The sequence below is a fragment of the Oncorhynchus clarkii genome, chromosome 16 (assembly GCF_045791955.1).
Source record: "Oncorhynchus clarkii lewisi isolate Uvic-CL-2024 chromosome 16, UVic_Ocla_1.0, whole genome shotgun sequence".
Classification (NCBI taxonomy): domain Eukaryota; kingdom Metazoa; phylum Chordata; class Actinopteri; order Salmoniformes; family Salmonidae; genus Oncorhynchus; species Oncorhynchus clarkii.
The window spans coordinates 40,826,013-40,931,023 of NC_092162.1; the positions used below are offsets into that span (position 1 = coordinate 40,826,013).

A 105,011-nucleotide genomic window follows, 5' to 3' on the forward strand; every position below is an offset into this window, starting at 1 on the left:
TAACCTTTATTTAACTGAGCAAGTCAGTTAAGAACACATTCTTGTTTTACAATGACGTCCTACTCCGACCAAACCCGGAAGATGCTGGGCCAATTGTGTGCCGCCCAATGGGACTCCCGATCACTGCCGGTTGTGATACAGCCTGGGATCGAACCAGGGTCTGTAGTGAGATGCAATGCCTTAGACCGCTGTGCCACTCGGGGAAAAAACAGTTGCAGTTGCATATTTTTTTGTATAATGCCTATTCTTTGACACAGATTATTTATGTTCTAAAAATCAAGTGAAACAGTGTGGCGTTAGGGTAACCCACTAACAGGTTGTTGAAATTCACAACACTATTAGGATGTAGCACCCCCCTGTGGTTGTAATCTGAAGGTATGCATAAGTGGGAGAACTTGCACAATTGGTGGCTGACTAAATACTTTTTTGCCCCACTGTTCAGGTAGCCTACTGTATCACATGTTGTCAACATGAACTGATCATCATAGGCTTCATATTCACAGTACATGTTTAACCAGTGTTGTGTGTGATAAATCAAAGTGGCAGTTGTATATGTCTCATGTTGTTTTTGTTCTACACAAAACAGAGATTTGTTTTGTGTTCAAGTTGATTGAGTCTGGTCATGTGTGTGATAGTGGTTGTAAATGTGGACAAATCGTACGATTTTTTAAAACCGTTTTTTTTACCCACAATAAAAAATCTAAAATAAACTTTAAAGAAGTGAACTGTCCCTTTAAATGAAAAATGTCACACTTTACAACATGTACACATGTTCTCCTCCCTGGAGTGAGGGCTGAGACAAGAAAGAGCCAACACCGCAAATAATCGGGATATTTAAGTATTATGGTTGTTGATACTAGTTCTGACAATGGTTTTGCCAAATCAAATTGAACAATTTTATGACAAAAGAACTCAAAACATGGCAAGAGACAAGGAACGTCACCTGACCTGGAATTATACTGGGTACTATATTAACTCGAAAGCATTGGCTGGCTGTGTTATAGCCTGTTCAGAGTAATAAAACCTTCATAACACAGTGATGCGGCCCTCATTGAATGTGTATCCTCATTGAGTTCAAATTCACAGTGAATGATTGACAATGCCATTCAAATTGTAAGTTACAAGTTGTATTCAATGCCAGTTTGTGTCATTCTGGGGCCCTCAGCAACGAAAAGAGGTGTGATCCATCACACACGTTCCCGAGCTGAGCTTCTCTCACAGCAACTTTGTTGGCTTAAACATTCCCATAACATTCCATGTGCATTGTGTCACACAATATGTCATGCATTTTCACAGCAGCCCACTACCGTTCACACCTGTCATCACATATTCATTCATTTTAGCAGTGGTTTGCATTGTAATAAAGGCTAAATCTCAGTTGAATTCTCAGTGGTTTCAGTGTGTTAGATGTCTTCAGTATGCTGTATGCAGTACAGTACATCTCCACCACTGTAGTAAAGGGCACAGTCTCAGCTAAAAAATATTGACACAGCTCACCACATGTTAGGAAGTGGTCTCACAGATGAATTTGGTCCTTGGACCGTATTTATTTGTTCTCCAGTTATTTGTAGTAACTGCGGCTAGAAATGGATCTGTTGTTGGTTTAGGTGTGTCTGAATGCATTGCACATGGCTATTTCTACAGTATGTTACCTTTCCATAAACAGATGTAATTATCTTTCCATAAACAGATACCTTTGTGTACTGAAGGTTATTTGCGTAACCCCGGTTCTCTGATATTATGAGTGAGATATCTCACAGTGGGATTCACCGAATCTCTAAGCAGCTTGAAGAATCAATCATACATGTCTGTCAGAGACAGACAAGTCAAGTGGCGAATCAGGGAGCCCCTCACCTCATACTAAAGAGCCACTCTTGTGAGTAGGGGAATGTGGTGGGGATATCTCACTCATAATATCATAATATTCTCTTTCAATTATTTGTTTCAATATCTCACATATGGGATATATGGCCAACTCCCGTGTCGCACATGCTTTCTGAAGCCAGGTATTCTCAAGGTTTCAATCCTCAAAGGACACTGAGGACACTGCACCAAAGACTGTGTAGTGATGTCTAGCCGGTAGAACCTCAGAAAAGTATGAGGGGATGCCCAACAATCCGCATCGCAAATCTCCTGCAAGGAAATGCCCTTAAACAGGCGAGGCAATGGCAATTGTAATTGCTGCTGACCTTAGGCATAAATGCAGGTACCAACCGTGAGGTGAGCTGACAGTGCGTGTTGCTCACACACTCACATTGTGGATGGAAGGGCAACCAGTAAAGCAGTCTTAAAGAATAGATATGTAAGCAAAGCTCTCCCTTCACGTAATGACATAACAAGGGGTGTTTACCCACAGTCTTATTGTCGAAGTCGATATGACAGGCCGTGATAGCGACTATGTAGACTTTAACAGTGGAGAACACCCTCCATCTGTACAAAATGTCCTGCAGAAAGCATATAACCTCAGACACAAAGCATTGGAAAGGAATTATCTGTTTTTGGTCACACCGCTTCTCAAAAATGCACCAACTTTTTCCATACAGTGAGCTTGGCGAAGTAACCCTTAGCACTCTGGAAAGTCTACATGACAGAGAGACAGGCCTGTCGCATCCAGCATTAAAATCCCCCCCAGAGCTTGCTGTATCATTGTGGGGCTACCAAGATGAGGGATGAGCATTCGTCCCTCACTCTGGCTACAGTGGGGAGTGTGAGGCAGAGGGGAGGAAAAGCGTAAAGCAATACCCTCAGGCAAGGGTGTGCCAGTGCATCCACCCCCAGAGGTGTGTCTCTTGCTAGCGCGAATAACAACGGGAAGTGCACGTTTTCTTTGCAATGTGAAGAGATCTATTGATTCTTGTCCATATCTCTCCCAGATTTGTTTCACCACTTGAGGATGGAATCTCCATTCCCCTTGTTGGAGATTCCCTGTGGACAATAAGTCCACTCCTACGTTAAGTATGCCTGGGACATGAGTCGCGCAGTTTAGTGACAGTAGGTGTGCTTTTCTCAGCAGAATAATTCTGATTGATGGTCTGTGTAAGCGCAGGGAAAGAGTGCCACCCTGGCAATTAATGTATGCCACCACAGTGGTATTGTCTGTTTTGATCAAGGCTTAATAATTCCGAAGGGAGGGTCGAAAGTGTCTCAGAGTAGGAAACACTGTCAGCAATTCAAGGTAGTTTATATGAGAAATTCAGCATTGTGGGATCCACAGTCCGTTTATTGCATTCCCCGTCGCCACTACCCCTAGGGGAGTGCCCAAAACAAAGACCAAGGGGCTCTTCCAGTGACAGAGAGCTGAAAGACAAGCAGAGGTCACCTCTATCTGACGGTTGAGGTGATGCTGTGTACACAGATGCTGTGCAGCACTGGAAGTCTCTCATCCTCAGTAGGTCAAGGGGTACTACTGAGATGGAGGACACCGTCAACCCCAGCACTCAGACGCACGTACTGAATGTGACCCGAGCTCCCCCTGTGGAACAGGGAGAGGAAACGCCGGGACGACCCGATGCGGTCGCCAGAGGGTGTTGCCTGATTAGAGAGAGAATCCAGCATCACGCCTAGGTCTTCTATTCCCTGTTTTGGCACAAAACACTTATTTTTCAGATTGATATTGAACACTGGCTCGGAGACGTGGGATAGTCGTGTCTCGTAACACTTGCTCCCGGGATGGGGAGCAAAGCAGGTGATTGTCTATGTAGACGGAGACTCCCAGCCCCTTGTTTCTCAGTGGTGTGAGAGCTGCCTCTATACACTTGATGAACATTCGGGGAGCTAGCGCCAGCCCGAATTGGACAGCGAGGTATTTGTTGGCTGTGCCTTGAAAAGCAAACCTTAAAAATCTCATGTGTGCTGGCAGGATGCTTATGTGAATTGTCCCACAGGTCAACTGAGAGGAAACAGTTGCTTTGACAAATAGAGAGAGACAGCACGTTAAACGTAAGCATAATGGTGAGAACCCCTCCTCCCTTTTTGGGAACCAGGAAGTACCGGGAGTAGAAGCCGAGGTGGCTCTCGGCGGCTGGTATCACCCTGATAGCCCCTTTGTGTAATAAAGAGGAGCCATCCTGCTCTAGTATGCGTGTCAAGTCGCCAGTTGCTACTGAAAGCGGGTGGACTCAGAGCAAACTGCTGTCTACCCCTTCATAACCGTGGACCAGATCCAGGGCTCGACTGCACATGAGCGCCAGTTCCCAGCTCTGGTGGTGAGTAGCCCACAGGTCGACAGACTCTCGCTCACTAGTGGTGCCGCAGCACCCTCTGTATTTTTGCTCGGTGTCCTTGGCAATACGCTTGAATACAACAGAGGTGTACGCCAGGTAGCCATGATTCCCGGGTCTACAGGGCAGCCAGAAGTTGAAGGGGTCAACCTCCTTCTTTCGAAGTTTGCACTTCTGACGCAATGGCGGCGACAGCTGGCCCAAACAGTTCCTTTGGCTCGACAGGAGCGTCAAGGAAGTCTGCTTTCTCCTTGTCAGACAGGCTGGACAAGTGGAGCCACAAGGTTCTCTCCCCTGACACCGCAAGGCTCATGGCACGGCCAAAGCCTTGAATGGCACCACTGGAGGCTCTGAGGTTGAGATCTGATCTGACACAGATCTCATCCCAAATGTCTGGGTTAGGCTTGCCGACAACTAGGAGATTGTGAAGGACCCGCGTCCTTCTACCAAAAAGTCAACATTTCTGCTGCACGTTCTGTACGGCTGTCGAATGTTACATCCCTGCTGCTGGCTTACCAGGCTGATTTAATGCTAGAGATTCACAATCTCCTAGTTGTCGGCAAGCCTAACCCAGACATTTGGGATGAGATCTGTGTCATCACACCAATTTCCTGATAAGCGATCCGTCTTATCAGGGCGAGAATTGCCTGTCGGTGACAAGGCACTAGGGTTGAGGTGGCTGACCAGTGACAGCTCGACCACCGTTGGCTTGCCGTGGCCCAGCTCCTCCATGTCTTTGACATTCATGCTGTCAAAAAGTCCGGTTTGGATCTTGCCAGTTAAGGGTTTGTCCCAATTAGGTTTGGCACAATCTGGAATAGCTGAGAGGAGTTGTTTGCCTGGGAGGGTGCCAGAGGGGAGTTACCTCCCATCATACCAGTCCCTCTCTGCACTGCCACCCCCCATGGGTTCAGGTCACTCGACGCTGTCTGGCGGCTGTTCGTTTGCAGACATCGATAAGTGAATATCTGTCATCTGCCAAAGGTGCCCCGCTAAGGGCAGAAGAGGGTATAGAGGTAATGGCTTGCGCCTCCTCGTCATCTTCCTCCTCCGCTGCCTGGAGGGAGTCTTTCATGCCATCGTCATCGTTGAGGTCCCCTTCCCCTTTGACACCTGAGCTAATAGCCTAGCTAGTTAGCACAGTGCTAGCCAGAGAAGCTAGCACCATGTGGGTCTTGTGATGAACCAAAGTGTGGCTCTCGACTGATAAGCAGACGGTCAGTCTATTCAATGCGAAAAGTCAGTGGGTTGACCTAAATGAGAGAGCGCTAGTAATTCTACCCTTCCAGGTAGAATTTTTAGTTGTTGTAGAATAGCTATCCTTGTAGCTTAGCTAGCCAAGTCTCACGATAGCCACCACAGGAGACAAAAGGAAAAAAGAGCAGAAAAGCTGATTAACCAAATCGAAAAGGTTCCTTTCTGTGAATTCACCCAACACAAAAGACGAAAGCTGAAAAACCTTTGCTCGTCGGCGTAGCCTTCCAGTTGAACAGGAAAACAGATCATGTCGTGCTGAGGAGAGCTAGAGTAGAACTTTTCTGTGAGGAAGGGGGTGAAAATGACCAGAGGGCAAGCGATTGGCACTTTATTATGAGGGGGGGGGGGGGGCTCCCTCATTTGACACTCGACTCAACAGACTTGTGTGATTGGTTCTTCGAGCTGCTTAGAGATTCTGTGAATCCCACTGTAAGATGTTAAAATGAATAATTGAGAACCCTGGCTGGCCAAAATGACTAGTTTGTTGGTTGGCGTCCAAGTCATTTGTCCTGGTTTTGTTCTAACCATCCTGTTTCTATATACTCCCTATATATTACAGGACAAATCATAGTTTATATAGATTGTCATTCACAGGCCTGGACAAAAATATTTCCATCCATGTTGCTGCTCAGACCATGCCAGATGAGACACAGTGTTGCCTTGCTACCTTCCTAGCTAATAAACCTGCCACTGCGGCTATCAAGGTGGGTGGGCGGGTGCTTCCCGGTAGTCGACAGGAGTTTCCTAGCAGACAAACTAGGACTGCGTCCCAAATGTCAACCTATTTCCTATGTAATGGGCTACTTTTGACAGGGGCCTGTAGTAGTGCACTAAATAGGGAATAGGGTGCCATTTGGGACAACACCTGGGAGAGAGTGTAGTGCCCCACCCTACTGACGTCACCAGGTGACCTCCTGGTCAGGACACTGTCCTTATCAGTATGTTTAGCTGTTCCGGAGTGTCTGTGACAGGCCTATGTGATTTTCACACATTGAACTGGAATGCCTGGAATCTAGGTGTCATTTCCTTCAATAGCAAAACATCTTGGCTGCCCGGAGACTATCCCTCCGTGTTGGAGAGTTGGAGAGCTCTCTGTGTCTACATAGCTGAACTGTCTAAGCACATCTGGACCACAGCTGGGATTAAAGATTGACAAAATGTGGCTTTATTAAACCTGTTTTTATACTGTATCATTGCTTGTTTTGTTTTCCCTCTTCTTAGTTAATTGTCAGTTACCAGAAAAGTATTTATTTGGGTTTTCTGACAGTACTGTGCAAATTTCAGACAATATACAGACAATATAGCATGATGTAACAAATATGCAACTGTAGCATTTCCTATAGATTTCAAGAGGTCAGCAAGCAATCTTCACGCAGGAACACATATCCAAGGCCACACTTGTAGTATAGTACACCCCGAACTTAAAATAGTATTTCTCTCCAGCTGATGTGCATTACTTTATGCTAATGTTAGAGCACTTTCTGGCCTGCCAAACTTTGCACCTGCTTATCCTCCTCCTTGCAAGATTCCTAACCAGGCTGTTCAAGTCCATGTGTAGACTGAGACCTCCACCTTTCCTGCTGATGCTCTGTTTGGTGCACCTTTTAGCTCGGTGGAAAGACATAAAGAGAGGCTTCATGCATTGCAGTAATCATGTATACTACAAACTCTTGGTCGACAGTGATTTAGGCATAGTCATTTGGTAACATTTCAGAGCTTAAACAGTTAAGAAAGAACACATTGTTTCAATGTTGAAGTTGGATGAATTTACAGTAAACCTTGGGAGGAAAACACATCTTTCACATCGTTCATTGGGCTTTATTCTTCCAGACTGAGTGAGGAATGTGGAAGAGCTAAGGCTTATGTTCAATGAATCAGGAATACTCGGCCTGTGAGTTTCTCTTTAGTTTAGAAGTTTAGAAGTTGGCAGTAAGAGCACGATGTCGGGCATCATCTCTGCCATGAGCTTTACTGGAATAATGAGTCAATGTACAGTACCAGTCAAAAGTTACTCATTCAAGGGTTTTTCTTTATTTTTGACTATTTTCTACATTGTAGCATAATAGTGAAGACATCAAAACGATGAAATAACATATATGGAATCATGTAGTAACCAAAAATTGTTAAACAAATCTAAATATATTTTATATTTTATATTACCCAGAGTAGCCACCCTTTGCCTTGATGACAGCTTTGCACACGCTTAGCATTCTCTAACGTGAAGCTGGACCACTTTTGCTATTTCTGAACTAACATTACCACACACACACACACACACACACACACACACACACACACACACACACACACACACACACACACACACACACACACACACACACACACACACACACACACACACACACAGGCAATGCGTCTTCCGAATCTTGAAGATACAAGCATATCTGCCAGTCTTGTAAGCTTAAACATGGCGCTGCTCGGAAGCCTGAGGCTGTTGTTTCAGAGATGCACCTGTGCCAAAACTTTAGACACCAACTTCAGAGTGCACTTGGCACTGTGTGTGTGTGTGTTTGTGTGCGTGTGTGTCAGATACTGCCCTGGGGGAGAGGTGAGATGTATTATTTGTGACTGTTGCTGGCCACAGCTTATTGACTTTCATTCACATTCAGATCCCTCAGAGCACACCAACTAAGTGCCACCCAAACCCACTAACCATAAAGCTGGCAGACCTCAACTCGCTTGGTTAGCTGATGAGAGAAATATGAGAGGTGAGAACATTTGATTTACGGTGGAATAAATGGATGCAATTATGGCTTCCGCAACTCTCTTTTTCGTCTACTTTGTATGTCTACTTTGTATGTCTACTTTGTATATTACAGTGTTTTTATGTTTGACCATTATTGAATATTCAATGCCGTTTTTAGATATTTACTGAACGTTGGATGAACCTTTTCCTTGAACATATGTGGGCCACTGAATGGGGTCATTGTATTGAGCCCTGAGGGACTCAGTCACAGTAATACTTTATTATCCTTTAGCTTTCCAACCAAACCCTGTGGGTTTTGGAAAGATTGATTGATTGTAGGGCTTACTTGGCTTTCACAATCCTTTGGTATTTGTAGATATACATTTTACTTAAGTATATCATTGATGATTTGATGCTCACGATGGCATTGTTTTGCTCCTTTGATTGTATTTTTGTTTTAAAGCAAGTATTTTTTGTCATCACTTTAATTCATCCTTTTATTACCGCATACATTAAGACAAATAATGACATTTCCAATCAACTTAAATGTAAACTTGAACATTGTAATATCTTTGCTACACCTGTATGTTTGAACAAGCATTGTTTGAAATATACATACTTTATTACAAAACAAAACAATATTCAGGGTTGGGTAGGTTACTTTCTGAATGTAGTCCGTTACAGTTACTAGCTACCTGTCCAAAATTGGAATCAATAACGTAACTTTTGGATTACCCAAACTCAGTAATGTAATACGATTAAGTAATTGGACTACTTTACATGTAATCAGTTACTCCCCAACCCTGACACTATTGCCACAAGTTGAATACTGTAGGCCCTTTGTTTTCTGCCCCTGAAGCAAGATCTCCTCCAAATGTCCAATGTGCGCTGTGTGTTACAACAGGGCTTTTGCCTTGCCTATATGCTTGGGGGCGTTCCAAATCCTGTATTTCTTGGACAGTATGAAAAGTAAATAAAAATGTGGGGAGAACAAAGTTTAGAGCAAACTGGCGATCAGTTCACGTCTGGTCTGCTTTAACTGGCTAACCACCTGGCTCCCACCTGTATTGGACATGCATACTTTCATCTGTCTCATTCTATTTTTAAACCATCTCTTTTCCTTTCTTTTCATTCCCTAGTCCCTTCTTTCTCCATGTGAACTGTTATAATGAATTCTCATGATTGAGAATGGACCAAGGAATTAATCCTGAATACTCATGCCCAAGTAGTACTCAATATATTATCAGATCTATTTCTTTACCAAAAATGTTTCAATGGTATACCGTGTTGTGGAAGCTACTCTGAAATCATAGTTGACCAAAGTACCAATTACTTCACACTGGAAGAAGCTTCACTAAAGCTACCCTTAAGAAAAACATAGTTTATTTAACTGAAGTTACTTTGGAAAAGTAGTTACATCCAAGCTTCTTCGTAAACAAATGATCATATCTAAATCTGAAATGTCATAGATAGATCACTCTGGTATCAGATGTTAACAGAATGTGTATTAAACACAAATTGTATTTAATTTATGCAAAAAATAAGTGTGTAGTTCCAGTAATTAGCTACACTGCTACATGGCAAAAAATAAATTAACTACTGAAAATACCAATATTTGAATGTAGTTCAACTACCACCAAGCTACTGGAAAACGTAGTTGAATAACTACATGTAGTTCACTACTCCCCAACGCTAATGGTAAGTAATGGTAGGCCTATTTCATTGATAAAAGAAGCAAATAATCTAGACTTTTACAGAAATAATTTTCACCCGCCCCAAGTATTCTCTCCAGTCATAATAACAGCCTCTAATTTAGGCTAGATGTTAGTGTTTTCTGCTTCTTTGTGCTTCTTTGCTGTGGTTGCTGGGCAATTCTACTTAGCATGTGTCCTCAGGTGCTTCCCGAAATGGCACCCTATTCCCTATATAGTACTCTACTTTTAAGTAGTGCACTCTATAGTGAATTAGGGTGTCATTTCAGAAGCACATTTTGTGTCCTCATGGTCTCTGAGGATGGAACTCTCGGACAGTGTTTACTTTCACTTTACTTTACTCTAGTGTTTCTGTTTTGAGTTCCTCTCTTTCACAATGGGACTGGTCACATCGACTCAAGTTCAGCCTCACATCAGACATGCTGCTGCAGCACCATGGCAACCAGAGGACGACGAGGTTGGAATTATAAGAGGCTCATTATTACAACTGCAGGTTGACTTAGAACATGTCATTGAATTCAGTTGCATCTGATACGGTTTTGAAATGAGGAAATAACGAACAAACTCCCTGTTTCAATCTATAACAGCTAGAGGGGGAGAGAGATGGGAGGGAGGTAGGAGGAGAAAAAGGTCTGGAAGTAGAAATGGGCAACAGGGAGTAGGAATGTGAAGCATTTCTGCTCCTGCTACAGTGACTGTTTACACGGCGGTCAGCCTGTGACATCACAGCAGAGACTCGATAAATGTCAGCCATGCAGAAGAATGAGCAGTCAGCAAACAGCAAGCAGCACTGGTAGCTAGCTAGCACCACTACCATCACACTTAAGAGGTTAGACAGACAGACAAACAGAGCAGTTCAATCAACCTACAGACGTTCCAATGGAAATTTCAAGACAACTCAGTGACAATGTGATAGCCTTGGCTTTGCTGCTCTGTATGGGTTCACTGCAGGTGAGGCCAAACTACTATTCTGCTCTTTTATTTGTGTACCTGGAGGTGAACTGCACCTGTAGCTTACACCTGTTGCTCAGGATGTGAACTGTCTGTGGAAATCAACGAAACTGCATTCCATTGATCGATTCCATTGATTCCACGGAAAGATCTATCAGAAGCTTTCAGGTGGCTGTGGTTGAAGATTGTTTTGATAGAACTGATTTTGTTTTTATGTTATTGCTGTTGTTTTTTATTTGTAACTTACTCTATAGTCAATTTACCATATTTGTAACTTACTGCATAGCCAATATGTAATATATGTACAAGTAGCTAGCTATTCATGGCATGATGTAACATAACAGTATTGTACACTGCTAAGTACTTTATTATTTTGTGTTTTATCATTTAGAAATGGGCTTTAAAAAATATATATATTTTTACACTTTATACAGATCATCATGAATATTAATGATACATGTTTAGAAATATTGATGAATGAGGAATATTGTGAATGTTTGATGTTGCATTGCATAGTTGCGGTAGAGTCGACAAATGATGTTTTTGAGTCCATGGGGGCATGACATTGCTCCACCAGTGAATAATTGAGGCCAGTATGTCCATAGGCTGCCTGCTGTGGCTTGGCTCCATTAACTGTATGTAATTGAAGACAGGACTATTTTGACCAGACAGTGTTGGACATAGTGTTCCCCAAACAAAGTACTTCTACCAAATATTAATGTGCTTACGATTGGTCAAGGAAAGGCTGTTTTATTTCAGAACATAACGGCAGCATTTTTCAACTGTGGTGATGAGGATGATTATGATGACGATGACGATAATAGTCGTAATGATGAAGACTATGATGACAATGACAACAACAACAACCAATTGACCTCCTACTCCTCTTGCTCTAACCTCAGCCTGCTTTATCCTCTAACCTCTGCTCCCTGTGTTACTCTAGGTGTGGTGTCAGCTGTGCCCGGGACCATGCCAGTGCCCCAACCCCGTGCCCCAGTGCCCAGCAGGAGTCCCTCTGGTCCTGGACGGCTGCCAGTGCTGCCAGGTGTGTGCCCGGCAGCAGGGCGAGGCCTGCAGCGACCTGTATGTGTGTGACAGCCAGAGAGGACTGCAGTGTGACTACAGCGCCAGCTTCCCCGGTGACCCTGGAGAGTGTGTCAGTGAGTGCCAACCTTTTCCTCCTATTTTTTTAGGCTTTATTACTGACGGTAATGTAAACAGAAGGGGGGGGGGGGTAGATGAGAATGATAAACAGTGGGAAGGGTGTACACAGGGATTGAATCCTGCCTGGTCTCCAGGGTCATAACACATGTGCTTGTGCCGGAAGTGTTGCCACTGGACCACAGGCTCTGCACAGTGATCACCCTTTTCTAAACAACCAGGCTAGCAGACAAAAAACACAGAAAGGGATGGCACATGGAACTGAAGTCTATGTCTGACTGTTTGTATGAGAGGGACAAACAGACAATCTGTTCAGGGCATATACTGATCCAGACAGCCGCAGAGCGCAGGGGCTTGAGTTTGACTGTACTCCAAAACATCTGAACCTCTATTTTCAGTGGTGGTGTTGGCACATTTCCTCTGATGACTGCCCATCGAGAATGATACATTGCCGAGACAACACACACGGATTGGAAAACAGACTCCTCAGTCTCCTCAGGACTGGGGTGCATCCCAAATGGCGCTCTATTCCCTGCATAGTGCACTACTTTTGACCAGAAGTAGTGCACTAAATAGGGGAAAGGGTTCCATTTGGGAACGCATGGTTTCCCATAACATCACATAACAACCCAGAGGCTTGGCAGTAGACATTATCCTCTTGTGTCCTTACCTCACTCTTACACAAGCTATGTCACTCTCTCTCTCTCTCTCTCTCTCTCTCTCTCTCTCTCTCTCTCAATCTCTCTCTCTCTCTCTCTCTCTCTCTCTCTCTCTCTCTCTCTCTCTCTCTCTCTCTCTCTCTCTCTCTCTCTCTCTCTCTCTCTCTCTCTCTCTCTCTCTCTCTCTCTCTCTCTCTCTCTCTCCCTCTCTCTCTCTCTCTCTTTCCCTCTTTCTCTCTTTCTGTGAGTAATTGTATTTTTTTCCAGAGTCCAGAACAGAGCAGGGTCCATGGTGCAGGGTATGTGTATGGGTTAGGGTTAAGGATAGGGTGGGGCTGCCAGTCCAGGGTAAAGAGCCTCTAAGAGGGTCTCTCTGTCCTGTTCCCAGACCTGGGTTCAAATAATAGTTTAAATCATTTCAAATATCTGTGCTTGATTGAGTTTGCATGGTTTGATGAAGTAATCCAATAGTCCCAAAATGCAAACCCTACCCATCTGGCACTCCAGGCAGGCAAATCGTTTTTGAAACCAGGTCTGTTCTGTTTCCACCCTTCCAGGTCAGGAGGAGTTGGGCTGTGAGCTGAACGGGGTCTCCTATCAGGATGGCCAGGTATTCCAGCCCTCCTGTGCCACTCAGTGCCGCTGCCTGGGGGGAGGGTTGACTTGCGTGCCCCTGTGCCCTGAGGACGTCAATCTTCCCAACCCAGAATGCCCACACCCCCAAAGGGTACAGCTGCCTGGGAGGTGCTGCAAGGAGTGGGTCTGTGAGAACATGGACAACACAGTCGTTCAGGATGCCATCACAGGTAACTGAGACATCAGTCTAGTTTAACAGTCATATTCTAGCCTGGTTCCAGATATGTTTGTGCTCTATAGCCAACTCCCTATGGTGGTTGGCATTAGCTACTATATGCAGATCTGGTACCAGGCTAGTCATCCTCTGTTCTGACACAGGTTTCTGCTACGTATTTCGATTGGACCATCTTGAGAGGGAACCAATAAAATGCTTCCCTGTGGATCCTAAACCATTATTTTTGGTGTTAGCTTGACATTCATGAAGAATATGGTGTTTGTCCAGCTTAGATGTTAGCTAACTATACATAGCACTTTTACATACAATTGAATATAAGAATGACAAATGTTGTTCCGTCGATCAAGCTGTAGGGCAATATTTAGCTCCCCACGTTTACATGAGCTCTGCCACTGACGCTCATAGTCTGAGGTCTTTTATTGAGGGATCTTTTGCATTTTATTGTGGTGAGTCTGGCCAAATGAAAAGGCACAATGTCCAAATATAACCCCCGCATTTCATTGGAAAAGTCTGGCCAGATGAAAATGCACATTATTGTCAAAATAACAAGCCCGGTTCCAACACCGACCCTGTTTCCAAAGCTGCGTCCCAGATGGTCCCCTATTCCATATGTAGTGCACTACTTTTGACCAAGTAGTGAATTAAATAGGGAATATGGTGCCATTTTGGGACCAATGCCTAGTTTCATAACAAGACCCATGGCTAGGCGACGCAACAATTAAACACAATAAGCCCAAGGAGTATGAAATAGTCCCAAACACGGGTTAGGAAAATAAAACCGCTAAGGAAAAAAAGAACATCTGGAATTTCTGACACTGTCACACAGTCAAGCTATGTCAATAGCAATGGAACATTTTGTTCAAAGTGTTCTTGAATTCAAAGCCTAGACATTTTTTTTTTTTCGTGCTGTGTTACAGAAACAATGCCAAAGAAACTGCTGATTATTATGACTCAGATCCGACCGGAGATGCTATCTTAGGGATTGATCTCCATCCAGATAGCACTGCTTTTCTGTGCTACGAAAAGACAGGAAGTTCCTGTACAAGTTTAGGCCAATTGAGTCATTAAGAGACATTATGACATCTGAGACACTCTGATAAAAACCTATTAACCAGGGAAGTCATGGCAGATGAGTTAGCTTGGCTCTGATTGAGTTGTTAACAGCTGGATCTCGTGACAAGTCACTCATTCCTCATTGTCCCATTAGTGTGTTTGCTCGAAGCACACTACTGTTATTCCCCGTACTTATTATTCTTATTTTAGACAGTTGAAGGAAGTACTCAAGTTTTCTTCAGGAAATTCACCATTCGGTCTCATTTTTATCCTGGCCTCCTCTCTCCAGCCTCCAGTTTGTGGCCAGGCCTGTCGGGTCCCTCTAACTGTATAGACCAGAGTACAGAGTGGAGTGCATGTTCTCAAACCTGTGGCGCTGGGGTCTCCACGCGGGTCTCCAACAAGAACCCAGCCTGTCGGCTCGAGATGCAGAGCCGTCTTTGTAAGGTCCGGCCCTGTCAGGCACTCCAGCCACACAGGAACACCATGGTGAGTTAATATCTTCCCAGACTCTCTGCCCCACGTCTTTACCCCCCTGCCCTAACTCCACGTCTACCCCACCCTTAAGTGTAATTTGGGGTTAATAGGTTATGTTAACAGGAGCCATACGTAAGCCTCATGTATGTGTTAAAATGTGTGTTCCTGTCACCTAGACTCTACTATATTGGTGTAAAGTGCCCATTGCTCAGTCTGTGAAATGGTCATACTGGAAAATGCTTGAGGTGGAAAAAATATCTCTCACAGATATAAGAATGTGTACAGTAGATGTATTAGGGTAAATGTGTTTTTCTTCAATAGTACATTTGAGTTCATTCCCAGTCTAATAATACATACATTAACCTCTATTCTCAGCAACCATGAGCTCATCTAGCAGCCTAACGTTGATGATCTGTTTTCCCAGTGGGCCCGGCATTGTGAGCCCAGCTACAGGTCAGTGGTGCCAGTGAGACTGGTGCACCAGGGCTGCTACAGCACACGGGTCTACCGGCCCCGGTACTGCGGCCAGTGCACCGACGCCCGCTGCTGTACCCCCTACCAGATCAGCACGGCCATGGTGGCCTTCCGTTGCCCCACCGGCAGGCGTCTTCACCGGGCAGTCATGATGATCCAGTCCTGTGTTTGTCACTACAACTGCCCCTACTCCGCTACAGGACCCTATGCAGCTGCACCCTACTCAGGCTCCGCACGCTCTCACCGGAGCCCTGCCGTGTGGGGCTAGACTTGACGTTCGAGTCAATCCTCTGGGCCCTGTGCCTCCTTGAGAACCTGGAGCGTCCACCATGGCTCTCCACCTCCTATCCTACCCCTCTCCATGTACTGACACGCTCATACTGAGACCTGTCCAGACAGGACCTGCAAGCAACACCTTTGCTGTGTTACAATGTCCATACAAGTGCACTCCTTCTAAGTGGTATACCAGTATGATTATTTGAACGGAGCCTCTGTCTATCATGGCTTGATCCAGCAGGTGTAGACCACTTCATAGGATAGATAGGGGAAGTGAAAAGATCTTCCAGGTGATAAACTGTGACTGAGTCGGGGGAAGATAGCCCTGATATGAATGGACAAGCTCCGTCTGCACTAAGACCTCCCACTCTATTCCACTCTTATCACATCTCATAAGGTGACCTCATGGGGAAAAGAATAGGTCAGGGAACCCTAGTTAGCTACCCTGACCACAGATATTAGCCTGGTTTCTCTCCACAACAGAGTCATTGTTAAGCCAAACATTAGGCATGGCAATTCCACAAGGAGTTGGCAAGAGTGCAGAAAAGTAGCCTCTATCTAGCATATGTAAGCTACTAGCCTCTATCTAGCATATGTAAGTTAAATACTGTAACACAACAAATGCATTTATGACTAATTGACCAACTGTAGTCTTATGCTGTATGTAGAAGACCAGATGACAGTCATTTGTTGTCTTTCTTGACTCCTTTTAGGCCCCAGATTTTCTCCTGACCACTTGACCTGACTCAGTTGAGTGGATAAGACTCAAGTGTTGTTACTTTGATTTGAGTGCATTTATTTTGCAGAGTGACACCAACCTTTGAGTTGATAGATACTGCATCTTGACATGCAAATGCCATCTGTTATATCAGTTTGTTTGTTTGTTTGTTTATAAATGTGTCTACTTTGTGTTCTTAGTCAGATGAAATTGCACTTATTTCCAATGTTGCTGTAAATATAAACTATTCGAATGCTTTTTGAAATATTGTACAATTGTATCACTGATTTTATACTTTGTCCAAACTGTTTTCCATTCACAATGCCTTTTTATGTAAAGCTTGAGCTCCTTTGTATATTGCATATTATTCATTAATGATATTACTACATTGAGATTCGATTGTTGTAATTTGTGATGTAACTTTCCCTTAAAACTCCTTATGACTTATTAGTGATTTGGGTGCTGATATTTGATAGCTTTCAACATCCACAATATACGCCGTAGCTTTCAGAAAGCCATGTACAGTATCTTCTTATTTGCAGTATCTAATGACTTCCATTGGACTCACAGTATCAGTGCAAATATAGTTACAATGAGATATGAGTTTAAAAAAAAAACAATCTATGACTTTGGTGGCTGTAGTCTTTGACAATTTGCATGGTATAGAGGTCCTGGATGGCAGGGAGCTCGGCCCCAGTGATGTACTGGGTTGTATGCACTACCCTCTGTCGCGCCTTGCGGTCAGATGCCAAGCGGTTGCCATACCAGGCGGTGATGCAGCCAGTCAAGATGCTCTCAAGGGTGCAGCTGTAGAACTCTTTGAGGATCTGAGGGCCCATGCCAAATATTTTCAGCCTCCTGAGGGGAAAGAGGCGTTGTCGTGCCCTCTTCACAACTGTGTTGGTGTGTGTTGGACCATGATAGAGCCTTAGTGATGTGGACACCGAGGAACTTGAAGCTCTCGACCCTCTCCACTACAGCCCTGTCGATGTGAATGGGGGCGTGCTCGGCCCTCCGTTTCCTGCAGTCCACGATCAGCTCCTGTGTCTTGCTGACGTTGAGGGAGAGGTTGTTGTCCTGGCAGCACACTGCCAGGTCTCTGACCTCCCTATAGGCTGTCTTATCATTGTGTGTGTGTGTGTGTGTGCGTGCGTGCGTGCGTGCGTGTGTGTAGACGTACATGGGTTTCCTGTGTGTAGTTGGGTGTGTCTGCTCTTCTGCATGCCTACCGAGAAACAGGAAAGCAACCCCTATTGATCTCATAATTCTAATGCATGAGTCAGTGATACAGTTTGTCACATAGACCACAAGGAAATGTCAAACAAGTTTAAATAGAAAACACTGAGGCGGAGCACCGAGAAGAACTGAGGAGTACTAGAAAACCGAGAATCTGACTTCATTCAACTTGACCTTTATTTATACAGGTTATACTCATCCAGATATAATATCTTTGGCAAGACCGACCTGTTTATAATCAAATGTTTTGTTGCGGAAAGAAAATGAAGACAAACATTTCTTGTTTCATCATTAACATGAACTTTACTCACACGTTCTTACCTACAGTGTATATGTCCGTGTTTATTGTCGGCCTTGTTGGTAACTGCTGGGGACTAAAATCCTTGTTTGCGAACTGGAAGAAATTCGGAAATATCAACATTTTTGTTCTGAACCTTGGAGTTGCAGATATTCTGTATTTGCTCACTCTTCCATTTCTGTTTGCGTACTACTCAGCAGGCAGTCACTGGGCCTTTGGACAAGTCTTCTGCAAGATGACAAGATTCTGCTTCAATTTGAACTTGTATGGCAGTATTGGTTTCCTCACATGTATTAGTGTATACAGGTACCTGAGCATCGTCCACCCACTGAGAGTGATGGGCAGGATAACAAGGGGCCACTCTGTAGTCATCACAGCTGTAGTTTGGGGTTTAGTCTGCATTGAGATTATTCCTGATCTGTTCTTTGACAAAACATTACTCAACTCTTCTTCGGGGAAAGTCAAATGCGTTGACACCACCTTCAACTTCTCTACCAAGGAATACCTGGACTACAGTATTGCGTGGACAGTATCTGGATTTTTTATCCCTCTGCTCATCATATTGGGTTGCTATGGACACGTGGCTGTGGTCCTCTTTAACAACCCCAACATTGACCAAGTGATGAAGCAGAGATGCCTAAAACTGGTGATCATTGTGACTTTACTCTTCTCAGTTTGCTACATACCGTATCACATATTCAGAAATCTAAACCTGAAGACTAGGATTTTGAAAAGCAAAGGCACGTGTGAGGATTGGTTTGCTGGCATCTACATTGCTCACCAAGTCAGCCGATCACTCGTGTGTCTAAACAGTGCCATCAACCCATTGGTTTACATCCACAGTAATGAAAACCTGCTCGTACATATCACCAGGCTTTGGGAACGAGCTCGTCGGTCTGTGCCTCTGCTATTCAACCATCGCATCCAGACACAAACCCCACCGTTATGAACTCACATTGAAATAGCAGTGTAGCTTTGTTTGCTTTCTTGAGAGTCGTTCTGCTTTTCTTTCAGCAATTTCTAATGTGTTTATTACTGTGCATATTATTGTTTGAATAGGGAAGTTGTAAGGGATTTCCTCCTCTTCTTCCGAAGAGGAGAGGCGAAAAGGATCAGAGGACCAATATGCGGCGTGGTAAGTGTCCATGGTTCTTTTAATAAGTAAATGTACACATGAACAACTGAATACAAAAACAAGAAACGTGAAAACCCCAAACAGTCCTATCTGGTGCAAACACAGAGACAGGAACAATCACCCACAAACACACAGTGAAACCCAGGCTACCTAAGTATGATTCTCAATCAGAGACAACAGAGACACCTGCCTCTGATTGAGAACCATACTAGGCCGAAACATAGAAATACCCAAATCATAGAAAAACAAACATAGACTGCCCACCCAACTCACGCCCTGACCATACTAAATAAATACAAAACAAAGGAAATAAAGGTCAGAACGTGACAGAAGTTCAAAGTACAGTTCCCAGATTTCTATAGGTCTCTTGTGTGTTTGCTGTGTTTACTGAGCTGTACTATAAATATGCTGATATGGAAAGTACATTGTATTCCTTGCATGGTCATCTGCATGAATGTACATTCCTGGTTATTCATTGTATCTAAGAGATGTAAATATATTGTAAATATACAGTATATTCAACAGATAGATGTAAAGATGTTGTAAATGTATAATATTTGCCAGACAGTTGCAACTAAGCACACAATAGGCTGTATTGGTTTATGATGCCTTGTATTAAGGATACGATAAGAGCCATGTGAAAACACAAAGTGCTGTGAATGCATTTGCAGAAGAACAGGAAATGTTGTTTTCACAAAAGGTGTAAATCTGCTTTCAAGATGTAGAGTTATCACCACGTGAGGATTTCCTGTGTGGTGATCTGATGCATACCTGACCATAAGGTTTTAAAAAGTGGCCTGTGAAGTATTGACGTGAAAATGCAACGTTATCAAGAATACTTTTGCTGTTTATTCCGCATCATTTGAACGTATTCTCATTTTATTAAAAACCAAAAATTGTCACCATTTACACTGTATATTATAAAATTGATAACATGAGTAAAAATACATGGCAAATGTAGGATTGCATCATAATAACCCAATAAAACCTTGATTCAAAAAGTGCATGTAATAAATATTTACAACCTACATCTTTGATATATTAGGAAGGTTCTCTACATTAAATACCAGAGACAGACACACTTTGGAAATCCCATTATAACAACCTTCAGTTTTTTTGCAATTGCTTTCCCCATATCTATCTACTGTATGCTTGGATTGTAAGCTGTGTAATAACTAAGTAAGTAGGCCATAAGTAACATAATCACTCCAACTTGGACTTTATCCTCTTTCGTAATCCTCTTACCAAGCACATACAGGAAACCACAAGCAACACCAAAACAAGCAGAGCAGAGCCCAGCAGCAGTGCTAGAACATCCACATTATGATAGACATACCATGGCATCTTATAGGACTCTGTACGTAGGTGAGCTGCCCCCTTGTGTCTCATAACAAACTCCAGCCAGAAGATGGCGCTGTCCAAAGGTTCTATAGGCCGGTCGTGGTGCAACCGTGATAGTCTTCTCATATTCTCTCTATAGGGCTTCTCTTCATCCAGAATGCCCATCAGAGTCTGTGTTAAGGATTCCACCTCTAACGTTGTAACCTCTATAACCTCCGCCACTCCTCTGGCCTTCATGCGCACCATGTTATCAAACTGGTCAAAGATGAGAGGGATACCCAACAATGGGACTCCGTGATAGATGGCCTCGTAGATCCCGTTGGTGCCCCCGTGTGTGACGAACACTTTGGTTTTGGGGTGACCCAGGAGGTCGTTCTGAGGCAGCCATTTCACTAGCAGGGTGTTGTTGCCTAGAGACAAAGGCCTCTCTCCCAGGTGTCTCCACACCACCTTCTGGGGCAGCCGGGCGAAGGCTGAGGCTATGACCTCTGTCATCTCTGGATCCAGTCCACCCAACAGAGTCCCCAGTGACATCACCACCACCCCGTGTTCTCCAGAACTCTGGACAAACTCCTCTAAAGCTGCAGGTAAAGGCTTGGAGGGTTTGCACTGGAACCCACCAGTGTAGACCACGTTCGGCATGGTGGGTCTAGGGAACTCAAAGACGAAGTCCACCCTCATCAGCCACAGATCAGCTCCCTGGATAAGGGATAAGACGTCCACCTCATCAGGGGCAAAGTAGCGGTCGCACACGGCCTGGTAAGGCGGGTTGGAGACGTAACGATACATGTAGTAGCTGAGACAGTGGTAGAATATGTTACTCAGCCTCTGTGCAAAGTTCATCAGGTCAGAGTTGCGGGAGAATATTTGAGGGACGTAGGATAGTGGCGAGGGAGCGATGGCAAAGTGTCCCTCCCCGCTGAGGTGCCAGCGCACATTGAGAACCAGGGGGAGCTGGAGGTAGTGGGCCACCAGGACCCCGGCAGGGAACACTGGGTCAGTCAGGACCAGGTCATACTCAGCCTCTTTCAGATCTGTCATCAGAGTCTGGTTCTCAAACATGGTGACGACCAGCTCAGCCACCATCTCCTGGTTCTGCCTCAGCATGCTGAACAGATTAGATCGATCAAAGTAAACAGACAAAAACACAATTTAAACATCAGGCATGTATCAGCATTAAACAATGAACTAGCTTGTGCAAAAATGCAAATTGACATCAATTCCATTGCTTTGGGGAGGAATGTGGTTTTGGCTCTGTTAGTCCTGCCTTTGGGCAGGGTGTGTCCTCGGATGGGGCCACAGTGTCTCCTGACCCCTCCTGTCTCAGCCTCCAGTATTTATGCTGCAGTACTTTATGTGTCGGGGGGCTAGGGTCAGTTTGTTATATCTGGAGTACTTCTCCTGTCCTATTTGGTGTCCTGTGTGAATCTAAGTGTGCGTTCTCTAATTCTCTCCTTCTCTCTTTCTTTCTCTCTCTCTCGGAGGACCTGAGCCCTAGGACCATGCCCCAGGACTACCTGACAGGATGACTCCTTTCTGTCCCCAGTCCACCTGGCCGTGCTGCTGCTCCAGTTTCAACTGTTCTGCCTTATTATTATTTGACTATGCTGGTCATTTATGAACATTTGAACATCTTGGCCATGTTCTGTTATAATCTCCACCCGGCACAGCCAGAAGGGGACTGGCCACCCCACATATGCTCTCTCTAATTCTCTCTTTCTTTCTCTCTCTCGGAGGACCTGAGCCCTAGGACCATGCCCCAGTACAACCTGACATGATGACTCCTTGCTGTCCCCAGTCCACCTGACCGTGCTGCTGCTCCAGTTTCAACTGTTCTGCCTTATTATTATTCGACCATGCTGGTCATTTCTGAACATTTGAACATCTTGGCCATGCTCTTTTATAATCTCCACCCGGCACAGCCAGAAGAAGACTGGCCACCCCACATAGTCTGGTTCCTCTCTAGGTTTCTTCCTAGGTTTTGGCCTTTCTAGGGAGTTTTTCCTAGCCACCGTGCTTCTACACCCGCATTGCTTACTGTTTGGTGTTTTAGGCTGGGTTTTTGTACAGCACTTTGAGATATCAGCTGATGTACGAAGGGCTATATAAATAAATTTGATTTGATTTTGATTTGGCTATATTTGTACCTGAAGAGGTTCCCACAGAACTGCAGGAAGGCCCAGGGTGAGCCCCTGCCCCGCTGGATCTCCAGCGACCTCTTCAGGAAGTGGGCCATGAACTCCTGACTCTCGATGTTCTGGGGCTGAGCCTGGGGCACAGTGATGGAGGTGTAGTGGGGGGAGTGTTCAGCCACGTACCAGCTGGTGGAGGAGCGCAGAATGGTCACCTGTAAGGGAAAGACAGTACACTCAGCTCTTGGTTCGGTACATTCCTCTGTATTTGTATTTTTATTTGAACAACATTTCAAAGGTTTCTCAATGATGGCAAATCATAAATCCTAATATTAATTCAACTGTATTCTTTATGGGCAGTCATGTGATAAATAGTATTGCAGTACATTTAAAAAAAAAGTCCAATGTACATATTGTTTTGTTCTCATATCATGAGATTGTCTCATGCTTAATGACCTGGTGACCCTGAGTGTGAAGCGCCTCCACCAGTATCCTCATGTTGAGCCAGTGGCTGCCGTCGACAGGGTACACCAGGACCCTTCCAGCCTCACTGGTGTGCTGCAGGGAGGACAGGAGCAGAAGGACAGGCACCAAGGCCACACAGGACCCCATCACTGTGGAGAGAGACAGTGGGGTAAGTAGACTGACATACACTGAGATACACTAAAATACTGTACATTGTAAAGACACTGAAATACACTTAACTGGGACACAACAGTAAAAATGAGTAAATTGACATCCATAAACTAAGAATTTACTTTAAACACCATAGTTATTTTTCACATTTTGCTTACAATAGTCAGTGAGTCTTAGATCAGGGCATGCTCTGGCAAAAGCGACATAAACTGTTTTTTTTATTTTAAAAATATAGACATATTAGGAATTCAGTCGGAGTCTCAACTTACTGTTGAGTGTTAGAGTCGTAGAAAACACAAGGTGCAATTTCGAAATTTGGTAGCGCGTCAGCAGTTTTTCTCTTGTAATGTCTTGCCCATGTCAGCTCACACTTTTTAAATTGGTAAGTTAGTCTTGCTAGCTAAATACACCTTGCAGTATTCTTGGCAGAATTACTGATCAGGCACGCAGTGCATGTTCCCAGGGGCCCTGACCTTCAGGGTGCCCCCATTGATTTTGTTAGTCACTCTGACTCAGATATCTATGACCAAGGAATAAGTCATGGCAAAATGTGTAGAATTGCTTAAAACTGCATATTTTTTTCCCCGCCTCAAGGAAAAAATGAGTAGAATTGCATGAAAAATGTTCTAAAAACTGCTAAGTTCTATCCACCCCATGGAAAATGTTTTAGAATTGTAGAAAATTTGCTTTAAAACTGAAACGGTTTCTGCCTGTTGCATGGCAAAATGTGTAGAATTGCAGAAAATGTGCTTTAAAACTTCAATTTCGTCTCTCTGACCTCAAGAGGGGGACCATTCAAAATGTTTTATCCGTGAGGTGGGTGGCCCCCAAGCAAAACTTTGCTTAGGGCCCCCCAAAAAACTAAGACCAGCCCAGCCTTAGATCAAATATTAAATTAATTTGATGTGACACAGTTGTTCTGCCAAGAAGAGTTTTGTAAGTCCTCAGTAAGTACTATGTAAAGTACACCCCACTCTATTCCTTACCAGTCATTCAGCAGCAGATAGGAGCATGACCTCTTTATGCTGCAGGATGTGTCCTTACCCCAAACTATTTCTAATGACTCACAGTATTACTGTACAGGACACTATGATTTAGTTTAAACACAAACCTCCTGATTTAGAGAGAGATGTGCAGGATCAGATACAAGCAACATTTTAGTAAAATGATTGACATTTTAAACAAATGATTGGCTCTAATACATTTCAAAATGTAATGTAATGTACAAAGAACTTTGATCTCGCCTTCCGAGAGGCGCATCGGTCTACGGCACTGCGTCGCAGTGCTAAAGGTGTTACTACAGACCCGGGTTCAATCCCAGGCTGTGCCACAGCCTGCCGCGAACCAGGTAGACCTATGAGGCGGCGTACAATTGGCCCAGCGTCGTCAGGATTAGGGGAGGGTTTTGCCGGTCGGGCACATGCACGCTGACTTGTGTCGCCAGTTGTACGGTGTGTCCTCCCTCCAACACATTGGTGTGGCCTCCGGGTTAAGCGAGCAGGGTCAGGAAGCAGTGCGGCTTGGCAGGGTCGTGTTTCGGATGACGCATTGCTCCACACAGGAGTTACAGTGGTGGGACAAGACTGTAACTACCGATTGGATATCACAAAAAAAGATCTCGCTAAAATATTACATGACCCAAACTACATGGTCAACAGGACTTACCATCAGTCATTCAAGCATTATCAGCCATTCAAGTATTTGGATGAATATTATTTGGCCTTGGAAATAATGGAATTCCAATGGAAACGCTCATTTACAAATACAGAACAGCAAAGTAAATCCTTACCTCTAAAATCCGTCTTTTTGTTTCTTCTCCACCATACAGCTATCCTGTCTGAGCCTCACTCACAGTGAATGAGTAACTACACTGAAAGGGAATATGTAATCTATGAATTCCCCTAAGAATACTTTAACTGTATCATTGCACTTCGTTCAGGCCAGTCAAGTCCGTCACTGATGAGGGTACTCCCAGTCAGTAGATCCGACGGTCAGAGAGCACATAGCAGCCCATCAGTTGTTCTCTCCCTTTCCCTTCTCCTCTGCCTTTCTTTCTGTCTTGTACTCTCATTTCCTCTCTTGGATGGATGTTGTTTTGAAAAGGTTTCACTCTAATCTTCAGACTTCAACATTTCCAAACCCAGGCCTCTTCTCAGTTTCTCTGTTGATATATATTTCAGACCCCAGGAAGACTCGCGGTCGCCAATGTGTCTGCTAATGGGGATCCAAACAAAGAATAAAGAATATCTTTCCATCGCCTCAAACCCTCGCCAAATGGAATTGAATCAAATCTAATGTCAATACTTGTGTGGTGGCCCAAGGGATCATTACAGTACAGTAACACATTGTGCAGCCAGCAAGTCATTACAACATAATACACCTAACTGTCTTATTGAGATTAGGGAGGCAAATTCCTGAGTGAGTACTGAGTGTAACTGGGATTAAAATCAAACAAATTATGTTCTGTTACATAGCTGCATGTCTGATCAACAGAAAGTTTTCTTGGAAAACCAGAGGAGCTATGATGATACGCTTTAGTTTTCCTGGCTACCATCCAAGGCTGTGTGGGAGGTGAGGATGTTGGTAGATGTGATGTTGACAAACGAAGACAGACATGTTTAGTGAAGAAAAAGGTCTGTTCTTAATCCAAAAGGCTAACATAACGCAAAGCCAATACTTTACTAAACTATTTACAATAGGAGCAGCATATTTGGGTCTTGGTTATAAAGCTAGGCACGGCTCGATGTTTTGCTTTCCTGCAAAACTAAACCACCGTACCTTGCTCTCTGCATTACCACTGCATATCGGTAAGATTTCACTGGATTATTTTGGGGCCTCACATCAAGAATATAGCTTGTGCATAATACTTGCTGCAGAAATATCATGCTTTTGTGGAAGACGTTACACATGCAGCTAATGGTAGCCTATGCATTTCAATGTGCATGCAGTAATATGCTGTATAACGCAGTAATATGCTGTATAACGCAGTAATATGCTGTATAACGCAGTAATATGCTGTATAACACAGTATGACATACACTGATTTCACAACACATCAAGGACACCTGCTCTCTCTATGACATAGACTGACTAGGTGAATCCAAGTAATTGATGTCACTTGGTAAATCCACTTCAATCAGTTTAGATAAAGGGGAGGAGACAGGTTAACCCCTAGAGTCGATTGATGCAGCAGTGCGGTCAATCTAAGTTACATAAGAAAGAAATCCCCATCAAAATCCATCAGTTTAAACTAGAGAAATCTTCTTTTTTTGCATTGGATGCGTCTGAATCCACCAGTGTCACATTTCTGTGGTGAAATGTGGCAGAGCTAGAGCTGAGTTTGTCAGACCATAAGACATCCCGAAAATCGGTCTTCTCACGTAAAGGTCTGTAGCATCCGAACAGTTTGACCTACAAATTATTACCACTCTATGGAAAGGGGAGACTCTCACGAAAAACAATGGTGTTCTCCGTTTTGCTCTACGAGCCCCACAAGTGTTGTCTTCTGGTAACGGGTACCGTTTTTTGGAAGTATGAAGGTAGTTTTGTGCCTACCAAAAAAAGGGGTTAAATATGTATAAAAAATGATATACAGTGCATTCAGAAAGTTTTCATTGTTTTTTCCCCTCCCCACAAAGCAAAAACAGTTTTTTTTTATTCTCAAAATTAAAAACAGCATTGACATAATTATTTGGACACTTTACTCAGTACTTTGTTGAAGCATGTTACGAATCTCTTTTGACCCGACAGTCTAGGGGGGGGGATGGTAATGAGACCCATAACATAACTCATGCAAATTATAGTGAAAAAGTAAGAGTGAGAACGGAATAACCACAGACAATTAAATTACCGTCAAACACTCATGGTTTATTTGATAACACACGGTAATGAGGGGAGCAGGAAAAGGGGCTGAGCTGGACCCAAGGAAAGAAACAAATATCCCAAAATACCCCTAAGCTAGACTAGCCTACTTCACCAACAGCTAACTAACCAAAAATACAGTGGGTGGTCCGCCCAGTTCTACCTAGTGTTCTTAGACAAAGTAGTCCTACGGGTAGTGTATCCCCATGGGCAACTTGTGTTCTTGGGGAGCTTCAATGCTGCAGAAATGTTTTGTTACACTTCCCCAGATCTGTGCCTCGACACAATCCTGTCTTGGAGCTCTACGGGCAATTCCTTCAACCTCGTAGCTTGGTTTTTGCTCTGACATGCACTGTCAACTCTGGGACCTTATATAGACAGGTGTTTGCCTTTCCAAATCATGTCCAATCAACTGAATTTACCACAGGTGGACTCCAATCAAGTTGTAGAAACATTTCAAAGATGATCGATGGAAACAGAATGTACCTGAGCTCAATTTCAAGTCTCATAGCAAAGGGTCTGAATGCTTATGTACTGTAAATAAGATACACAGGTATATTTTGTTTACATTTAGATTTGAATTTTTTTCTAAAAACCTGTTTTCACTTTTGTCCTTATGTGGTATTATGTGTAGATTGATGAGGACATGTTTTTATTTAATTTGTTTTAGAATAATGCTGTAATGTAACAAAATGTGGAAAAAGGGAAGGGGTCTGAATCATTTCCGAATGCACTATATATATATTTTCCTGAGTACATTTTTTAAACCTAAATAGCTAAATGATCCATAGTATGACCATCTTAAAACAATTCCATATGTCAGCTAGCTGGGCTTGATTGAGCTTGCCTGGTGCAATGGAACCAAAAGAATAGTCACGGAACTGTAAACCCATCCCACTGTCACGCCCTGATCTTAGAGAGCTTTTTAGGACTCTATTTTGGTTTGGTCAGGGTGTGATTTGGGTGGGCATTCTATGTTATTTTTTCTATGTTTTTCAATTTCTTTGTTTTGGCCGGTATGGTTCTCAATCAGAGACAGCTGTCTATCGTCGTCTCTGATTGGGAACCATACTTAAGTAGCTTTTTCCCCACATGGTTTTTGTGGGTAGTTATTTTCTGTTTAGTGTTTTCTGCACCTGACAGGACTGTTTCGGTTTCGGCTATTCCCTTTGTTATTTTGTTATAGTGGTCAGTTTCAATAAAAAGCATAAACACTTACCATGCTGCGCTTTGGTACGATTATTCCTCTTCAGACGACGACACACGTTACACCCACCTGGCACTACAGGCAGGCTGAAGCAAACGCTAATAGTATTTAAAAGATCTAAACTATTATTTCAACTCAGGTCAGAATGATAAATGGAGCGACAGAGTTGAAAAGGTTAAAACCCCCTTGGTGACCTTTGCCCCTGTTATGAGCTCACTCCCCTGGCTGTGTGTATGTGTCTGTATTTGTAGGTTGTATTTGTAGCCCAGTGCCACTATCATATGTCCATGTGTCGTAGAAAGAGGGAGGAGGGGGTGAAGGGGGAGAATAGGCTTTGGCAGAGAGGTTTGGTTACATTGAGAAGAGCATCTGGCAGCAGCTCCATAACCACCCGCTAGTCTTCTTCAGACCGTGCACTCTGCTCTTAGACACACTGAGAATATTGTCAGGGATGGAACTGCCCAATATGGAATACATGATGAGGCGCCGCTGTGACAGTGCAGGTGAGACCGATCATTGAAAAACAAGCAATATCTCTTTTGAGAGAGAGAGGAGTAGTAAAAGCTCTGAGATAGTATAGTAAAGTCCAACTTTACTCTGCTGGTTTAGTGCTTTCTATGCACATGTTATGAGCACATGTTGTTCAGGGGATTGAGTCCATCAGCACAGAAGTGCATGCGAGTAAAATTAGACTTGGTGCAACCTGTGATGCAGACAGGACAACGTGTTCTCTGGGTTTCAAGTTGAGCCGCCTGAATTTAAAAAGAATGGACACACAGACCAAATGGGAAAGGACTTGGGATGGTCTATCCCTCTGGTAACTCTTATCTTCTGTTGTTTCCCCAAGGGTTGTTCCACCAATTCGGTGCCGTTTGAGAAGTGTAACTTGATTCCACCTGACTTTAACATTCTGCCATTTAACATTAAGAGCACATGTTTAACTTCATAAAAAAACACGTTTTCCCATCTCAAGAGGTTACATTTTTTTTAAATTCAACCACGGGTTACTGTCATCATTGTAACCAATTGTCAACATAAACAAACCTATAAAATATGTTTAATTTTCACCTTTGAAACAACGTCAGAGCTTCAACGTTATATCCACTGTATAAAAACAGCCCTGCTTAGCTTTTATATTTGTCACTGACTACTATCAATGCCCTATTGTGAGAATCATTATTGACAGATCTCTTAATAACTAAACATATTCACTGTTGCTATCGAAGTCATTCCAAAGTGTAGGTTTAACAGAGCAAATGAAATGCAACCATACTTTATAAGTAATCATCAGTAATACTATTTAGGCCTATATAGCATTTGTAAAGTCATCAACAGGTATTGTTTCAGTTCAACCCAGGCTTCAACTAAAAATAGACAATAAAGGCCTAGGTTTTCAAGCTTTGGTTAATTTCAAATGTAATCTTCAAGTTAATCATTAATATGTTGGATTCACATCTTCATTTCAACCAAAAATGTAAGTTAAAGAATAGTACTAAACTAAATCAAATCAAACTTTATTTAAAGTTCATTTAAAGTTGGAATAGATTTAGTCCTATTCTTTAACTTACATTTTTTGGTTGAGATGGAGATGTGAATCCAACATATTGATTATTAATTTGTAGGCAAACTGGATATTGAATTGTGTTTGGTTGTCAACGCAACCAAATATCAACATTTGAAGGAGATCTTCTGCTTGGATTATTCCATATGTGTCTCTGACTTAGTCTGGCTTTAATTCCCATTTGCCTACAAATTAATAATTGATATGTTGGATACACTTCTCCATTGCAACCATTTGTTTTTGCTAAAGAATAGGACTAAATTAAATCAAACTTTGAACGGACTTTAAATAAAGTTTGGTTTGATTTACTCACATTCTTTAACTTAGATTTTTGGTTGTGATGGAGAAGTGAATCCAACATAAATGATTTATTAGGCTAAGTCACATTGAGGTTAGCCCACTGTAACTACTTATATAATCATAGAAAGCGTGCATGTTCAAGATAGCATGCAAAGGTCGCAGGTCTTCGGAGATCTTCACAATTGCTATGATAATCTGCCAGAAGCTTGAACAGCATTGGTCACTTGCATCATGCATTTTTTATGTTATCTCAACTGCATTCCATGTCACTTGGTTCTGCTATTAGACACTAACACAGTAAGTTGTTAAATACAGTAAATACAAAATATCTGACGTTGTATTCACATTTGAACTTTGTTGTGCTTTTAAATGGTTGAAAGCGCTGTGATAACACATTTGGGAATTCAACAAATTTCTGTCTGTATTTTGAGTGGGTGAATAAAAGTTGAAATCTCATTGATCAACGTCTCAACCAAATTTTACCCAAATTTCCACATTGAAATGACTTGGTGTGCCCAGTGGGTACTAAGTGCCAAATAAAGTAACAAGGTTGACCGTAACAGGGTTGACGATTTCATCTTATATAAGCCATGAATCCCATTTTGACAGGGGGAATGGAAGTTTGTTGTGTGCAACAGGGAGTGGCAATTAAATGCAAGCTTCACACAAAAAAATATGTAATTGTTAAAATATTTCTAGCCTGTGTACGTACAGTATGGGTTAACAGGGTTGACGTGTTATGCCCGACCCGCTCAGTTTTCCACCACAACACAAAATGGCCAAAAAGAGTAGAACCAGCTCACCTGCTTTTACACTATGACCTGACTATGTCACAGAGGGTTGTTGAATTTTGGCATTTTAACGAGTCAAGACTCATATTAAAAAGCTGATTGATTAAATTCTCCATGTGGTCAATATTAAAGGGAACTTCATTCAATGTAACAGGCTTTTAAAATGCAATATTGGTGCACAACTTCTACTCAAAATATCAAAGGGATGCAAAATGCACTAATTTCATTGAACTACCCAGTAGTATTAGTTTTGGTCCTGTGCTCTGTTGACATACAGTATGCTTAACATGGTCCGGGACCGGTATAGTATGCTAGTCTGTGAATGAATGGAGCTAGTCAGCAGCACTTGGTCGGTTGCCCAACCAGGACCCTTCAAGCTCACTGGAGACATGTTTATGCTTCCCCGTATGGAACCTGATCAGATCATTGGGGCCTGTCCTGGGACGGTCTGTCTTGCTCAACCAACTGCAAAATGTCATGAACCCTCTTGCCATCCTTATACCTCGTGCCATCATATGGAATGGAACCTCAACCACCTTAAGTACATTATGTTCCAAGTAAACATTTTGTAGAGAAAGAGAGAGAGAGAGAGAGAGAGATCAGCCCCACACCAAGCAGCTCAGCCTGCAGTCTGTCATAGGCAACACATGCGAGAAGGGAGAGCAACACAGCAGCAGAATATCTTTCAGGACTGAATAGATGTGAAATTCATGTCGGAACCCCTTCTAGCAATATCCAAAGGTTATGATGACAACTCAGTATGGGACACAGAAATGTGAGACGCAAGATGGGAACAGAACGTTGTGACCCCATGTTGCCTCAGCAGGCAGCTGCCCCAATGAGACTTTTCCGCTGTGGGTACCAGCTCTGAATCCAGAGCATAAGGCAGGCTGCCTCTGGGCTAGGGAGGGGGGGGGGACGGGGACGGGGGGGGGCGGGCGTGGTGAATGGTCAGGTCTGGACGCCACAGAGGAGATATTGACACCTGCCTGTCTCCTCTTTAGAGACCTGGGATGAACACGTGTCTGTGCACACAAACACACACACGCACACACTTTGCACACAGAGACAGACACACACACAGATTTGCAAATATTAGAGCAAATACACCAGAGACGTATGTAAAGTCATATCCCAGCAAGCTGGCTGTAATGTCATTACAACCAGAAACCAGGTTGCTTTGATGTCATTGCGACCAGTTTTTCTCACTGGGAAAGAGATATGAACATGCAACATTATACAGACATACTTTTCCTCTATCCACATGGACCAGTGTGTTGCTACACTTTTCTCTGTGCCACAGTGTCTGTCCAACGTGTGGAAATGATGGTTCCTCTCTATGGCTCTAATCTTGGGTTCTCTTTTTTTTTTAGCTAGGTAAGCCAGTTAAGAACAAAATCTTATTTACAATGGTGGCCTACTGGGGAACAGTGGGTTAACTGCCTTGTTCAGGGGCAGAACTACAGATTGTTTTATACCTTGTCAGCTCGGGGATTCAATCCAGCAACATTTCGGTTACTGGCCCAACGCTCTAACCACTAGGCTTCCTGCCACCCCAGGCTAGGATTGTTTCTGTCAGCCTCTGAAACTCCAGCACTGGCAAAATGTGAGAGTTTATCCACAGGATTTAGTGAAGTCAGCTCTGGTAAATATCAAAGAGTTGAAGTGCATTAAAACATCATGATGGATACTTAAGCATTCTTTCTCAATCTCACCCTTATGGCTCCATCCTCCTCTCTCCCCTCTCTCTCTCCACTCGAAGATACACTTTTCAATGGTGGTCCTTCAGAACAGTGTGTTGTGAAAGGCTTTCTAAGACAGCAGAGAGAGAGAGAGAGAGAGAGGTCCCAGTGTTTCCAGGAACACACTTGCACTTAGCTTTGGTTTACAGCTGCTGCCCAATCATAGCTCAGCTGCTACAGTAATGTCTATCCCTGTCACTCTATTTGGAGCAGGGAGGCCAGACTAAATTCCTAATAGGCCAAACTCTCAGCCGGCAAGGATAGCATGTTCCTCTCTCTCCTGGGCTCTACTAACAAAAACAGATCTAGACACTGTGATCATTACTGAAAGGCATAAACACTGTCTGTAGGCTACTGCAGAATATTACGTTTGCTACATACCCTTTTTTAACATGCCAACTGACAATAGGCATACAATTCTATTTGCCCAGAATGTAGCCGACTAGGAAAATCGGTAACAGTTGGTATGAGGTCTGACACTAAAGATACAAGAATGTCCAGCTGTGTTACGGGCACTGATTCCAGAGGCTGACCCAAAACAACATTGCTGCAGAAGAGGTAGACAGAGCGGCCTTCTGGTCAGACTTCGGAGGCGAGCACACACCACCCACCGATCCCGAGTATATTACCCGCTGATTTCCTGTCTCTAGATAACAAGGTAGACGAAATTAGGGCCAGGGTTGCTTTCCAGAGAGACATTAGGGATTGCAACATACTCTGTTTCACAGAAACATGGCTCTCTCGGGATATGCTGCCGGAGTCAGGACAGCCACCGGGATTCTTTGTGCGTCACGATGACAGAAATGAACATCTCTCTGGGAAGAAGAAGGGCTGGGGTGTATGTTTCATGATTAACGACTCATGGTGTAATTGTAACAACATACAGGAACTCAAGTCCTTTTGTTCACCTGACCTAGAATTCCTAAAAATCAAATGCTGACCATAATATCTCCCAAGAGAATTCTCGTTATTGTTGTCACAACCGTGTATATCCCCCCTCAAGCAGATACCACGACGACCCTCAAGGAACTTCACTGGACTTTATGCAAACTGGAAACCATATATCCCGAGGCTGCATTTATTGTAGCTGAGGATTTTAACAAAGCAAATTTGAGAACAAGGCTACCTAAATTCTATCAGTATATTGATTGCAGCACTCACGCTGCTACTCTAACTTCCGCGATGCATACAAGACCCTCCTCCGCCCCCCCTCGGCAAATCTGACCACCACTCCATTTTGCTCCTCCCTTCCTATAGGCAGAAACTCAAACAGGATGTACCTGTGACAAGAACTATTCAACACTGGTCTGACCAATCGGAATCCTCGCTTCAAGACTGTTTTGATCACGCGGACTAGGACATGTTCCGGGTAGCTTCAGAGAATAATATTGATGTATACGCTGTTTCGGGGGGTGAGTTTATAAGGAAGTGGATAGGAGATGTTGTACCCACTGTGACTATTAAACCCTACCAAAACGAGAAACCGTGGATAGATGGCGGCATTTGCGCAAAACTGAAAGCGCAAACACTACATTTAACCATGGAAAGTTGACTGGGAATATGGCCGAATACAAACAGTGTAGTTATTCCCTCCACAAGGAAATCAAATAAGCGAAATGTCAGTATAGAGACAAAGTGGAGTCGCAATTCAATGGCTCAGAAACTAGACGTATATGGCAGGGTCTACAGACAATCACAGACTACTAAAAGAAAACCAGCCACGTCACGGATACCGACGTCTTGCTTCCACAATAACTAAACACCTTCTTTGCCCACTTTGAGGATAATACAGTGCAACCAACGCGGCCTGCTACCAAAGACTGTGGGCTCTCCTTCGCCGTGGATGACTCTCGCCCAGACGACATCCCTAGCCGCGTCCTCAGAGCATGCGCAGACCAGCTGTCGTGTTTACGGACATATTCAATCTCTCCCTATCCCAGTCTGCTGTCCCCAAATGCTTCAAGGTGGCCACCATTGTTCCTGTATCCAAGAAGGCTTATATAACTGAACTAAATAACTGTTACCCCGTAGCACTCACTTCTGTCATCTGGAAGTGCTTTGAGAGACTAGTCAAGGATCATATCACCTCCAACTTACCTTTCACACTAGACCCACTTCAATTTGCGTACCGCCCCAATAGGTCCACAGACCATGTAGGGCCGCCCCTAGGTGGTGAAGATAGGAAACAACATCTCCACTTCGCTGATCCTCAACACTGGGGCCCCACTAGGGTGCGTACTCAGCCCCTTCCTGTATTCCCTGTTCACCCATGACTACGTGGCCTATTCAATCATCAAATTTGCAGACGACACAACAGTAGTAGGCTTGATTACCAACAACGACGAGACAGCCTACAGGGAGGAGGTGAAGCACGCGGAGTGTGGTGTCAGGAAAACAACCTCTCACTCAACGCCAAAACAAAAAAGATGATCGTGGACTTCAGGAAACACCAGAGGGAGCACCACACTATCCACATCAATTGGACCGCAGTGGAGAAGGTGGAAAGTTTTAAGTTCCTCGGCATACACATCACGGACAAACTGAAATGGTCCACCCACACAGACAGTGTGGTGAAGAAGGTGCAACAGCGCCTCTTCAACCTCAGGAGGCTGAAGAAATTTGGCTTTTCACCTAAAACACTCAAACTTTTACAGATGCACAATTGAGAGCATCCTATCAGGAATCATCACCGCCTGGTACGGAAACTACTCCCTCCAGGACACCTACAGTACCTGATGTCGCAGGAAGGCCAAAAAGATCATCAAGGACAACAACCACCCGAGCCACTGCCTGTTAACCCCGTTAACATCCAGAAGGCGAGGTCAGTACAGGTGCATCAAAGCTGGGACCGAGAGACTGAAAAATAGCTTCTATCTCAAGGCCATCAGACTGTTAAAACAGCCATCACTAACACAGTGAGGCTGCTGCCTACATACAGACTTGAAATCATTGGGCACTTCAATAAATTGATCACTAGTCACTTTAGTAATGCCACTTTAATAATGTCTTATCACATATGTATATAATGTATTTTATACCATATTTTGCGTCTTGCCTATGCAGCTCGGTCATTGCTCATCCATATATTTATAGGTGTGAATTAGGTAGTTGTTGTGGTATTGTTAGATTACATGTTAGATATTGCTGCAATGTCAGAACTAGAGGCACAAGCATTTCACTACACCAGCAATAACATCTGCTAACCATGTGCATGTGACCAATAAAATTTTATTTGATTTGGCATTACCTGTTTGGGAGTACTGGCACAGGCCAAGATGTTGTCAGACTAATTTACAAACTAATTGTCTGTCTGTCTCTGTTAGAATTTGACCACAACATTTTATTGAAAAGTATCCTGTTGTTATGCCCATTTCAGCCTTGATAAGTTGTAAGTAACAATCGTTACAGCAAACCCCACAGTGGAAATGATCCAAATAATGTTGCCACTGAATGTAAGACTACAAAACTGTCAGGTGTAAGATACTGTATATATAAGCAGCCAGAGGATATAGGCAAAGCTGGTTGAAAATGTCAGTTTACAACTGGTTGTAATCTTGTTGTCATGAAGTCATTTCAGTTTTCCCTGCCTGTTGGCAGGATATATGATCTATTTATCACATGATCTAATCCATAATCCTTCTTCCCTTTAAAAGTCCACTGGATGAAATTAAATCAAGTGTTATTGGTTGCATACACTTCTTTAGCAGATGTTATTGCGGGTGTAGCGTAGCAAAATGCTTGTAAATTAGTAATTGAGTCGTAATGAGATCAGATCAGGGACTGCACATGTCTCATATAAGGCTGTCAGCTGTCTAATTCTTTAATCTGGGAAGTACCTTATTCAGGCAGGTCACCCATGATACTGGCAGGGCATTGTGGACGGGCATGGTGGATGGGCGCAAGCATCTGGCTCTGGTTCAAAAGGTTGCATGTTTGAATCTAGCGATAGAAAGTTGTTTTTGATATTTTTGTTTTAAGCCTATCCCAAACCTTAACCCTTACCTTAACCATTCGGAGTTAATGCCTAAACTTAATCTTAAACACTTTGAAATTTGACACTTGGAACTTCGAAGTGTGTCATTTGAGAAACATGGGTGAACGTCAAATTCTAACGTGAGACTGTGCGAGCGTGTTGCCTTATTACCTTAGCAACTTGTTGAACTACTGTCAACAAATCCAGATATTGTCTGAATGAGAATGACTGCACCAGAGCTGAAAGACAGCAGCAAACATATTGTCTGTTTCTTTTGCTGCTGCAGACTACAGACAAGTGAGAGTCAGTAACCATAGAGCCAGTTTATCTTTGAACTCAGACTTTCACCTGCCACCTTGTGGCATAATTAATGAACACCACACTGTTTCGAAATGTAATTATGAACTGGGTGGTTCGAGCCCTGAATGCTGATTGGCTGACATCCGTGGTATATCAGAGTTTTTACTGCACTAATTACGTGGGTAACCAGTTTGTAATAGCAATAAGGCACCTCCGGGATTTGTAATATATGGCCAATATACCCTGGCTAAGGGCTGTGTCCCAGCACTCTGTGTTGCGTGACGCCTAAGAACAGCCCTTAGCCGTGTATATTGGCCATATACCACACTGCCTCATTGCTTAAATATACCAGTGCACTACTTTTGACCATGGCCCATAGGGCTCTCAGGTAGTGCACTGTTTAGAGAATATGTTGCCATTCGGGTTGTACACTAGCTCTGTACCTTAGCCACGCTGTTTCACTGCTCCTCAGCAGTTAGTGAGGAACAGGGCCAGAGGGCACTACTTTAGAGGAAACTACAAACTCCAGCCAATAGAGAGGAGGAATCACACATCTGGTGACATGGCACTATCAGGAACCGAGCCAGTTGATCATTCCTCTACTTTAGATCAACGTTTCCAAGGGGAGCTGTGAACTCTGACTTCCAACTGCCACCTTGTGGCATAATTGAGTAACACCGCACTGTCTCTAAACGCAAGTGATATATAGCATGTTGTCAAGTGAAATAGATCAACCATAGCATCACGACATAAATTGTTCTGATCAGTTCATTATACAGTGAGAGTTAACTTTGGTTAAACTGTTCATTTTTCATGAGCTTGTTCTCAAAAGGGCTGATATATTTAATGCTTTAGTGCCATGTCACCACCACAACACAGATGTGTGTGACTGTGTGATTCCTCCTCCCTCCCTACTGGCTGGAGATTTGAGTTTCCTCTGGCCATGTACCTCACTAACAGCTGAGTAGCAGTGAAACAGCAAGGCTAAGCTACAGAGCTATATATCATGTCCCAACATCCACCATGTTCCCTACATAGTGCACTACTTCAGGGAACCTTTGTCATGGCAAAAAACGGTGCACTATTGAGAATCGGGTGCCATTTGGGGCGTTATCCTAGAGGTCCTCCCCTTCCCACTTCCCCTCGTTCTCCTTGGCAACAGTCAGGTGACCGTGCAAGAATTCATTGAAACAAGCTTCTGTCCTGCTCCTCTTGTCTCTCTCGCTCACACTCGCTCCGCTGCACAGGGCCGGGAGGACTGTGCTGTGTTGCATGACTCTGTCTGTGCTTTGCCGAATGCCTACATGACCACAGACCAGGAGAAGAATGAGCTCACGCAGACTCCGCTGCTCAAGATCTGGGTGCCATGGTTGGGGATGGGAGGCTGCAAGCTAAATCGCGGGAGAGGCTGTAAGTGAGAAGAACCACTCAGCCTGGCTTTCTGTCAAGTTCTCTCTTTCTCTCATTCTCTGTTTCTCTCTCTCTCGGTCTCTCTCTCGATTTCCCTCTCTCTTCTGTCTGTTTTCTCTCGCTTCTTTCCTCTCAACTTCTTAATTCATTCATTAGTACGAGTCATGGGAAAGTTATCTGAAACAACAGGTGGATGAGTGTTTAAGTGTTGCTCTTGTTGCCAAGTTAAGACTGATTGTTTTATATTGTGACACTCATAGATCTATTCTATGGCTTCCTTCTCTCCTCCCCATGCGTGAGAATAAACTTCATCACGCCGATGGCAGGCATCTGTCTCTCAATGGAATAAGTGGGCCTTGGGATTACAGTGCTGCTCTCTGCTGTCCTACTTTAACACTGTCCCGTGACTTGCATGGATGGCACCATTGGCATGGATACTGTCAGTGGTGGGAAAAGTACTAAAATTGTCAAAATAAAGATACCTTAATAGAAAATGACTCGAGTGAAAGTCACACAGTAAAATACTACTCGAGTAAAAGTCTAAAAGTATTTGGTTTTAAATATACTTAAGTATCAAAAGTAAACGGATTTGCTCAAATATACTTAAGTGTCAAGAGTAAAAATAGGAATCATTTCAAATTCCTTATATTATGCAAACCAGACAGCACACATTTTATTCAAATTTTATTTACAGATAGCCAGAGGCATACTCCAACACTCAAGACATTAATTTACAAATGAAGCATTTGTGTTTAGGTAGTCCGCCAGATCAGAGGCAGTAGGGATGACCAGGAATGTTCTCTTGATAAGTGCACGACTGGGACAATATTTACTTGGGTGTCAGGGGAAATGTATGTAAAAAGTAGAAAGTACATTATTTTCTTCTTTAGTGAGGTACATTTTCTTTAAATTACAGATACCCTCCAAAAAACAACTTAAGTTTAAAGTATTTTTTACTTAAGTACTTTACACCACTGGATACTTTATGCCGACGCTGCAGTCAGTCACCATTCATACAGAGTACACAGGGAGGACCTGGATCTTCCTTCTATCCTGGTTCTCCTACTGTAAATCATCCCGCTTAGGGGCCGATTGTGACCCAGGTGAAGCGTATGTCAATGGTCCCAAATGTTCTCATTATGCGTATTCTGACCTTGAATTTAAGCATGAGAATAGCATGCTATTCACCCGCTTATTCGTTCGGGGTGGAGATCTAAGAAATGAAGGCGTGGCAGAGATGTGTATTCTGACCTTGAATTAATTCCCTAAGAATTCCACCACCTTTCTGCGAGAGGAAATAATGAATGTTTTTTTTTATTTCTTTTTATAGAAATTACACCATTCTCCATGCAATGTCTTTTACAACTTGATAAGAGCTTGGTTAATGAGTAAGCCGTTTGGATAGGGAATTGTAGACATAGACGACACTTGTTTTAGATCTCTTTAACCTTCTAATCGCTAGAGACAAATGTGAAATCAGTCCTATGGCAGCAAACTAAAGCATATCATATCAACTTTCCCACAGTAAAGTTTATGAAATGCTGTGACATTATAGAGAATTTAAATTGTACGGCCCTTTTAACTTGCAGGAATGGGCACTCTCGGATGTTATTTATTCTAGGCTATCAGACTTTCTCTGTTTCCTATTTCTATCATGTTAAATATTAGCCACTATTAGTATCGACCGTCAGTAGGCTAGAGTAAGTGGAGCTGCTTACATTTCTGAAATGAGAAATTATATCTGGAGTTTATGGATATATGCAGTTTGAGCTTGACTTTATTGACTGGTCTATTACAATCCCGTGGAACGCTTCTGTTTCAGTTTTTGTGTTTCTATGATGAAATCGCATGCTGAACAAGATGCTGGTACTGTACTGTCCTCAGGGTGGTGTTGTCACCCATGTGACTGGCTGCATGGGATACTCTGTGGTGCTCAGGGTATAGTGAGGTAGGCCTACACTCTCAAAGGAGTTGACTAATTACTTGGGCCATGATTATTATGCAGAACACATTTGTATACCTCTGGTAAGACACAGCATGGTAACAATGATGACTCAATCAATTCCATTGGGAGATCTTGTATTTGTATTATTATTTAGTTAACCTTTATTTAACTAGGCAAGTCAGTTAAGAACAAATTCTTATTTACAATGACAGCCAAACCCTAACCCGGACGACGCTGGACCGATTGTGCACTGCCCTATATGACTCCCAATCACGGCCAGTTGTGATACAGCCTGGAATCGAACCAGGGTCTGTAGTGACGCCTCTAGCACTGAGATGCAGTGCCTTAGACCGCACCTCCACTCAGGAGCAGATCTGATAGGTGTGCCCTGGTTAGCTGATATTTTAGCTATCTCTCCCCTGGTGCCCTCTCTTGATGAGATGGTGAGCATTATGTTTGCGCACACACACACACTTGAATGTAGTGTTTACTCCCACCATTGAGTTGTGCCGTTGTCAAAGTGTTCATAGATAACCCTTCTATTTACCCACCAGGCATGTACAATAGATTCCTATGGTGTTTGTCTTGTTTATCCCCAGCCTCCGTGCCCCAGTTCACCAACTCCCCCACTCTGATTGTGATGGTTGGACTGCCTGCCAGGGGGAAGACATACATATCCAAGAAGCTCACCCGCTACCTCAACTGGATAGGGGTTCCCACAAAAGGTCAGTTTACACACACTAGCCAAGTTCAATGATCTGAGGGGTGCTTGAATGCCCATGCACGTCACTGAGGACTGGAGTTGATGGTCTTTCGCTCTCCGGACCCTATTGTCTATCATCTATCGTCTAGTCTTCAACTTGGGCCAGTATCGCAGGGAAGTCCAGAGCTACAAGAGCTTTGAGTTCTTCAGACCGGACAATGAGGAGGCCATGCAGATTCGCAAGTACGTGATGCTGCAGGTTTGACGGGTTGCTCTATCTATGTTATGAAGCTATGGTTGCGTCTGAACTAGCACCCTATTTCCCTATACTGCTAGACTTTTCCACTACCTTTTGTGCGTGGTCAAAGTAGCAGTGCACAACAGCATATAGGGAAAAGGGTTCACAGCAAATTTGCAAGTGTTCAAATCTCGGTGTTGAGGTAAATATTTTTGAGTGCTATATCTGAGTGTTGATTCTAGTGGGGTTAACACCAGGGGGATTGAAATTGACACCACATGCGGTGAATATATGAAGTGTTTTTTCAATCGCAGTGGAATCAACATTGCATGGTGTTATTACTCGACTCTGTTAAGTTCATTTCCGTTAACTAGCCTAGTGGTTAGAGTGTTGGAGCGCCAGTAACCGAAAGGCTAGTGGATCGAATCCCCGAGCTGGCAAGGTCAAAATCTGTCGTTCTGCCCCTGAACAAGGCAGTTAACCCACTGTTTCTAGGCTGTCATTGTAAATACAAATTTGTTCTTAACTGACTTACCTAGTTAAATAAAAAATAAAATAAAAACTCTTAGTGAAAAACACATGGGAGGGTCTTCATTATCATATTTCCCAGCATGCTTTGTTGCAGGTTGACTCTTATAATAATTAGTTTTAATATCTGTGCTTCCTCATGCACATTGATTTATTAATTGATATTAAACAATACAATTTGTAGGGGTTGGACTTGTTACCGAGATGGTTGTTCCAGTTTAGATGGGTTGGGTAATCTTGTTTGTCAAGTCCTTCACCATAGCAGCCATTTTGAATGCAGGTTGTGGGTGATAAAATATTCCAATTGTTGAATATCCTCCCTCTACCTGGATTTCAATAGGAATCACTAATCACTTCACAAACCAGTATATTGTGACTTGCATGTCTGATGTGGCCCGTAAGCCAGGATTTTCAGACCACGATGTTGAGGATAACTAGGCCATAACTAAAGGCCGTATGAAATGTATAATATATGGTCACATTCACATTCACTAGCAAAAAAATCTCATAACACTGAGAACGTCTAACAGCATCAACCCTAAAAGTGTTAATTGAACTTGTTAGGGAACCAACACCAGGGGTGTGTAAAGGAGACGGACGCTGTTAAGATGGTGCCGAAGAGGATGGCTGACGTTTTACATGCTCCTAACCATTAGTGCTATTTTTTATATTTTTTATATTGTTTGTAACTTATTTTTGTACATAATGTTTCTGCTACCGAAAATAACTTCTGGACATCAGAACAGTGATTACTCACCACAAAGTGGAAGAAGCTTTTTCCTTTAACGAGCTCTCCCGGGAACAGGCCCAAATCCTCGTCATTTGCGCAAAGAAAATACGGAGGAAAAGAGGATGCAGGTCGGGCTGCCTTCTGAGAATCTGGCGAGCGAGTAAACTCCCACTGCCATCCATTCTACTTGCGAACATGAAATCATTGGAAAATTTAAATTGATGACTTACGATTATCCTACCAATGGGACATTAAGAACTGTAATATCTTATGTTTCACCAAGTCGTGGCTGAATGACGACACGGATAATATAGAGCTGGTGGGATTTTCCATGCACCGGCAGAACAGAGAAGCTACGTCTGGTAAGACAAGGGGTGGGGGTGTGTGTCTTTTTGTCAATAACAGCTGGTGAGCGATGTCTAATATTAAAGAAGTCTCAAGGTATTGCTTCGCTGAGGTAGAGTACCTTTTGATAAGCTGTAGACCACACTATCTACCAAGAGAGTTCTCATCTATATTATTCGCAGCTGTCTATTTACCACCACACACCGATGCTGGCACTAAGACCACACTCAACCAATTCTATAAGGCCATAAGCAAACAAGAAAATGCTCACCCAGAAGTGATGCTCCTAGTGGCCGGGGACTTTAATGCATGGAAACTTAAATCAGTTTTACCACATTTTTACCAGTAGGCACATGTGCAACCAGAAAAAGAGAAAAAAAACTTGAGACCACCTTCACTCCACACACAGAGATGCATACAAAGCTAACTGCCTGTTCAGGGGCAGAACGACAGATTTGTACCTTGTCAGCTCAGGGATATGAACTTGCAACTTTTCGGTTACTAGTCCAACGCTCTAACCACTAGGCTACCCTGCCGCCCTGTGGCAGGGCTTAAACTATTACGGACTACAAAGGGAAACCCAGACGCGAGCTGCCCAGTGACGCTGGCCTACCCAGTGACGCTGGCCTACCCGACAAGCTAAATGCCTTTTATGCTCGTTTTGAGACAAGCAACACTGAAGCATGCACGAGAGCACCAGCTGTTCTGTATGACTGTGTGATAATGCTCTCGGAAGCCGATGTGAGCAAGACCTTTATACAGGTCAACATTCACAAAGCCGCGGGGCCAGGTGGATTACCAGGACGTGTACTCAAAGCATTCGCGGACCAACTGGCAGTGTCTTCACTGACATTTTCAACCTCTGACTGAGTCTGTAATATCTACATGTTTCAAGCAGACCACCATAGTCCTTGGGCCCAAGGAAGCGAAGGTAGCATGCCTAAATGATTACGGTCCTGTAGCACTCACGTCTGGAGCCATGAAGTGCTGTAAAAGGCTGGTCATGGCTCACATCAACAGCATCCTCTCGGATACCCTAGACCCACTCCAATTCGCATACCGGCCCAACAGATCCATAGATGACGCAATCTCAATCACACTCCACACTGCTCTTTCCCACCTGGACAAAAGGAACACCTATGTGAGAATGCTGTGCATTGACTACAGCTCAGCGTTCAACACCATAGTGCCCACAAAGCTCATCACTAAGCTACCCTGGGACTAAACACCTCCCTCTGCAACTGGATCCTGGACTTCCTGACGGGCCGCCCCCAGGTGGTAAGGGAAGGCAACAGCACGTCTGCCACACTGATCCTCAACACTGGGGCCTCTCAGGGGTGTGTACTTAGTCTCCTCCTGTACTCCCTGTTCACCCACGACTGCGTGGCCAGACACGACTCCAATACCATCATTAAGTTTGCGGACAACACAACTGTGGTAGGCCTGATCACCAACAACGATGAGACAGCCTATAGGGAGGAGGTCAGAGAACTGTCAGTGTGGTGCCAGGACAACAACCTCTCCCTCAATGTGAGCAAGACAAAGGAAGTGATTGTGGACTACAGGAAAAGGCCCCCATTGACATCAACGGGGCTGTAGTGGAGCAGGTCGAGACAACAAACTATCATGGTCCAAACACACCAAGACAGTCGTGAAGAAGGAACAAAAAAAAATTCCCCCCTCAGGAGACTGAAAAGATTTGGCATGGGTCACCAGATCCTCAGAAGAAAGTGCTTTGTTTCTAGCCAATTTGAGCCTGTAATTGAACCCATAAAATGCTGATGCTCCAGATACTCAACTAGTCTAAAGAAGGCCAGTTTTATTGCTTCTTTAATTAGCACAACAGTTTTCAGCTGTGCTAACAATTCCAAAAGGGTTTTCTAATTATCAATTAGCCTTTTAAAATGATCAACTTGGATTAGCTAACACAACGTGCCATTGGAACACAGGAGGGATGTTTGCTGATAATGGGCCTCTGCAAACCTATGTAGATATTCCATAAAAAAATCAGCCGTTTCCAGCTACAACAGTCATTTACAACATTAACAATGTCTACACTGTATTTCTGATCAATTTGATGTTATTTTAATGGACAAACAATGTGCTTTTCTTTCAAAAACAAGGACATTTCTAAGTGACCCCAAACTTTCAAACGGTAGTGTGTCTGCTCCTCTGTGTTGTTCCCTGTAGTTGCATTGTTTTGTCGTGTTTCTGTCCAGACGCTGTTCTTGTTCCGTTGCATGTCCGTCTGTTAAATGGTTCACTCCCTGTACCTGCTTCTCATCTCCCGCATTGGGCGTTACACTATTAGAGAGACGGTGAAAGAGACAGTTCCTCAGTTTAGGGTTCTGTAATGTTGATTGGAGATGAACAATGTTCGCAATTCTGTGCCATGTCACTCAGCTGTGATTATCCAATTAAATGTAAATGTATCCATACAAGATGTGGTTTGAAAATAATAAACATGAATACAATGGCATCAATACTAAGATGACACATTCATTTAGCAATAACAAACAAGATACAACTCATCTGTTATAATAATCCAATGACTGAAACTAAAATACAAGTAGCTAGCAACATTAGACTAACCAGCTAACAATTACAGGAGAAAATAAAGCTAGCATAAAAACGAGACACATAATGCTGTAATAATGATGAACATATTCTTAAACTATTGACAACTATCATCAATAAAACAGGGGGGAAACGTATACCTTTACTTACAGTTTTGGTACTCGCGCACAGTGATGAATAAATTGGTCAGAAAGGAAATAATGTCCAAAACTGAAATTTGTGTTCACAGCAGTAGGTGGCGAGCTGCACTTGGTAATGCACGAAACACTCTTGACAGCCTGTGATAGCTGGGACGTCATCATTGAGTGCTTAAAGAAACAGGCTTTCTTACACTGTGGTTGTTAAAATTCTGATCTCAAATTTGTGCTGTGACAATTCGTACACAGTCTATAGCAGCGTTCTCCTACTGCACCGGCCAATGTTTGCGTGCCACGTCATCAGCTGTGTCATCGACTGACAAATTGCTATGACATATGATGTGGTTAGCTGATACATAAAATACCTGTCCAGGTATTGTAAGATCTGGCATGCATCAGCAACGCCTGGGCAGAGGACTGTGGTGGTTTGTGTGTAGTATTATGTAACAATTGATTTGCTATGTCCTTTTGTGTTGTACGATTGACCTTTTCTGTGGTTTGTTAATCCAATGATTTCGCCCTGTATTTTCTTTCTCAGGGCCTGTGCTTCAAATGCCCTTAAAGATGTAGTTATCTACTTCTCGAAGGAACATGGACAAGTAGCTGTGAGTAAGAGGACAACTTAAAACTGTCCCTCTGAGCTGACAGTCGATAGACACACACCATACCTCATATATGAGTGAAAATGACAGTACTCAGTGCATTGAACTTCACGCATACTGTACAGACACACTGGACATCAAATACTGTACACTCCCAAGGTCCTCCTGGGTAAAAAGGGATTATGACCACTATGGGAGTTACAGAGTAAATAATGGTTGAATAAATATACACTGTGCCCACTGTTCCTCCTAGCATCAGAGTTCCTCCTAGCATCAGAGTCCACAAAGTTCTGCAACAGTGAGTGGAATGTCCTCTTCCCTCCAGGTGTTTGATGCCACCAACACAACACGGGAGAGGAGGGTCTCCATTGTGAGCTTTGCCAAGGAAAAAGGCTATAAGGCAGGTTCAGGTGCAGGCAGTCCTGTAACTGCTACTATATATCATTAATAAACAACTGTTCTACAACTGCACCAGCTAGATACATATTCAGATGGTGATATACATTAAACCTCAATTTTGAACTCTAGAAAAAAAAACTTTTGGAATAATGAACACTGCTCACTTTCTCTGAACAACTGAATTTTCCTCACAGGTATTTTTTGTGGAGTCCATTTGTGATGATCCAGACATCATTGCACAGAATATCGCGGTGAGAAAGTCTCCTCTCAAACTTCACTCTCAAATACCAGAGGGTTCTCTGTTTCTAAGGTGTTAAACTCTACAATATGTTAAACTCTACACTGTGACACTGACCTTTGTCCCAGGATGTGAAGGTGAGCAGCCCAGACTATCTGAACTGTGACAAGGAGGAGGCACTGGCAGACTTCCTGAAACGTATCGAGTGCTACAAGCAAACCTACGTGCCATTGGACGATGAGAAAGACAGGTAGAGTTCTGTCCTTGATGCTTCACAGATTATGCCAACCAGCCTGGTCCCTGATCTGTTTGTGCTGTCTGGCCAACTCCTGTATGGTCATTGCCACAAATAAATCTGGTACCAAGCTTTACGCTAACAGCTGTTCTCCATGAATTAGAGAAAGAGTAAGAACTAAACTGAAAAAAAACTTGCTTAACAAAAAATCCATCTCTTCTTCTGTCTCCTTATATTTCCCCTACATGTAATCGTGTCATGCACCTGTCTGAGAGAATAATTGTCTCCCTATGTGGCTCTCTCTATATTTCCCCTACCAAGGCGCCTCTCTTACATCAAAATCTTCAACGTGGGCTCTAGGTACCTGGTGAACTGTGTGCAGGACCATATCCAGAGCCGGATAGTCTACTACCTCATGAACATCCACGTCACGCCGCGCTCCATCTACCTGAGCCGCCACGGGGAGAGCAATATGAACCTGCTGGGTCGCATTGGGGGAGACTCCGGACTCTCTCCCAGGGGTCATAAGGTCAGTAGGCCACACAGGTTCTATCTTTAGGACATTCATCTCGCCCCCCAGAACCTAGTCAGCGAACATTCTAATGTTAAGGCTGTCACCAGAGACTAATATGACATTATTGTTTTAATCCAGATATACAGTCCATTCGGAAAGTATTCAGACCCCTTCCCTTTTTCCAAATTTTTCTACGTTACAGCCTTATTCTAAAATTGATTAAACGTTTTTTCCCCCCTCATCAATATACACACAATACCCAATAATGATAAAGCAAAAACAGTTTGGTGCAAAAAATAAATACATAAATTAAATATTTCATTTACATAAGTGTTCAGACCCTTTTACTCAGTACTTTGGCAGCGATTACAGCCTCGAGTCTTCTTGGGTATGATGCTACAAGCTTGGCACACCTGTATTTGGGGAGTTTCTCCCATTTTTCTTTGCAGATCCTCTCAAGCTCTGTGAAGTAGATTGGGGAGCATCACTGTACAGCTATTTTCAGGTCTCTCCAGAAATGTTATATCGGGTTCAAGTCCGGGCACTGGCTGGGCCACTCAAGGACATTCAGAGACTTGTCCCGAAGCCACACCTGCATTGCCTTGGCTGTGTGCTTAGGGTTGTTGTCCTGTTGGAAGTTGAACCTTCGCCCCAGTCTGAGGTCCTGATCGCTCTGGAGCAGGTTTTAATCAAGGATCTCTCTGTACTTTGCTCCATTCATCTTTCCCTCGATCCTGACTAGTCACCCAGTCCCTGCCACTGAAAAACATCCCCACAGCATGATGCTGCCACCACCATGCTTCACCGTAGAGATGGTGCCAGGTTTCCTCCAGACATGATGTTTGGCATTCAGGCCAAACAGTTCAATCTTGGTTTCATCAGACCAGAGAATCTTGTTTCTCATGGTCTGAGAGTCCTTTAGGTGCCTTTTGGCAAACTCCAAGGGGGTTGTCATATGCCTTTTACTGAGGAGTGGCTTCTGTCTGGCCACTCTACCATAAAGGCCTGATTTGTGTAGTGCTGCAGAGATGTCCTTCTGGAAGTTTCTCCCATCTCCACGAGGAAGTCTGGAGCTCTGTCAGAGTGACCATCGGGTTCTTGGTCACCTCCCTGACCAAGGCCCTTCTCCCCCGATATCTCAGTTTGGCAGTGCGGACAGCTCTAGGAAGAGTCTTGGTGGTTCCAAACTTCTTCCATTTAAGAATGATGGAGGCCACTGTGTTCTTGGGGACCTTCAATGCTGCAGACATTTTTTGGTACCCTTCCCCAGATCTGTGCCTCAGCAAAAATTCCTTCAACTTCATGGCTTGGTTTTTGCTCTGATATTGCACTGTAAACTGTGGGACCTTATATAGACAGATGTGTGCCTTTCCAAATCATATTCAATCAATTGAATTTACCACAGGTGGACTCCAATCAAGTTGTAGAAACATCTCATGCACCTGAGCTCAATTTCAAGTCTCATAGCAAAGGGTCTGAATACTTATGTAAATAAGGTATTTCTGTTTTTTATTTAGCAAAAATGTGTCAAAACCTATTTTCACTTTGTCATTATGGGTATTGTGTGTAGATTGAGGAACATTTGTTATTTAATCCATTTTAGAATAAGTCTGTACCGTAACAATGTGGAAAAAGTCAAGGGGTCTGAATACTTTCCAAATTCACTGTAATTATATTGTTCCACCCAATGCCTTAATGTATTGGTCCCACCCTTGAGTAGACAACAGAAAGCCATAAAGCATGGTGCATGTGACATTTACAATATGTCTAAGAGAGTTGGGTTGAAAGAACAAAGATACAGTTTTATTATCCGCAAAGAAAATGGACAGTAAAGCAAAATATTATGTAAACAATCACCCCCACTCCCTGTGAACATGGTCTGCCCCTGTAGTATGCCACTGCCCTGGGAACCTTCATCAAGAGCCAGCATATAAAGGATCTGAAGGTGTGGACCAGTCATATGAAGAGGACCATCCAGACTGCAGAGCATCTGGGGATCCCCTATGAGCAGTGGAAGGCTCTCAACGAGATTGATGCAGTAAGTCAATGTTTACTTCTGAGATTAAGCATACATTTTATGTGAGTGTGCACCGCACGTGTATATACAGTTTACAGTGAATGCGTGACCAATTGGGTCACCTGTACACCACAAGACTGTATGTAGTAGCCTACTGAGCTAAAGATAAGGCATTACCCCGATGAGCTAACGGAAGTTTTCGGGTCTCAGGATAGGTTACTCATCATAGTGCGTGCCTGTACCACTCATTGACCACTTCCTTGCACCGTCCGTTCCTCGTCAGGGTGTGTGTGAGGAGATGACGTATGAGGAGATCCAGGACAACCACCCAGAGGAGTTTGCACTGAGAGACCAGGACAAGTACCGCTACCGTTACCCCAAGGGTGAGGTAGGACCCGTCTTAATTCACCACACATTGCATTGCTCACCAAATACACATAAAACATACATACATTGTACATTACTCTCAGACATACTGTAGCGACCTTGGTACTGTACAGACCCTAGAGGTCTTACTCCAACACCTAGCGATCTTAGTACAACACCTAGCTACTACCTTGTCAAGAGATTTGAATCTGCAGGTGAAACAGCTAAGGTGTTGGACTGACAGTTGCAGGAACACACTGGGTTCAAGTCCCGGTCGTCATTCCAATTTGCAACAATATTGTAACGAAATATTTCAGGTGGATGGTGGATCTGAGTGACTGGGGAAGATAATTCATAACATACCCATATTATCTGTCTCTGGGTTGATTCACAATGCTGAGCCAAGCCGAGCTGGAAAGGCAAGAAAGAAGATGTAGTGCATGGTATGGTTCAGGTTGGTGCAATAGTGGGAAAAATGTATATATATATTTTTTTCCTCTCTCTACTACAGTCATATGAAGACCTGGTCCACCGTCTGGAGCCAGTGATTATGGAGCTGGAGAGACAGGAGAATGTGCTGGTTGTGTGTCACCAAGCTGTCATGCGTTGTCTGCTGGCCTACTTACTAGACAAAACCTCAGGTACAGTTGGACAACAGTTCAACAATACATGGGTTTATTTGGTATTGTCTTAAGATAATGACGCTTGCCAGGTCAAAGATGATCTCAGCGCCCAGAACCAAATATTGCATGTGCGCTGGCTGCAAGGCTGTCAGGAGAGACTAGGTCTTAAGACGTACATCCTTTTCTCTCCCCAGATGAGTTGCCATACCTAAAATGTCCTCTTCATACGGCGCTCAAACTTACACCGGTGGCCTATGGTAAGTTGTTGTCAAATGAATAATTTCAGAATTTCAATTTCACTCATGGCTCTTTCGCTCCTGATACAGGATGTAAAGTGGAGCATGTTTTCCTAAATATTGAGGCAGTCAACACGCACAGAGAGAGACCTGGGGTGAGCTTTACAAAACATGTACATTTATTGCAAGCACAATATAAAATAATAAAATGTATAATAGATTCCGCAAATCTAACACTGACTCCATTTGTGTTATTGTTGTTGTAGAATGTGGACGTATCTAGAGACCCAGAAGAGGCCTTGAAGACTATTCCTGACCACTTTTGAATATGATTTAGAGCAGGGGAGGCCAATTCCAGTCCTCGAGGGCCTGATTGGTGTCACAGCTTTGCCCCAGCTCACACACCTGACTCCAATAATCACCTAATCATGATCTTCAGTTTAGAATGAAATTTGATTAATCGGCTGTGTTTCCTAGGGATGGAGAAAAAGTGTGACACCAATCAGGCCCTCGAGGACTGGAGTTGGCCACCCCTGATTTAGAGGATATGGACTCTAGGACCATAATGATGCTTTTAACTTTATTTTCAATCAATTATGACTGCGTACCTTTTCAGATTAAACCTTGTCAAAGGCAGCAAGGGGCAAAGGATGGGAAAAAGACAAGGGAGAAGACTGGATGAATACAAGATCAAATATGACAAACCCCACTGCATATGGAAACACTGAGGGGGAAAATTGACTGATTTCTTCCTCCTCCGTGGCAACATAGGCTAAAGCCAAGTACTGAATGAGCATGTGTTGTTTATTGACCTATAATGTACAAGCAATATGCCTCGGTCTGCTCACTCTGACCCTGGTGTCTCATACCAGACATTTAGTGAAGCGCATTCAGACAGGTGGCGTCAGATGTAGTTTGGCATAGTGTGAAAGTGGCTCAACATGTTGTCAATCAAACATTTTCTCAGGCAATTCTTACATTAGGCTGCAGGATAAATGATCATACTTAAGTGAAAGTAAAGGTCAAAAGGTCATCCATTCTAGTGAAGTGTTATAGGTCCAATGCAGCTGTTTCTATTTTTTATGTACCTTACTGTGATTGTTTAAAAAAACATTTTTAAGAAACAAAAATAGATTCTTAGCTAAGACCGGTTTCTCAAGCAAGAATGATGATAGGACTGTCTGTGAGTGGTCTGACTGGGGAAGGGAAAACTGAAAACTAGCTGTTATTGGCAGAGAGGTTTGGAACTGACTTTGTTATTGGTCTGTTAATTAATTTGCCACCTGGAGACGTCACCAGGCAGGACAAAATCCATCCCACCAAAACAGGCTGAAATTTCAGGCAGTCTTTTCAAACAGTTCTTACACTGAAAGGGGATTATCATCTAGCAGATGCTCTTCTCCAGAGCAATTAGGTTTAAGTGCCTTGCTCAAGGGCACATTGACAGATCTTTCACCTAGTCACCTCAGGAATTTGAACCAGTGACCTTTCAGTTACTGGTCCAACGCTCCTAACCGCTAGACTACCTACCGCCTCGTTTCCACAATCTCACAGTATTATTCCAACCTCATAATGTGGAAATATATAAAACACAGGGAAATCACATTTGACTGTACTGGGCCTTTAAATGAATAAACAAATATTATATTTGGAGACATTTTGTGATTATTGATGATACTTATGTGGTAGCTAGGTGTCAGAACTGTTTTGCAGATAATTGAAGCTATAATTTATAGGGTCACAATTGAGATGTTATATTCTGACTATTCAAGAACGAGTGGGGTAGCCTATGTTGGAATATCATTTAGTCAAATGGTAAAGAGTTGTTTTTCTCATATGTCTCATTTGTATGTCAGGGGTGGGATATCCTATATATTATACGGTCCCATTTTGGAAATGAGAAAGGGGCGACAGCAAAGAGAGATTGGAATGTTTTTCTTTCAAATTGTCGACATTCATTGGTGAATAATTCGTCATTTCTCTTCATGCTCACTAACCGATGGCAACAGTCCGCGAAATGTCCAGTATGTACACGTAAGGAGGGCTACCCTATTGAACTCACAGGGACTCAACTCCTGCGCGCACTGATATTCTTTAAAATGTTCATCTGATTATCTGTCTGTCTGAAATCTGTCTGATATAAATTATAATTCTACGATTTATTTTCTGTTATTATATACGAGGTTTCAAATGTATTAAAATAAAGGGGAGGGAGATGAACGAGTCGACTGCCTCTTGAAAAAGAACTAGTAAAATGTGAGGTTTGTCCTACCTCGTCCTGCGTACCTGCACTGGATCTCTCTGACTGGCAACTTGAGACCACTGGCAACAACGTTTTTCATCTCGGGAGACTAAAAAGTATAATGAACATGGGGAAAGTGGATTTAAAAATCCTGTGTGTTTTATTTTTCTTCGTAATCTCAGTGCAGAGGGGATTTTCAGAGGAATACGGAGCACGCCTGGGAGCAAAAGAAATACCAATACAGGTGCGAATGATTTTATCTTCCTATTGGGACGAGTAATATCGGAAACTCTTTGAAAAATATAACATACTCATGACAGCTTCACAAAATCATGTTTAATTAAAAAAAATGTTTTTATCCCTGTTCAACGAAAAATGTATTCCTCATACAAGGCTACATTCAATTTTGCACGCAATATGTATTTGTTGCACTCAAGTGAGGGGTAAACTATATAGAACATGTACAGGACTGCACGTTACTATAGGATGGATGTCAGATGTGAATACAATTACGCATTGGAAACAAACACATGATATAGCCTACACTATACAGTAAAGTCTACATTTAAATGAATTAAAAATAAAGTTTAAATGACCAAAAAAATGTAGAAAAAAATGTTCACTTCAGAATGAACCCCTGCACATTGAAAGGTGTTCCTCTCTTTAATAAAGATCAACTGTCGCTTCGAACCAACTTCTCTGGTTTTAATCGATTTATGTGGCATCGATATGAGTCAGAAAGATTAATAGCCTAGCGTCAAAATTCACTACAAAGTGTAAATAGCATACTTTTGATCATCCAAAACGGAATTTTGTAAATTCCTTATGATTTACTGGAGGGTTGGGTATAGATTACGACTTTACATGGGGAAACTCAATTTGAATCGTATTTACTCCCATTACACGTTACCCATGTTAAGGGTTTACCATGAATTTGACTGTAATTTACAGGCAGCTCGGTGGCAAGTAAAATAATGTATTTAATATTACAGTATACATTCTGTATAATACAGTATATGGTATCAAAGCATGTAGTGTGTACTGACATACAGTACAATATCGTAGAATTGACTGTATTATACTGATAAAAAGTCAATGCTACCATAGTTCGAAGGAATGGATGATATTAATTCAGGGTAGAGTTTGTATTTCACAGTGTGTTACTGTAATTACAAGAGATTGGTGCAAGCAGGTTGGCTGCTAGGTAAAGTGTTTACACATTACAGTATTAATTCATATTTAGGGTTTTATATCACTGTCACTTCTAGAGGCCTTAACAAAGGCTTCCAAACTGGCAGCAACTACAGGAAAAACAGACCAAAAGGACATGGCAAAATGCTGAACCATTTCAGTTTTAAGACTAGCTGCCTCCGGGCTCCCGAGTGGCGCAGTGATTTAAGGCACTGCATCACAGTGCTAGCTGTGCCACTAGAGATTCTCGGTTCAAGTCCAGGCTTTCACTTACTGGTGCAACAAATATAGCCTCTTACAAGACACGCCTCAAAATATGTTAATGATCCAGAAACAACAATGCCATGCACCCACTAATGATGAAAAGGTTTTTGGCGCTCCCAAGATACGGTATGGTACTACAACCTGTGGGGTCGAATTACAGTACCATTCGAAATACAGCAATTTTCCCACAATGACCATAATTTACAGTATGCTGCAGTAAAACGTTTCAGAGTTTTTTTTACTGTTGATGACACTTACAATTACCGTATACATTACAGTTTTCCATTACAGTGTCGTCAATAGGCCGTGCAGTGCATTCTGGGCGATTCTGGGTCAAGGAGATCACTCCTTCAAGGAGTGAATGTGAGTCAAAAGGGGGTGAAATGTAACCGAGGTCCACGCTTTTTTGATGAGTAACCTTGCTGGAGACTTGAAGACTTGTGTTAGCTTCCTGAACTCATCCCTATTGACTTGAGCTAAGTAGACTAATAGTCTTGTGACAATGCAGGAGATCCGGGTTCAAACCCAGTCAGTCACAAGAGCAAGATTAAATAGGAAGTGGAAAAGCTATCCTTAGAAGGGCTATGACAGGGCTATAAAACTATATTCTTATGGGGGCCAAATAAAACATTTTGTCACACTCCCTTTTAACATGTCCTGCACTTCATAGAGGAAAACAGAAGGAAGAATATTGAATTCAAATGCAGTTTTTGTGGGCACTGAAATTTCTCCCTTTGTGAGATGAAATCTACACCTTTGATTAGGATGTTATAAATCCTTATTGTTTAGTTGAATGATTTTTCAATTTTAAAGTAATTATTTCTATACAGCTTACACTTTCTCACTCTGAACTAACTCGAGTGGGGCTGGTGTGGCTTTGTGACAGTTATTGCTAGAGCAGCCAGACTTTGCTCACTCAACTGTACGCAGTGCACTGACTAGTTTTTCATGCACATTTTTTAACTTGAGGAATACTGCACAAAATACCTTAGCTAGAGTAGATGTGAAAGTGTCAAAAACATCAAAAATGAATGACACATTTTTTAATTCTGGCTATTTTAAGGAAGTGACTATTTTGAGGAAGTAGCTATGTTGTTGCTACGGTGACTCAGGAGGGACAAACAAGAGTACCTGCCAGTGTACGACATGCGAACATAACACAAACACATCCAACCACAGCCCCGAGATAACTCTCATTTTGGCTTCAGTCATGGCCGCTTGCATTTCTTAACGGGCAATCTTCAAAATGAGGCCAAATCAAGAAGTGCAGTCGCCCTCTAATGTTATTTGTTTGCGTTGTATCTCCAGGATATGTGATAATGGATTGACACAGCAGTGATTTGTGAGCAAAAGGAACATTTGAACCTGAGCCTGTGCACTGTGCACTGTGCACCTCACTATCCCTCTGTGTACAGTGACAGCATTTATTTCCAGTCCCCCCTTCATTCATGAATAGCTTTGATCCAGCCTATTTTGACACAGAAATATTGACCCAACCCCACACACAGATCCTGGAGATTCATTTCAAAGGAGGGGATTTTGTAAACTAACTACAGTACTTGGTAGTATTTTGTTACTTTTCCAAGACAAGTTGCCCGCTTAAATACAATTTCTTATATTAGATAATCGACCAAAATGTACTACATTTTAAATCATATTCTTTCCAGAATACAGTAGTACAAATGTGGGTACACAGAATTGGGTGGAAGGTTAAATGACATAATAATGGTGTGGTGTGTTGAAAGTCTTTGAATGAACAATATACCCTAAATCTACTTTAACGCAATACTTTTCAACCCTCTACTATGGCGTTGGGGCAACTGTATTATCTTAAATCACTGCTATAAAGCTGTTATAAATCTATTAAAGGCCCAGTGCAGTAATCAACGTCAATTACCTGTGTTTTATATATATTTCCACACTATGAGGTTGGAATAATACTGTTCAATTGTAAAAAATGATGATGCCATTGTGTAAGAGCTGTTTGAAAAGACCGCCTAAAATTTCAGCCTGTTTTGGTGGGATAGAGTTTTAGCCTGCCTGGTGACATCACCAGGTGGTAAATTAGTTAATAAACCTATAAGAAAGAGAGTTCCAAACCTCTCTGCCAATAACAGCTAGTTTTCAGTTTTTCCCTCCATACTCAGACCACTCCCAGGTAGTCCTAGCAAAATTCTTGCTTGAGAAATTACTCTTTGCTAAGATGCTATTTTTGTTAATTTTTGACCATTTTAATTTAAAACAATCACAGTAAGGTACCTAATTGTTACTCAGAAATGATTTGATATTGAGATAAAAACAGCTGCATTGGACCTGAAAGCTTTTAAGCTTTGCACAATGTTCAAAAGGCCTCAACTTGTTTTAATTAAATGTTTCCAAACTACAGGAGTCCAGCAATATTTTACTGTCAGGGCCCTGGTGTGTACATAACAAACTACAACCTTGTATTCTGCTCTGCTGCGCTCAAACCCTATAGCTCTGCTGCGCTCAAACCCTATAGCTATGCTGCGCACAAACCCTATAGCTATGCTGCGCTCAAACCCTATAGATCTGCTGCTCTCAAACCCTATAGCTATGCTGCGCTCAAACCCTATAGCTCTGCTGCACTTAAACTCCGTAACTCTGCTACGCTCAAAACCTATAGCTCTGCTGCGCTCAAACCCTATAGCTCTGCTGCGCTCAAATCCCATAGCTCTGCTGCGCTCAAACCCTATAGCTCTGCTGCGCTCAAACCCTTTAGCTCTGCTACGCTCAAACCCTATAGCTCTGCTGTGCTCAAACGCTATAGCTCTGCTGCGCTCAAACGCTATAGCTCTGCTGCGCTCAAACCCCGTAACTCTGCTGCGCTCAAACCCTACAGCTCTGCTGCGCTCAAACCCTATAGCTCTGCTGTGCTCAAACCCCGTAACTCTGCTGCGCTCAAACCCTATAGCTCTGCTGTGCTCAACCCTATAGTTAGGATTCATTACACTTTTATTAACTTTCTCTGTATTGTTTTTCTCCCCAGAGAGTGAGACGCCAGAGCAAACCAGCAAAACCGTTGGTGAGTATGAGCTTCATGGAATGTCCCAGTGGAATGTATCATTACCGAAACCAGTAAGATATCTTACTGGTACGGCTTCTCACGCGCAACAGCTGCCTGTGTAGACGGGCTGTGATAATATTGGATAGCATTCACTGAACATTGATCCCCTTCTAAATCATATCAATATGTGTGGTGGTGACTATTCCGCAGCAGACGGAGGCTGGCACTAAGACATAATTGAATGAGCTGTATTCCGCCATAAGCAAACAAGAAAATGCCCAACCAGAGGCGGCGCTCCGAGTACCCGGGGACTTTAATGCAGGGAAACATAAATTAGTTTTACCAAATTTCTATCAGCATTTTAAATGTGCAACCATAGGAAAAAAAACTCTGGACCACCTTTACTCCACACACAGAGACGCATACAAAGCTCTCCCTCGCCCTCCATTTGGTAAATCTGACCAGAATTCTATCCTGCTGATTCCTCCTTACAAGCAAAAATTAAAGCAGGAAGCACCAGTGACTAGATCAATAAAAAAGTGGTCAGATGAAACAGATCCTAAGCTACAGGACTGTTTTGCTAGCACAGACTGGAATATGTTCTGGGATTCCTCTGATGGCATTGAGGAGTACACCATATCAGTCATTGACTTCATCAATAAGTGCATCGATGACGTCGTCCCCACAGAGACCGTATGTACATACCCCAACCAGAAGCCATGGATTACAGGCAACATCTGCACTAAGCTAAAGGCTAGAGCTGCCACTTTCAAGGAGCGGGACTCTAACCCGGAAGCTTACAAGAAATCCCGCTATGCCCTCCGACGAACCATCATACAGGCAAAGCGTCAATACAGGACTAAGATCGAATTGTACTACACCGGATCTGACGCTCGTCGATGTGGCAGGGCTTGCAAACCATTACAGACTACAAAGGGAAGCACAGCAGAGAGTTGCCCAGCCTACCAGATGAGCTAAACTACAGTTGAAGACGGACGTTTACATACACCTTAGCCAAATACATTTAAACTCAGTTTTTCACAATTCCTAGTAAAAATTCCTGTCTTAGGTCAGTTAGGATCACCACTTTATTTTAAGAATGTGAAATGTCAGAATAATACGAGAGAGAATGATTTATTTCAGCTTTTATTTTTTTCATCACATTCCCAGTGGGTCAGAAGTTTACATACACTCAATTAGTATTTGGTACCATTGCCTTTAAATTGTTTAACTTTGGGTCAAATGTTTCGGGTAGCCTTCCACAAGCTTCCCACAATAAGTTGGGTGAATTTTGACCCATTCTACATGACAGAGCTGGTGCAACTGAGTCAGGTTTGTATAGGCCTCCTTGCTCGCACACGCTTTTTCAGTTCTGCCCACAAATTTTCTATAGGATTGAGGTCAGGGCTTTGTGGTCAGGGCTTTGTGATGGCCATTCCAATACCTTGACTTTGTTGTCCTTAAGCCACTTTGCCACAACTTTGGAAGTATGCTTGGGGTTATTGTCCATTTGGAAGACCCATTTGTGACTAAGCTTTAACTTCCTGGCTGATGACTTGAGATGTTGCTTCAATATATCCACATAATTTTCCTACCTCATGATGCCATCTATTTTGTGAAGTGCACCAGTTCCTCCTGCAGCAAAGCACTACCACAACATGATGCTGCCACCCCTGTGCTTCATGGTTGGGAGGAACACCATGGTGCATGTGCCATCATTTTATTTGATGCTTTGAATGTTGCCAATGATAAATTGTAGATCATCAAGCAATCGGTGTTCGTTGTATCAGAAAGCTTATCCACTGTCTTTGATACTGGTAAATATCTAGAAACAGGTCTGTTAGTCTCTCAGTAGCTCAGGTCTGGCTGTGTCCCCACCTGGCAGTAATGTGGCCCAGCTGACCAGATTGGTCCCAGCAGGGCCCAGAATTATCCAAGTAAACAACGGGGTGGGAGGGATATCTTGCAGAGCGTGGCTTTGTAACATTTGTCTAAACTTGTCAAGGCACTGAAGTCTGGTTAAAAAAAGCCTAGTAATACTTGGATTTTCATTCACAAAAGAGCCCCATCAGTACTCAAACCTGCGTCTCTGCAACTGTCAGTCAAACACCTTAGCAATTACACCAAGAGGTCCAAACCTCTTGTTGAGGTCGCTATTGGCTTTGTACTTGGGTAGCCATATAACGATTTCATCAGATCAAATGTGTATGTTCTTTGCTGACGGTTTTCTGGACTCATCTGTTCCCAGCTGAAGGTGACAGACTACCATGTGAGGTGTTCTGTCATTTCTCGCTACTCCCACACCACCATCCAGAGCTCTGTGTGGAACCAGCTAGCTGTCACCAAGGAGGCAGCCTTCGAGGTGGACCTGCCCTCAGCAGCATTCATCTCCAACTTCACAATGTAAGTCAGTCACACACTTTAAGTCAAGTGAAGTTTACTTTATTATCCCAAGAGGAGGAAATGTTGTTTTTTGTACCCCTCACTCACACAAGCTCACAGGCAGCAGGAGAGGCTATGAGTGAGAACCAGCCAGCTAGTTCTCTCTCTCTCTCTCTTTCTCTCTCACCTCTATTTTTCTTTTAGTCACTTCATCCCAGGAAGTGGGCCTATAATCAAATTAATTGTTCCTTCCCTTGGAATGATGTAATCCCTCTATCCTGGGTGCCAGTTTCTTCTCTCTTGCCAACTCTTGCTGCTTGACTATGAGTGACAAGGAGTTGGCATAATAGCACAAACAGAATGGCACTCGGGCTAATATTCTTCAGGATCAAAAATACATTTATTTTGGTCTGTGAAGGGGGGTAAAGTATAAGATAAGAGGTCCTAGATTTTTTTTATTTATTAAAAGGAGGGTAAAGCTTGGTAGTAAATAAACAAAATAAATCCCAAATGCCAGTGAGGTCTGCGGTTTCCGGACATACTCCCCAAAATAAACATTTCAGAGGAATTATGTCAGGAACTCGGTGTGGAGGGGAGACACATAATTTGATTACTAAGAAGGCTGGAAACCACTTTGCCACTCTCCTTTATAAAAATGCTAAATATAAACAAGATAAATAAGTCAACATTAAAGACCCAACGAGGAGCCTAGGGTTGGGTTTGGGTCAGAAGAGGGAGGAGTCTGGGGGATCTTAAAATCAGATGAATACCATGCTTTGTAAATATGTCAAAAAGTTAGTAGAGAAAATGACAGAAGCATGCCCTGTTCCCCCACCCTCTCTCACCTGCGAAGTTTACCAAGGTACATATAAACAAGCCAAGGTACACATGCTACGCAGGCCTGCACGCACACACATGCAAACACATACTGACACACATAGCCAACACACGTATCCATTCACATGTAATCAAATGGGGGATGTAAACTCTTGAACATAGACAGTTTTACATGCGGACTAACTCTCTGATGCATGCATATAATATCACACATCTTTCTCTGTCACACGTACGAGCACACACACACACACACACACAGACACACACACACACACAAACACACACGGTTCCTTGGAAGTTGTGGGAATGTACACTACCGTTCAAAAGTTTGGGGTCACTTAGGGTTAGGGTTTGATCAGAAATACAGTGTAGACATTGTTAATGTTGTAAATGACTTTTGTAGCTGGAAACGGCTGTTTTTTTTAAATGGAATATCTACATAGGGGTACAGAGGCCCATTATCAGCAATCATCCCTCCTGTGTTCCAATGGCACGTTGTGTTTGCTAATCCAAGTTGATCATTTTAAAAGGCTAATAGGACATTAGAAAACCCTTTTGCAATTATGTTAGCACAGCTGGAAACTGTTGTCCTGATTTAACGAAGCAATAAAACTGGCCTTCTCTAGACTAGTTGAGTATCTGGATCATTAGCATAGGACAACCACGCTCTCACCAAGCTCTAAGAAACTTTTGGTTTTTCAGAAAGTTCTGTGCAAGCTGGAACACACACACACACACGATACTTCACCAATTAACCCAGAAGGAAAATAACTGTGGTGACTGTGTTTCTTTAGTTCAGTGGCGTTTCACAACGTGGGACTGAGGTGCCTTGTGTTCTGTGTGTAGGTCACTCATGTGCAGCCGTTCCCAGTTCCCACTCCCTCTCAGCCACACATACATACAGGCCCCTCTATTTTCCACCCTGCTAAACCCACCATTTCCTTCTGCTCTGTGTCCGGAACAAGACCTGCTTCAAGGCTGGAGATTTATTTTGGTTGGTCCCTGTGGGTTTTTATTTAAAAAAAATGTTTCAAAGGACATGACCTTATTTTAGCACTTCATCACATGATGAAGGCGGTGAGAATTTAGGAACTGTATGGTTTGGATTAGGGTGTGTGAGCTCTGGTCCAGTTTGGTTGGGAAATGGTTGGGGAACGGTTGGGTATGGAGTAGGTTCTCCAGGGGCCATGGAGGGGGTTTCCGAGTGTTATTTTTCAGTTATCATGGGTGCGTCTCCTATCCAAACACATAACGGTCAGGTCAAAAGTAGTCTACTATATGGAATAGGGTGTCATTTGGGATGTAAACATGGTTACTGAAAAGAGATATTATAACGTCCTGGGATCCTTTCATGGCCTCCGCAGAACCTACACCGAACCATTTCCCAACCAAATCATGGACCAGAGCTCACAGAGCTCATATTTTCAGAGGGGAATGACTCCCTCCTCTCACCCTTCCCTTCACCCTACCTTTCCTCTCGAGCATGTTTTGAACTTAATCTGTAAACCAGCACGATACACGTTTGTCCTCCATCTGAGTCTAACACAAATGCGGTGAAGTACGCTGTTGCCTTGTAACGTGTGACTAATAGTCTAAGTAGTTGCCGTCAAGGAAGGTTTGTTTACCGCAAATAAACCTAGATATTTTCCGTCCATGAGGCCAATGCATGTTCCTTAACATAGTCTGACCATTGTGAGTTTCACGTGTTACCTCATCCTTCCCTCTGCCCCCAGCACCTCCAATGGCAAAGTGCACATCGCCCAGGTGAAGGAGAGGAGTGTGGCCAGGAAGATCTATGACGCAGCCAAGAAGCAAGGGAAAACAGCTGGACTCGTTGCCACCAAGTCAGTCTGAGAAAGTATTTCATACCGCAATCCACCTTTGATATGTGTTTTATTTCGGATTTCTTTGTTTTATGTGGGGAAAAGTACAACAACGCATCTGTATTGTAGACGTATGGACACCCGTCACCCACCACACTCATTTAAATCTTTTAGCACTTCTACTCAGATCAGTTGTACTTGCCCGCTTCAAATTCTTTCCATTTCACCATGGTTTTCCAAGTCATTCTTTCACCAGTTACCACCGCCACCACTCCAACACCTCTCTCTTGCTGTGTCTTCATCTCAGGGAGAGGGAGATCGAGAAGTTCCGCATGGCGGTGAGTGTTCCCTCAGGGAGCCGGATTTCCTTCTCGCTGTCCTACGAGGAGCTGCTGCCCCGCAGGTTGGGTCGCTATGAACTGATCCTGGGCCTGAGGCCTGGAGGACTGGTCACTAATCTCACCCTGGATGTCAGTATAGCAGAGAGGACGGGACTCCACTTCGTCAAGGTCCTCCCGCTGAAGTCCAGCCGACGGCTCTCCAACACTGTAACAGGTAACATAGGAAAAGGCAGCAGTTATTGTTTATCGTCAAAGTAGCAGTGCTAGTTTTGACACAAGCAGCCTGTTTGAGGGGTTCAGTTTGAACAAGGCAAGTTGCATGATCACTCATCTGGATCACAGTGATGTGTAGGTATTGTATAGTAGGATGCAACGTATATGTAGTACGTCTCAAACATGCACACTGACATGGGTGTTCTCTGGTCTTCCTCTCCCATCCAGGTGAGACAGAAGCCCCAGCCTCCACTGATATCCAGCAGAACCCTTGTTGTGCCCGTGTTCATTACAACCCCAGCCTGCAGCAGCAGAGCAGTGTCTCCTCGAAGGGACTCAACGCTGACTACATCATCCAGTACGATGTAGAGCTCAGCGACCTCATGGGAGACATCCAGGTCAGCGCACGAAACACACATACGCGCAAGCACTACACTCTGTGTAGGCCCAAACTCTTGAAAAACAAATACTGTACAAAGACGGTATCTAGCGAGGCAATCATCTAATCCAATGAGGGATTCTTCTCTTCTGTTGGCCTGCCTCAGGTGTTTGATGGATACTTTGCCCACTACTTTGCACCTCGGGGGCTTCCTGTGGTCCCCAAGGATGTCATCTTTGTCATTGATGTCAGTGGCTCCATGATTGGCACCAAGATCAAACAGGTACAGTAGATGTTTTACAGTGCCTTGCGAAAGTATTCGGCCCCCTTGAACTTTGCGACCTTTTGCCACATTTCAGGCTTCAAACATAAAGATATAAAACTGTATTTTTTTGTGAAGAATCAACAACAAGTGGGACACAATCATGAAGTGGAACGACATTTATTGGATATTTCAAACTTTTTTAACAAATCATAAACTGAAAAATTGGGCGTGCAAAATTATTCAGCCCCCTTAAGTTAATACTTTGTAGCGCCACCTTTTGCTGCGATTACAGCTGTAAGTCGCTTGGGGTATGTCTCTATCAGTTTTGCACATCGAGAGACTGAAATTTTTTCCCATTCCTCCTTGCAAAACAGCTCGAGCTCAGTGAGGTTGGATGGAGAGCATTTGTGAACAGCAGTTTTCAGTTCTTTCCACAGATTCTCGATTGGATTCAGGTCTGGACTTTGACTTGGCCATTCTAACACCTGGATATGTTTATTTTTGAACCATTCCATTGTAGATTTTGCTTTATGTTTTGGATCATTGTCTTGTTGGAAGACAAATCTCCGTCCCAGTCTCAGGTCTTTTGCAGACTCCATCAGGTTTTCTTCCAGAATGGTCCTGTATTTGGCTCCATCCATCTTCCCATCAATTTTAACCATCTTCCCTGTCCCTGCTGAAGAAAAGCAGGCCCAAACCATGATGCTGCCACCACCATGTTTGACAGTGGGGATGGGGTGTTCAGTGTGATGAGCTGTGTTGCTTTTACGCCAAACAGAACGTTTTGCATTGTTGCCAAAAAGTTCAGTTTTGGTTTCATCTGACCAGAGCACCTTCTTCCACATGTTTGGTGTGTCTCCCAGGTGGATATTTTTTTATGGATATCTTTAAGAAATGGCTTTCTTCTTGCCACTCTTCCATAAAGGCCAGATTTGTGCAATATACGACTGATTGTTGTCCTATGGACAGAGTCTCCCACCTCAGCTGTAGATCTCTGCAGTTCATCCAGAGTGATCATGGGCCTCTTGGCTGCATCTCTGATCAGTCTTCTCCTTGTATGAGCTGAACGTTTAGAGGGACGGCCAGGTCTTGGTAGATTTGCAGTGGTCTGATACTCCTTCCATTTCAATATTATCGCTTGCACAGTGCTCCTTGGGATGTTTAAAGCTTGGGAAATCTTTTTGTATCCAAATCCGGCTTTAAACTTCTTCACAACAGTATCTCGGACCTGCCTGGTGTGTTCCTTGTTCTTCATGATGCTCTCTGCGCTTTTAACGGACCTCTGAGACTATCACAGTGCAGGTGCATTTATACGGAGACTTGATTACACACAGGTGGATTGTATTTATCATCATTAGTCATTTAGGTCAACATTGGATCATTCAGAGATCCTCACTGAACTTCTGGAGAGAGTTTGCTGCACTGAAAGTAAAGGGGCTGAATAATTTTGCACGCCCAATTTTTCAGTTTTTGATTTGTTAAAAAAGTTTGAAATATCCAATAAATGTTGTTCCACTTCATGATTGTGTCCCACTTGTTGTTGATTCTTCACAAAAAAATACAGTTTTATATCTTTATGTTTGAAGCCTGAAATGTGGCAAAAGGTCGCAAAGTTCAAGGGGGCCGAATACTTTCGCAAGGCACTGTACCCCTCTCAAATTGCATCCAGCTACACCTCATTCATTTAGACAAGAATGACAACATTGACACTACATTATATCAATAAAATTATCATTTCTCTTCTCGCTCTGTATTGGTGTGGACCAGACAAAGCAGGCAATGTCCACTATCCTGGGAGACCTTCGTGAAGGGGACCACTTCAACATCATCACCTTCTCAGACAAGGTCCTCACCTGGAAGAAGGGTCGCACAGTGAGGGCCACGCGGAATAACGTACGAGACGCTAAGGAATTTGTCAAGAGGATCATCGCTGAGGGATGTGAGTGGGATTGAGTCTGATGTGCTCGAATTGCATTATATCTGCAGCAACCTGACAAGACCGCTAAAACACGGTCTGTATTCCATCTTCTGTCTCCTCTTCTGCATCCTCTCTCCTCCATTTCCTCCACCTCCTCCACACCTCCCTCTCTTCTCCACGCCACCTTCCCTTCTCCACGCCACCTTCTCCACGCCACCTTCCCTTCTCCACTCCACCTTCCCTTCTCCACGCCACCTTCCCTTCTCCACTCCACCTTCTCCACGCCACCTTCCCTTCTCCACTCCACCTTCCCTTCTCCACGCCACCTTCCCTTCTCCACGCCACCTTCCCTTCTCCACGCCACCTTCCCTTCTCCACTCCCCCTTCCCTTCTCCACGCCACCTTCCCTTCTCCACTCCACCTTCCCTTCTCCACTCCACCTTCCCTTCTCCACTCCACCTTCCCTTCTCCACGCCACCTTCCCTTCTCCACGCCACCTTCCCTTCTCCATGCCACCTTCCCTTCTCCACGCCACCTTCCCTCTCTCATCCTCCAGGGACCAACATCAACGCGGCCCTCCTCTCAGCCGCCCAACTGGTCAACCCCTCTGCCTCTTCCTCGTCCTCTTCCGGTGGCTTCCGTCGGGTCCCTTTGGTCATCTTCTTGACGGACGGTGAAGCTACCATCGGCGTGACGTCCGGCGACTCGATCCTTAGCAACGCTAAGAGCGCTCTGGGTTCCGCCTCTCTGTTTGGCCTGGCCTTCGGAGACGACGCCGACTTCCCCTTGCTGCGGCGCCTGGCACTGGACAACCGAGGCATGGCGAGGATGGTGTACGAGGACACAGACGCCGCACTCCAGTTGAAGGGATTCTACGATGAGGTAGCCAGCCCGCTACTGTCAGACATCCAGCTGACCTACTTGGACGACCAGGCCTTCGACGTCACCCGCTCCCTCTTCCCTAACTACTTCCAGGGCTCAGAGCTGGTGGTCACTGGGAAGGTCAAGCCAGGGGTCAGGAATCTGAAGGTTGGTATCACATCATGTTGTAATTGTCCATTGTTTTTACCATGAGTTGATGGAACATTTCATTTTTGGGGAAATATTGATAAAGCTTTTGTTTTATTTGCTTCTCTTCTCTTCTCTATTCCCTTCTCTTCTCTATTCCCTTCTCCTCTCTTCACTTCCTTTCTCTTCCCTTCTCCTCTCCTCTTCTCTTCATTTCTCTTCCCTTCTCCTCTCCTCTCTTCTCTTCATTTCTCTTCCCTTCCCTTCTCCTCTCCCCTCTTATCTTCATTTCTCTTCCCTTCTTCTCTCCTCTCTTCACTTCCTTTCTCTTCCCTTCTCCTCTCTTCTCTTCATTTATCTTCCCTTCTCCTCTCCTCTCTTCTCTTCATTTCTCCTCTACTCTCTTCTCTTCATTTCTCTTTCCTTCTCCTCTCCTCTCTTCTCTTAATTTCTCTTCCCTTCTCTTCTCTTCATTTCTCTTCCCTTCTCCTCTCTTCATTTCTCTTCCCTTCTCCTCTCTTCTCTTCCTTTCTCTTCCCTTCTCCTCGCTTCTCTTCTATTCTCTTCTTAGGTGTCTCTGACAGCCAGTGACTCTAAGCAGAAAGTGAAGATTGAGAATGACGTGTTGGTGTCTAAAGGAGAGGAGAATGGGACAGCCTACTCCATGGGCTGCCCTGGGGGCATGGGTGGGATCTCCAGCTTCGTACGTCGTCTCTGGGCTTACTTCACGATCAAAGAGCTGCTGCTGGCCAAACTGAACAGCACCGACCTGGTCATGCAGAAACTGCTGGGCGAGAAGGCAACCAACCTCTCCCTCAAGTTCAACTTTGTCACGCCTGTTACTTCCCTTGTTGTAGTCAAGCCTGATGCAGATGAAATTCCTACCACAGCGTCAACTACGACAGCTCAACCCGCCACCACAACCACCACCAAGCCCACCACCACCAACACCACTAGTAGAGCTACTACAACAACCACAGTTGCCCACACTACTGCCACCGAAATAGCCTCCCACATCCCTGTGAAAAAGCCCAGGAGTAACGAAGCTAAGCCAGACCCTCTTGTCACCAAGCATCCACCTCCCCAACCTCCACCTCAACCCAGAAAGGCCTCTACTCCACCCAGCCCAGCAAAAACAGTGGCTCCACCATCCCCCAAGAAAACCACTAAGACTAGCTCCCCCAGCCCCAGTGCCGCCAAAACCGTCCATGCCCCTCACTCTGGAAAAACCCCCACCCCTCCTCCCAGCTCTCCTAAAACTGCCCCTGCCCCTCCCGCCAGGATATTCTCTACCCCCTTGGCCAACTCGCTCAAAACAGCTGCCGCTCCTGCACCTGGGAAAACCACAACCACCCCTCCACCCAACATAGTAAAGACCGTCCCTACCACATCACCCACCACAGTTAAGACTACAGTCCCTACAACTGTGAAAACCACTACCTCCACTACCACCCCCACCTCAGTCAGAACCGATCCAACCCCTGCTCTACAGCCTTGGAAACCCGCCACGCCCCTTCCTATCTCTGTTAGAACAGTCCTCCCTCCAGTTAGAATACCCCTCTCCTCCTCCTCTTGCGAGAATGCCACCATGTCTGCCACTGATGCCCATCCACCTCAGGTTACCACATTCCTGTACAGTGTTCTGTCTGTGGCCCCTACTCCAGCTCCACAGGGCCGTAACACAGACCCAGTCTCAGATGTGGACCAGATTGCCACCTTTGTCTCTGCCACATTTGCCCCCATGCCAGGCATCACAGACGGGCCTAAACTGTGGGAGGCTGCAGGACTACTGGGTTGGTATTCCACTAATCTTGGAAACCCATAACTAAAATCTCACAGGTGCTTGATGAAGTTCTGAGGGCAGATGTTTTAGAAAAGGGCGTAAGTAGGGCGGTAGCGCCATCCCTCTCTCTCTCTCTCTCTGCAAGTGTAAGGGCTAAATCAAATCAAATCAAATCAAATGTATTTATATAGCCCTTCGTACATCAGCTGATATCTCAAAGTGCTGTGCTCCTCTTCCAAAATTTTAAAGATGTGAGCCACTGTGATATCGTGATTTATCCAAAACATCAATTACAAAAACCAGCCCACCAGAACAATATTCCTTGTTAGTCATTGCGTCCCACAGTCTGTTGACAGGTGCTACGATGCCATTTATGAGATTGGTTTTCTCGCTCTCTGTCAATCTCACTTGGAACTTCAACTACTACAATGCAAAGTAAAGTTGAATAATACTTGTCTTAAAGGATACATTTGTAATTAAATAACAGTATGGCATATTATATGAATTGTGTTGCATCAGGTATTGAACTTACAGTCCATATCTTGTACCTGTAAATATGAGTACAATTGAATGCAGCACCGGCACTATCAATCCACCATTTCTGGCTGAATTGTGACATGTTCATCTTCTTTCCACCAGATGTCTCCACATCCATCCAGATCCATAGAAAAGGTGAATCAACCATACCAGAAGATGTCATCGTTCTGTTTCAGCTCTGTTGCACAAATGTCCTGAAATATAATTCTTGAAAGGGATACATGCTGTATATGAATACAGAGATAATGGGTAGGAGGTTAAAAAGGGATGAAGTAGTCCTTTAGCGTATCACTGTGTCAATCTGTGTTTTCTCCATGTCTCTCTACCTTAGATATGGACCTAGATAAAGGTGAGTTCCTCTCTTACTTCCCTGCCATCACAAACCAATTCATTGCAACAGCATGGATGTTGTTGTATCTCCAAAGCTGTCGTTTCCTCCTATAGAGATTCTGATGAAAGCCCCTCAGACCAAATCAAGGAGAGGATATTTTTTTTTACTATGTCTGTCTGGTGTCTAATGATGACCATATGATTGGATCTTTTAGATTATGATGCAACCTACGACCAAGACTACGACCTCAACTATGATTCCTGTAAGTCACAGTTGACTAATATGTAGAACTATTTAGTTGTGTTGGCAATAGGGATACTTTGTACGTTCCTCAGTTGATACAGACATTTAACACGCTTTCGGAATTTGTATCTTTTCAGGGGATGAATCGGCATCAAATCTTTGTAAGTATTTCATAGTTTTTTCTGTGTAGTCTAGCATAAGATCAATGTACTTCAGAGATGTTAGTAGGCTCTGATCTGTCATTGGTTTCAGTGCTTCAGAAAGATAAGACGTAGTCTCAGTTGTACCTGTTGTCCTTCCAGTGCCAGGCCCCACCTCCAAACTGAGTTCTGTCAGAGTCTTCTCCTCTTCTGGTAAGGGGCTTACACTTTAACCAGTAACATAACATATAACTGTAAAATCTGTTTCTCACCTTTGTCTTTATGTTCAATGTTTTTTGTTTTAGTTGATGGAGACCCTCATTTTATGGTCCAGCTCCCCAAACTGAAACAGAATCTGTGTTTCACGGTGGACGGCAGGGCCAACGACGTACTGAGACTGCTGGAAGACCCAGAGAGAGGTTAGTCAGCACAGACTACCACAAACAAAAGTCCAGAACGGTAGTCTTATATTTATTGAATTTAAGAAATGTGCCGTATAATCTACTTTAGAAGGACCATAACATTTTATAGGCATACAGTATATTAAAAATTGGATCACATTAAAGAACACCTACATTCTGTAAGTTGGAACGCACACGCATGCGCGCATACACACACAGCTAACCCATGCCTTCCTCTTCCCCTCAAGGTATCACGGTGGACGGCCATCTCATGTGGGCTCCGTCCAAGCAAGACGTAGAGGACCGCTCCCGCACTTACTTTGACGAGATAACTATCTCCGCTGCCATGGGCGGGCGCGGCGGGCTGGGTGGCATAGTGATCACACTCTCATTGGACGCCGTGGTGGTGGAAGGGGAGGGACGGGACACCCTACCCACTAATCTGCAGGGATCTGTAACGAGGCAGGGCGTGGCGGTATCCGTGGACACCACAGATGACATCCATCAGAGCTGTCGGATCGAGCTGGCGAAGGATATTTGTTTCCTGGTTCTGTTCCACCACTACAAACAGCCCAGCTACCTGCAGATGGCGCACCTCGGGTTCTATATCACTGATGGACAAGGCCTCTCTCCTTCAACCCAAGGCCTACTGGGTACGTTGTCTTTAATGTCTTTAAACCAGTTTCCTTGACTTGTTACATACACCTGGCCCTAAAGTGTTGCTGTATAAAAGGCTATGGGAAATGACTATACATATGTTGTGATTGACTGCCCTCTCATTGTCCCCTCTTTCCAACAGGCCAGTTCCAGCATGCGGACATGAGTGTGACGCCGGTGAAGGACCCTAGTGACACACCGCCCCAGGCTAGTAAAGAGGGGGTCCTGTCCAGGGGGGTGCTGAGGTGGGGGGCGATACACGTACCCATCACCCTACAGGAAAAGACCCTGAAGGACACAGTGAGGAAACGTCACCTGGGCAGGTGTTGGATCGTGCCCAAGGCACAGGTGGAGAAACTGTTGGGTCATCCATACCAGAGCTACCTGGTGGATAACATGTAAATACTATTTTCAAATGTCCATCCAGTATTAGCACACCACTTAGAATACACATGCCTAGTACATTGCTTCATACTAAGTGGTATGCTAGTATAGAGATTGGAACCGAGCCACTCATCTAGCTACCAACACCTCAAAGCTGGGCAGCTCAGGCCAATGGGAAAATACAGTGTCTCTGCAAGGACAAACAGCACTGTGACTAGTGTGCTGCTGGCTAGCCTTCAATACCAACATCACATAGTGGTTTATTACTCTCTCTCCTCTGAAAGTGTGCATGAATTCATGTTCATGATTATGAAAATGAGAGAGAGACAGAGAGAGGGACACAACGAGAGAATGATACAACGACAAACAAAGACAAAAGAGCGAGAGAAATAGAGAGAGAGAGAGAGAGACAGAGATTGAGTCCAGTAAGAAATCTAAAGAATGATGAGGTAATTCTCATAGGTGTCAGACATGGAAAGATAATATAGGAGATGGGATGTCTTTCTGAAATAACAACAGGGGACAGACTTCTTCTGCTGTTAACGTGGCAACAGTTAGATATGTTAATTGTCTCTATACTTCTGCAGACAAATGCTGCTTGATCTTGACATACAGCTAAATCCAAACTCTCATTCGCAAAAATCATATGCTTCATAAGGACACTTTATAATTCCAATGTCATAACAAATAGATGAATAGATCATTTGATTTTAGCAATGTGTCATTTTATTTAGAGGGTCAGAGTTGTATTTGAATTGTTTCAGTTTTATTGTGAAGTATAAGTTACAAAAGGACTAAATCTTATTTAAAAAAAATTGTCTATGGAACTCGTCGTGGTGTTATCGGAGTAGTTTTACACAAAATCCTTTACTTCTGTTGAAACACAGACACTTTGGATTAGACTTTTCAGCTTTTGCCATGTGCTTTTATTATTATTTTTCTGTCATTTCGTTCATAGTTTCATTTTATTTGTTTGTTACACAATACATTATTAGGCATTGTTCACATACTAGTGATCAAACAAAGGACTGTAAAGTTGTCTGCTACTCAGACTGACCGATGTTTTCGTCAATGTCAAGGGACATCATCGATATAACATTTGTCAAAGGCAAAAACTCTTAAATTAATACAGTACAACCACATTGTAGGCGTTTGTTTAAATAAAATAAAAACAAGAGAAGACAACATCTGGTGGTGAGGAAGGGGAAAAAGGTTCAAATATAACTAGATAGGCTTGCAGAGTAAACTTAACACTATTCCAGTAATCACCAAGATAACATGATTCCAGAATGAAATTCACACAGTGTAAACTGTGCACAGTCTGCAGACATGTGTCTGAAAGGTTAAAAGCGTGAAATGGACCCTATGATCGAGGGCCAGAGACTGTTGCTATCGTCCTACCGTTATCCATCCCAACCTGTTATAAGACCTGTTAATAATGCTTAACCCACGTAACACTAATAATAACCACTAAATCGGGTGAAACGTGACACAGTAAACAACAACAAAGCAAAAACAATGACATCTGCACATATGCATCCCTCTCAGATCAGTTCCGTTATGATAATATAACAAATGAATAGCAGAGAAGCAGAGTCAGCGTTTCACTTAAACCTTCCACCACAAGAACACGTTGAATAAGTGAAATGAAATAAATAAAAAAGACCATTATAATAATAAGACACATAAAGCCACCCCGAACTTGTGATAACTGCGTCGTTTAGAGATATAGTTATGGAGGGACGACAGGAAGGGAGAGGCAATCGTTCACACTAGCTTCCACCGTGTTACTGTCATCATGTTTGAAGGGTAAGGTTTGCCGCCCAACATTTGATATGTACTGTACTGTAAATAAGTAACCACGCCGCTGATCCACACCTCAAAACAATGTCACACATGGAAACATAGATGAAGAAAAACACCGCTAACTCCAAAGGATCAGACAGAATGGCGGTTAAGGGAAGCTACAATGGGGGGAGACTGACATAGGAGCACAGCCAAGTCCACAGAACCACTGGAGTTATTAGACCATGTGAATAGATTGACTGGAATTCTAAAGATTCTATCTCTATGTAATAATGTGTGGGTAGTAGTTAGTGGAAATACAATGTGCACAGTTAGCAGTCATGAAATACACAGGACATTTGCTGCATCAAGTCAATCAACTGACATCAATTATCGCTCGAAGGACAGGAATAATCGGCAGATTACATTGTTTCTAAATAGAATGAAATTATCGCATTTTTAGAGAACCCGAACATATTGAATAAGACCCCAAATTAAGGCTAAAACCAAGTAAAAGCATATTGGTTCATACTCTGGGGAGGCACTTTATACCATGGCCTCAGGACGTTTTGTAATACTGCATCCTGTTAAGTGTTTAACATTTTGGGAGTGTCAGTTTTTCCCTCCACTAGCTACTGTAAGGTTGCCTGGCAGGAGTTCAAAAGGAATTAGTCTCTCTGTGTGACACAACAAGGGTTAGTTTGATCATAACATGATCTGGTGCTTCCTTTCACGACAAGCCGAGAGTTCAGTCTGCCGTCTTTAACACAAAAGTGACACTTTCCTGATCTCAAGTCTGCGACATTCCCGAGCTACATTGGTTCTTATCACCTTCCTCGCATCTCAACGTGTCGTGATCTGATCGGACCTCCCTTTTTTGATTAAAACGCTTTCATTCCATGACAAACTCTTCCATACTTACTCATAAAGCCTCACCAACATGCCTAACCTCCGGACAGACCCTCACAGTTAAATCTCTCTCGCTTTTCTGCACCACAATTGACCTTTTTTCAGTGTTTGACCTCAAAGTCCACTTCGGAGTATCCGTCCATGTTTCCGTTTCAAATTCAGTAAACTTCATAACTTCAGCAAGTGAAAATGTGCACCAAATATTACGAAATAAAACTCATAATGGTGTAAATGCAAACGTAAACCGTTCAAAACTGTATCTTGGACATCACACAACAGACAAGAGAAACAAAACGTGGTTTTGGGGACAACAGAACAGTTAGCCACCGGTTCGCTTGTCTGCTAGTGCAGGGAACACAACAGCACTGCAAAGTGAGCACTATCAGTTTGACAGAACAGCCCATTGATATATCAATAACTTTTCATTTTTAAATATTTTGTCTGACCGAGAGAGATAGTTGCTGAAAAAGGAGCAATCTATGTAAATAAGTAAGATGGGTAACAGACCAGTAAGTTAGACGAGAGTGAAAGCAGGGTTGACAGGATGGAATGATCAGTGTGAGAATGGCCCAGCCTTCAGAACGCTGCTGTGTCATCATGTTCTATGTACAATCCTACTATGTGTAAAATATGCATGCATGTCGATTAGAGGTGACACATCCAGAGCAGAGGCAAATCACTATTTATGACCAAACTGTCTTTTCAAAAACAGTTTCCACTTCAAATTTTCTACAGTTAGTCATTCATTCATTTTACATCAAAATTCATTGACCTTGATATGAGAAGAATACTTTGAAATTGCCACAACAATGAATCAGTCTACCTTTAATGATAATAGTTTAGACATGTAGTTTATAGATAATCAAAAATGGAATGAAAGACCATATCAACCCTGCATTTCAGTGATAGATATAGGGAATGTGAGTCTTGGAACGATGTGTGTGAGTGTTTCAAATGTGTTTGAGTACGGAGACCTCAGGAAAGGGAGGGACATGAGCAAAAGGAGTCAGAACCACACACACGGAACCTAGAACCTCCTAGAACTCCCTAGATCCATCACCACCCACTACCTAGAACCTTCACTTATTCAGACTCCCCCACTATCTCCCAAATACAGTACCCAGCTTAATACACTACCCCTACAGTACCCTAGCCCTATCTTTGTACCGTCCTACCCTCTATGATATGGCCTCTTTTCTATTTAAAAACAGCTTCTCACTCCTCTCTCCGCCTCTCCCTTTCCCTGATGCTCCTCCCTCCTCATTGCTCATCCTCCCCAAACACATCGTTCTGTTTGCGCTTCATGTTCTCAAAGTCAAAGTCGCTGCCTGTCATACGCTTGTAGATGTCCTTGATGTCGTTGCAGGTGGTCTCGAAGTGAGTGGTGGCGTCGTAGGCTGACGAGGCGAATATCTGAATGAGACACAAAATCCCACAGGGTTTCTTTCACTCCAATGCCTTGTCCTAAAACATGTCTCATAAATAGTCGTGTAGAAATATAGAAGGTAGTGTATATCTAGATGTGTTTGACTCACCTGGCTCTCAGTACCGTCATCTGTGGGCTCATAGAGGTCACTGAGGGACACAAACCTGCAGATAAAGAGGGGAGACATCAGTTATTATTTCACAAAAACGTCCTTACTGCTATTCATTTCATTAATTTGTGATAGCACACATTGTACGAGCTGAGACAGTTTTGGACAATACAAGACAATCGGAGAAGAGGGAGAAGAGTAGAAGAAGAGGGAGAAGAGTAGAAGAAGAGGGAGAACCGTAGAAGAAGAGGGAGAAGATTAGAAGAAGAGGGAGAAGAGTAGAAGAAGAGGGAGAAGAGTAGAAGAAGAGGGAGAAGGGTAGAAGAAGATGGAGAAGGGTAGAAGAGGGAGAAGAGTAAGAGGAGAGGGAGAAGGGTAGAATAAGACGGAGAAGAGTAGAAGAAGAGGGAGAAGAGTAGAAGAAGAAGGAGAAGGGTAGAAGATGAGGGAGAAGAGTAGAAGAGGAGGGAGAAGAGTAGAAGAGGAGGGAGAAGAGTAGAAGAGGAGGGAGAAGAGTAGAAGAGGGAGAAGAGTAGAAGAAGAGGGAGAAGAGTAGAAGAAGAGGGAGAAGAGTAGAAGAAGAGGGAGAAGAGTAGAAGAAGAGGGAGAAGGGTATAAGAGGAGGGAGAAGGGTAGAAGAAGAGGGAGAAGGGTAGAAGAGGAGGGAGAAGGGTAGAAGAGGAGGGAGAAGAGTAGAAGAGGAGGGAGAAGAGTAGAAGAGGAGGGAGAAGAGTAGAAGAGGAGGGAGAAGAGTAGAAGAAGAGGGAGAAGGGTAGAAGAGGAGGGAGAAGGGTAGAAGAAGAGGGTGAAGGGTAGAAGAAGAGGGAGAATAAACGTACTTCTGGTCAATGGGCTCCAGCAGCTCCAGAGCAGGTTCTATCTCAGTCTCAGGTTCACTGGTCTCCACGGTGGTGCTGACGATGGCGATGTACTTTCCCTGGGCCGCCACGTTGTGGGCGTAGGAGATCATACACACGTAGATGTCTGGAGGAGAGAACACAAGTTAGAACATTGAGTATTCAATTCAGATTTTACAATTGGACATTCCTCTCTCCAACTCTCTTTTCCTCTATTTTTCCCCCTCTACAAAAACTGCTTTTATTATCGTCTCTGTGAGGTAGACTTACTGTTAGAGGGGAAAATCTCTACATCATGACAAAAGGAAGTCAGAAACATCCCATCTTAGTAAACCTGTACTTGGTCCACTCCTCACCTGACTTGCGGTTGACCTGGTTCTGAGGGATGATGATCTGACAGGAGTTGGCGTCGTTGGTGTTCTTGATGGGGTGGCTGAGGATACAGATGACCCTGATCACCTGACCTGCCTTACGCACTCGGTCCTGGATGTAGCTGGGGTCACAGATCAGCTGTTTGCACCGAGCCACCTGACAGGGGAGGGACAATATAGAAGACAATGTCAATCTAATATACAGTGCCTTGCGAAAGTATTCGGCCCCCTTGAACTTTGCGACCTTTTGCCACATTTCAGGCTTCAAACATAAAGATATAAAACTGTATTTTTTTGTGAAGAATCAACAACAAGTGGGACACAATCATGAAGTGGAACGACATTTATTGGATATTTCAAACTGTTTTAACAAATCAAAAACGGAAAATTGGGCGTGCAAAATTATTCAGCCCCTTTACTTTCAGTGCAGCAAACTCTCTCCAGAAGTTCAGTGAGGATCTCTGAATGATCCAATGTTGACCTAAATGACTAATGATGATAAATACAATCCACCTGTGTGTAATCAAGTCTCCGTATAAATGCACCTGCACTGTGATAGTCTCAGAGGTCCGTTAAAAGCGCAGAGAGCATCATGAAGAACAAGGAACACACCAGGCAGGTCCGATATACTGTTGTGAAGAAGTTTAAAGCCGGATTTGGATACAAAAAGATTTCCCAAGCTTTAAACATCCCAAGGAGCACTGTGCAAGCGATAATATTGAAATGGAAGGAGTATCAGACCACTGCAAATCTACCAAGACCTGGCCGTCCCTCTAAACTTTCAGCTCATACAAGGAGAAGACTGATCAGAGATGCAGCCAAGAGGCCCATGATCACTTTGGATGAACTGCAGAGATCTACAGCTGAGGTGGGAGACTCTGTCCATAGGACAACAATCAGTCGTATATTGCACAAATCTGGCCTTTATGGAAGAGTGGCAAGAAGAAAGACATTTCTTAAAGATATCCATAAAAAGTGTTGTTTAAAGTTTGCCACAAGCCACCTGGGAGACACACCAAACATGTGGAAGAAGGTGCTCTGGTCAGATGAAACCAAAATTGAACTTTTTGGCAACAATGCAAAACGTTATGTTTAGCGTAAAAGCAACACAGCTCATCACCCTGAACACACCATCCCCACTGTCAAACATGGTGGTGGCAGCATCATGGTTTGGGCCTGCTTTTCTTCAGCAGGGACAGGGAAGATGGCTAAAATTGATGGGAAGATGGATAGAGCCAAATACAGGACCATTCTGGAAGAAAACCTGATGGAGTCTGCAAAAGACCTGAGACTGGGACGGAGATTTGTCTTCCAACAAGACAATGATCCAAAACATAAAGCAAAATCTACAATGGAATGGTTCAAAAATAAACATATCCAGGTGTTAGAATGGCCAAGTCAAAGTCCAGACCTGAATCCAATCGAGAATCTGTGGAAAGACCTGAAAACTGCTGTTCACAAATGCTCTCCATCCAACCTCACTGAGCTCGAGCTGTTTTGCAAGGAGGAATGGGAAAAAAATTCAGTCTCTAGATGTGCAAAACTGATAGAGACATACCCCAAGCGACTTACAGCTGTAATCGCAGCAAAAGGTGGCGCTACAAAGTATTAACTTAAGGGGGCTGAATAATTTTGCACGCCCAATTTTTCAGTTTTTGATTTGTTAAAATAGTTTGAAATATCCAATAAATGTCGTTCCACTTCATGATTGTGTCCCACTTGTTGTTGATTCTTCACAAAAAAATACAGTTTTATATCTTTATGTTTGAAGCCTGAAATGTGGCAAAAGGTCGCAAAGTTCAAGGGGGCCGAATACTTTCGCAAGGCACTGTATTCACATCATGTATTTTCCCTCTTCTACCAATTGTATATGTTTCCCTCAGTGTATTATCAACAGTCTTGACCACTTTACTATATAGTCAAGAGATTGTCATTTTATAAAACAGATTCAATTGCGATTTTACCTCTCCCTCAGACTTCACTCCCACCACATGGCCATCCTCCATTACTATCTCCTCCACTGGTTTGTTGAGCATGTAGGTTCCTCCATAAATTGCACTTAACCTAAAAATGTATGAGAGAGAGAGACTATGATTTATACTATATTATCAAATATGGCAAAAATACTCTACACCATTGAAGACATTTTACATTTACAATTTAGTCAGCTAGATCATTTTATCCTGTGACAGAGGTATCAGAATTCAACATGAAGAGCTTTGTCAAACTAAAGACAGGCCATAAGGATTTAGGGATTACACATTTTATACACAGACCTGGCGAATCCTTGAGGCAGCTCCCCGAGGCCATAGAGGGGGTACAGGTAGGGGCTCTTCCCATATCGGGCCAGGGATTCACTGTACAGCTTGATGCGGTTGATGGTCTCCAAACAGGGCACATCAAGGTAGCTAGAGTTGGGGGATAGAGAGAGAGCCACATGATCAATAAGAGTCAGGGTTGGGGTCAATTCCGTTTCAATTCAAGAAGTAAACTGAAATTCCATTGCATAAATGTTGAATTGGAATGTCAGTTTACTTCCTGATAGGGATGATAGTGCCTCATCTTATTAGGAGATTAGTGATTAGTAATAGATTTAAGTGCTCTTTACTCGTCTGTCCTGTAGAGGGCCAGGGCGTGGCCAGTGAAGTCGATGACATCCTGACCAAGGTCAAACTTCTTGTACACATCTTTCATGGTGGTGACTTTGGGGTCGACGCCCTCGAAGGTCTTAGGGTCGTTCTCGTCAAAGTTAGCCACAAACACTAAGAATTTCCGGAACCTTCTCTTCTCAAACATACCCATAAGATCTGGACAAGTAGTGAAGACAAAGACATAATATACTATACTGTACAAAGCAGAACAATACAAATTAAAGATCACAAATCTAATATATCAGATTTTGTAGTACATATGGTGAACACACATCACAATCTATAGCACATTGAAACTTACTTGAAGCTAGTGCCTCAGTCTCAGTTGAGGGCACTTTGTAGATTTTTCCTCCCTTGTACACAAAACTACCCTCCACTACTTTGAAGTCCAGGTATCTTGTCACCTCGGTGTATAGCAGCATCTTCACAAGCTGACCTGTTTTTATTGGATTCACAAACAAGAAAGGGTGGTCTTCATTTAATTACTCCAAGATTTCACCGTGTTTCATCAACAGGCACGATGGAGAGGAAGATTGACATCTCCCGTCTTATCCCTATGATGTGGTGACGGTCTGCATATGGGTATGGTGAGTAAGGCTAGTAGCTAAGGCTAGTAGCTAAGGTGACCATATATGGAAATTAGGGGGGGGGGGGGCTAAGCAGAACAATTTTGGGGTTTGAATGGAACTATATTTGACTATCACTTTTCGCTATAGGCCTTTCAAATTGTTTTATTAATTATAACACAGAAATGGATTATCCCTCGACAGTTTCCTTAATCTTAGCCTATCTAGTAATTTTAGAATGATCCAAGTTTGGTAGCCTTTGCTTCTTTTTTTTGTTGCCATGACCATGGTTGTCCATGTGATGGTTACAATGTATCACTTATCAAATATTCTCATGAGGTCCAAGGCAAAGCTGCAGGAGCAAAAACGTTTGTTGCAGGGACAGGCAACATTTTTCACATGCATGCCTGAATGGATACACCTTTTGATTATTGAAAAATCAGCCTCAATATAACTTCAGAGTTGTGTTATTCTGAGGGCTAATCTGGGACATTTCCAGACACAGCTCTAGCCAGGGAGAGGACACCAAAATCTGGGGACTATCCCCAGAAATTGGGGACGTCTGGTCACCCTGTAACAGGGTTCCCCAACTGGCGGGTGATTTTGATTTGGCCCCAAAGTTTTCTGAGAAGAAAAAATTAAATAAATATATATATAATGTGCATATATATATATATACACACTACCGTTCAAAAGTTTGGGGTCACTTAGAAATGTCCTTGTTTTTGAAAGAAAAGTACACTTTTTGTCCATTAAAATAACATCAAATTGATCAGAAATACAGTGTAGACATTGTTAATGTTGTAAATGACTATTGTAGCTGGTAACGGCTGATTTTTAATGGAATATCTACATAGGCGTACAAAGGCCCATTATCAGCAACCATCACTCCTGTGTTCCAATGGCATGTTGTGTTAGCTAATCCAAGTTTATCATTTTAAAAGGTTAAATGATCATTAGAAAACCCTTTTGCAATTATGATAGCACAGCTGAAAACTGTTGTTTCCGATTAAAGAAGCAATAAAACTAGCCGTTTTTAGACTAGTTGAGTATCTGGAGCATCAGCATTTGTGGGTTCGATTACAGGCTCAAATTGACCAGAAACAAAGTACTTTCTTCTGAAACTCGTCAGTCTATTCATGTACTGAGAAATTAAGTCTAATCCATGCAAGAAATTGCCAAGAAACTGAAGATCTTGTACAACACTGTGTACTACTCCCTTCACAGAACAACACAAACTGGTTCTAACCAGAATAGAAAGAGAAGTGGGAGGCCCCTGTGCACAACTGAGCAAGAGGACATTAGAGTATCTAGTTTGAGAAACAGACGCCTCACAAGTCCTCAACTGGCAGCTTCGTTAAATAGTACCCGCAAAACACCAGTCTCAACGTCAATAGTGAAGAGGTGACTCCGGGATGCTGGCCTTCTAGGCAGAGTTGCAAAGTAAATGCCATATCTCAGACTGGCCACTAAAAAGAAAATATTAAGATGGACAAAAGAACACAGACACAGGACAGAAGAATTCTGACTAGATGCCAGCCTCCCGGCGGTTCCAACCATCGTATCGTTGTGAGACCCAGAGTAGGTGAACAGAGGATCTCTGCATGTGTGGTTCCCACCGTGAAGCATGGAGGAGGATGTGTGATGCTTTGGTGGTGACACTGTCAGTGATTTATTTAAAATTCAAGACACACTTAACCAGCATGGCTACCACAGCATTCTGCAGTGATATGCATCCCATCTGGTTTGCTCTTAATGGGACTATCATTTGTTTTTCAATGGGACAATGACCCAAAACACACCTCCTGGCTGTGTAAGGGCTATTTGACCAAGAAGGAGAGTGAGGGAGTGCTGCATCAGTTGATCTGGCCTCCACAGTCACCCGGAAAAGCATCCAACAAGTGTTCAGCATATGTGGGAACATTCCAGGTGAAGCTGGTTGAGAGAATGCCAAGAGTGTGCAAACCTGTCATCAATGCAAAGGGTGGCTATTTGAAGAATCTCAAATATAAAATACATTTTGATTTGTTTAACACTTTTTTGGTTACTACATGATGTACATATGTGTTATTTCATAGTTTTGATGTCTTCAATATTATTCTACAATGTAGAAAATAGTAAAAATAAAGAGAAACCCTTGAATGAGTAGGTGTGTCCAAACTTTTGACTGATATATATAACTTTGGCGTATATATATATATATAATTTGTTTATATTATTGTTGGACATGAAAGACTCTCAAAACACCATCAAATCAGCTCCAAGTGACTTTAATTTTGGAAATCTGTTCCAAAGGCTGGCCCCCTAACTATCCTCTGAAGAAAAATATTGCCCCCAAGCCTGAATCTAGTTGATGATCCCTGCCTTGTAGTGAGCAACAGGAGTCATGATTGAGGCTGTTGGTGTACTGGTTGGTTTTGCTAATGGTAATATTCATGAATTTAATGGTTTAAATGGTATCTCTCTCTCTCATGTGTAAACTAAAAACAAATCCCAAAACTGACCATTGGCCATTAGAAATTTGGGGATGAGGTCCACATTCCAGTCTCTTCCACGACCCATAGACTCTGGAGGGCTGTCAGGCAGCTCAAAGCGCTTGTACAGCTATGGAAGGAAAATATATGCTTGAGTGAAAACATCAATGAAGACTATTATTTTTCTAACAAATTGCAAACTATTAACCTGGGAGCAGAAATAAAAGTAAAGTATTTGACATAGACCATGGAGGGTTTGGTGAAACATTGGAATACATGAAATATGATTGAATATTTGAATAGATATTGACACATAAAGTGATGACCATTAGATCCACAATGTTCCCTGCCCTTACCTCTTCCAGAGGGGTGATGGAGGAGCTTTCACCTCCATAGTAGGGGTTCCTGTCCATGTGCAGCACTTTCTTTCCATTCACAGACATGATCCCAGAGAGGATGCATTCCTTAAACAAAATGAAAATCAAAACAGTCATATTGGAAAAGCAATTGTGTGTGTGTGTGTGTGTGTTTGTGTGTGAGAGAGAGAGATAGAAAGAGGGAGAAAGAATGTGTGTGTGTGTGTGTGTGTGTGTGTGTGTGTGTGTGTGTGTGTGTGTGTGTGTGTGTGTGTGTGTGTGTGTGTGAGAGAGAGAGAGAGAGAGAGAGAGAGACAGAGGAAGTAGTTAGATAAAGGAGGGGTGTAGGAGGGAGGGACAAGATGTGTGCACACGTGAGCAGATGTCTCATCCATAAGAATAATACTAATAATCCTACTCATAAAAACAAATGATTGTAATGTAAATAAAGAAAATCAACTTGTGCACTCTTTGCATATGTACTGGATATTATATTGTTCATATTCACTCATCATTAACTTGTCTAAAAAAAAAAAAAAAAAAAAAAAATATGACATTGTACATCCATCGTAAGATGTCGGCTTTGTCATTGTAAAGTCGGTACACATTGTGCGATAACAGGCGACACATTATACAGTTCTTCCGAGAGGTTTTATTAATTAAACCCGTTCTCAGGCCTGCTCAAATACTGTTCAATGAAGGCCCACTACACCATCACACAGGGGTTACGCCTAAAGATGCTGCACGAATGAAGAATGCATTGACAACACAAATGTATCCAAATAAATAGCCTAGCTATATCGTTGTATTTATTATTGAAAGATATCGTATCAGCTTTTGTGCAGATAGGCTATTTATCATCACATTTCCTTAAAGTCAGCCATGGACGCAGTTGCTCTGATCCATTGCATTATTGGATGAATAAGGGAACATAGGCAAACTTCAGAAATGTTAAGTTTAGTATGCAACATCACCAAGCCAAGCCCTAATATGAAGCACTTACTGTGAGTCCGGTTCCCAAAACGATCACGTCATATTCCTCATCCATGTTGTATCACCGTCTCTCCTGTCTCGCCCTCTTTTGCCTTGTGAAATTTCAGGGAAATTGACAGGAAAAGAAACCCAGTGGAAGAACGAACGCAATTTATCTCCGTTTCTTTTGGGCAAGTGTATGCCGTTTTAAGTTTGTATTTATTTATTTATAAACAGTTTTAATTGATAAGTGGAATCTGGTCCACACACTGTCACCGGCGAGAACTACCAAAAATGGCCCTAACCGTGGAACTCTGTGGAACAGCAACGATACCTTCGCGTCGGAAAGTAGTGCACATCCCTTGCGTCTGTTCCTCACACTACCCTCAAGATTAAATACTTATGCTATTAAAGGCTTGCGTATTCATAAATATGCTATGATGTTCCCGGAGGTTTAACATTTTTCAATTATATTCTATTGACTGATTAGACTTTTAATTTTTATTTCCCCATTCAGTCCTTTTTTCATTGAAGTAGTGCAGCAATTGCGGATGCACTGGTATTCCTCCGCCAACACTGCTGTTATGAAAAAGCTCAGATAGACTATGAAAATAGTTATGTATTTAGCCTGTGTATAACATCAGCTGTGCGAAATGTTACATAACATTCATCTTGCTTATTTAGGCATTGTGTTGCCTACTTTGTGTAGCCTATTAATCGTTCATCAACCTGATTTGGGTGGCATATAAAAGCCATTCATTTTAGCCCTATAGACTATATCCTCAAGATTAGACACGCCTGAAAACGTCCAACTGCCTAGCCTATGTATGTATAGCCTACTATATGGCCGATTCCATTGTATGGACCGAAAATGAAGGCCGGAAACATGCGCACGATAGCTGTCACCCATATCTGCACCATGGACCGATGCCAGGTTAATTGTTGGAACGTTTAACCCGTTCTGACAGGCCACTCAGGTTCAAGTTTCAGGACCACGGAGAGCGCAAAAGGTTTCTCGGACAATATAGCGCCCGTTTAACTTTGAAAGTCCCATATCATATTCACCAATATTCTGAGATTAGGCATAAACAGTCTTGCAATTACTTTGTCAGGTGTTCACAGATAGACAGTTGATACAATCACAGGCCTAAACATCTGCTACGACTTAAATAAACTAACCATAACCTAATGAGATTCTATAATGTTACAGATCTTTATCGAATTGTGGTGCTAAATAAATTGCCATAAGAAATCAGGCTTTATTGGTAAAAACAAATGTATTTGCATATTGCAACTTGTGACATTGCTTGGCCCCGAAAACGGTTAAGATTGAATTGAGTTATTATTTCCCATTCGCTGTAAATAATTGATCAAAGCTCAATGTGGTCTTTGTGAAAAGATGGGTCAGGGCAGGCTGCGCGAGAATGAAGTGTACCATTGACTCCCATGACAGTCAGCTGATTTACCCCACGTGACTTGGACTTTACGGAAAAGAAAACCTACCATGGCAGGATCTGAGTCGTCAAGTAAATTGCGTACTATCATGGCCTTTATTGCTCTTTTATTTGCCCTGTTATCTACTGGACATTGCAGCAGTCAAGTACCACTTGTAATGTGGTCCAGTGAAGGGTAAATATGTATTATTAGTTTGAAAGCGAAGGTATTTTAAACACTGCTAGTTTAGCTAGCATGCTAAACTAACCATTCCAGCTGGATTGCTAGCTAGCCTTGTAGCTATATTAAGTTTTATAAGACGTATAACGTTATCAGGGTAAATGCATTTATCCTTTCTAAAAAAATTGGATCTTTATTAGGTATTTCTAATCATTGCGATGTTAGTTGTTGATTTATGTCCAACTGTAGTAGTTAGATGTCTTGTTATTCTATTGATATAAAACTATTTTGTTAATATTTCCAGGTACACCTTGCCACCCATGGCATCTCCAGCTGCTGGTCACATAATATCTAATGACCAGCTGGTGTCCTACCTAAATTCTGCTCTGGGGTCTGCCCCACACAACGTGCTTCTCTTCCTACAGGACAAGGTCAGGCCTGAGATAAATCATAATTGTATTCAGTTGTACCATGAAAAAGGGTCTACTACTTGGCAAATACCATTTGAAGCCTGATCAATGCCCGTGTTAGTATGTAATGTCAAATTTCAATAACCTACTGTACTCCTGCTTTAGAGAACAGTAGTGCAGAGCTAGGCCAGCTAAAGTGCAGTATGCTTTTCAACTGTAATGAGTTGTTTTAATGTCACATGTACAAGTACAGTGAAATGCCTTTCTTGTTAGCTCTAAACCCAACAATGCAGTAATCAATAACAATATAATACTACACATAACATAAGGTAGAACAAAGACACACGATAAATAGAAATAAGAAGAACATGAGAAAGTAAGCGTACTATATACGGGGTCAGTACATTCCAGTAGCATATTTACAATCTGCAGGGACACTGGAGTGATAGAGGTAGACACTAGTGTATACTAGGGAAATTGTTTCCATAGCTAGGGCTGACTGTGAGGACTTGTGAAGAGTTCAGTTAGCTATTGTTCAGAGTTAGCTATTGTTATGTAAATGTCAGCTGAAAAGTACCAGGGGACAGTCTTTGGCCCGAAGTGAGAGCAGGTCTGCCGGAGCCATGGCCCCGTGAGCACGGGTGCCAGCCCAAGTAGATGGAAACAGAAAAGTCTGTGCCTTTTGGGTAAAACACGGGTGAATCCTGTATGGAAATGCAATGAAGCCCGTGATGCCCTGGCCTGGTGTTTCTCATTCTGGTGTGACAATGCGCCACAGCACCACTTCCCCTTTACTACTTCCCATTCTCAGACCACCCGTTTTTAGATATGTAGTAATAATGATACTATGCTAAAGGGTTTTAGCTTTTTATATTGTACTGTTTTTAATGAATCTCAAACTCTGAAGCAGGTGACACTGACGTTGTTGATATGCGTTTTGTTTTTAACATAGCTGAGCAAAGATGACTTCACAAGGTATGGGGGCGTTTTTGGAAACAATCATGAGAGTGCCTTTCCCAACCTGGAGGTAAGTATTCTATCCTTTTGAGGTGAGGCTGGGTATTGGGATACTAATATGATCAGTGCCCATATTCATAAAGTGTCATCTCAGTGTTAGAGTGGTGATGTATGATCAGTGGTTCTCAAACCTCTACTCTGGGACCCCCAGACGTTTCACAATTTTGTTGTAGCCCTGAACTAGCTCATCTGATTCACCTATTCAATGGCTTGATGATTAGTTGACAAGCTAAATCAGGTGTGCTTGCTCTGGAATAGATCATACAGGGAACAGCTGGGGGGTCTCAGAGGAGAGGTTTTAGATCACAATGAGTAACGATAACATGGACAGTGGGGGTCTAATCCTACATCAGCAGCGCTACTTTGAGACACTTTATAAATTCAGACCCAGATGTAGGTTGATAACTAACTTTGACCTTTCTCTCTCCCAGTCTGCATTACAGTCTTCCTCTTCACCATTGGTGCTGCCTGCCCTGTCATGGCTTGGTGCTAGTGCAGTCCCAGGTCTGCTACAGGAGAAGCTGGGTGTCTCCCCACTCAGCGTAGACCCAGACACACTGGCGCATCTCCGACTCAATGCATCAGACAACACTCTGCTGCTTATCATACTGCCCTATTCTACTGGGTAATACAATTCAACCAAATGTTTCTAGAGTCCAGTGTTTTGGGAAAAATACTATTTGATTGATTCACAATTGTACAGTAACTTAAGCATGTATTGTATATTCATGCTCTTTGTTTATGTTCCAGTGCTTATCTGTCCTGTAAGGAAGTCCTGCGTAGCAATGGTAAGTTGAAGTTTTGACCATTTATTGTTCTTGTCCAAATCCTGTTGTTGTTTTATATATTGGTATTTATGTATTCAATAACTACTTATTTCTGTGACTCAATGTGTCATACAGTATGTTTGAGTGGTGCATTTTCCTATCTGCTTAGATGAGGTCATTGGTAAAGTTCTGAGCATCATGAAAGCCCAGGGTGTTCCCTACACTGCTATTTACACTGGACTCAAGCCCTCACGAGTAAGTAACTTTAAAATAATCAAACATATGCTTCTAATCTACATGATGTGTATAAGCACGTTTTCAGCATTGTAGTTTCTACTGTCCCCTCACCTGACTTAAAATAAAGTCATGTGGTGTTCTTTTATGTTCTACTCGCCTTATCAATAAAGTTTAATTTTTTAAAAATGTTATTGTGTTCTACTTACCTTCTTGTTCCCTAGGTGATTGAGGAGCCATCCATGGTTGGCCAGTCTTCTATGGGCCGGTCCTTGCTGCAGGCGGTTGTTGATGAGGTCAAACCTCCTTTGATGTTTAACACTACTAGTGGCCCTTGCATCATGCTCTGGGCCCAGAATCTCAACGTCAGCTTTAATAACCTGGAATGGATTGACCTCGGTCCATTGACCTTTGCTCCAGGTGGCTCTGTGAGTACGGCTGAGTCCTTCTGTAATGAAACAAATTCACGGTGAGCTTCATACTCTTTTTTTTTTTTTTACTATGACATGACACTTGTTGTTATGTACTACTGTACCAGTCAAGAGTTTGGACACACCTATTCATTCAAGGCTTTTTCTTTATTTTTACTATTTTCTACATTGTAGAATAATAAGGAAGACATCAAAACTATGAAATAACACATATGGAATCATGTACTAACCAATAAAGTAACCCGGGTCTCCACAATCACCCAATCTCAACCCAATTGAGATGGTTTGGGATGAGTTGGACCGCAGAGTAAAGAAAAACCAGCCAACAAGTGCTCAGCATATATGGGAACTCCTTCAAGACTGTTGGGAAAGCATTCCAGGTGAAGCTGGTTGAGAGAATGCCAAGAGTGTGCAAAGCTGTCATCAAGGTAAAGGGTGGCTACTTTGAAGAATCTCAAATATAAAATGTATTTTGATTGAACACTTTTTTGGTTACTAAATGTTATTTCATAGTTTTGATTTCTTCATTATTATTCTACAATGTAGAAAATAGTCCAAATAAAGTAAAACCCAGGAATGAGTAGGTGTCCAAACTTTTGACTGGTACTATACAAAGTATAGTCCCACTGTTGATTAGTGTCTTATGGTACAAGTTTTACATCTCTTAGCACTATCAAATTACCCAATTGTGTGTTGATTTAATAAATTGGGATTTGTTTATTGGTGACATAATTACTATTACACTATGCAATAATGGCGGATGTTTTGAATACAACGTGTGCTCGTCTTTCTCAGGCTTGTCCTTGATTATGGAAGTTCTGTTCCAACATACAATCTCTTCCGTCTCATGTAAGTATTATAATGTAGTTATATCACGATAATACACAAAACAAGTATTATAAAAAATTACACCAAAGTGCAGAGCATCAGTTCCTATGAAAATACACCACCTTGCTCTTGCATGTATCGATCTGTCCAATGTATAAACAATGAATTCCTGTACATTCTCACTCCTATATTAAGCATGAGGTTACACACATTAAATGTGTCATAACTGGGGGGGTTTGAGCCCTGAATGCTGATTGGCTGAAAGCCATGGTATATCAGACTGTATACCACGGGTATGACAAATCATTTATTTTTACTGCTCTAATTGGCCAGTTTCTAATAGCAATAAGGCACCTCAAGGTTTGTGGTATATTGCTAATATACCACGGCTACGGGCTGTATCCAGGCACTCTGCGTCGTGTTGTGCATAAGAACAGCCCTTAGCCGTGGTATATTGTCCATATACCACACCACCTCTGGCCTTATTGCTTAATTAAAGCATGACCCTCACCAAGTCTCATCTTCTCTAGCTTCTCCATGAGCCAGCGGCGCTACCCCGTGTCTGCACGAAACTGGTTCACCCTGGACACAGTGGAACTGCTATTCAATGCCGATACAGCCATCTACAATGGCAGCCGGGGCATCTACGCCCCCGCAGAGTACTCCTTCCACTGCCAGAATGTCAACAACTTCCGTAATGCACTGCTTGTGCCCCGCACTCAGAATGCTACCCAGTGGAGGATTCTCTTCACTGACTTCCAGGTACTGATGCATGAATGTCGGAAAAGAAAGCGCCTTTCAATATGCAGTGTTCTAGAGGGTTCATTGAACAAAAAGTGTTCAGTCTTTACTCTCTAATTCCTTGTTACTCATTTGGCTTATTCCCCCCCATTCCCCATCTAGATCCAAGGCTTCAGTATACTGAACAGGACAACAGATTTCTCCTATGCCAGTGACTGTGCTGGCTTCTTCACACCAGGGATCTGGATGGGCCTGATCACCTCTCTGCTGATGCTGCTAATCCTCACCTACGGCATGCACATGATCATGCAGCTACGCTCCATGGACCGCTTTGACGACCCTAAAGGCCCCTCAATCTCAGTGCCTCAGTCGGAGTAATGAAGACAAGAGAACGCCCCTGAGCCCGGTCCCAGATCCGTTTGTGCTGTCTTGCCTACCCCTATGGTCATTGTCGTGTGACATTGACCATGTGACAATGTGAGTTGGCAAGACGACACAAACAGATCTGGAACCAGGCTAACCCCTCCACTCCCCTAACTTATGTTCCCTCCACATTGATTTGCTCATGAGTTATTCGATATGTTCTATTGTCATTTGCTTACTTACTTATTTTAGCCACCTCCACCCTGTTCTCTGATTGTCAGCATTGAGCATTCCCATCCTCTTAGCATTTGTCAAATCACATTGTATTCGTCACATTGTTCGTAAACAACAGTGAAATGCTTTTTTATGGGCCCTTCCCAACAATGCAGAGAGAAATAATAACAGAATAAATACACAGCGAGTAATGATAACCTGGGTACCAGTACTGAGTAGATAAGCAGGGGTATGAAGTAAATGTGTACATATAGGTAGGGATAAAATGACTAGGCAACAGGATAGATAGTCAACATTAGCAGCAGCTTATGTGATCAGTCATATGAGTTAGTGCAAAAAGGGTCAATGTAGATAGGCTAGGTAGCTGTTGGTTCCAAACGTGGTACGTCGGTAACGCTTGCCGTGCTGTAGCAGAGAGAACAGTCTATGACTTGGGTAGTTGGAGACGAACAATTTTTAGGGCCTTCCCCTGACACGGCCTGTGTTCCTCTGACACCATCCATGTGTTTCTATGTCTGTGTTACCCTTTTATCTTGCAATGCGGTACATTCCATAGCCTCTCTTCATCTGCACTTGCCCAAAGGAAACTGCATGATGTACTGTCAATACTTCTCCTTTGCCTTGATAAATTCTCAGATCACGCATGTTTCAATGAGTGCCAATTAAGGGGTTTGTTTGTACAAGTTATACTGCTAATTGTCAGAGAGAAGCTTTTGTTGTCAATTTAATTAATGTGATTGTAGCATGTTGTGGGACTGATTTAGTTGTATTTCACTTGCTTTGTAAGTTTCTCAGCTGTGTAATTTAAAAAGATAACAATAATAATGAAAGAATTGCATGTACAAATGAAGTTGAACGTATGTGTGCAGACTTATGCTATTGACAAAGCCCTACCCTAAATATTGCTGTTGGGAATGCCAGTGGGATGAATTGGAGATCACACAATGCTGTGCAAATTGTTTTGTATAACTTTGTTCCAAAAAGACAACAATGCAACAATACACAACAATGCTGGCCTGTTTTTTATTATTATTGATAAGTGTAAAGTTATGCTGAAATTACATGAAATGTCAAAACTATCAGGGACCCTCATGCCCCTACACATATAGTACCAAATGTATACTCAAATCCAATGCTTTGCCATCTTGAAGCAACTCATGTAATTTATTAAGAAGAATAGAAAATGTGCCTCTTAAACACTATCAGTAAAGTCAAAAGGCCCAGGAGAGTCAAAAGTTTTTTTCCTGTTTTTTATGTATATATCCACTATGAGGTTGGAATAATACTGAAATAATACATGCCTTTTTAGTGTAAGAGGTGCTTGAAAAGACTGCCTGAAATTTCAGCCTGTTTTGGTGGGATGGAGTTTTGGCCTGCTTGATGTCATCATCATCATTGGTTAATGCAGTTCCAAACCTCTCTGCCAATAACAGCTAGTTTTCAGTTTTCCCCTCCCACTCAGAACATTCCCAGACAGTCCTAGCAAAATTCTTGCTTGAGAAATTGCTCTTTGCTAAGAATATATATTTTTTTTCTTTTTGACAATTTTTATTGAAAACAATCCCAGTAAGGTACTTAATTGTTAGCTAGAAATGATTTGATATTGAGATAAAAACGGCTGCTTTGGTAGTTTAAAATGTCCCACAAACTTGGCTTAAACAGGTGTAACCAGGTTTTGTATTTGTCTGGTCACACTGTCCAAACATTGCCTCCAAATAACATATGTTTGATTATAATTATCACATGAATATTGCATTATGGTCACATTATTAAATTGCAAAAGTAAAGTAAACAAGTTAATTCTCATTCGTGGAGAATAGAGTAGCCATTCACGTCAACCTGAAGTTTCCAGCCAAGTATTTGCATAATTTACCGCGCATCCATCCTGTCATGTCTGGAAGGATCCAGTTTTTGTCAAAATAACGTCAGATTGGACTTTTCGTAGCAGGTTAGTAGAAGGTTAAGAAAAGGGTTACTTGGGGTTAGTTTAAATCCCCACGCACCAAAAAAATCTACATTTGACGTTAATTTGACAAAAACTGGATCCCTTCTATACCATTCATCCACCTGGTTCCCATCGTTACCGGTAAGAATATAAACAAAAGGAAGAGGGAACATGGCGGCACTGGATGCAGGTAAAATTATTAGCGTCCACCCATTGCGTTTTTATCTATTAGCGTCAATTAAAAATGTCCAATCTTATCTCTGAATTTGTAGCTCCCCTGCGGTGCGTTGCCTTTGGCAGCTGCCAGGAACGGAAGTTGTTTCCGACCCACTGTGCACCTAACCGGCTGGGCAATAAGCTGTCACTTGAGGGAGCCCCACACCGTGGCCCCGGCTGCTATGACAATCATGTGAGTTTTTCCTGAGCAGTTTACTGTCATGTTCTTTCAATGACCTATCCACACTCTTCATAAAGATCTGTTATCCTGTTGATCTCAAATAAACCAATTTGGTTATTTTCCGCATGGTAATAAATAATGCATTGCAGAAGCTACTCAAACAGCCAGTTCAAATAACATTAGGAAATCCTTACATTCTCTTGTGAGGTTTTTCACGTTAGTTATTGTTCCAACAGGTTGGTACCATTCTATATGATGTACAGAAGAGACCTGAGAGTAAGAAAGGATACACTCTTGCTGCAAGGACGTCTGCACGGTTTCTGCCCTGTGCTCAGGTATGATGTTAAAGCCTTATGAGAATATGCATGATTTATGTTGATAGCCAACCTGTTTTTGAAAAATCTTAAGGTTTATCTAACGACGTGAGAAATTAGTCAACCTATTGCCATTACATTGAAAGCAATTTGAAAAATGATCTTCTTATAGGCATATTGTAACATTTACTTCTATTTTTAGGTCTCTGAATATCCTTCTCTCATTTAAATGTTTTCTTCCCACCACCCAGACAATCACTCCTTCCCCTCAGAGGTATCAGCAGGACAGAACCTGGTCTAAAGTATACCCTCCTGGCAGAATCCCCTTCAGCTCCACCACAAAGAGGTTCAGGACCAAGCCTGTTACAGCTGACTTCAAACCAGGGTGAGTGAATGCTAATTGGGAGTGGCACCCTTTCCAAACTGTCCATAATAGGAAAACACTGATTATCTCTTGCAGGGGTATTCAACTCTTACACTATGAGGTTCGGAGCCTGCTGGTTTTCTGTTCCATCTGATTATTAATTGCACCCACCTGGTCAAAATCAGTCCCTGATTAGAGGGGAACAATGGGGGAAAAAAAGCATTGGAACTGTCTTCAAAGTCCAGAGTTGAGTTTGAGGAATATCGTATATATGTATATTGCATGTATCATTCTTCAAATTGATTGACTACTAACATCTGTTTTTATGATGCAGCCCAGGGACATATGCTCATGATACTACTCTGAACCAGAAGGTGTCATGGCCTATGAAATTTGGTTCCCCAGACTGGGGTAGACTGCCCACATTAGAGAGGAAAGCCTTGAGGACAGAGGTGGGTTTGTAAGTTTGACTTTGCATTACTATACAAAGTAATATGGAGATGTATACCGGTATTGTCAGCAATAACATGCGTTTCATTTTTGTCATACATAGCTGCTTTGTGACAAGGAGTTTGTGAAGCAAAGAAGTCGGGTGGCATATCTACAGTTGTTCTACTCCTGACTCTTCTGGAGATCAATCTGATGTAAGCATAAATAAAGTGATTTTATTTCTCAGCTTTAATATAGCCTCACAATTGACCAATATCTCAAGGTATGCGAAGTGGGGAGTGAAGTTGCCTAATTCTTGCCTCATGTACGCTGAACAAAAATCTAAATGTAACCAACAATTTCGAAGATTTTTCAGAGTTACAATTCATATAAGGAACTAGTACATTTCAAATAAATAAATAAATTAGGCCCTAATCTATGGATTTCACAACTGGGAATACAGATATGCATCTGTTCAGATACCTTAAAGGTAGGGGCGTGGATCAGAAAACCAGTCAGTATCTGGTGTGACTACCATTTGTCGCATGCAGCGCATAGTTGATCAGGCTGTTGATTGTGGCCTGTGGAATGTTGCTCCACTCTTCTTCAATGGCAGTATCACACCAGATATTAAAGTTGTTGATGGATAATGGCGAGAACTGGAACACGCTGCCGTACACATCGATCCAGAGCCTCCCAAACATGCTCAATGGGTGACTTTTCCGTTGAGTATGCAGGCCATGGAAGAACTGGGACATGTTTTATTTCAGATCATGAAACAAGGGACCAACACTTTACATGTTGCGTTTATTTTTTTGTTCAGTGTATATTTGGCGATAGGCTAAAATGTGTCATTTGGGTAAATTGATGTTAAAATTACAAATCAAAACATTTTATTTCCTGTTCATTATTCACAAACAACTGAAATCATAATTCGGAAATGGGTAAAAAATAACATTTTAGCAAATGTTACATTTTCTTTCACGACAGAACCATTCCACAAATTTGAAAAATATTAAATTTAGCAAATGTCTGTTTTCTCATGAATGTAACTGGTGAAGGGTGTCATAATGAGCAGTATTTGCCATGTAGGAAGTTGAGAGGTTGGAGTCCCTGACCTCAGATGTCCACGTGGGTCCACTTCTCAGAAGCACAGAGCTGTTGACTGCTTCTTACAATTCACTCTTCGTTGTGGCTGACAGAAGTCCAAATGAGTAGCTAAGTGTAGTAAACTCTCACTTCTTCCTCCTCACTTTGGGTTTCTTGACTGGCCTCAAGTATGGGTTGTCAATCATGTTTTCTTCATTGACCTTCACCGAGGGAACCACGCCCCCAGCAAGAAGCACGGAATTCTCCTTATCAGCTCCAGGATCATCCTAAATTTGATTAAAGGCATAGATGAGGAAAACAAACTTAATTTCAAATGTTTTTTTTGTAGCAATCAACACACCAGGTACATTTTAATATAGATTTGCTCTTAACAATGAATGGCTTTGTAAACACCCTCATTAGGAGGGCCTTGATTATTCTATTGAAGTTCATTCTGTATAGGCCAAACCACATTGCACTGCAGATCATAAAGACTCAAGGTTGAATATTTCCTTTGGCCCATGTCCCTGACTCACATTGAGGTTGTTGACTGGCGTGTTCTCGCTGTCGGTCTGATCGTCCTGTTCAGAGGAGTCAGTCTCCTCCAGAGTCTGCAGCTCCAGTTCTGAGGGCAGCAGGGCACTGAGGTACGGGATGGAGCTGGGCCGCTCTGCGATCACTGGCAACCACAAAGGCATCAGTATTATTACCCATGTAAACACAGGTACCCAACACTCTCTAGTAGGAAATAAGATCAACGGGAACAGAACTTCTGTTCCATATTAGAAGCATTTTTGTGCAGATTATTCAATTCAACAGCATGAATGAGAATCATGCTTGACAACAACAACGAGCACTCGCTCACATGGGAAGGCAGTGACATCATCCTTGAAGAGGCTCTGTGTTTCTCCAGTCTTGGCCATGAAGCGTGTGAGTGCTCGCTCTACATCTCTTCTCTGAGAAGCTGCCTTCTCTCGCACCACCTGGTAATCTGACACAGGCTCCCGAAACGTCTGATAGAAAGACAACCGAGGAAACTCACCAATTTGTTCATCTTAAAAATCTTTTCACTAGACCACTCGGAAAAGTGTCAGTATATAAATACTAAGTCAAGTATGTTTCTGGCTTGGAAAACAGTAAGAAGTGTGGTTGACTCACTGGAGTTTTGATGTAAGTGTGAGGATCGGGGAACTCCGGGAAGTGACTGGGGATGTGGGAGGGATGAGTGCGTTTCTGTCCAGCAATCAAGGCCTTTGGGATCACAGGAGCATTCGTCACTGGAGCTGAAAAATACACACAGATTGCCAGTTAAGCATCTTTCTACTTTCATTCTAAGACCAGTTACTAGCTTTCTCTATAGTGTTCTTGTGTTTTGTCCTCAGTTGTAGTCTAAATCAAATTGTATTGGTCACATACACATATTTAGCAGATGTTATTGCGGGTGTAGCGAAATGCTTGTGTTCCTAGCTCCAACAGTGCAGTAGTATCTAACAATTCACAACAATACACATCTAAAAGAATGGAATTAAGAAATATAAATATTAGGAGAAGCAATGTTGGGAGTGGCATTGACTAAAATACAGTAGAATAGAATACAGTATATACATATGAGATGAGTAAAGCACTATGTAAACATTATTACAGTGACTAGTGTGCCATTATTAATGTGGTCAGTGATTCCATGTCTATAGGGCAGCAGCCTCTTCGGTGCAGGGTAAATACCAGCCTCTTGAGGGTCTACTAACAGTAAAGACTCACGAGCAGTTATAACCATCCTCTGTGATCTCTTGGCATACCCTGGCAGAGTGTCCACATTGAAACCTGTGGTGGTACGTGAAACAAATAAGTTAATGAAGACACATTCAATAGAGATTTCATATTCAAGCTAGGGCTGGGCAATATGACCCAAATATTATATCATGGTATTTAAAACTTTTTTTTTTAACGGTATGACGGTATTTTTAGTTTTTGAATAATACAAGTTCTACATTTGCTTTATGAGTAGTGAGTGATCCTAGGGTGGCAACGCATACATTAAGTGATTTCAATTAGTCTTTCTCCATTGATTGTTTTATACTGTTCAATTCAACCAAAACAAATTTCAGCACTTATCATTTCTGTATTTCCTGCACTCAATTGCAGTGGTGGAAAAAGTAGCCTATTGTCATACATGAGTAAAAGTAAAGATACGTTAATAGAAAATTACTCAAGTAAAAGTGAAAGTCACCCAGTAAAATACTACTTGAGTAAAAGTCTAAAAGTATTTGGTTTTAAATATACTTAAGTATCAAAAGTAAAAGTATAAATCATTTCAAATTCCTTATATTAAGCAAACCAGATGGCACCATTTTCTTGTTTTTATTTATTTACGGATAGCCAGGGGCACACTCCAACACTCAGACATAATTTACAAACAAAGCATGCGTGTTTAGTGAGTCCCACAGATCAGAGCCAGTAGATAACCAGGGATGTTCTCTTGACAAGTGCGTGAATCGGACCATTTTCCTGTCCTGCTAAGCATTCAAAATGTAACAAGTACTTTTAGGTGTCCGGGAAAATGCATGGAGTAAAAAGTACAGTTTCTCTCTTTAGGAATGTAGTAAAGTAAAAGTTGTCAAAAATGTAAAAAAATTAAGCAAAGTACAGATACCAAAAAAAACTACTTGAGTAGTACTTGAAAGTATCTTTACTTAAGTACTTTACACCACTGCTCAATTGAGATAAGGTCCACACTGCCACTGCACGATATGGGCAAATAATCTAGGACTTATTTTTAACCAAATGTTGCAATTGCGATTTGACTGGCCAATCAGAGCAAAACTGTTGGAATCATGGAAATATAATTACTTTTCTAATTCTATAGTTAGAATATAAGTGGGCACTTTGAATATTGTTTTTTGAGATGACAACAAATTAAAATGCCAGGGAGGAGTTATTGTGAGAGGGTAGAAACTAAAGTGTTGTGTTTCCTAGTGGACCCTAAAAGCTTTGGCTACATTGAATGTTTTCTCTTAGCTACTTCATGTAGCTAACATATTCTTGCTTTGCATATTTCTCTTTGATTTAGAAGATACTGTTGCGCAAACATGCTGATTTAGGTCTACACCATCACTGGTATTATCAAGCTGTATTAGCTAGCTACGTACTCAGTACATTTATTAGCGGCTAACAATTAGCGGCTCACAAGATTTAGGGCAACTTGCTAAGAAAAGACAAACTAGCTGTTTGCTGATGTAAGAAACACAAACTAATAATGTCATTATAGAACGCTTGTGGATTTATATTAAGAAGCAAATTGAAAACAGCATTGTTGTCATCAACATTGTTGCATGTGCTGCATTGACCATGCAGACTGAACACAAGTATCTCGTGGTTGAGGAACATCAAATGTGCTCCTTGAGTGACAGGGGCGTGGCAAGGTCTGTGTGGAAAGTGGCACGGAGAGCGATGACTCAAGTAGCGAAGTAAACTATAAAAATGTATTACACATGGCGTATCACATTTAACAAACCAAACATTCAAATACCGGTAAAGTAAAAACCCAAACTGGTCCCTGCATCAATACCGGTATATCATAAAATACAGTATACCGCCCAATCCTAATTCAAGCTGTAATTATTTTGCATCTTTTCTGAGGTTAAACTAACCCATTTCATTGAGTGTGACCACAGCGTCAGAGAGGGTGGGCGTGATTCGAGCTGTGTGTTCACAGTATGCCTTGGCACAACGACCTACTTCAGATATGTCTGAAAAAGTACAGGGAATAGACACAGATGAGAGGTCAGTAATACAGACAATTGTGGTGATTTCATGAAGGGCTAGTCACTTGACATGGCTTGTTGTTTAATTCAAGCCAGCAAAGGGTTATTCGTTTAATCCAAAACATGTATGAATTACATTTTCAAAAACATCAACACACAATGGTTACATACAGCTCTGGATCATCTCAGTCAGTGATTCCACGGTGGCCTTCTCTGCGCTCTCGAATCCACACTCTGTCAGCAGAGAGCTCACTACCACTTGGAGGGTGCGACGCCGGGCAAGCTGGTAATTCTCTGCCGGGCTGGACGTCGCCTTACCACACCCGGAACGCTGTAAAACATACAGATGTCCGTGTGAAAACACTTTCTCTCATGGTTAGCCAACTAGCTACCTACACGCTTATACAGGATTAATGACCCCAGTTTGCAAATGGCATGACGTGATTGTGAACAGCAAGTCAACAACGGGGGTGGGAAGTAGCCTAGTGGTTAGAGCGTTGGGCGAGTAACCGAAAGGTTGCAAACAAACTCACCCCATTCCGTACAAATGTGTGCAACCGCAACATTCAAACGAGGCTACAAAGAAAACTAATGGGACTGTGTGTTGACGTCAAAATCGGGGGTGTGAACTAGGTTTCAATTCAAGAGTTGATCGACATGGTAATGACTCTATAGTATTGGAGAAAAGTTGAAAAAAACGGACCCTCCGTTACATCTTGACGAGTCATGTCGTAACGTACAGGAAGCATAAAGCAACTATTTCTGTCTTACAATCTCTCTCCACCAGGTGTAGCACTTCTATCATCCTTTAAAAACAAGAAATGGACAGTGACTGGGGTAAGGGGGGATACCTCGTCATTTTTTTCATCATCATTGCTTGCGATCATCATTCTCAAAGCCGCTGTTTACTTATAAGATCACTTTAGCACTGCCCTAAAAACCTGATTCAAATTCGACACAAACCTTCAAATAGGTATGTAATGGCACATTATATAAACTCTTTAGTGTTTTATTTACATTTTAGAGGCGATAAGGTGACATGTTGGACAATCGAGTGAAAAAAAGCTATTTTCCCACACAACATCTCTCATTTTCACTATCACGCATTAGTTTCGCTTCCCCAACCGCCATTTTTAAAAAGACCCGATGGGGCTCATTGCCTGCTTGAATTATGCAGAAACGGGCAGCGTTTAGGTCATGTAATTGATTCTGTTGGAAAGGGGAGAAATTGTGCTTTACAATTGTATTGACATTACAGTTGATCTGGAATTATTACGTTTTTGGGGCGCTAAAATAAGGGCAATTGTACCGACCAAGGCGATGTACGAGTTTACGTGAGATCGAATCCCCGAGCTGACAAGGTAAAAATCTCTCGTTCTGCCCCTGAACAAGGCAGTTAACCCACTGTTCCTAGGCCGCCATTGTAAATACGAATTTGTTCTTAATTAACCGACTTTCCTTTAAAAAAAACATTAGTTTAAACTTAGCTAGCTAATGGATGTCATTTGAGGAGGCAAAATTCTGGGAAAATGTCGTGTTTTAATGTGCTAGTTTAATTTGGACAGAGACAGGCGATTTACAACCATTGTAGTTAACCTAACGTTATGTTGACAAGCTAGCCTGATGATAGCTAACATTGTAGCCAAGTTAGCTTACATATGACAAACAATCTTATTTACCCCTACTATAGCACTGAATCCACCCGCCATCACCGCAGGGTCCGCCATCTGCACGGTAGGTTGTTTATTTGCTCCCAAATCGTTATTTCACAAAGTCACACCTTTCTGACAACAAAAGTGTTCGCCTAGCTTGCTAGGCACACGACTGACAGAAAAACAAAACACTGGCATCATTTCCGGTAGAAAAAACTCCTTTAAGGAAAATGTTTTTATTAATGTCTTTATTTTTTTTGTTTTTATGTTAAGTTCACATAATACAATTGAAATGTATGCATCAATGTGTATGTAATAGAATATACTTAGCAAAAACGAATATACACATTTATAAATGCATTTCTATAGCTTCCAAAATATTTTTTTACAATGGAGTACAAAAAGAGCTGTGCAGTGGCTTTAAAACAGTCATCTAGGGTTTATATAAATAATTAGATAGGCTACAGTAGACTACTCACAGCACTGTTTGACATTAACCAGTTCATGACCCAGTGGTAACCTAAAATAGGTTTATTAGGAAGCCAAAAGAAAATACAAATTCTCAATCAGTCACAGAGAAAATACAAATTCTCAATCAGTCACAGAGCTTCTGCTGCCCAGCAGCCAGCCATCACTGTAGCTTGTTGTTGCATTCGTCCATCCATCCATTCAGCCTCTTCTCTTCTCATTAATAATAAGTCAAGGGGTCCCTAAACATGGCCAAATTATCATGACAAAAATCACCAAGTGCAATCTCTTTTGATTGCCTGGTTGACAGCTTATTTCACCACATTTTGTGTTCTGAGTGTTGGTTTCATTAGTGTGTGTAACATGAGAGGTTGTTGCAGTGCATCTTCAACAGGCAGGTGACCTGATAGACGCCCTCCTCTGACGACCTTCCAGTGGCTTCTTAGCATCAATCTCTGTTTGCAACTCATCCACAACATCAGGCTCGACAGTGGTTATCTCTGGCTCCAGCATTTGCCTCTTCTTCTCCTCTGTGATCAGCTTGATCATTTCCTCATCTAATGGCTCCTGTTCACAAAATGGCATGCAGACCGTTTCCACCAGCCCACCGACAACTCCAAAAAATGCCAGGGTAGAACCCAGCAGGTACACCTTCATCATGCCTCGACTGGGCCTCTGGCTCAGCATCTCCTTAGCGAATGGAATGATCTCGTTTATGGTCTCCATTGTCTTAAGTTCAGTCTATTGAGGGAAAAGGAAATGTCATAAATAATAGGCTGTTTAATGACTCTGCAAATGTGGTAATTAAACTAAAACGAATTAGTGTAATTATTAGTACTGACTGCTGTACATTTTATGATAATCATAATGTATTAAATAATATATCACTGATAATATATTCAGACAATGTAGATTACACTCTTCAATTCTGAATAAGATTGAATGAAGACTGCACAGAACAGAGCTGAAAATATTTAAATGTACTTACCTGTATAGGGACCTGTTAAATGCTTTCCTTAGATTTCGTCTTAGTCAAGCATCCCCAAGCAAAGATGCAATGAGAGGTGCTGGGTTTTATACACAAGGAGATCCACATCAACTCCCACAAAGTGTCAAATTATGAATATTCATGACGATGGGTGTTGAGGAAGTGCAGTGTTGGAGTCAACTGCTTTGAGGCAATGTCTTCAATATCTGATGCACTCTATAATGGCATCCAGGGCTGTTTTGGAAACAGCCAAGAGTCGGTACAAAGGCAAGGTCACTGAAAAAAACCCAACTTGCCAAAATATATTGTGCAAGTAATATCACGTGAGTCACATGTGTTTTAGTCATGAAACAGAGGTACAAATTGTGTGGTTTTGTACAGCTTTTGTATAATTTCAGCCAGTTGTTTTGAAAGTCGTGCTCACGAGCCAAAACGGTCCCCGAAAATTGTACATCATCCATTTCGTAGGATATGTTACGTCCTGACATTTTTAGTTGTTATGCATTTCGTTCAATATGTTACAAATTACAATTCGTACAATATGTTACAAATTTGTAAGTGCTTAGGATACAATTCGTATGGTATGTTACAAATTCCAATTCGTTCAATATGTAACATATTGTACGAATTGTAATTTGTAACATATTGAACGAAATGCATAACAACTAAAAATGTCAGGATGTAACATATCCTACGAAATGTAGGTATGTTATAAATTATAATTTGTACAATATGTTACAAATTTGTAAGTGCTTAGATCCCGGAATGTATCTTTAATAAGTGTAGTAGTGCTATATAGGCTACTGTATTACTGCAGTATTATAACATGAAAAGCATTCATCACTCATCAGCCACTATCTAGTCAGCGTGGTAGTCTATGATGGTACGTAATACAACTACAGAAACCCATCAATCTTGCTGCTTCTAAACAGTGCAATGAGTGTTAGTTCTACAATGAAGTCCAACGTTTGCTGATGTGTCATCAAATAAAGAAAGTCTAATTATGTCAAAGGTGAAAATCTGACCCATTTTGTGGGTCTCATCTACCTGCAAAACTTTGAAGTTGAACTAGGCAGATAGTTAATCCTAAGAATGAACATTTTGTGAAACAGTAAGACAAACACCAGCAGTAGCTGTGCTCGACCTGAACCCACTTCCAATACTCTCTCTCCTGAGTCTTTGCAAAGTGTCTACTATTATTTTATATTAGGGAATTGACAACTCCACAATGAAGAATAAAGAGAGCTAAGACTAACACTATACACATGTTGCTGAACATTGACCATTGTGTGGTTGGTCGGTTTATGTCCAGTGTTGTGTACATTAAACACCATCAGGAGAGGTTGACCTGTATCCAATGAGAATTATTTAATGTTAGAGTACTACCCCCTCAATCAATTTATCTCTGTACCACCCCTTTATTGGTTGGAATGCCCCAGTTGCAGTGTTAGGTTAATTCCTAATCAAACAAAGTAGTATTGAGAGCTTTACGGAAGTCCCAATGCCTCTTAGACCTCCAGTGCTTTAGCCTATGGGTATCCACAACAAATGGATTTACAGTATATATTGACATTGTTGATACATTGATGAAGTTAAATTGGATGTGGGGTGACAGGTAGCCTAGCGGTTAAGAGCGTTTGGCCAGTAACCGAAAGGTCGTTGGTTTGAATCCCTGAGCCGACAAGGTGAAAAATCTGTCGATGTGCCCTTGAGCAAGGCACATAACCATAATTGCCCCTGTAAGTTGCTCTAGATAAGCGTGTGTGTGTGTGTGTGTGTGTGTGTGTGCGTGCTCGTGCGAAGCACCATGCCCTTTGACATGATTTCCCAAAGCAGGACAAGAGGAGGAAGGCAGTCGTCTGGTTCTGTTGTGAAATAATCTGGTCACTAGTCACAGAGTGCCATGTGTTGTCATTTCGGCAATACTGAAATGGCAATAATAAAATACGTTTCACATTTTCAGACCTTGGTGACTGTTAAACAGGCTACTTTTCACACTCCAGTTTCACTCACATTCTTCAAAATGTGACTGCAAGTCAGACCAAGGTTGTAAAGTCCACTATAAAATTCCATTGTCACATATCACTATCTGGAATCCTGGGATTCCCACTCATGTTCTGTATTCTCATGCCATTTGCAAAGTAGACTCAACCTTTCCCCTCTTTATGGTTCTTGGCCGTGGCAGTCTTCCTTGAAGTGATGGTGCGTAATATGGCTGCAATTACACTTTCAGGAAGACCATTACGTGTGAGGTGAGAACCACACCGACTACACAGACTCCCTGTTTCAGTAAGCTGTGGCTTTGGACTGGCATGTTTGCTACTTTAGGAAAACTGCTAGACTGTTTGGGGACTTTTGCCCCATATTTCTAGGTTCTGTGCCACGCTCTTTTGCCTGAATAGGCAATCTGTCTCGGCTATCTGTGCTCCAAGTCAACTATCTTGTGGTTGGTGGGGTGGAAGGGTGGGTAAGAAAGCTAACACGCTGCATGTAGCACTCGTGTGAGGGCCTTCTCATCTGTACCACATGAGAGGAAAGGCAAAAAGTAATTTCACATTGCATTAGCTAGCTGCTTTAAAGGAGCATTTTTTTGGAAAGTGTAGTATCTTCCATATGTGTTTTCTGATACTAAAAGTGTCCTGTATTGCTGCTATACCACTTTCTCCTTCACTTGTAGCCCCTGTGAAATGAATTACTAATTATAAACTGAGTGGTTCGAGCCCTGAATGCTGATTGGCTGAAAGCTGTGTTATATCAGACCGTATACCACTGGTATAACAAAAAACAAACTTATTGTTCTAATTACGTTGGTAACCAGTTTATCATCGCAAAGGCACCTTGGGGTTTGTGGTATATGGTCAAAATACCACGGCTAAGGGCTGTCTCCAGGCACTCCGCGTTGCTCTTAAGAACAGCCCTTAGCCATGGTATATTGGCCAAGTTTTCCCAATATACCATGGCTAAGGGTTGTTCTTATGAGCAACGCGGTGTGCCTGGAGACAGCCCTTAGCTGTGGTATATTGGCCATATACCACAAACTCCCATTTTTAAAGTGGGGGACTTGGTGGACATTATAATAGGGACAAATAGCATCTTTCATATGTGCTTTCTGATAATAAAAGTGTCCTGTATTGCTGCTGTACCACTTTCTCCTTCACTTGTAGCCCCTGTGAAATGAATTAGTAACTATAAACTGGGTGGTTCGAGCCCTGAATGCTGATTGGCTGAAAGCCGTGTTATATCAGACCGTGTACCACTGGTATAACAAAAAACAAACTTATTGTTCAAATTAC

The 105,011-nt window shown here is 42.6% G+C and overlaps 10 protein-coding genes across 13 annotated transcripts; 6 read left to right on the plus strand and 4 right to left on the minus strand.

Moving 5' to 3' along the window:
- Window positions 1-10,641: 10,641 nt before the first annotated feature.
- On the plus strand, window positions 10,642-16,305 carry LOC139368469 (cellular communication network factor 5). The gene is made up of 5 exons (XM_071107391.1): window positions 10,642-10,847; window positions 11,791-12,007; window positions 13,225-13,473; window positions 14,821-15,020; window positions 15,433-16,305. The coding sequence occupies exons 1-5, from the start codon at window positions 10,776-10,778 to the stop codon at window positions 15,748-15,750; spliced, it is 1,056 nt and encodes a 351-aa protein (XP_070963492.1). The 5' UTR covers window positions 10,642-10,775; the 3' UTR covers window positions 15,751-16,305.
- A 1,655-nt stretch (window positions 16,306-17,960) lies between these two features.
- Window positions 17,961-19,211, plus strand: LOC139368474 (P2Y purinoceptor 1-like). Its single transcript, XM_071107401.1, has one exon. The coding sequence runs from the start codon at window positions 17,976-17,978 to the stop codon at window positions 18,957-18,959; it is 984 nt and encodes a 327-aa protein (XP_070963502.1). The 5' UTR covers window positions 17,961-17,975; the 3' UTR covers window positions 18,960-19,211.
- Window positions 19,141-25,598, minus strand: LOC139368471 (UDP-glucuronosyltransferase 2A2-like). The gene is made up of 4 exons (XM_071107395.1): window positions 25,044-25,598; window positions 23,075-23,232; window positions 22,634-22,833; window positions 19,141-21,594 (listed from the first exon to the last, which is right to left on the minus strand). Exons 2-4 carry the CDS (start codon window positions 23,228-23,230, stop codon window positions 20,349-20,351), a joined length of 1,602 nt encoding a protein of 533 aa, XP_070963496.1. The 5' UTR covers window positions 23,231-23,232; window positions 25,044-25,598; the 3' UTR covers window positions 19,141-20,348.
- A 3,069-nt stretch (window positions 25,599-28,667) lies between these two features.
- Window positions 28,668-52,485, plus strand: LOC139368472 (6-phosphofructo-2-kinase/fructose-2,6-bisphosphatase-like). Of its 3 annotated transcripts, XM_071107396.1 has the most exons (16): window positions 28,668-28,825; window positions 38,237-38,399; window positions 40,944-41,069; window positions 41,197-41,290; window positions 46,141-46,207; window positions 46,530-46,604; window positions 46,798-46,854; window positions 46,970-47,091; window positions 47,398-47,605; window positions 49,482-49,628; window positions 49,891-49,995; window positions 50,485-50,614; window positions 50,791-50,853; window positions 50,923-50,987; window positions 51,099-51,148; window positions 51,360-52,485. In XM_071107396.1, exons 2-16 carry the CDS (start codon window positions 38,294-38,296, stop codon window positions 51,367-51,369), a joined length of 1,425 nt encoding a protein of 474 aa, XP_070963497.1. In that variant the 5' UTR covers window positions 28,668-28,825; window positions 38,237-38,293; the 3' UTR covers window positions 51,370-52,485. The 3 variants fall into 3 exon arrangements, with proteins under 3 accessions (XP_070963497.1, XP_070963499.1, XP_070963498.1); XM_071107398.1 differs by lacking the exon at window positions 41,197-41,290 and having other exon boundaries at window positions 51,099-52,485; XM_071107397.1 differs by lacking the exon at window positions 38,237-38,399 and having other exon boundaries at window positions 28,679-28,825; window positions 51,099-52,485.
- A 681-nt stretch (window positions 52,486-53,166) lies between these two features.
- On the plus strand, window positions 53,167-71,996 carry LOC139368470 (inter-alpha-trypsin inhibitor heavy chain H6-like). Of its 2 annotated transcripts, none has more exons than XM_071107392.1 (17): window positions 53,167-53,318; window positions 57,537-57,572; window positions 59,803-59,957; window positions 62,507-62,617; window positions 62,904-63,151; window positions 63,379-63,548; window positions 63,696-63,812; window positions 65,562-65,733; window positions 66,269-66,741; window positions 67,292-68,513; window positions 69,143-69,175; window positions 69,372-69,389; window positions 69,586-69,633; window positions 69,917-69,967; window positions 70,060-70,173; window positions 70,404-70,808; window positions 70,955-71,996. In XM_071107392.1, exons 1-17 carry the CDS (start codon window positions 53,196-53,198, stop codon window positions 71,212-71,214), a joined length of 3,756 nt encoding a protein of 1,251 aa, XP_070963493.1. In that variant the 5' UTR covers window positions 53,167-53,195; the 3' UTR covers window positions 71,215-71,996. The 2 variants fall into 2 exon arrangements, with proteins under 2 accessions (XP_070963493.1, XP_070963494.1); XM_071107393.1 differs by lacking the exon at window positions 53,167-53,318 and adding an exon at window positions 56,682-56,947.
- Window positions 71,997-72,131: 135 nt separating this feature from the next.
- On the minus strand, window positions 72,132-83,986 carry LOC139368473 (rab GDP dissociation inhibitor alpha). The gene is made up of 11 exons (XM_071107400.1): window positions 83,704-83,986; window positions 82,701-82,808; window positions 82,375-82,474; window positions 79,606-79,740; window positions 79,262-79,460; window positions 78,930-79,061; window positions 78,618-78,717; window positions 76,639-76,810; window positions 76,265-76,409; window positions 75,426-75,480; window positions 72,132-75,303 (listed from the first exon to the last, which is right to left on the minus strand). Exons 1-11 carry the CDS (start codon window positions 83,746-83,748, stop codon window positions 75,151-75,153), a joined length of 1,344 nt encoding a protein of 447 aa, XP_070963501.1. The 5' UTR covers window positions 83,749-83,986; the 3' UTR covers window positions 72,132-75,150.
- Window positions 83,987-85,142: 1,156 nt separating this feature from the next.
- Window positions 85,143-91,320, plus strand: LOC139368475 (V-type proton ATPase subunit S1-like). The gene is made up of 10 exons (XM_071107402.1): window positions 85,143-85,301; window positions 85,591-85,717; window positions 86,649-86,723; window positions 87,145-87,338; window positions 87,464-87,501; window positions 87,650-87,735; window positions 87,939-88,183; window positions 88,941-88,994; window positions 89,504-89,735; window positions 89,877-91,320. Exons 1-10 carry the CDS (start codon window positions 85,177-85,179, stop codon window positions 90,090-90,092), a joined length of 1,392 nt encoding a protein of 463 aa, XP_070963503.1. The 5' UTR covers window positions 85,143-85,176; the 3' UTR covers window positions 90,093-91,320.
- A 1,148-nt stretch (window positions 91,321-92,468) lies between these two features.
- On the plus strand, window positions 92,469-93,953 carry LOC139368478 (ciliary microtubule-associated protein 3). The gene is made up of 5 exons (XM_071107405.1): window positions 92,469-92,665; window positions 92,890-92,988; window positions 93,219-93,352; window positions 93,666-93,783; window positions 93,885-93,953. Exons 1-5 carry the CDS (start codon window positions 92,501-92,503, stop codon window positions 93,951-93,953), a joined length of 585 nt encoding a protein of 194 aa, XP_070963506.1. The 5' UTR covers window positions 92,469-92,500.
- A 683-nt stretch (window positions 93,954-94,636) lies between these two features.
- On the minus strand, window positions 94,637-100,474 carry LOC139368476 (transcription initiation factor TFIID subunit 8-like). Its single transcript, XM_071107403.1, has 8 exons — window positions 100,290-100,474; window positions 98,782-98,941; window positions 98,497-98,595; window positions 96,608-96,670; window positions 96,008-96,132; window positions 95,715-95,862; window positions 95,386-95,528; window positions 94,637-95,136 (listed from the first exon to the last, which is right to left on the minus strand). The coding sequence occupies exons 1-8, from the start codon at window positions 100,335-100,337 to the stop codon at window positions 94,996-94,998; spliced, it is 927 nt and encodes a 308-aa protein (XP_070963504.1). The 5' UTR covers window positions 100,338-100,474; the 3' UTR covers window positions 94,637-94,995.
- A 19-nt stretch (window positions 100,475-100,493) lies between these two features.
- LOC139368477 (G0/G1 switch protein 2-like) lies at window positions 100,494-101,456 on the minus strand. The gene has a single exon (XM_071107404.1). The coding sequence runs from the start codon at window positions 101,454-101,456 to the stop codon at window positions 101,118-101,120; it is 339 nt and encodes a 112-aa protein (XP_070963505.1). The 3' UTR covers window positions 100,494-101,117.
- Window positions 101,457-105,011: the final 3,555 nt, after the last annotated feature.

Coding starts and splice junctions, on each gene's coding strand:
- LOC139368469 (XM_071107391.1), top strand. CDS start 10,776: ATGGAAATTTCAAGACAACTCAGTGACAATGTGATAGCCTTGGCTTTG. Junction 10,848..11,790: donor TCTGTATGGGTTCACTGCAG/GTGAGGCCAAAC, acceptor GTGTTACTCTAG/GTGTGGTGTCAGCTGTGCCC. Junction 12,008..13,224: donor TGACCCTGGAGAGTGTGTCA/GTGAGTGCCAAC, acceptor CCACCCTTCCAG/GTCAGGAGGAGTTGGGCTGT.
- LOC139368474 (XM_071107401.1), top strand. CDS start 17,976: ATGAAGACAAACATTTCTTGTTTCATCATTAACATGAACTTTACTCAC.
- LOC139368471 (XM_071107395.1), bottom strand. CDS start 23,230: ATGGGGTCCTGTGTGGCCTTGGTGCCTGTCCTTCTGCTCCTGTCCTCC. Junction 22,834..23,074: donor TTCACACTCAGGGTCACCAG/GTCATTAAGCAT, acceptor TTTCCCTTACAG/GTGACCATTCTGCGCTCCTC. Junction 21,595..22,633: donor TTCTGTGGGAACCTCTTCAG/GTACAAATATAG, acceptor TAATCTGTTCAG/CATGCTGAGGCAGAACCAGG.
- LOC139368472 (XM_071107396.1), top strand. CDS start 38,294: ATGACCACAGACCAGGAGAAGAATGAGCTCACGCAGACTCCGCTGCTC. Junction 49,996..50,484: donor ACCGTTACCCCAAGGGTGAG/GTAGGACCCGTC, acceptor TCTCTACTACAG/TCATATGAAGACCTGGTCCA. Junction 50,854..50,922: donor ACTTACACCGGTGGCCTATG/GTAAGTTGTTGT, acceptor CTCCTGATACAG/GATGTAAAGTGGAGCATGTT.
- LOC139368470 (XM_071107392.1), top strand. CDS start 53,196: ATGAACATGGGGAAAGTGGATTTAAAAATCCTGTGTGTTTTATTTTTC. Junction 53,319..57,536: donor CAAAAGAAATACCAATACAG/GTGCGAATGATT, acceptor TTTTCTCCCCAG/AGAGTGAGACGCCAGAGCAA. Junction 63,549..63,695: donor ACCTCATGGGAGACATCCAG/GTCAGCGCACGA, acceptor GGCCTGCCTCAG/GTGTTTGATGGATACTTTGC.
- LOC139368473 (XM_071107400.1), bottom strand. CDS start 83,748: ATGGATGAGGAATATGACGTGATCGTTTTGGGAACCGGACTCACA. Junction 78,718..78,929: donor CTGCCTCAAGGATTCGCCAG/GTCTGTGTATAA, acceptor ATACATTTTTAG/GTTAAGTGCAATTTATGGAG. Junction 76,410..76,638: donor CCAGGTCAACCGCAAGTCAG/GTGAGGAGTGGA, acceptor TCTCTCCTCCAG/ACATCTACGTGTGTATGATC.
- LOC139368475 (XM_071107402.1), top strand. CDS start 85,177: ATGGCAGGATCTGAGTCGTCAAGTAAATTGCGTACTATCATGGCCTTT. Junction 85,718..86,648: donor TTCTCTTCCTACAGGACAAG/GTCAGGCCTGAG, acceptor TTTTTAACATAG/CTGAGCAAAGATGACTTCAC. Junction 89,736..89,876: donor TTCTCTTCACTGACTTCCAG/GTACTGATGCAT, acceptor TTCCCCATCTAG/ATCCAAGGCTTCAGTATACT.
- LOC139368478 (XM_071107405.1), top strand. CDS start 92,501: ATGTCCAATCTTATCTCTGAATTTGTAGCTCCCCTGCGGTGCGTTGCC. Junction 93,353..93,665: donor ACAGCTGACTTCAAACCAGG/GTGAGTGAATGC, acceptor TTTATGATGCAG/CCCAGGGACATATGCTCATG. Junction 93,784..93,884: donor GGAAAGCCTTGAGGACAGAG/GTGGGTTTGTAA, acceptor TGTCATACATAG/CTGCTTTGTGACAAGGAGTT.
- LOC139368476 (XM_071107403.1), bottom strand. CDS start 100,337: ATGGCGGACCCTGCGGTGATGGCGGGTGGATTCAGTGCTATAGTAGGG. Junction 98,942..100,289: donor GATTCAGTGCTATAGTAGGG/GTAAATAAGATT, acceptor TATGTTTTACAG/CGTTCCGGGTGTGGTAAGGC. Junction 95,863..96,007: donor ACACTTACATCAAAACTCCA/GTGAGTCAACCA, acceptor TCTTTCTATCAG/ACGTTTCGGGAGCCTGTGTC.
- LOC139368477 (XM_071107404.1), bottom strand. CDS start 101,456: ATGGAGACCATAAACGAGATCATTCCATTCGCTAAGGAGATGCTGAGC.